The sequence below is a fragment of the Anolis sagrei genome, chromosome Y, assembly GCF_037176765.1.
Source record: "Anolis sagrei isolate rAnoSag1 chromosome Y, rAnoSag1.mat, whole genome shotgun sequence".
Lineage (NCBI taxonomy): Eukaryota > Metazoa > Chordata > Lepidosauria > Squamata > Dactyloidae > Anolis > Anolis sagrei.
In genome coordinates this window covers 78,964,353-79,108,531 of record NC_090035.1, presented here as the reverse complement: position 1 = coordinate 79,108,531, position 144,179 = coordinate 78,964,353, and the positions used below count along the sequence as shown (strand labels likewise).

General features: G+C 44.4%; 3 protein-coding genes across 3 annotated transcripts in view; 1 reads left to right on the top strand and 2 right to left on the bottom strand.

Annotated features, from left to right (window-relative positions):
- Window positions 1-33,638: 33,638 nt before the first annotated feature.
- Window positions 33,639-54,006, bottom strand: LOC132780318 (glia maturation factor gamma). Its single transcript, XM_067462197.1, has 7 exons — window positions 53,886-54,006; window positions 48,124-48,220; window positions 45,066-45,115; window positions 40,057-40,106; window positions 39,804-39,886; window positions 36,018-36,091; window positions 33,639-33,989 (listed from the first exon to the last, which is right to left on the bottom strand). Exons 1-7 carry the CDS (start codon window positions 53,886-53,888, stop codon window positions 33,918-33,920), a joined length of 429 nt encoding a protein of 142 aa, XP_067318298.1. The 5' UTR covers window positions 53,889-54,006; the 3' UTR covers window positions 33,639-33,917.
- A 3,139-nt stretch (window positions 54,007-57,145) lies between these two features.
- Window positions 57,146-124,610, top strand: LOC132781074 (protein Smaug homolog 2). Its single transcript, XM_067461490.1, has 13 exons — window positions 57,146-57,270; window positions 85,237-85,686; window positions 91,152-91,634; window positions 94,459-94,701; window positions 97,025-97,134; window positions 99,748-99,834; window positions 102,283-102,589; window positions 106,344-106,429; window positions 106,540-106,658; window positions 114,930-115,128; window positions 117,304-117,427; window positions 119,438-119,521; window positions 121,603-124,610. The coding sequence occupies exons 2-13, from the start codon at window positions 85,491-85,493 to the stop codon at window positions 121,629-121,631; spliced, it is 2,067 nt and encodes a 688-aa protein (XP_067317591.1). The 5' UTR covers window positions 57,146-57,270; window positions 85,237-85,490; the 3' UTR covers window positions 121,632-124,610.
- A 14,876-nt stretch (window positions 124,611-139,486) lies between these two features.
- Window positions 139,487-144,179, bottom strand: part of LOC132781086 (suppressor of cytokine signaling 5-like) — a 16,393-nt gene continuing 11,700 nt past the window's right edge. The window contains exon 2 of the mRNA XM_067461500.1: window positions 139,487-144,179. This exon is cut by the window's right edge and continues 1,123 nt beyond it. Within this exon, the coding sequence (XP_067317601.1) occupies window positions 143,996-144,179 (184 nt within the window). The 3' untranslated portion in view covers window positions 139,487-143,995.

Sequence of the window (144,179 nt, the reverse complement as noted above, 5' to 3'; positions counted from 1 at the left end):
TGACCCCCAAACATAACGTTGTTTTCATTGCTACTTCATATCCGTCATTTTCCTCCTGTCATGTATATACCTGATATGGAGGATGTATTTTCATTCACTGGACCAAATTTGACACAAATACCCAATATGCCCAAATTTGAATACTGATGGGATCGGGAAAGGGGGAATAATTTTGTAATTTGGGAGTTGTAGTTCACCTACATCCAGAGAGCATTGTGGACTTGAACAATGATGGATCTGGATGAACTTGACATTAATACTCAATATGCCCAAATGTGAATACTGCTTGGGAAAAATAGACCTTGACATTTGGAAGTTGCAATTACTGGGATTTATAGTTCACCTACAATCAAAGAGCAATCTGAACTCCACCAATGATGGAATTGAACCAAACTTGGGACGCAGAACTCCCATGGCCAACAGAAAATACTGAAAGGGTGTGGTGGGCATTGACCTTGAGTTTGGGAGTTTTAGTTCACCTACCTCTAGAGAGCACTGTGGACTCAAACAAGGATGGATCTGGACCAAACTTGGCATGAATACTCAATATACCGAAATGTGAACACTGGTGGAGCTTGGGGAAAATAAACCTTGACATTTGGGAGTTGTAGTTGCTGGAATTTATAGTTCACCTACAATCAAAGAGCCTTCTGAACCCTACCAACAATAGAATTGGGCCAAATGTCCCACACAGAACCCCCATAACCAACAGAAAATACTGGAGGGATTTGGAATGAATTGATAGTGATTTAGGGATACAGTTCACCTACATCCGGAGAGCACTGTCAATGCAAACAACTATGCCAAAGGTGTTCCTAAGACCATCACAAATATGTGTTTTCTGATGGTCTTCAGTGACCCCTCTGAAACCCCTTCACGACCCCCCCCCCCAATGGGTCCCGACCCCCAGTTTGAGAAACACTGGCCTATAGAGTCCTTGTCCGGTCTTGTTTGGCTTTTCTTGGCTCCTTTTCAAAGTGAAGTTAATCCTACTTGGTGTTTTGTTTTGTTCGTGATCTTATGTTGTTTTTTCTCCCCAATCCGCTGTGAAGTTGTTGTTGTTGTTTTCTTCGCCCGTTAAATGACTGATTGTATGTTAGCAGCTTTCACAGATGGAGAGGCGTGGTGGACTATTTTAATTGAACGGATTAATTAATTCAATCAGGCTTTGTTTTACTTGAGGAAGGGAACAGAGAAGCAGAGTACAAAAAAGGCTTTTCCGGAGAGGTGGGTACCTACCGAATGCCAGCACGTGCGGAGTGCATCTACACTGTTGAATGAATGCAGTTTGGCCCCACTTTAAGCACCACGGTTCCATGCTATGGAATCCTGGGAGTTGTATTATTATTTTATTATTATTATCTTTATTTATACCCCACTTTTTCTCTCTAAACACCTTTGCCAAAGCATACAAGAAGTCCAGCTTCTCATTGAATGTTGAGGAAACCAAAGTCACCAGCCAATCCCTCTGCAATGCCAGAAATACAGCTTCATGGTGTAATGTTTCTGCGCTCTTGGCAGCCACGTCTCCACAAAAGTCAACATTGAGACTGAAATACAACACTGCCCGAGCTCTGCGAGTACAGCATTGTCCTGAATGAAGCACAAAGTGTTTGAGGAACGGGACATCCATAGGGAGACCAAGGGGCTTGTTTATAAAGCTATTGTCCTCCCAACCATGCGAAACGTGGACTGTCTACAGATGTTAGACAGCTTAATGGTGCATCATTAGAAAATGTTGACAATTTCAGCTACCTTGGCTTGAGACTGAAATACAACACTGCCTGAGCTCTGCGAGTGCAGCATTCTTCCGAATGGAGCAGAGAGTGTTTGAGGACCGGGACATCCATAGGGAGACCAAGGGGCTTGTTGATAAAGCTATTGTCCTCCCAACCCTGTGAAACGTGGACCGTCTACAGATGTTAGACAGCTTAATGGTGCAACATTAGAAAATGTTGGCAATTTCAGCTACCTTGGCAGCCACCTCTCCACAAAAGTCAACATTGAGACTGAAATACAACACCGCCTGAGCTCTGTGAGTGCAGCATTCTTCCAAATGAAGCAGAGTGTTTGAGGACCGGGACAACCGTAGGGAGACCAAGAGGCTTGTTTATAAAGCTATAGTCCTCCCAACCCTGCTATACGCCTGAGAGACATGGACTGTCTACAGATGGTAGACAGCTTAATGGTGCAACATTAGAAAATGTTGACAATTTCCACTCCCTTCGCAGCCACCTCTCCACAAAAGTTAACATTGAGACTGAAATACAACACCGCCTGAGCTCTGTGAGTGCAACATTCTTCCGAACGAAGCAGAGAGTGTTTGAGGACCGGGACATCCATAGAAAGACCAAGAGGCTTGTTTATAAAGCTATTGTCCTCCCAACCCTGCGAAACGTGGACTGTCTACAGATGTTAGACAGCTTAATGGTGCAACATTAGAAAATGTTGGCAATTTCAGCTACCTTGGCAGCCACCTCTCCACAAAAGTCAACATTGAGACTGAAATACAACACCGCCTGAGCTCTGCGAGTGCAGCATTGTTCTGAATGAAGCAGAGAGTGTTTGAGGACCAGGACATCCATAGAGAGACCAAGGGGCTTGTTTACAAAGCTATTGTCCTCCCAACCCTGCGAAACATGGACTGTCTACAGATGTTAGACAGCTTAATGGTGCAACATTAGAAAATGTTGACAATTTCAGCTACCTTGGCAGCCACCTCTCCACCAAAGTCAACATTGAGACTGAAATACAACACCGCCTGAGCTCTGCGAGTGCAGCATTGTTCTGAATGAAGCAGAGAGTGTTTGAGGACCAGGACATCCATAGAGAGACCAAGGGGCTTGTTTATAAAGCTATTGTCCTCCCAACCCTGCGAAACATGGACCGTCTACAGATGTTAGACAGCTTAATGGTGCAACATTAGAAAATGTTGACAATTTCAGCTACCTTGGCAGCCACCTCTCCACAAAAGTCAACATTGAGACTGAAATACAACACCGCCTGAGCTCTGCGAGTGCAGCATTCTTCTGAATGAAGCAGAGAGTGTTTGAGGACCAGGACATCCATAGGGAGACCAAGGGGCTTGTTTACAAAGCTATTGTCCTCCCAACCCTGTTATACACCTGCGAAACATGGACTGTCTACAGATGGTCGACAGCTTAATGGTGCAACATTAGAAAATGTTGAAAATTTCTGCTCCCTTGGCAGCCACCTCTCCACCAAAGTCAACATTGAGACTGAAATACAATACCTTGGCTTGAGACTAAAATACAACACTGCCTGAGCTCTGTGAGTGCAGCATTCTTCCGAATGAAGCAGAGAGTGTTTGAGGACTGGGACATCCATAGAGAGACCAAGGGGCTTGTTTACAAAGCTATTTTCCTCCAACCCTGCTATTTGCCTGAGAAACGTGGACTCTCTACAGACGTCACACTCAACTCCTGGAACAATTCCATCAGCATTGCTTCCGAAAAAATCCTGCAAATCTCTTGGGAAGAAGACAGGCGAGGAAATGTCAGTGTGCTGGAAGAAGAAGCAAAGACCACCAGCATTGAAGCGATGCTCCTACGCTATCAACTCTGCTGAACTGAAGGCTCAAAGATCACCATCTCCCAAAGCAGTTACTCTACTCCCAACTCAAGAACAGGAAACAAAATGTTGGTAGACAGAAAAAGTGATTGAAAGATGGGTTTAAAGCCAACCCTAGCAGAGACACCAAGAACTGGAAAGCCTTGAGCTCTAACTGGAGGTCAGCTGTGACTAGGAGTGCTGTGGAATTTGAAAAGGCACGAATGGAGGGCGAAAGGGAGAAACGTGCCAAGAGGAAGAAGGTGTGTCAAGCCAATGATGTCCTCACTGCAGGAGAACATGTGGATCAAGAATAGGGCTCCACAGCCACCTACGTACCCACCACCAAGACACTAGACTCGGAGGACCATAATCCTCGGGTTTCGAGGTAAGTAAAGTAAGTTTTCTTTCCACAAGGAGACTCAAAGTGGCCTCAAGTTTAACAAAGTCTTTAGCCCTAGTTGCACAAAACTGCCAACTACAACTCCCAAGATTCCATGGCATTTCAAATGGATTTCAAGTGTTGACTTGGGTCCCGTGTCTAAGGCTACAACTAACAACAACAACAACAACATTTATGATATTAATAATAATATATCTATATTGTAGATTGAATGTGGTTTGATGCCACTTGAAGTCCCATGAATCAATGCTGTGGGAGATGTAGTTTTGTGAGGTCTTTAGCCTTCTCTGGCAAAGAGGGCAGACTACAGATCCCATGATCCCAGTGCATTGAGCCTCAGCGGTTTGTGTGGTGTCAAACCGCATTCATTTTACTTAGTGAAACTACAACTCCCAGGATCCGATAGTATTGATCCATGGCAGGTCAAATTGTATTAAACTGCATTCTGCAGCATAGACACACCCTTAGTAAAACTACAGCTCCCAAGATATCATAGCATTGAGCCACGGCAGTTCAAGTGGTGCCAAACTGCATTCATTCTGCTGCGTAGATGCACCCTTAGTAGAACCACAATTCCCAGGATCCCATAGCATTGAGCCATGACAGTTCAAGTGGTGCCAAACTGCATTCATTCTACAGCGTAGACACACCCTTAGTAGAACCACAACTCCCAGGATCCTATAGCATTGGGCCATGGCAGTTCACGTGCCAAACTGCATTCATTCCACAGTGTAGATCCACCCTTAGTAGAACCACAACTCCCAGGATCCTATAGCATTGAGCCACAGCAGTTCAAGTGGTGCCAAACTTCATTTATTCTACAGCATAGACACACCCTTAGTAAAACTACAGCTCCCAAGATATCATAGCATTGAGCCACAGCAGTTCAAGTGGTGCCAAACTGCATTTATTCTACAGCATAGGCGCACCCTTAGTAGAACCACAATTCCCAGGATCCCATAGCATTGAGTCATGACAGTTCAAGTGGTGCCAAACTGCATTTATTCTACAGTGTAGACACACCCTTAGTAGAACCACAGTTCCCAGGATCCCATAGCATTCAGCCATGGCAGTTCAAGTGGTGCCAAACTGCATTCATTCTACAGCGTAGACGCACCCTTAATAGAACTACAACTCCCAGGATCCCATAGATTTAAGCCAAGGCAGTTCAAGTGGTGCCAAACTGCATTAATCCAGCGGTGTAGATGACATACCTACAGTCCGAGGAACCTTGCCAAAAATCACTCCTCGCTCCCTTTGAGAAGGAAATTAGCGAAGAAATACATCCCTAATCACGATGCGCCTGTTATCATAAACCACTTGTTTTCCTGAAGCAATTGCTCAAGAATTTATGGGATCAGGCTGTTAACCTCATTGACGCAGCCGAGTCGGAAATTGATTCACATGATTTTTATGCTGCTGGCTATTGGACTGCGTGTTTTATGGCATTCGGAACGGTGACTTGACCTGGCTTCGTCTTTGGATCAGACTTCCCAATATCTGTGTGGCTGGGAATGATGAGCTCTGTAGTCCAAAATCTATTCTATTTGCACCACAGTGGTTATCGCGCTACAGGTGCATCTATACTGTAGAGTTAATGCAGTTTGAAACCACTTGAACCACCATAACCTAATGCTATAGAATCCTGGGAGTTGTAGTTTCACAAGCAGACGGATCCACGCTGCAGAATGAATGCAGTTGGACCCTACTTGTTCTGCTATGGCTCAGTAGTTTGGAATCATGGGAGTTATAGGGTTGTTGTAGCCCGAAAAAACCACAACAACCCTTCCGAACAGTCTTCAAAGGCAACCCCATGTAGAGTGCGTTGCAGTAGTCTATTCGGGATGTAACAAGAGCGTGGACCACTGTGGTCAAGTCAAACTTCCCAAGGTATGGGTGCAGCTGGCGCACAAGTTTTAACTGTGCAAATGCTCCCCTTGTCACCGTCGAAACTTGGGGTATCAGCCATTGATTAAAGTTCTGGGTTTTAGCCTGCCAATTTTGGACTCTCGCTTGCTGAGGTGTTCCAGCGAGTGTCTCTGTAGGTCTTAGAATCATAGAATCAATCATAGAATCAAAGAGTTGGAAGAGACCTCATGGGCCATCCAGTCCAACCCCCTGCCAAGAAGCAGGAATATTGCATTCAAAGCACCCCTGACAGATGGCCAGAAATAGTTAGAAAACTATTTCTTGATTTAAGTCGTTGGCTTGGTGGCCTGCCACTTTTGGACTCTCGCTTTCTGAGGTGTTCCAGCGAGTGTCTCCGTAGATCTTAGAAAACTATTTTTTATTTAAGTCGTTGGCATGCTGGCCTGCCACTTTTGGACTCTCGCTTGCTGAGGTGTTCCAGCGAGTGTCTCTGTAGTTCTTAGAAAACTATTTATTGATTTAAGTCATTGGCGTGCTGGCCTGGCACTTTTGGACTCTCACTTGCTGAGGTGTTCCAGCGAGTGTCTCCTTAGATCTTAGAAAACTATTTCTTGATTTAAGTGGTTGGTGTGCTGGCCTGCCACTTTTGGACTCTTGCTTGCTGAGGTGTTCCAGAAAGTGTCTCCGTAGATCTTAGAAAACTATTTCTTGATTTAAGTCGTTGGCGTGCTGGCCTGCCACTTTTGGACTCTCGCTTGCTGAGGTGTTCCAGCGAGTGTCTCTGTAGATCTTAGAAAACTATTTTTTGATTTAAGTCATTGGCGTGCTGGCCTGCCACTATTGGACTCTCACTTGCTGAGGTGTTCCAGCGAGTGTCTCCGTAGATCTTAGAAAACTATTTCTTGATTTAAGTCGTTGGCGTGCTGGCCTGCCACTTTTGGACTCTCGCTTGCTGAGGTGTTCCAGCGAGTATCTTCGTAGATCTTAGAAAACTATTTCTTTATTTAAGTCATTGGCGTGCTGGCCTGCCACTTTTGGACTCTCGCTTGCTAAGGCATTCCAGTGAGTGTCTCTGTAGATCTTAGAAAACTATTTCTTGATTTAAGTCGTTGGCATGCTGGCCTGCCACTTTTGGACTCTCGCTTGCTGAGGTGTTCCAGCGAGTGTCTCTGTAGATCTTAGAAAACTATTTATTGATTTAAGTCATTGGCGTGCTGGCTTGCCACTTTTGGACTCTCGCTTGCTGAGGTGTTCCAGCGAGTATCTCCTTAGATCTTAGAAAACTATTTTTTGATTTAAGTCATTGGTGTGCTGGCCTGCCACTTTTGGACTCTCGCTTGCTGAGGTGTTCCAGCGAGTGTCTCTGTAGATCTTAGAAAACTATTTCTTGATTTAAGTCGTTGGTGTGCTGGCCTACCACTTTTGGACTCTCGTTTGCTGAGATGTACCAGTGAGTATCTCTGTAGATCTTAGAAAACTATTTCTTTATTTAAGTCATTGGCGTCCTGGCCTGCCCCTTTTGGACTCTCGCTTGCTGAGGTGTTCCAGCGAGTGTCTCCATAGATCTTTGAAAACTATTTCTTGATTTAAGTTGTTGGCATGCTGGCCTGCCACTTTTGGACTTTTGCTTGCTGAGGTGTTCCAGCGAGTGTCTCTGTTGATCTTAGAAAACTATTTCTAGATTTAAGTCGTTGGCATGCTGGCCTGCCACTTTTGGACTCTCGCTAGCTGAGGTGTTCCAGCGTGCTGGCCTGCCACTTTTGGACTCTTGCTTGCTGAGGTATTCCAGCGAGTGTCTCCTTAGATCTTAGAAAACTATTTATTGATTTATGTTGTTGGCATGCTGCCACTTTTGGACTCTCTCTTGCTGAGGTGTTCCAGCGAGTATCTTCGTAGATCTTGATTTAAGTCATTGGTGTGCTGGCTGATATCCAAACAGGGGATGGGCTGGAGATGTCACTGCCTTGGTCCTGGTCCTGGGAGTTGTAGTTTGCACCCTCAGAAAAGGGAAAGACCTTGTCAAACGACACCTCCGATGATTCCACAGCAGTTACAAAACGGTGCCAAAACTGCATTGATTCAACATTGTAAATGCACCCACAACGGTGTCTGTGTTTCCATTGAAATTCCAGGCGCCGCTTCCACATTTGCACATGGAAGCAATTGCGTGTGCCTTTCTTTCCCGGCAAACCCGTGCCCTCTTTTGTCTTTCGATATACATGTGAGAATGATCCCGCCTTATCATGAATCGTATCTCAGCAGGAAGGATGGGGAAAGCAAGAGCGAGGGAGATGAGAGGAGAGGAGAAGAGGAGGAACAAGGCTCCTTTCATTCTCTTCCCGTCTCCTTTGCGCTCCACATCCTTGTCACTCCTCTTAGCGAACAGCCGCACTGTGCATTGCAAGGCATGGCGCATGGTGTGGGTGCCAATCTCTTTCAAACTGTGCCGGATATCGAGAATGAAATTGCCTTCTTCCAGGGTGGCAAATGTCCTGGAAGAAAGACGAAATGGTCCAAGAACACATGGTCCTATGCAAGGCTTTAAAGTGCCCATCTGACCCCACTTGAACTGCCGTGGCTCAAGGCGATTCATTCCTGGGAGTTGTAGTTTGCTGAGAAGGAAGAAGACCCATCTGACCCCACTTGCCATGGCTCAAGGCGATGGATTCCTAGGAGTTCTAGTTTGCCGAGAAGGCAGAAGCCCCATCTGACCCCACTTGCCATGGCTCAAGGTGATGGATTCCTAGGAGTTCTAGTTTGCCGAGAAGGAAGAAGACCCATCTTACCCCACTTGCCATAGCTCAAAGTGATTCACTCCTGGGAGTTGTAGTTTGCCAAGAAGGCAGAAGGCCCATCTGACCCCACTTGCCATGGCTCAAGGTGATGGATTCCTAGGAGTTCTAGTTTGCCGAGAAGGCAGAAGACCCATCTGACCCCACTTGCCATGGCTCAAGGTGATGGATTCCTAGGAGTTCTAGTTTGCCGAGAAGGAAGAAGACCCATCTTACCCCACTTGCCATAGCTCAAAGTGATTCACTCCTGGGAGTTGTAGTTTGCCAAGAAGGCAGAAGGCCCATCTGACCCCACTTGCCATGGCTCAAGGTGATGGATTCCTAGGAGTTCTAGTTTGCTGAGAAGGAAGAAGATCCATCTGACCCCACTTGCCATAGCTCAAAGTGATTCATTCCTGGGAGTTGTAGTTTGCCAAGAAGGCAGAAGCCCCATCTGACCCCACTTGCCATGGGTCAAGGCGATGGATTCCTAGGAGTTCTAGTTTGCCGAGAAGGAAGAAGATCCATCTGACCCCACTTGCCATAGCTCAAAGTGATTCATTCCTGGGAGTTGTAGTTTGCCAAGAAGGCAGAAGACCCATCTGACCCCACTTGCCATCGCTCAAAGAGATTCATTCCTGGGAGTTGTAGATTGCCGAGAAGGCAGAAGACCCACCTGACCCCACTTGAACTGCCATGGCTTAAGGCGATTCATTCCTGGGAGTTATAGTTTGCCGAGAAAGCATCTGACCCCACTTGAACTGCTATTGCTCAAGGCAATGGATTCCTAGGAGTTGTAGTTTGCCAAGAAGGCAGAAGACCCACCCACTTGAACTGCCATGGCTCAAGGCAATGCATTCCTAGGAGTTGTAGTTTGCCGAGAAGGCAGAAGACCCATCTGACCCCACTTGAACTGCCATGGCTCAAGGCGATAGGATTCCTAGGAGTTGTAGTTTGCCAAGAAGGCAGAAGACCCATCTGACCCCACCAGCCATGGCTCAAGGCAATGGATTACTAGGACTTGTAGTTTGCTGAGAAGGCAGAAGACCCATCTGACCCCACTTGAACTACCATGGCTCAAGGTAATGCATTCCTGGGAGCTAAAGTTTGCCAAGAAGACCCATCTGATCCTACTTGAACTGCCATGGCTCAAGGCGATAGGATTCCTAGGAGTTGTAGTTTGCTGAGAAGGAAGAAGACCCATCTGATCCCACTTGAACTGCCGTAGCTCAAGGCGATTCATTCCTAGGAGTTGTAGTTTGCCAAGAACGCAGAAGACCCATCTCACCCCACTTGCCATGGCTCAAGGCGATGGATTCCTAGGAGTTGTAGTTTGCTGAGAAGGGAAAAAACCCATCTGACCTCACTTGAACTGCCATGGTTCAAAGCAATGCATTCCTGGGAGCTGTAGTTTGCCGAGAAGGGAGAAGACCCATCTGACCCCATTTGAACTCCCATGGCTCAAGGCGATAGATTCCTAGGAGTTGTAGTTTGCTGAGAAGGCAGAAGACCCATCTGACCCCACTTGAACTGCCGTGGCTCAAAGCAATGCATTCCTGGGAGCTAAAGTTTGCCAAGAAGACCCATCTGATCCTACTTGAACTTCCATGGCTCAAGGCGATGGATTCCTAGGAGTTATAGTTTGCCAAGAAGGCAGAAGACCCATCTGACCCCACTTGCCATGGCTCAAAGCGATGGATTCCTAGGAGTTCTAGTTTGCCAAGAAGGCAGAAGACCCATCTGACCCCACTTGCCATGGCTCAAAGCGATGGATTCCTAGGAGTTCTAGTTTGCCAAGAAGGCAGAAGACCCATCTGACCCCACTTGCCATAGCTCAAGGCAATTCATTCCTGGGAGCTGTAGTTTGCTGAAAAGGCAAAAGACCCATCTGACTCCACTTGAACTGCCATGGCTCAAGGCAATGCATTCCTAGGAGTTCTAGTTTGCCAAGAAGGCAGAAGACTCATCTGACCCCACTTGAACTGCCATGGTTCAAGGCAATGCATTCCTGGGAGCTGTAGTTTGCCGAGAAGCTCGGCCTGTCATTGAACATCGAGAAAATCAAAGTGCCCTTCCAGCAAAAGGCCAATCCTTCTCCAATGCCAGAGATATAGCTTAGTGGTGTAACATTAGAAAATATTGACTCTTTCCACTCCCTTGGCAGCCACCTCTCCACAAAAGTCAACATTGACACTGAAATACAACACCGCCTGAGCTCTGCGAGTGCAGCATTTTTCCAAATGAAGCAGAGAGTGTTTGAGGACTGGGACATCCGTAGAGAAACCAAGGTGCTTGTTTAAAAAGCTATTGTCCTCCCAACCCTGCTCTATGCCTGTGAGACGTGGACTGTCTACATACATCAACACTGACACTGAAAAACAACACCGCCTGAGCTCTGTGAGTGCAGCATTTTTCCGAATGAAGCAGAGTGTTTGAGGATCGGGACATCCGTAGGGAGACCAAGGGGCTTGTTTATAAAGCCATTGTCCCCGCAACCCTGTTCTACGTCTGTGAAACGTGGACTGTCTACAGATGTCACATGCAACTCCTACAATGATTCCATCAGCGTCACCTACGAAAAATCCTGCAAATCTCTTTGGAAGACAGGCAGACAAGTCTCAGCGTGCTAGAAGAAGCAAAGACCACCAACACTGAAGCGATGGTCCTCCGCCATCAACTCCGCTGGACCGGCCGTCTTGTCCAGATGCCCGACCACCGTCTCCCAAAGCAGTTGCTCTACTCCAAACTCAAGAACGGAAAACGGAATGTTGGAGGACAGGAAAAGAGATTGAAAGATGGGCTCAAAACCAACCTTAAAATCTCTGGCATAGACACTGAGAACTGGGAAGCCCTTGAGCACTCCAGCTGGAGGTCAGCTGTGACCAGCAGTGTTGTAGAATTTGAAGAGGCACAAATGGAGGGTGAAAGAGAGAAACGTGCCAAGAGGAAGGCGCGTCAAGCCAAGCCCGACCGGGACCACCTTCCGTCTGGAAACCGATGCCCTCACTGCAGGAGAAGATGCAAGTCAAGAATTGGGCTTCACAGTCACCTACGGACCCAACGCCAGGACACCGATCTTGGAGGACCACCATCCTCGGGCAACGAGGGATCGCCTAAGATTCAGTGTCTCATGAGGATGGAAGGAAAGGTTAACCTATGGATTCAAGGCAAGATAAGAAATCATCAGAGATGGTTTGGAAGACCCTCACTGCGGGAGAAGATGCAGGTCAAGAATTGGGCTCCATAGTCACCTACGGACCCAACGCCAGGACACCGATCTTGGAGGACCACCATCCTCGGGCAACGAGGGATCGCCTAAGATTCAGTGTCTCATGAGGATGGAAGGAAAGGTTAACCTATGGATTCAAGGCAAGATAAGAAATAATCAGAGATGGTTTGGAAGACCCTCACTGCGGGAGAAGATGCAGGTCAAGAATTGGGCTCCATAGTCACCTACGGACCCAACGCCAGGACACCGATCTTGGAGGACCACCATCCTCGGGCAACGAGGGATCGCCTAAGATTCAGTGTCTCATGAGGATGGAAGGAAAGGTTAACCTATGGATTCAAGGCAAGATAAGAAATAATCAGAGATGGTTTGGAAGACCCTCACTGCGGGAGAAGATGCAGGTCAAGAATTGGGCTCCATAGTCACCTACGGACCCAACGCCAGGACACCGATCTTGGAGGACCACCATCCTCGGGCAACGAGGGATCGCCTAAGATTCAGTGTCTCATGAGGATGGAAGGAAAGGTTAACCTATGGATTCAAGGCAAGATAAGAAATCATCAGAGATGGTTTGGCGAGTTTCTTCCATCCCCTACGGCTCCTTGTTGGCAGTCTCCCATCCAAGTACTAACCAGGTCTGGCCCTGCTTAGCATCCAAGATCTGGTGCCCTGAGTGTATTTAGACTACTATCAGCCACGCCTCAAGCAGGTTCTTAAAGAATGCATCTCTCTCAAAGGACACTCTAGGGTTCTCATCCTGACCCGTGCTTGAAAGCAAGCCAAATGCCGTCCCGCGCATCCCTTCGTTTTGGATAACAACTCCTTCCCCATAAGCTCATTCTGCAATTTTATTTCTTTTTTGCACAGCCTTGCAAAATATTTGCTCTCATAGCAACCACCCAGCCCCCCATTGCCTTGCAAACAAATCCAAGGACAGTGGCATCATGCCCCTTGCTGCCCGCAGACTGCAACTGCAAGTCTCTTGCAAACTAGACATTTCTTCAGTCTTATGCAAACGCCTTTGGCACCTCTTTCCAGATTTTATTGTGCCAACTTCTTCTCTCGCAGCAGCAAAGGGAAACATACCATCATTGAAAGAAGCGTCAAATCCTAGAGTTGGAAGACACCCCAAAGGCCATCCAGTCCAACCTGCTTCTACCAGCCAGAACCAACACAACCAAAGCACTCCTGACAGGGGCCCATCCAGAGAAGGAGACTCCCCTGGACTTTAAGGCAGAAGCTTACTTACTTACTTACTTACTTTCCGTTCTTGAGTTCAGAGTGAGTGTCTGACCAATTTGTGTAGCTTGCTGTTGACCTTTGCAGCCCGAAAGACAGTTGCATCTGTCAAGTAGGAAATTTAGGTACCGCCTGTGCGGTAATTTAACTAATTTACAATGCCATAAAAATCTCCAGCAAGCATTCAAAGAATGAGGAAGTACTTCATCAGTGTCAAAAAAGGACAGTGAAGCAACAGCTCCCCTGGTGGCCAGAATTCCCTCATGAAAAGCTGGAATGTTAAATTGCCTCTGTGTCTGTCTATATATGTTGTGTGTCTATGGCATTGAATGTTTGCCATGTATATGTACATTGTAATCCGTCCTGAGTCCCCTGTGGGGTGAGAAGGGCAGAATATAAATACTGTAAATAGTTACATACATACATAAATAATTTTCCAGTCCTTTGACCATTTTGGTGGCCCTTCTCCGGAAGCCTATCTTGTCCATCTCCTTCTTGAACTCTGATGTCCAGAACTGGACACGACGTTATTCCAGCTGAGGTCTGATCAAAGCAGAAGAGAGTGGAACTATGTCTTCCAAATTCCATGAGATGCTATTCATAGAAATGCAGTTTCCAGACCTTTGACCATTTGGGTCACCTTCTATGTGTTGCACCCCAACCAGAATTCACATTGCACTCCACATCAGGCAGGAATCTCAAAAGTGGCAATAAAAGTATATTAAGGAACTTACTTACTTTCTTAGGCGATCCCTCGTTGGACGAGTAAGATGGTCTTCCATTATGGATTTCCTTGTGGGTCCGTATGTGGCTATGGAGCCCTATTCTTGCTCTGCATCTTCTTCCGCAGTGAGGGCATTGGTTTCCAGGTGGAAGGCGGTCCCGGTCGGGGTTGGCTTGACGCGCCTTCCTCCTGGCACGTTTCTCTCTTTCACTCTCCACTCGTGCCTCCTCAAATTCTGCAGCACTGCTGGTCACAGCTGACCTCCAGCTGGAGCGCTCAAGGGCCAGGGCTTCCCAGTTCTCAGTGTCTATGCCAGAGTTTTTAAGGTTGGCTTTGAGCCCATCTTTAAATCTCTTTTCCTGTCCACCAACGTTCTGTTTTCCGTTCTTAAGTTCGGAGTAGAGCAACTGCTTTGGGAGACGGTGGTCAGGCATCTGGACAACGTGGCCGGCCCAGCGGAGTTGATGTTGGAGGACCATCGCTTCAATGCTGGTGGTCTTTGCTTCTTCCAGCACACTGACGTTTGTCCGTTTGTCTTCCCAGGAGATTTGCAGGATTTTCCGGAGGCAGCGCTGATGGAAACGTTCCAGGAGCTGCATCTGACATCTGTAGACAGTCCACGTCTCACAGGCATAGAGCAGGGTTGGGAGGACAATAGCTTTATAGACAAGCACCTTGGTCTCCCTACGGATGTCCCGGTCCTCAAACACTCTCTGCTTCATTCTGGAAAATGCTGCACTTGCAGAGCTCAGGCGGTGTTGTATTTCGGCGTCGATGTTGACTTTGGTGGAGAGGGGGCTCCCAAGGTAGCGGAAATGGTCAACATTTTCTAATGTTACACCATTAAGCTGTATTACTGGCATTGGAGAGGGATTGGCTGGTGACTGCTGGAACAGCACCTTGGTTTTCTCAATGTTCAGTGACAGGCCGAGCTTCTCGTATGCTTCTGCGAAGGTGTTTAGAGTGGCTTGTAGATCTTCTTCTGAATGCACACAGACGACATTGTCATCAGCATACTGGAGTTCTATAACAGATGTTGTTGTAACCTTGGTTTTGGCTTTCAGTCTGCTGAAGTTGAATAGCTTGCCATCTGTCCGATAGATTATTTCCACTCCGGTGGGAAGCTTCCCAGCAACAAGATGGAGTATCATAGCGATGAAGATGGAGAACAGAGTTGGGGCAATAACACATCCCTGTTTGGCACCGGAAAAGAAAAATCACCAAAAAGGCAAAATCCAACAGGTAATAGGAAAAATAGTCAACAAGTAATAAGCCAAAGCCAATCCAAACTGTCAATAGGGAAAAACACCGCAAAGGTAGTAATCCAAACAGTGCAAATCTGTTCCATAAAACAAGGTACAGGAAAAACCAGAATCAAAACATGAGTATAATCCAGGAAAACAAGAATCAAAACATGAACCCAAAAGCAAGACTATAGAAACTTCTTAAAACATGAATCCAAAACGTGAACTGGAAACAAGTTTCGAGAGTCTCGCTGCTTTGTAGTGTTGCCTGATCTGAATTCTAAAGGTGATACTACTCTGATTTAAGGACCACAAACCATGAAGTCATTTCAGTGATGTTGGCTCCCTTGCCTGTGAGATTTCTCACGCTGTTGTTTCTCACAGAGTCTTTGTGACTTTCTTAGCTTGCTTGATTCTCCATTAAGATCAAGCCTGACCCGTCTGCTAAGCACAGGTATGTTTTCAGGTGAGCTTTCTCACCTATCCAGTTCCTTATCAGGGGTTACTACGACACTATTAGGCGAAAAATCTCCGCCAGTCACTGCATCTCCCTGTCTGTTGGACTCCGAAGCAGTTTCACTTTCAAGCCCATTCTCACAAACAGGATTTTGATCTAAAATCCTCTCATTTCTCTCAGGTACTAGAATACCAATTCCCCTCATCTTCATCTGGTTGAACCACAACACTATGGACATCTTCTGTTTGGTTCGTGTCCATCTTAAACTGTGTTGCCGAGAACTCGACACAACATTATTCTAGGTGAAGTCTGACCAAAGCCGATTGGGATTATGACTTCCCTCAATCTGCTCATTCTCTTTTTTCTTCTCTCTTTGGCGATCCCTCTTTGTCTGAGTAAGTCTGTCCTCCAAGTGTGGTTTCCTGGCAGTGGGTCCATAGGTGACTGTGGAGCCCTATTCTTGATCCACAAGTTCTCCTGCAGTGAGGGCATCAGTTTCCAGGTGGAAGGTGATCCCGTTTGGGGTTGGCTTGATGCGTCTTAATCTTGGCATGTTTCGCCCTTTCACCCTCTATTCGTGCCTCTTAAATTCTACAGCACTGCTGGTCACAGCTGACCTCCAGCTGGAGCGCTCACAGGCCAGGGCTTCCCAGTTCTTGGTGTCTGACACAGTTTTAAAGGTTGACTTTGAGCCCATCTTTCAATCTCTTTTCCTGTCCTCCAACATTTCATTTTCCATTTTTGAGTTCGGAGTAGAGTTACTGCTTTGGGAGATGGTGATCTTTGGACATTCAGACAACGTGGCCGGTCCAGCGGAGTTGATGGCGGAGGAGCATCGCTTCAATGCTAGTGGTCTTTGCTTCTTCCAACATTTGTCTTCCTGTCTTCCCAAGAGATTTGCAGGATTTTTCAGAGGCAGAAATGATGGAATCATTCCAGGAGTTGCATGTGACATCTGTAGACAGTCCATGTTTCACAGATGTAGAACAGGGTTGGAAGGATAATGGCTTTATAAACAAGCCCCTTGGTCTCCCTACATCTTCCTACGGATGTCTCGGTCCTCAAACACTCTCTGCTTCACTTGGAAGAATGCTGCATTCGCAGAGCTCAGGCGGTGTTGTATTTCAGTGTCAATGTTGACTTTTGTGGAGAGGTGGCTGCCAAGGGAGCAGAAATGGTCCACATTTTCTAACGTTACACCACTAAGGTATTTCTGGCATTGCAGGATTGGCTGGTGCCTTTTGCTGGAAGAGCACTTGGGTTTCCTCGATGTTCAATGAGAAGCTCAGCTTCTTGTATGCTCCGACAGAGGTGTTTAGAGAGAAAAAGTGGAGTTTTGAGATTTGCAGGATTTTTCGGAGGCAACACTGATGGAATCATTCCAAGAGTTGCATATGACATCTGTAGACAGTCCACGTTTTGCAGGCATATAGCAGGGTTGGAAGGACAATCTGCTCCGTATCCTATTGCTACCGCCTAGAATTGCGTTGGTCTTTTTTGCTGATGCATCACACTGTTGGCTCATGTTCAGTGTTGGAACCCAGACGCCTTAAAGAGCCAGACTCAAGAGTATGTCCAAAAGTAGAGTTTATTAATGCAAAGCAAAAGGACTCAGAGACACTTATTTCAGTGTCTCCCGTTCTCCTCTGTCGCTCCTCATCCGATTCCTGCTCCCGAGTAACCCTTAGTTCCCCTATTCACATCCAATGTATCTCCTTCCTCCTCCTCACCATTGACCCTTTGCTCTCAGAAAACCCTTCAAAGGAGTCTTCGTCGGTAGGTGACATAAATATCTCCCGGATCCTTTTCCTCTGTTGTTCCTCATCTAGCTCTTGCTCATGAGCACTCCTTTTCCCCCTTCTGACACCCATACTACCACTTGCAGTGTTACCAACAGACTCTACTACAACATTCAGCTTGTGGTCTACTAAGATTCCTAAAAATCCCTTTCACACAGACTGTTTTCAAGCCAGGTCTCTCCCATCCTATATCATTGTCGTGGAGCGTGGTGACCTGAATGCAACGAAGCTCGCCAAAAATGTCCCCCTCCTTCCCAAACAGCAACCCTCCAGAAGCCTGGCTGTCACCTTTGTATGTTTATCAGGTTCATCCGCTGTCTTCCTTTCCCAGATTCGCTTGACTTGGCGCCTGGATTTCATGCCACGCGACAGTGATGTGATCTGAGCAGACGTGGCCGGGGAGAACAAAAGGAAGGAGGACCTTCCTTGAAGTTGGACAAAAAAAACCCGTCCTGGTAAAGCATCGAATCCTGCTGCTTGTAACAAGAAAGGAGCAATGCAGTTTGGAACTGCGTTGTATGCTCAGTTTAGACCAGGCATGGGCCAACTTGGGCCTTCCAGGTGTTTTGGACTTCAACTCCCACAATTCCTAACAGCCAGTAGGCTGTTAGGAATTGTGGGAGTTGAAGTCCAAAACACCTGGAGGGTCCAAGTTGGCCCATGCCTGGTTTAGACCCATATAATGCAGTTCGGTGCCACAGCACTGAGACAGGGTAGTTAAAAGTGGTTTCAAACTGTGTTAATTCTGCAGTGTAGATGCACCCCCCGTTTGCAATGTCACCAGATAAGTGATGGAAGGAAAGTCCAGGCTCGATTTATTAATTTATTGATTTATTTACAGTATTTCTATTCCGCCCTTCTCACCCCGCAGGGGACTCAGGGCGAATCACAATGCACATATACACGGCAAACATTCAATGACATTAGACATACAACATATATAGACAGACACACAGAGGCTATTTAACTTTCCAGCTTCGTGAGGGTATGCTTTTTGAATTCCGGCCACTGGGGGAGCTGTCGCTTCACCATCCACCTGTGACACCGATGGAGTGCTTCCTCATTCTTTTGCACTCTGCTGGAGAGTTTTATGAGTTAGTAAATTAGTTAAATTAGCCTCCCTGCAGAAGCGGTACCTAAATTTTAGGGTTGGGCGGTTTCGTTCATTAATTTCGTAATTCGTTATTAATTCGTATTTAAATTAGCTTACGATCCGATATTGAGCCATTTTGGAATAGTGTGAGGAGTTAAATAGATTCGAAACAATTTTTCAATTTATTTCGTAATTGTTTCGTAATTGTTTCGAAATTGTTTCGAAATTGTTTCAAAATTGTTTCAAAATTGTTTCGTAATTATTTTTGCATGCCTGGTGCAAGTTTTATAGTTGTTTGTTTTATCACACCGACAGTCAACAACAGAGGAAGAGGGAAGCTTCAGAAGTTCCTCCTGTCCCATTTGGAGGTTTTTTTCAGCATATTTTTAGCATATTTGGAGGGTTTTTTAGCATATTGAGCAATCGCGTCCGCCATTAACGAATCAATTCAAAATTTACGAAATTTCGTATATTTTGAAATTTTTAAAAGGAAAATTTCAGAATTCTTTAAAGAAACGAAACGTGATGGACCCCTTAAAAACGAATCAAGTTTAGAAACAAATTTTTCCGTGGTTACCCAGCCCTACTAAATTTCCTACTTGAGGGTATTCTGGCCACCAGGGGAGCTGTCACTTCATCGTTCATTTGTGACACTGATGAAGTACTTCCTCATTCTTTGAATGCTTGCTGGATATTTTTATGGCCTCGTAAATTACTTAAGTTAGCCTCCCCACGTAAGTGGTACCTCAATTTCCTACTTGACAGATGCAACTGTCTTTCAGGCTGCAAAGGTCGACAGCAAGCTAAATAAATGGTCGGGAGCTTACTCCGGCCAGGGCTGGCTTCGAACTCATGATTACAATCAGTAGTGATGTTAATGCTGCTGATTGCCACAACTCGGTCCAATATATAGGTTTTCAAGTAGTCCAAACCGAATCCACATGGTGTTATGGCTGAGCTGTTTTCTGATGATGAGGATGATGGGATTCAGATTCCTGCTGGGATTCAGCTTCCTGGCTCTTTGTCTGGGCCTCAAATCTCTGGGCCTGCTTTTGGGGCTCCCACAGACAGTGCAGTGTCAACACAGCTGTTCCCAGTAGAAAGGAATTTTAACGAAGCGAGCAGGTGCCTTCCCACGCTGATACCGAAAGTGTAGATAGTGACTTGACCCGGCAAGCTCATCTTGATCTGAGGGTCAGGCGGAGTTCTCGTCTGGCCGGCAGACAAGAAGCCAGCTCGGTGAAAGGTCATCGCAATGCTTTTATGATGATGAGAGCCTAATGTTTTCATGTTAGAAAGGTATTTAGGCTTCTTGCAAACCCCGAGAAAACGTCAGTTCAACGTAGCTTACTAGCTTGAAAGCTTCACAGAATAACCTTAGCCTGGAAAGCAGTATGCTTGGGATTTCTTGCATTGTGATTCTTGGAGCAATTGTTTCATTGCTTTTACCTGGGACTCTGGTTTGAACTTTGCCAATAGGATTGTATCTCCTGCTTTTACCTGAAGATCTTTGGAACTAAATTCTGCATTTAACCTTAATCTTTGGAACTTTGCAATGCTTATTCTTTATTTTTGACTTGGATTTTTTCCTCAGTAAACTATAAAGCTACAGCTCTTGTGTGGTGGTGTTTGAAAGCAAGGTGGAGCTTACTCTGAGTTGCAACACATGGCTTTTTTGTTTGTCTGTTTTGTCAGGAGCAGGGGCGGCTCAACCCATTACGCAAAGTAAGCATTTGCAGTATAGTTGATTTTGCCGACGGGCGCTCTTGAGGCGCTCTTGGGGGAAAATAGACCTTGACATATTGTTGTAGCAAGTTGTAGTTACTGGGATGTATAGTTCACCTACAATCAAAGAGCATTCTGAACTCCACCAATGATGGAACTGAACCAAATATGGCACACAGAACTCCCATGACGAACAGAAAATATATATCAGAGATTGGTTTGGGGGGGGGGGGGGGCCAAAATACTGTTTGCTTACCATTGAAAATTACCTAGAGCCGCCTCTGGTCAGGAGCGACTTGAGAAACTGCAAGTCACTTCTGGTGTGAGAGAATTGGCCGTCTGCAAGGACATTGCCCAGCGGACGCCCGAATGTTTTTGATGTTTTATCATCCTTTTGGGAGGCTTCTCTCATAGAATCATAGAATCAAAGAGTTGGAAGAGACCTCCTGGGCCATCCAGTCCAACCCCATTCTGCCAAGAAGCAGGAATATTGCCTTTAAATCACCCCTGACAGATGGCCATCCAGCCTCTGTTTAAAAGCTTCCAAAGAAGGAGCCTCCACCACACTCCGGGGCAGAGAGTTCCACTGCTGAATGGCTCTCACAGTCAGGAAGTTCTTCCTCATGTTCAGATGGAATCTCCTCTCTTGTAGTTTGAAGCCATTGTTCCACATCCTACAAGAGAGGAGATTCCATCTGAACACGAGGAAGAACTTCCGGACTGTCCCTGCATGTCCCTGCATGAGGAGCTGGAGCTGATAGAGGGAGCTCATCTGTGCTCTCCTCAGATTCGAACCTACGACCTGTTGGTCTTCAGTCCTGTCGGTGCAGGGGTTTAACCCACTGTGCTACTGGAAGCTCCACATGGCTATCATCTGGGGCGTAAGTGGGATGTATACTCCAGAAAGGAATTTTCCTGTTCTCCATCTTACTTTACTTTACTTACTTACTTAGGCGATCCCTTGTTGGATGAGTAAGATGGTCTTCCTTGATGACTATTCTTGTGGGTCCGTAGGTGGCTGTGGAGCCCTATTCTTGACCCGCATCTTCTCCCACAGTGAAGGCATTGGTTTCCAGATGGAAGGCGGTCCCGGTCAGGGTTGGCTTGACGCGCCTTCCTCCTGGCACGTTTCTCTCTTTCACCCTCCACTCGTGCCTCCTCGAATTCTGCAGCACTGCTGGTCACAGCTGACCTCTAGCTGGAGCACTCAATGGCCAGGACTTCCCAGTTCTCAGTGTCTATGCCAGAATTTTTAAGGTTGGCTATGAGCCCATCTTTCAATCTCTTTTCCTGTCCATCCAACATTCCATTTTCCGTTCTTGAGTTCGGAGTAGAGCAACTGCTTTGGGAGACGGTGGTCGGGCATCCGGACAACGTGGCCGGTCCAGCGGAGTTGATGGCAGAGGACCATCGCTTCAATGCTGCTGGTCTTTGCTTCTTCCAGCATGCTGACGTTTGTCCGCTTGACTCCCCAAGCGTCTATGCTGGCAAACAATTGCTCCATTAATTCTGACCCTAGCGCTACAAGGTGTCCATGTCTCCATGCCTTCTCTATTGACCCTGAGCTTGCACGATGTGCGAAAAACAGAGAAAATAGCCCATGCCCTCTCCACTGAGCTCCCAGCCTGCCACTATCATTAGGCAGGAACTACTCCTGCAAGCCACGCCAGCGGAAAACTGTAAGCAGGTCTAGTCCATCATTTTGCACAACGATCGGCTCAATCAGGCTCTCTCTCTCCTCCTTGAACGGTTTCCAAATGGTCATTGCCAGGGCCATTATTTCTCTTTAAGAACCCAGTTGCAGAGCTGGCATCAGCTCATTTGCTCCCCTCTTCCCTCCCTCTGCATTTCTTTTTCCTTTGGGGTCTTGGCTTTCCAAACCTAAGCCTTTGATACGATATGATAGTCCCGCTTTTAACGACACCCTTCATGTTCTTAAACCTCAAAAGTGCCAAATGCCACCATCAATACTAAGCAATAAACAAGTCCCAAGTTTCGTCTCGTCCACATTGTCGAAGGCTTTCATGGCCGGAATCACTGGGTTGTTGTAGGTTTTTTCGGGCTATATGGCCATGTTCTAGAGGCATTCTATCCTGACGTTTCGCCTGCATCTGTGGCAGGCATTCTCAGAGGTAGTGAGGTCTGTTGGAACTAGGAAAAAAGGTTTATATATCTGTGGAATGACCAGGGTGGGACAAAGGACTCTTGTCTGCTGGAGCTAGGTGTGAATGTTTCAACTGACCACCTTGATTAGTGTATTGTTGAAGGTTTTCATGGCCGGAATCACTGAGTTGTTGTAGGTTTTTTCGGGATATATGGCCATGTTCTAAAGGCATTTTCTCCTGACGTTTCACCTGCATCTATGGCAAGCATCCTCAGAGGTAGTGAGGTCTGTTGGAACTAGGAAAAAGGGGTTTATATAACTGTGGAATGACCAGGGTGGGAGAAAGGACTCTTATCTGCTGGAGCTAGGTGTGAATGTTTCAACTGACCACCTTGATTAGCATATGATGGCCTGACAGTGCCTGGAACAAACTATTGTTGAGAGGTGATTATATGTCCTTGTTTGTTTCCTCTCTGTTGTTGTGCTGTTGTCATTTTAGAGTTTTTTAATACTGGTAGCCAGATTTTGTTCATTTTTATGGTTTCCTCCTTTCTGTTGAAATTGTCCACATGCTTGTGGATGTCAATGGCATCTCTGTGTAGCCTGACATGGTGGTTGTGAGAGTGGTCCAACATTCCTGTGTTCTCAAATAATATGTTGTGTCCAGGTTCATTCCTCAGGTGCTCTGCTATTGCTGACTTCTCTGGTTGCCCAAAGATCACCATCTCCCAAAGCAGTTACTCTACTCCAAACTCAAGAACGGGAAATGTAATGTTAGTAGACACGAAATGAGATTTAAAGATGGGCTCAAAGCCAACCTTTAAAACACTAAGAACTGGAAAGCCCTGGCTCTTGAGCACTCTAACTAGAAGTCAGCTGTGACCAGCAGTGCTGTGGAATTTGAAGACGCGCTAATGAAGGGCAAAAGGGAGAAACGTGCAAAGAGGAAAGCGCGTCAAGCCAATCCTGACTGGGACTACCTTCCGTATGGAAACCAATGTCCTCACTGCAGGAGATCATGCGGATCAATAATAGGGCTACACAACCACCTATGGACCCACCACCAAGATACCACATCTGGAAGACAATCTTCCTCAAGCTATGTGGTATCGCCTAAATAGTAGGTAATTGTTTGGGTCATCCTATTATTATTATTATTATTATTATTACTAGCCGTCCCCTGCCAGGCGTTGCTGTGGCCCAGTCTGGTGATTTAGAAAATAAAGTAATGAGAAAGTGTTGGTTTCTAATATATGTAATTTCTCTATGCTTGTGGGTAAGCAGTTTGTGGGGGTCATAATGCTCGTTGATTGTAGGTGAACTGTAAATCTTAGTAACTATAACACCCAAATGTCAAGGTCTATTTTCCCCAAACTCCATCTGTGTTTATATTTGGGCATATTGAGTATTCCTGCCAAGTTTGGTCCAGATCCATCACTGTTTGAGTCCACAGTGCTCAAACAGTGCTCTCTGGATGTAGGTGAACTACAACTCCCAAAGTCAAGGTCAATGCCCACCAAACCCTTCTAGTGTTTTCTGTTGGTCATGGGAGTCTTGTGTGCCACGTTTAGTTCAATTTCATCATTGGTGGAGTTCAGAATGCTCTGTGATTGTAGGTGAACTATAAATCCCAGCGACTACAACTCCCAAATGACAAAATCAATTTTTTGAGTGATGGTCACTCCTTGGGTTAGTAGGTGTCTTGTGGCCAAACTTGGTGTCAATTTGCCCTGTTGTTTTTGAGTTATGTTAATCCCACAAACGAACATTACATTTTTATTTATATAGATTATTATTATTATTATTATTATTATTATTCTGCTTTTTCTCTCCACAAGGAGACTCATGCCTACCTCCATGAGATCTAGAAACATGGGTGGCCATCTGTCAGGGGTGCTTTTCCTGCATGGCATGGGATAGGACTAGATGGCCTATGTGAGGAGTCCCCAGTGGCATAATGGGTCAAACCCTTGTGCCGGGAGGTCTGCAGACCAAAAAGTTGGTGGTTCAAATCTGGGGAGTGGGGTATTTATTTATTTGTCGTGTCAGGGCAACCAGTCAATTGTATTACATTTCTAACAGAACAAAACAAACAGACAGACAAAACACAAAATTTGCAAGCTTGGTAGTTGATTAAATGTCCTTTGACCAGTATCTGGCCACTTGGAGTGCCTCTGGTGTTGCTGCAAGAAGGTCCTCCATTGTGCATGTGGCAGGGCTCAGGGTGCATTGCAGCAGGTGGTCAGTGGTTTGCTCTTCTCCGCACTCGCATGTCAAGGATTCCACTTTGTGGGCCCATTTCTTAAGGTTGGCTCTGCATCTCGTGGTGCCAGAGCACAGTCTGTTCAGCGCCTTCCAAGTCACCCAGTCTTCTGTGTGCCCGGGGGGGGGGGGGGGGTCTCTCACTTGGTATCAGCTATTGATTGAGGTTCTGGGTTTGAGCCTGCCACTTTTGGACTCTCGCTTGCTGAGGTGTTCCAGAGAGTGTCTCTGTAGATCTTAGAAAACTATAACTAGATAACTCTTGGCATGAAAAAAAAGCGTAAGTAGTTTCTGCAAACTCTATTATTTTATGATTCTGTACTTTGGGTTTGCATTCAGGTTGCCCATTGTATTCCCCTATTTGCAGAAATGCCTATCCTACACTTGACCATCCAGGTGACCAATCACCTTGAAGGGGAAGTTACTTATTCCTGGTCTCCTTGCTCCTTTCCGTGTCTATACTCTTTGTCCTTCCAAGAGCAAATCTCTCATCCAAAGCGCTGCCTTTAATCTCATTCCAGATCAGTCTGAAGCTCTCTCCATCTATATAAACGAAGCAATAATTAGCCTCAATCTCCGGAGGATATATATGCAATCTCTGGAGTACGGTTGCTCTCCCTCCCCCCAAAAAGCCCCTTGCAAAGTCTCCAAGGGATGATGGATCTCCAAAGTGCAGTGTTTTCCTGCCGGGCACCATCCGTCTCTCGTCTTTTGGGGCCGTAATAGCTCCGCAGTGGTTTTATAACTCTCGCCCGTCTCATATTTCTCCGTAAAATCTTTCGTCTCGGCCTCATCTTTTTACGCTCTTTGCTTTTTTTTCCTCGCTTCTTATCTTTTTTTATAGAGAGAGTTCCTTCCAGCATCTCTCCATCAGTTGCCTTCCCAAGAGTGGCCAGCAAATGCCCAAGGAAGGCTGATAAAGAGGGATTCTGTGCAAATTGAGTCATCCAAATGCAATAGTCAAAAGCGAGACCTGTCTTCTGTCTCCATCAATGGATTGAACCATAGAAAGAAAATAACTAGCCTTGGCTGAAGGCACTGGCTGGGAACTCTGTCTGTTTACATCACCATCATCATCATGATAATAATAATCATAGAATCATAGAATCAAAGAGTTGGAAGAGACCTCATGGGCCATCCAGTCCAACCCCATTCTGCCAAGAAGCAGGAATATTGCATTCAAATCACCCCCGACAGATGGCCATCCAGCCTCTGTTTAAAAGCTTCCAAAGAAGGAGCCTCCACCACACTCCGGGGCAGAGAGTTCCACTGCTGAACGGCTCTCACAGTCAGGAAGTTCTTCCTAATGTTCAGGTGGAATCTCCTCTCTTGTAGTTTGAAGCCATTGTTCCATGTCCTAGTCTCCAAGGAAGCAGAAAACAAGCTTGCTCCCTCCGCCCTGCGGCTTCCTCTCACATATTTATACATGGCTATCATATCTCCTCTCAGCCTTCTCTTCTTCAGGCTAAACATGCCCAGCTCCTTAAGCCGCTCCTCATAGGGCTTGTTCTCCAGACCCTTGATCATTTTAGTCACCCTCCTCTGGACACATTCCAGCTTGTCAATATCTCTCTTGAATTGTGGTGCCCAGAATTGGACACAATATTCCAGGTGTGGTCTAACCAAAGCAGAATAGAGCATGGGTAGCATGACTTCCTTAGATCTAGACACTAGGCTCCTCTTGATGCAGGCCAAAATCCCATTGGCTTTTTTTGCCGCCACATCACATTGTTGGCTCATGTTTAACTTGTTGTCCACGAGGACTCCAAGATCTTTTTCACACGTACTGCTCTCAAGCAAGGCGTCACCCATTCTGTATCTTTGCATTTCATTTTTTCTGCCAAAGTGGAGTATCTTGCATTTGTCACTGTTGAACTTCATTTTGTTAGTTTTGGCCCATCTCTCTAATCTGTCAAGATCATTTTGAATCCTGCTCCCGTCCTCTGGACTATTGGCTCTCCCTCCCAATTTGGTGTCGTCTGCAAACTTGATGATCATGCCTTCTAGCCCTTCATCTAAGTCATTAATAAAAATCCTGAACAGGACCGGGCCCAGGACGGAACCCTGCTTGTGGCACTCCACTCGTCACTTCTTTCCAAGATGAAGAGGAAGCATTAGTGAGCACTCTCTGTGTTCGTCCACTTAACCAATTACAGATCCACCTCACCGTAGTTTTGCCTAGCCCACATTGGACTAGTTTCCATTGGACTAATCAATTGCATTTGTCGCTCACCTCTCTTCACCACGACTTCATCACAGGCAAAACAAAGGGCCGTTGAAATACATATGTTAAAAATACCAATACTAATAAAATAAATTTTAAAATGCATATGTTGGAGGCAAGTCTGAGTGTGGAGGCTGCCACTGACCAGTGTGATTAGCATTGAATGGCCTTGCAGCTTGAAAGCCTGGCTGCTTCCTGCCCGGGGGGATCCTTTGTTGGGAGGTGTTAGCTGGCCCTGATTGTTTCCTGTCCCCTGTTTTCTGAGTGTTGTTCTTGATTTACTGTCCTGATTTTAGAGGGTTTTTAAAAATATTGGTAGCCAGATTTTTTTCTTTTGCATTTCCAGTTCACCACAGAATTTCCTGACCGATCCATCTCCTGCTCTTTAATATGGTCCCTTTCTGACACTTGTTGTTTATTCGTTCGGTTGCTTCCGACTCTTGGTGACCTCCTGGACCAACCCATGCAAGAGTTCCCTGTTGGCCGTCACCATTTTCACAAACCCCGATGGCATCTAGACATTTGATGATCCAATAATGTGGCAGTGAGCACCAGCACATTATTTGCTCAGCCATGATATTGCTTTTAATCGTTTTTTATAATGTTGTCTGATCTGATGTTTATTGATGTTTGATATTGCTTGTTTTTTTTATGCTTATTTTAACCTGTTTTATTTAACCTATCCCTCTGTAAGCTGCCCCGAGTCTCTTCAGGGAGATGGAGGCAAGGTATAAAAATAAAGTTGTTATTATTTGAAACACAACAAGATGAGTCCACAGCAGACACTCTGCTGGCTGTTGAATTGGATCACACATTGGACACTTCCCAAGTGTCTAGGGACAGTGTGATGTATTGACGAATAATGTGTGCAGATCCCAGTAAGGTGGCCTTCTGCAGTTGGCAGATGGTAATTTTGTCAGCGCCGATTGTGTTTAAGTGCAGGCCAAGGTCTTGAGGCACTGCACCCAGTGTGCCGATCACCACTGGGACCCCCTTGACGAATAATGTGTGCAGATCCCAGTAAGGTGGACTTCTGCAGCTGGCAGATGGTAATTTTGTCAGCGCCGATTGTGTTTAAGTGCAGGCCAAGGTCTTGAGGCACTGCACCCAGTGTGCCGATCACCACTGGGACCCCCTTGACGAATAATGTGTGCAGATCCCAGTAAGGTGGCCTTCTGCAGCTGGCAGATGGTAATTTTGTCAGCGCCGATTGTGTTTAAGTGCAGGCCAAGGTCTTGAGGCACTGCACCCAGTGTGCCGATCACCACTGGGACCCCCTTGACGAATAATGTGTGCAGATCCCAGTAAGGTGGCCTTCTGCAGCTGGCAGATGGTAATTTTGTCAGCGCCGATTGTGTTTAAGTGCAGGCCAAGGTCTTGAGGCACTGCACCCAGTGTGCCGATCACCACTGGGACCCCCTTGACGAATAATGTGTGCAGATCCCAGTAAGGTGGCCTTCTGCAGCTGGCAGATGGTAATTTTGTCAGTGCCGATTGTGTTTAAGTGCAGGCCAAGGTCTTTAGGCACTGCACCCAGTGTGCCGATCACCACTGGGACCACCTTGACTGGCTTGTGCCAGAGTCTTTGCAGTTCAATCTTTAAATCCTTATATCGTGTCAGCTTTTCCTGTTGTTTCTCTGCAATCCTGCTGTCACCTGAGATTGCGACATTGATTATCCATACTTTGTTTTTTAACACGATTGCGAGGTCAGGAGTGTTATGCTCCAAAACTCTGTCTGTCTGAATTCAGAAGTCCCAGAGGAGTTTGGTGTGTTCATTTTCTGTAACTTTTTCCAGCTTGTGATCCCACTAGTTCTTTGTCGCAGGCAGATGGTGTTTGTGGCACATGTTCCAATGAATCATCTCAGCAACAGTGTTGTGCCTCTGCTTGTGGTCTGTCTGCACAATCTTCTTGCAGCAGCTGAGGATGGGATCTATTGTTTCGCCTACTTCCTTGCAGAGTCTGCATTTGGGATCTGTTGTCGACTTTTCAATTCTGACTTTGATGGCCTTGGTTCGAATGGCTTGTTCTTGAGCTGCCAGAACCAGGCCCTCCTTTGTCTCCTTTTTCAGAGTCCCATTTGTGAGCCACAGCCATGTTTTTTCTTTGTCCATTTGGCTCTCAATTTCTCCCAGGAACTGTCCACGGAGAGAGAACCTTCTTTGGCCAGTTTTCTCTTCTGCTCCGGATTGTGTTTTTACGGTATTCCCTCTTTATCTTTTGCACTTTGCGCAGTTTACTACTCTTGACTTCCCTCAATGTTGGTTCTTGACTCCCTTTCACATCATCTGCCAGTGCGTGTTTCTCTTCTTCTACTTACTATTATTATTATTATTATTATTATTATTATTATTATTTCCTCCTTTCTGTTGAAATTGTCCACATGCTTGTGGATTTCAATGGCTTCTCTGTGTGGCCTGACATGCATTCCAGACATGTAACAATCAGAGCCAGCTAACACTTCCTAACAAAGGATTCCCCCAGAGAAATCAGCCAGTCTCTGAAGCTTAAGCAGCTGAGGGGGGAAAGGAAGAGGCCTGAGGCTGTTAGGAATGGTGGGAGTTGTAGTCCAAAACACCTGCAGGGCTCAAGTTGGCCCATGCCCGGGTTAGAGCCTTAAAGGTGGCACGAGGTATTTATTTGTCGTGTCAGGGCAACCAGTCCATTATATTAAATTTCTAACAGAACAAAGCAAACAAACAGACAAAATACAAAATTTGTGAGTTTGGTAGTTGATTAGATGTCCTTTGACCAGTATCTGGCCACTTGGAGTGCCTCTGGTGTTGCCGAAAGGAGGTCCTCCCTTGTGCATGTGGCTGGGCCCAGGATGCATTGCAGCAGGTGGTCAGTGGTTTGCTCTTCTCTGCACTTGCATGTCGTGGACTCCACTTTGTGGCCCCATTTCTTAAGGTTACCTCTGCATCTCGTGGTGCCAGAGCGCAGTCTGTTCGCCGCTTTCCAAGTTGCCCAGTCTTCTGTGTGCCCAGGGGGGAGTCTCTCATTTGGTATCAGCCATTGGTTGAGATTCTGGGTTTGAGCCTGCCACTTTTGGACTCTTGCTTGCTGGGGTGTTCCTGCGAGTGTCTCTGTAGATCTTAGAAAACTATTTCTAGATTTAAGTCGTTGACGTGCTGGCTGATACCCAAACAGGGGATGAGCTGGAGATGTCTCTGCCTTGGTCTTTTCACTATTGGCTGCTACTTCCTGGCAGATGTCAGGTGGTGCAATACCGATTAAACAGTGTAATTTCTCCAGTGGTGTAGGGTGCAGACACCCCGTGATAATGTGGCATGTCTCATTAAGAGCCACATCCACTGTTTTAGTGTGGTGAGATGGGTTCCACACCGGGCATGCGTACTCAGCAGCAGAGTAACAAAACACAAGGGCTTCACTGTGTCTGGTTGTGATCCCCAGGTTGTGCCAGTCAGCTTTCGTATGATATTATTTCTAGCGCCCACTTTTTGCTTGTTGTTCAGGCAGTGCTTCTTGTAGGTCAGAGCATGGTCCAGAGTGACTCCCAGGTATTTGGGTGCGTGGCAATGCTCCAGTGGGATTCCTTCCCAGGTAATCCTCGGGATGCTTCTCTGTTCTTGAGATGAAAGGCACATGTCTGTGTTTTAGATGGGTTGGGGATCAGCTGGTTTTCCCCTGTAATAGGCACGAGGTGACTTCCTCCTTTCCCTGGCCGCCTTCCCTCATTGAACTTGACAGGGAACATCTGGTGGTCCACATTTTCCCTTGCCAGCATCTTTCCAATGGGCAGAAGTCGCCATCAGGTGGTGGAAGGTTGAATGGAGAGCAGGATCCACATAATGGAAGCAGATGTATGTGAAAGTTGGCTTGACCACAGTCAATAACAAGCAAAAGTGGATGACCATCTGTGGGGAGGGCTTTGACTGCGTCTTCCTGCCTAGGCTGGACTGGATGGCCTTTTGGTACCCTTCCAACTCTAGGATTCTATGAACAAATGCCTGAACGAGAGGGCCAAACAGCTCACCAATGTCAAAGTTAAGAATGTAAATTCAGCACAAAGCTGCAGGTAAAGCAAAAATAAATGAATAAATAATAGATCAAATTACTTTATTTGCATTTTTCAGAAATTTTCTCCAACAGTAGAAATTGTTATGGTCAGCTAATAACAGCAAAGGGGGAAAAGGGTGGATCTTAATGGCAGAAAAGTTGCTGATCGACTCATATTTAGAATAGGGAATGAGATGATGGAATGGCAAATGGAAATGGATCTAGATCAATCTATCTATTTATAGTATGCATGTTTGTTTGTTTGTTTGTTTGTCTGTCTGTCTATATCATAAAGGCTGTTGCTAGGTGAAGTGGCCCTCGGCATTGTCCCTGGGAAAGAAAAGTGAGATGGGGATGAAGGAAAGGAAGTAGGAAAGAAGGAAGGAAGGAAGGAAGGAAGGAAGGAAGGAGAAAAAGAAGGGAAAGAAAAACAGAGGAAAGGAGGAAGGGGAAGAAAGAAAAAGGAGGGAAGGAAGAGAGAAAAAAGGGGACATAGTAAGGCAGGCCCTTTCAGAGCTGGAGAAGGGAGAAAGTGCAGAGAGGAGAAGGAAGGAAGGATGGAAGGAAAGAAGGAAGGAAGGAAGGAAGGAAGGAAGAGAAAAAGGGAAGAAAGGAAAGAAAGAAAGAATGGAGGAAGGGCAAAGAAAGAAAAAGGAGGGAAGGAAGGAAGGAAGGAAGGAAGGAAGGAAGGAAGAGAAAAAAGGAAGAAAGGAAAGAAAGAAAGAAAGAAAGAAAGAAAGAAAGGAGGAAGGGGAAAGAAAGAAAAAGGAGGGAAGGAAGGAAGGGGAAAAAAGGGGGACATAGTGAGGCAGGCCCTCTCAGAGCTGGAGTAGGAAGAAAGGGGAGGAGAAGGAAAGAAAGAAAGAAGGAAAGAGAAAGAAAGGAAGGAAGGAAGGAAGAGAAAAGGAAAAAGAAGGGAAGACAGAAAGGAGGGAGGGCGAAGAAAGAAACAGGAGGGAGGGAGGGAGGGAGGGAGGGAGGGAGGGAGGGAGGGAGGGAGGGAAGGAAGGAAGGAAGGAAGGAAGGAAGGAAGGAAGGAAAGTGGACAAACTGAGGCAGGCCCTCTCAGAGCTGGAGAAACGAGAAAGGGGAGAAGGACAGAAAAAAGGTAGGAAGGGAGGGAGGGAGGAAATAAGAAAGAAACAGGAGGGAGGGGAAGGAAGGAAGGAAGAAACAGGAAAGAGAAAAGGAAGAGAAAGGAAAAGGGACATAGTGAGGCAGTCCCTCTCAGAGCTGGAGAAGGGAGAAAGGGGAGAAGAAGGACAGAAAGAAAGAAAGAAAGAAAGAAAGAAAGAAAGAAAGAAAGGGAAGGAAAGAAAGAAAGAGACCGAGAGAAGAAGAGGAAGGGAAAGAGAGAAGTAACGGAGGAAGGGAAAAGAAAGAAACAGGAGGGAAGGAAGGAAGAGAAAGGACAGGGGGCATTATGAGGCAGACCCTCTCGGAGCTGGAGAAGGGAGAAAGGGAAGAAGGATAGATAGAAAGAAAGAAAGAAAGAAAGAAAGAAAAGGAAAAGAGAGAAGGAAGGGAGAAGGAAGAATCAGAAGGAAGGAAGTGGATTGAAAGGGGACACAGTGAGGCAGACCCTCTCAGAGTCGGAGAAGTGAGAAAGTGGGGGGGGGGGGGGGAGGAACGAAAGAAAGAAAGAAAGAAAGAAAGAAAGGGAAGAAAGGGAAAGAAAGAGAGAAGGAATGGAGGAAGAGGGAAGAAAGGATAAGGAGGAAAAGAAGAAAGAAAGAATGGGAAAGGAAAGGGCACATAGTGAGGCAGGCCCTCTCAGAGCTGGAGAAGTGAGAAAGTAGAAGAGAAGTACAGGAAGGAAGGAAGGAAGGAAGGCAGGAAAAGAAGATGGAAAAGAGAGAAGGGACGAAGGGAGAAGAAAGAAACAGGAGGGAAGGAAGGAAGAGAAAGGAAAAGGGACATAGTGAGGTAGACCCTCTCAGAGCTGGAAAAGGGGGAAAGAGGAGGAGGAGGGAGGGAGGAAGGAAGGAAGGAAGGGGAAGAAAGAAAAGGGAGGGAGGGAGGGAGGAAAAAAGAGAAAGGAAAGGGGACATAGTGAGGTAGACCCTCTCAGAGCTGGAGAAGGGAGAAAGTGGGGGAGGAGGAGGAGAAGGAAGGAAGGAAAGAAGGAAGGAAGGCGAAGAAAGAAAAAGGAGGGAGGGGGGGAGGAAGGAAGGAAGGAAGGAAGGAAGGAAGGAAGGAAGGAAAAAAGAGAAAGGAAAGGGGACATAGTGAGGTAAACCCTCTCAGAGCTGGAGAAGGGAGAAAGTGGAGGAGGAGGAAAGGAAGGAAGGAAGGGGAAGAAAGAAAAAGGAGGGAGGAAGGGAGGAAGGACGGAAGGAAAAAAGAGAAAGGAAGGGGGACATAGTGAGGCAGGCCCTCTCAGAGCTGGAGAAGGGAGAAAGTGGAGGAGGAGGAGGAAGGAAGGAAAGAACAAAGGAAGGAAGGAAAGAAGGAAGGAAGAGAAAGGAAAGGGGACATAGTGAGGCAGCCCTCTCAGAGCTGGAGAAGGGAGAAAGTGGAGGAGGAGGAGGAAGGAAGGAAAGAACAAAGGAAGGAAGGAAAGAAGGAAGGAAGAGAAAGGAAAGGGGACATAGTGAGGCAGCCCTCTCAGAGCTGGGGAAGGAAGAAAGTGGAAGAGAAGTACAGGAAAGGAGGGATGGATGGACAGATGGACGGAGGGAGGGGAAAAGAAGAGAAAGAAAGGAATAGAAAGGAATAGAAAAGGAAGGAAGGAAGGAAGGAAGGAAGGGGAAGGAAAGGAAAGGAAAAAGAACAGAAAGAAAGGAATGGAAAAGGAAGGAAGGAGAAGAAAGGAAAGGGGGACAGACATGAGGGGAGAGAAAGTGAAAGAAGGGATGAAAGCAGTGGCAATGCTGAGTATATATGCTACTCTGTTATAATTCCCAGTTTTTTTCCCCAAATCAGTATTTTTTTTTCCTACTGGACTAAAACCCCTGCATTAAACATTCTCCACCTATATCCACTTCTTAAGGTTATATTTCCTGCATTTCACAACTGCGGAGTGATGTTGACTTTACAGCAAGGGTGCAAAGCATAAGATTGACAGACTGGAGCACAACTCCCAGGCTTCCTTACTATATGCTCTGCAAGGGTGGCCATTAGGAACTGCAGTATGGGAAAAGGGTTGAGATTGTGCCACGTTTGGGGTCCCTCCGCTTCCATTAGCGGAAAAAGGCCAGGCGCTCTTTCAGCCATTGCTCCGTCAGATCATCCGTGGAACGGATCTCAAAGACCTGGGAAGATAAGAAGGGAAGCGTTTGCAAGGAAGAGAAGGTCACACTGCTGTCTGGGCTGAGAAAAATCCCTATTAATATTTCCCTGACTCGTGTAAGGCGTTCTGCAAGGAAGAAGTAGGGCAATGCCATTGACACCCACTGCGTTGGTTGGCCTTATCCATTTATGGCAGGGAATTGTAGCCTTGCAACCCTAATTTGGCAGCTCCTGGATCCTTTTCAGTTCTCCCAAAGCCCCCCAACCTTTCAGTCTATCAAACAAAGAGAGGTCATTACACTGTGTAACAACATTTGGGAAAAAATTTCAAGGCAAGTGTGAGTTTTGTCATTGGTCAACTTAATTAGCACCGAATAGCCTTGCAGCTTCAGAGCCTGGTTACTTCAGAGTACTGCAGACTAATTCAACCAGAGAAGTCAGCCAACCTGGTCACAGCATATTATTTGCGAACACAGAAATGCTGGACCACTCTCACAACCACCATGTCAGACAAATAAAGAGCAATACTAAAAAAAACTCCAAAAAACAAGGGGAATTCCCGACAGGAAACAATCAGGGCCAGCTAACACCTTTTAACAAAGGATTCCCCCAGGCAGCAATCAGCCAAGCTTTGAAGCTGCAAAGCCATTCAGCGCTAACCAAGGTGGCCAATGGCAACATTCACACTTGCCTCAAGCAGACAAGAGTTCTTTCTCCCATCTTTAACATTATTGCATAGATATATACACCCCACTTGCCTAGTTTCCAACAGACTTCCCAACCTCTGAGGATGCCTGCTGTAGATGTGGGTGAAACATCAGGAGAGAATGCTTCTGAACATGACCAGATAGTGGGTTGTAGGTTTTCTCGGGCCATGGTCTAGAGGCATTCTCTCCTGACGTTTCGCCTGCACTTCGGCAAGCATCCTCAGAGGTAGTGAGGTCTGATGGAACTAGGAAAATGGGTTTATATATCTGTGGAATGAGCAGGGTGAGACAAAGGACTCTTGTCTGCTGGAGCTAGGTGTGAATGTTTCAACTGTATGTGTGTGTGTGTGTGTGTATATATATATATTCTCTATATATAAAAATGCTCTGTGCATAATGAGTACCTTAACAACAAAAGATCCAATGAACGAAATCACACCAAATTTGGCAACAAAACGTCTCACAACACAAGAAGTGACCATCACTCAAAAAATTGTGATTTTGTCATTTGGGAGTTGTAGTTGCTGGGATTTATAGTTCACCTACAATCAAAGAGCATTCTGAACTCCATCAACGAGGGAATTGAACCAGACTTGGCACACGGAACTCCCATGACCAACAGACAACACTAGAAGGGTATTGTTGAAGGCTTTCATGGCCGGAATCACTGGGTTGTTGTAGGTTTTTTCGGGCTGTATGGCCATGGTCTAGAGGCATTCTCTCCTGACGTTTCACCTGCACTTTGGCAAGCATCCTCAGAGGTAGTGAGGTCTGTTGGAATTAGTTAAAAGGGTTTATATATCTGTGGAATGACCAGGGTGGGACAAAGGACTCTTGTGTGTTGGAGCTAAGTGTGAATGTTTCAACAGACAAGAGTCCTTTGTCCCACCCTGGTCATTCCACAGATATAGAAACCCTTTTTCCTAGTTCCAACAGACCTCACTACCTCTGATGATGCTTGCCATAGATGCAGGCGAAACGTCAGGAGAGAATGCCTCTAGAACATGGCCATATAGCCCGGAAAACCTACAACAACCCAGTGATTCCGGCCATGAAAGCCTTCGACAATACATACATTGGGTTGTTAGGTGTCTTGTGTCCAAACCTGGCGTCAATTCTCCCAATAGTTTTTGAGTTGTGTTAATCCCACAAACGAACATTACATTTTTATTTATATAGATGTTATTGTATTATGTTCTACCTGCTGCAATCTAGTTCAAGAAGAGTAGAACGAAGGCATACAGGAGTTTGGAGAGGTCAAAAGGCTACAATAAAAGGAGCAAAATCTATCACAAAAGGATTAGGAATAAGACCCTAAATAGGGGGAAATAAGGCTGGAAATACCTTGGTGAGCTCAGCGGCTTGCACCAAGCGGTTTTTGCTGCCCGCATACATCATCTGCTGCTCAGGCTTACATCCTGGGAAAGGAAAAGAGCAGAGAAAGAGTCCTTTATTTGCAATTATTATTACCATTATTCATTACCTCGTTTGCGGCATTTTACAAAAAAGGCGGCATGATTCACAGCATTTCTGGGAAATGGGAATGAACTCGGAGAGAGAGAGAGATACTTCCCTAAGGCCAGGCATGGAAATCATCCCACAGAGAGAAAGAGGACAGCAATGTATGTATATATCGCAGGAATGGAGAGAGTATTCTCAATTATTTGTTAACTGGTTGAAAAACGGCTTTCCCTGATAACTGGGGAACCCCACTGGGAAGATTAACACAACAAGCAGACGAGTGGCAATTTTTCGTGCATCCCAGAGTATCTCAAGCAGTTGAGTTACTTATTCGTGGTGCTTCTCTCTAGTTAAGGAGGAAGAGAGGTAAATCGTTGGCCTGGGGTGCATCCACACTATAGAATTAATGCAGTTTGACCCCACTTTAACTACCACCGTTCAATGCGAGGGCATCCTGGGAGTTGAACAGGACGTGCTCTTTGTGCCCAGCAGGAAGCCGGGGTGCCTCGGCTGAGAGGCCCTAAGGGTTTTCCTATACAGACTCTTTAGAAGCTTGAAAGGTTTAACAAAGTCCTTTATTATTGCTTAAGTCTTCAACAAACAATCAAATACTTCTTAGATCAACAATCAATCAAATATTTCTTAAATATTCAAAAAATTAAATTTATTTATTTTTATTTATTTCGTATACTTCTACCCCGCCTTTCTCAACCCCCGAGGGGGGGGGGGGACTCAGGGCGGCTTACAAAATGGCACAATTTGGTGCCTACACAAATACAATAACATATAAAAAAACATCCATTAAATGGTTAACAATTAAAACAATATATCTCACAGTCGATAGCCAATCTCAGCACAGCGTTCGCCAACTCAGAGTCCATACTTCATTCCACATTGTCTATTCCTATCCGTCGTCACAGTCCTTTATTTATCTGCCAGATTGCCCAAACGCCTGGTCCCACATCCATGTTTTGAATTTCTTTCTGAAGGAAAGGAGGGATGTTGCAGATCTAATTTCCCCGGGGAGTGAATTCCATAGGTGAGGAGCCACCACTGAGAAGGCCCTGCTCCTCGTCCCCGCCAATCTCACTTGTGACAGAGGCGGGGCCGAGAGCAGGGCCTCCCCAGAGGATCTCAGACTCTGAGGTGGGACGTAGAGGGAGATGCGTTCGGACAGATACGCTGGACAGATAAACAAATACTTCAAGGCTTTGAATCAACTGGTGGCTTTCTTAATCTTGTCCACAAGGGACAGGCAATTGGCTTCGTGAACTGTTTCTTTTCTTTAAGAGGAAAAGCCTTTTTAACCCCTCCTTGGGCAATCTACTTTCTAAACTTTGCTGGTGTGGGCTCTACTCCCGGCTCCAAACTTCTTCTTGGGTCCCGAGTAGACCTACCAGTCAAGGCTTTGTAGATTCTCCAGCTGGAATCCTTTGGAACTGTTTCCCCCCGGAATTTCCCCCGGATGCTGTGTTGTTATTGTTGCTAACATGATGACAGCACCACTGTATTTTGCCTTATGAGCTAGATATTGTTGTGACTCAGCTGGAACCACAGACACAGACTGATAGTGTTGTGACTCAGATGGGGTCTCAGAGTGACTCTGACGAGGATGATGGGATTCAGGTTCAAAATGTTCCTGTTGTAGACAATGAGGAACAGGGTGTGCAAGTTCAGTTTCCCATAGAAGAGAATGAAGTTTTTGATACTGAAACTAACCAGGTGCAAATTGACTCAGAAAAGGAGGGCAGTTCTCAGCCTGATAGTAAGCAAGAAGACACTAACGAGCAGCCTGACCTTGATGAAACGGAAATCTTAGATCAGGCTGATCGTTTGGAATTCAGAGTTCGAAGGAGTGTGAGAATAGCTGACAAGAAGGAGCCCAGAGGCCAAAGAAAGGTTTTGAAGTATTGCAAAGGGTGTTAATAAGCAGTGTGTTTGAAAACAAACCTTTGTCAGAGCAACTTTTCGCTCCATCAAGCAGCTTGTGCTCGTTTGTCTGGATTATTTATTTTATTATTTATTATTTTATTTATTTTATTACTGTGCTTATATACCGCCGTTTCTCAGCCTAAATCGGCGACTCAACGCGGTTTACAACACAACGACAAGCAGCAATATTCCATTAAAAAGCATAAAAACACATACACAATACACAATATTATTGGGCCACCAATAATAATCCAATGCATCTCTTAATTGTAGTCGCAATCCAATTTCGTCGTCTGTGATTAACCAATCCTTGTTCATCAGTTTCGTTGCACCAGATTAATCGAATGCTTGTTTAAACATCCATGTCTTCAACCTTTTTCGAAATACCATCAGCGAAGGGGCTGATCTCACCTCTATGGGGAGGGCATTCCAAAGCCGAGGGGCCACCACAGAAAAGGCCCTGTCTCTCGTTCCCGCCAGCCGCACCTGTGAAGCAGGCGGGATAGAGAGCAGGGCCTCCCCAGAAGATCTTAGGGTCCTGGTGGGCTGATAGGCCGAGATACGTTCGGATAGATAAGTTGGGATTATAGAATCATAGAATCAAAGAGTTGGAAGAGACCTCATGGGCCACCCAGTCCAACCCCATTCTGCCAAGAAGCAGGAATATTGCATTCAAATCACCCCTGACAGATGGCCATCCAGCCTCTGTTTAAAAGCTTCCAAAGAAGGAGCCTCCACCACACTCTGGGGCAGAGAGTTCCACTGCTGAACAGCTCTCACAGTCAGGAAGTTCTTCCTCATGTTCAGATGGAATCTCCTTTCTTGTAGTTTGAAGCCATTTTTCCTTGTCCTAATCTCCACGGAAGCAGTAAAAAAGCTTGCTCTCTCCTCCCTGTGGCTTCCTCTCACATATTTATACATGGCTATCATATCTCCTCTCAGCCTTCTCTTCTTCAGGCTAAACATGCCCAGCTCCTTAAGCCGCTCCTCATAGGGCTTGTGATCCAGACCCTAGATCATTTTAGTCGCCTTCCTCTGGACACATTCCAGCTTGTCAATATCTCTCTTGAATTGTGGTGCCCAGAATTGGACACAATATTCCAGGTGTGATCTAACCAAGGCAGATAGAGCATGGGGAGCATGACTTCCTTAGATCTAGACACTAGGCTCCTATTGATGCAGGCCAAAATCCCATTGGCTTTTTTTGCCACCGCATCACATTCCTGGCTCATGTTTAACTTGTTGTCCACGAAGACTCCAAGATCTTTTTCACACGTCCTGCTCTCGCGTCCGGCATTGTCCCCCGTTCTGTATCTTTGCATTTCGTTTTTTCTGCCAAAGTGGAGTTATCTTATAGTTCTTGTGTCCATGGTCTTGGGGCTTTGTCATGCTCTCATGAGATTTCGTTTTGTTGGTGCCTCTTGGAATCCTGCTTTACAGTGCTATGTTTTATTGATCTTTTGGAAAATTACTTGCTTTTAATCTTTTACTTTTCAATAAACCACAAAGACTTCAGTCCATGTGCAGTTTGGTGTTTTCAGCAAGGAGAATCTACTCTGAGGTGCGACAGATAATATGGAAAGGCCTTGGCAAAAATTAGTGCCATGTATGTAACTGAAACCACTATTACAGGCTGCCAGGCATCCTCCTCATCAAAGCTTTCTTTACACTGGGAACCCAAGGCCATCATCCAAATGGGACAGAAATCAAGGGGAGCAAGAAATCACTGTTTCTCACCGACTGGGCTGCAGAAGATGAAGCAGAGCGGGTAGGAGATGCGCCCGTCTTCATGGATGTATTTATAGCTATAGGCGACAAAGGTACAGGCACAATAGTCAAGGAAGCAAATGGGTCCTCAGCCTCTGGGTCCAGCATTCAAACCACTATGTGTACACAGAAGGACAACTTCATCTGGTATGTAAACAAAAATAGTGTCCCTTTCCAGGCCCAAAACTATTTCGTTTCCCTTCCAAAAGTACAAGAAGGATATCGAGGTTGCCGTTCCGGTAGTTCATTCCTTAGCTCATCCGGAGAGATATCCTATAGATGATAAGAAAAAAGATGCATTATTTTCGAAGGAGTACAATAATGGAAATGTAATAGGACTACAGCTCCCAGCATCTAAGGGATGCTGGGAACTGTAGTCCTAAAGAGAGTGTGGATATGCTTTTGTGTGTTTCGTTTGCTGGGGGAGTTGCTTTTGAGCATGCGCTGTAGTGTCTTTTTGCTTTTTTGGCCTTTTAAGTTCCTTCTGTTGTGTTTTTTGGTGTTTTTTGAGTGATGGTCACTCGTTGGCCTGATAAGTGTATTGTGTCTAAATTTCGTGTCAATTCGTCCAGTGGCTTTTGAGTTATGTTAATCCCACAAACAAACATTACATTTTTATGTATATAGACTAGCTGTACCCGCCACTCGTTGCTGTGGCCAACCTTCCCTCCCTCTTTCCCTTCTTCTTTCTTCCTTCTCTACCTGTTTCTTTTCTCACTTCCCTTGCTCTTTGGTTCCATCCTTCCTTGTCTCTTTCCTCCCTTCCTTCCTTCCTTCCTTCCTTCCTTCCTTCCTTCCTTCCTTCCTTCCCTCTTTCTGTCTTTCGTTCCTTCTCTCCTTCCTTCCCTCTTTCACTTCATTTCATTCTCTCCCTCCTTCTCTCCTTCCTTCCTTCTTTATCCTTCTTTCCGTCTTCTTTCTCTCCTTCCCTCCTTATTTCCCTTCTTCTTTCCCTCTTTCTCTCCCTCCTTCTCTCCTTCCTTCCTTCTCTACCTTCCTTCCTCCTCTCCTTCCCTCCTTCCTTCCTTCCTTCCTTCCTTCTCTACCTTCCTTCCTCCTCTCCTTCCCTCCTTCCTTCCTTCCTTCCTTCCTTTCTTCCCTTCCCTTCCTTCCTTCCCTCTTTCTGTCTTTTGCTCCTTCTCTTCCTTCCCTCTTTCATTTCATTTCATTCTCTCCCTCCTTCTCTCCTTCCTTCCTTTTCTATCCTTTCTATCCTTCTTTCTCTCCTTCCCTCCTTCTTTCCCTCTTTCTCTCCCTCCTTCTCTCCTTCCTTCCTTCTCTACCTTTCTTTCTTTCCTTCTCTCCTTTCCTCCTTCTTTCCCTCTTTCTCTCCCTCTTTTTCTCCTTCCTTCCTTCTTTATCCTTCTTTCTGTCTTCTTTCTCTCCTTCCCTCCTTCTTTCCCTTCTTCTTTCCCTCTTTCTCTCCCTCCTTCTCTCCCTTCCTTCTCTACCTTCCTTCCTCCTCTCCTTCCCTCCTTCCTTCCTTCCTTCCTTCCTTCCTTCCTTCCTTCCTTTCTTCCCTTCCCTTCCTTCCTTCCCTCTTTCTGTCTTTTGCTCCTTCTCTTCCTTCCCTCTTTCATTTCATTTCATTCTCTCCCTCCTTCTCTCCTTCCTTCCTTTTCTATCCTTTCTATCCTTCTTTCTCTCCTTCCCTCCTTCTTTCCCTCTTTCTCTCCCTCCTTCTCTCCTTCCTTCTCTACCTTTCTTTCTTTCCTTCTCTCCTTCCTTCTTTCCCTCTTTCTCTCCCTCCTTCTCTCCTTCCTTTCTTCTCTATCCTTCTTTCTTTCCTTCTTTCCCTCCTTCTTTCCCTCTTTCTCTCCCTCCTTCTCTCCTTCCTTCCTTCTCTACCTTTCTTTCTTTCCTTCTCTCCTTCTCTCCTTCTTTCCCTCTTTCTCTCCCTCTTTTTCTCCTTCCTTTCTTCTCTATCCTTCTTTCTTTCCTTCTTTCCCTCCTTCTTTCCCTCCTTCTTTCCCTCTTTCTCTCCCTCCTTCTCTCCTTCCTTCCTTCTCTACCTTTCTTTCCTTTCTCCTCTCCTTCCCTCCTTCCTTCCTTCCTTCCTTCCTTCCTTCCTCCTTTCTGTGTATGTGTTTTGTGTGTATATATGCATATATGTGTGTATATATGTGTTTGTGTTTATATGTGTGGTTTTGTGCGTGCGTTGTAATGTACTTTTTTAATTTTTTGGCTTTTTAAGTCCCTTCTGTTGTGTTTTTCGGTGTTTTATGAGTGATGGTCACTCGTTGGCCTGATAGGTGTCTTGTGTCTAAATTTGGTGTCAATTCATCCAGTGGTTTTTGAGTTCTGTTAATCCCACAAACGAACATTACATTTTTAGTTATATAGATTATTATTAATTTGTATGCCACTTTTGTCTCTGAAAAAAGACTCCCTAGCAGCGATTGGCGCTAAAATCAATACAGTGCACGATTAGACTCCTTAGACTCAGATAATCCAGTTCGAAGCAGATGTGGATCTGCTTTGATAATCTGGATTATATAGCAGTGTAGATCCAACCATAGTTTTCTCTATGGAAAATCAACAAAGTGATGTACCTGAGCATTAGTTGGGCCTTTCAATGAGCTAAGGCCCCATCTCCACTGCCCTATAATGCAGTTTCAAAATCATACAATGCAATTTAAATTGCACTGAACTGCATTATGTGGCAGTGTAGATGAGTCCCAAGTCTATTGGAACAAAGTATTGATGATATCTCTTGGTTTCCTATTTAATTCAATCTGTCAGCCTTTGAGTGGCATGAAGCGAGCGCCCCGTTTCCCCTTCCGCCAGCCTCTACTTTCCCAAAAAAACCACAATCGAGCAGTGATTCCGCGCTGCCATTTGATTAACATTTTGCTAATGCACAGGAGGGTTGTATAACATATTGAATTAAATATGAAAGCAAATGACGCCATCAGCGCACCGGTCCCTCGGGAGGTTAAATTTGATCTGGAATTCAATTTGCTTTTAACCCAGCCTTGTAATTTCGAACACACGGGAAGACTTTTCTCCTGTCAAGGAGGCAGGAAGAGAGCTGATGATGGGACTTCTTCGGGGACAAAGCGGAGTCGCTTCGTGTCAGGCTCAGAATTCGGAAGGAAAGGGAACCTCTGTGCATTGTGCGAATGGCAAGGAGCAAAAGGGAGGGCATTGGCGGGGGCTTTTGGGGCAACAAAACAGGAAGGGAAGGGAAATCTCTGGCTGGATCTACACCGCCATACAATCCAGTTTCTGAATCCAGATTATCTGTTTTATTTTGTTTTATTGATGTGTTGTTGGGCTTGGCCTCATGTAAGCCGCTCCGAGTCCCCTTGGGGAGATGGTGGCGGGGTATAAATAAATTATTATTATTATTATTATTATTATTATTATTATTATTATCTGCTTTGAAATGGGATATATGAGTTTACATGGCCATCATCAGAAATACATTTTACTATTAGTATTTATAGATTTTTTACAATGCTTATGTGTTTTAATAATGCTGTAACTTGCCTCAAGCCACGAGGAGAGGCGGAGGGAAAATAAATAATAATAATTACCCTATATACTCAAGTATAAGCCGAGTTTTTCAATCCCCTTTTTAGGCTGGGCTTATACTCAAGTCAAAGTTATTTATTATTTTACCCCGTTATTATTATTATTTTGTTACATTTATTATTTTACTCTATTATTATTATTATTATTATTATTACATTTACATTATTTTACTCCATTCTTATTATTTTATTACATAACGCAGGGGCATGTAATAAAATAATAAGAATGCAGTTGAAAACAAGGCCCAAATCCAGACTCAGGAAACTAGAAGCGTGCTGCTAAAAGCCAAAGTTAATCCACAGAAGTTTGCATGGAAAGAGCTACGTTGAACTGACAACCCCTGCTTGTGAGCTACAAGGCTAAATACCCTTTGCAGACATGAACGCATTGCGTTGACCTTTGGCACCCTTGGCTTCTCGCTTGCTAGCCAAGCGAGTGCTTCTCCGGAGCCTTAATTGCAGACGATCTTGTCTGCTCATTAATTCATTATCTTCAACGCTCTTGGTCCAGCTGGACCAGATCACTGTGGGAAGGCAAAGACGTCTCCACCTGGCCATGTGAAGACGCAGATTCGCAGCTTGGGATCCTGGACTCATTGCTGAGCCTGGAACCCCAGATCTCGGCGGTGGCCGGAGGAGCTTTTGCACAATTAAAACTTGTGCGCCAGCTGCGCCCGTACCTTGGGAAGTCGGAACTGGCCACAGTGGTCCACGCTCTTGTTACATCCCGGATAGATTACTGCAACGCACTCTACGTGGGGTTGCATTTGAAGACTGTTCGGAAACTTCAATTAGTCCAGCGGGAGGCAGCCAGATTGCTCACCACAGCGTCATACAGGGAGCATACCACCCCCTTGTTGTGTCAGCTCCACTGGCTGCCGATCCAGTTCCGAGCACAATTCAAAGTGCTGGTTTTGACCTACAAAACCCTATACGGTTCCGGCCCAGCATCTCTCTCTACGTCCCACCTCGGAGTTTAAGATCCTCCGGGGAGGCCCTGCTCTCGGCCCCGCCTCTATCACAAGTGAGACTGGCGGGGATGAGGAGCAGGGCCTTCTCGGTGGTGGCCCCTCACCTATGGAATTCACTCCCCGGGGAAATTAGGTCATCGCCATCCCTCCTTTCCTTTAGAAGGAAATTAAAAACATGGATTTGGGACCAGGCATTTGGGCAATCTGGTAGATAAATAAAGGACAACGACGACTGATAGGAATGGAAAATGTGGAATGAAGTTATGGACTCTGAGTTGCGAACGTGAGCATAAGATTGGTTTTTTATTGACTGTGCTATATATTGATTGTTTTTAACTGTTAAAACTGTTTTAATTGCTGTCTATTTTTTATCTGTGTTACTGTGTAGTCATCAAATTGTGCCCTGAGTCCCTCCTCGGGGGTCGAGAAGGGCGGGGAAGAAGTACTCGAAATAAATAAATAATTTCACTCTCGTTATCAGTCTGACTAACATTCCTTTCCCCTGGGAACTGACTTGCTGTTTCTCCTTCAGCAGCCCCATCGTCAGCCCTGTCTGAAGCATGTACAGAAATCTGTAACCCATCATCCTCATCATCATCATCCGGTAGGAATTTTGGCTCAGAAGGCCCAACGAACTCAGCTTCAGACTCAGAGTCAAGCTGAGTCACAACAATAGGGAAATTATTATTTTCCTTTTCAATCAAGGTAGAGAGAGTTGTGCCTACCTTAAACTCTTCTTCCAGTACAACCAGCTGCCTTTCTTTGTCGATTTTCACTGTGGAGAGAGAAAGCTGATAGTTTTGTCTCCTGCAAAGAATCCCACAAAAACCAAAAACACTTTTTCCAAATCACCTTCTGCTTGGGAGTGCTAATTTGGGCAGAAGAATCATAGAATCATAGAATCAAAGAGTTGGAAGAGACCTCATGGGCCATCCAGTCCAACCCCATTCTGCCAAGAAGCAGGAATATTGCATTCAAATCACCCCTGACAGATGGCCATCCAGCCTCTGTTTAAAACCTTCCAAAGAAGGAGCCTCCACCACACTCCGGGGCAGAGAGTTCCACTGCTGAACGGCCCTCACAGTCAGGAAGTTCTTCCTCATGTTCAGATGGAATCTCCTCTCTTGTAGTTTGAAGCCATTGTTCCATTGCGTCCTAGTCTCCAAGGAAGCAGAAAACAAGCTTGCTCCCTCCTCCTCCCTGTGGCTTCCTCTCACATATTTGTACATGGCTATCACATCCCCTCTCAGCCTTCTCTTCTTCAGGCTAAACATGCCCAGCTCCTTAAGCCGCTCCTCATAGGGCTTGTTCTCCAGACCTTTTATCATTTTAGTCACTCTCCTCTGGATACATTCCAGCTTGTCAATATCTCTCTTGAATTGTGGTGCCCAGAATTGGAAACAATATTCCAGGTGTGGTCTAACCAAAGCGGAATAGAGCATGGGGAGCATGACTTCCCTGCACCTAGACACTAGGCTCCTATTGATGCAGGCCAAAATCCCATTGTCTTTTTTTGCTGCCACATCACATTCCTGGCTCATGTTTAACTTGTTGTCCACGAGGACTCCAAGATCTTTTTCACATGTACTGCTCTCAAGCCATGCATTGTCCCCTATTCTGCATCTTTGCATTTTGTTTTTTCTGCCAAAGTGGAGTATCTTGCATTTGTCACTGTTGAACTTCATTTTGTTAGTTTTGGCCATTCATCTCTCTAATCTGTCAAGATCCCTTTGAATCCTGCTCCTGTCCTCTGGAGTATTGGCTCTCCCTCCCACTTTGGTGTCGTCTGCAAACTTGATGATCCTGCCTTCCAACCCTTCATCGAAGTCATTAATAAAGATGTGGAACGATCCTACCCCATAGAGGTCCTACCCTATAAAGTTTGTGTGGCAGATACTTCATGAAACGTCATTTTCCTGGCCAAGACAAAGAACAGAACTTTTGCAATGATTCGCATATCTGAATCTCCGTATATCCAAAGTTTCTGGCAGAAGTCCCACAGTAACTATTATCTTGCAACAAAGCATCAAGTCTGGGCAATGGAGGCAGAAATCCCAGATCCAACAGGTCTGTATATGGACCTCTTTTGAAGTCCTGGGATTTTTTGCCCCTGTTTAAAAACCCGTGATTTGGTGCTGTCTGGAAGCACCCTCGGTTATTACTTCTGCTATTAAAAGTGTCATTGGAAAAATTGCAGGCAAATGCGCTTTGGTGCCACCAAGTGGCCAATTCAGATATTGCACCCACACTGTAGAATTAATGCAGTTTGACACCTCCTGAACCCGGTGGTGCAGTAGGTTAAACCCTTGTACCAGCAGGACTGAAGACCGAAAGGTCTCAGGTTCGAATCCATGGAGAGCGGGGATGAGCTCCCTCTGTCAGCTCCAGCTCCCCATGCGGGGACATGAGAGAAACCTCTCACAAGGATGGTAAAAACATCAAAAACATCAGGGTGTCCCCTAGGCAACATCCTTGCAGATGGCCGTTCGAATTCGGGGAGAGTGCGGATGAGCTCCGTCCGTCAGCTCCAACTCCCCATGCGGGGACATGAGAGAAACCTCCCACAAGGATGGTAAAAACATTCAAAATCTCAGGGCAACCCCTGGGCAACATCCTTGCAGATAGCCATTCCAATCCAGGGAGAGCGTGGGTGAGCTCTCTCTGTCAGCTCCAGCTCCCCATGCAGGGACGTAAGAGAAGCCTCCCATCAGAAGGTTTTTACCTTCTGATGGTAAAAACATCAAAAATATCAGGGCGTACTCTGGGCAATGTCCTTGCAGATGGCCATTCGAATCCGGGGAGAGCGCAAATGAGCTCCCTCTGTCAGCTCCAGCTCCCCATGCAGGGACGTAAGAGAAGCCTCCCACAAGGATGGTAAAAACATTCAAAACATCAGGGCAATGTCCCCTGGGCAACGTCCTTGCAGATGGCCGTTCGAATCCGGGGAGAGCGCGGGTGAGCTCCCTCTGTCAGCTCCAGCTCCCCATGCGGGGACATGACAGAAACCTCCCACAAGGATGGTAAAAACATTCAAAACATCAGGGCGTCCCCTGGGCAACGTCCTTGCAGACGGCCGTTCGAATCCATGGAGAGCGTGGATGAGCTCCCTCTGTCAGCTCCAGCTCCCCATGCGGGGACATGAGAGAAGCCTCCCACAAGGATAGTAAAAACATTCAAAACATCAGGGCATCTCCTGGGCAACGTCCTTGCAGATGGCCGTTCAATTCCATGGAGAGCGTGGATGAGCTCTCTCTGTCAGCTCCAGCTCCCCATGCAGGAACATGAGAGAAGCCTCCCACAAGGATGGTAAAAACATCAAAAACATCTGGGCGTCCCCTGGGCAACATCCTTGCAGATGGCCATTCGAATCTGGGGAGAGCGTGGGTGAGCTCTATCTGTCAGCTCCAGCTCCCCATTAAGGGACGTAAGAGAAACCTCCCACAAGGATGGTAAAAACATCAAAAATTTATTTATTTATTATTTATTTACTTTATTTGTATAGCGCTGTTCTCAGCCCTTAGGCGACTCATCAGGGCAATGTCACCTGGGCAACGTCCTTGCAGATGGCCAATTTTCTCACACCAGAAGCGACTTGCAGTTTCTCAAGAAATTGTAGTTTTGCAAGGACCTTTTGCCTTCTCTGCCAAAGAGTGCTCGAGCCTCACCAAGCGACAGCTCTAGATCCAATAGCATTGAGCCAAGGTGGTTAAAGGAGCGTCAAACCGCATTAATTCTGCAGTGTAGATGCAACCAGGGATGGAAGTGTTCAGAGTGGCAACTCACTGACAATTGCTGCGTTGTCGGTCTCTTTACGGAAGCGGAATTTCTTCAGTTTCTCCATCAGCTCCGGATCCACATCGCACACGACCAGAGAGTCCGACTTGCAAAATAAAAGAGCCTTTTTTAACTTTAGGTCTTACATTTCATTTTGCAGAAGAGAAGCCGAAGATGTGGCTCACGTGACAATGCAAAAACTTGCAGGCCACACAGGAAGTCGCTGTCGAAATGCAAAGCGCAAACGTCTCCAGAAATGAGAGTGCAATTTAAAAGTAACTCAAAGCAATGTTATCGTATATGCAATTTTTTGCGCTGCTAATAATACAGATTAATGGTTAAGTGACAAGGAAATGCATCACACGCATCTACACAACAACCATAGAATCCCACTTCAAACTGTATTATATGGCAATGTACATGAGGCCATAGCATGCAACTCCCAATTTATCGTATATTCAAGGGAAGTTGAGAAAAAGTAAACCATTGTAGATTATACTAGCTGTCCCCTGCCAGGCGTTGCTGTGGCCCAGTCTCTTGATCTGGGAAATAAAGTAATGAGAAAGTGTTGGTTTCTAATATATGTAATGTTTTGATGCTTGTGGGTAAACAGTATTTCTTGTTGTTTCTTTGTCAGTGTTGATGTGGAGAGTGCCTGGTTTGCCTACTCTGGAACACACAACATATCATAGTCCTTCTTCGGGGTCCCTTTCAAATTGTGTGTGTGTGTGAATCATATCTATCCATATTTATGGCTGGATGGCTCTTTGTCAGGAGGGCTTTGATTATGTTTTCTTGCCCCGGTGAAGGGAGTAGGACTGGATGGCCTTGAGTATTTTCTGTTGGTCATGGGGATTCTGTGTGGGAAGTTTGCCCCAATTCTGTCGTTGGTGGGGTTCAGAACATTCTTTGATTGTAGGTGAACTATAAATCCCAGTAACTACAACTCCCAAATGTCAAGGTCTATTTCCCCCAAACTCCATCTGCCTTCATGTTTGGGCATATGGAATATTCATGCCAAGTTTGGTCCAGATCCATCATTGTTTGAGTCCATGGTAGTCTCTGGACGTAGGTGAACTACAACTCCCAAACTCAAGGTCAATGCTCACCAATCTCTTCTAGTGTTTTCTGTTGGTCATGGAAGTCCTGTATGCCATGTTTGGTTCAATTCCATCATTGGTGGAGTTCGGAATGCTCTTTGATTGTAGGTGAACGATAAATCCCAGCAACTACAACTCCCAAATGACAAAATCATTTTTTTTTTTTAGTGATGGTCTTCTTCCTTCTCTGTTGGTCCTGCGGATTCTGTGTGGGAAGTTTGCCCCAATTCTGTCATTGGTGGGGTTCAGAACACTCTTTGATTGTAGGTGAACTATAAATCCCAGTAATTACAACTCCTAAATGTCAAGGTATATTTCCCCCAAACTCCACTACTGTTCACATTTGGGCATATTGAGTATCTGTGTAGAGTTCGGTCCAGATCCATCATTGTTTGAGTCCACAGTGCTCTCTGGATGTACGTAAACTACAACTCCTAAACTCAAGATCAATGCTCACCAATCTCTTCTAGTGTTTTCTGTTGGTCATGGAAGTCTTGTATGCCATGTTTGGTTCAATTCCATCATTAGTGGAGTTCAGAATGCGTTTTGATTGTAGGAGAACTATAAATCCCAGTAACTACAACTCCTAAATGTCAAGGTCTATTTCCCGCAAATTCCATCTGTGTTCATATTTGGGCATATGGAATATTTGTGTCAAGTTTGGTCCAGATCCGTCATTGTTTGCGTCCACAGTGCTCTCTGGATGTAGGTGAACTACAACTCCCAAACTCAAGGTCAATGTCCACCAAACCTTTCCAGTTTTTTTCTGTTGATCATGGAAGTCCTGTATGCCATGTTTGGTTCAATTCCATCATTGGTGGAGTTCAGAATGTGTTTTGATTGTAGGAGAACTATAAATCCCAGCAACTACAACTCCTAAATGTCAAGGTCTATTTCCCCCAAACTCCCAAATAACAAAATCATTTTTTTTAGTGATGGTCTTCTTCCTTCTCTGTTGGTCCTGCGGATTCTGTGTGGGAAGTTTGCCCCAATTCTGTCGTTGGTGGGGTTCAGAACATTCTTTGATTGTAGGTGAACTATAAATCCCAGTAACTACAACTCCCAATTGTCAAGGTCTATTTCCCCCCAAACTCCATCTGTGTTCATGTTTGGGCATATGGAATATTCATGCCAAGTTTGGTCCAGATCCATCATTGTTTGAGTCTATGGTAGTCTCTGGATGTAAGTGAACTAACTCCCAAACTCAAGGTCAATGCTCACCAATCTCTTCTAGTGTTTTTTTTGTTGGTCATGGAAGTCCTGTATGCCATGTTTGGTTCAATTCCATCATTGGTGGAGTTCAGAATGAGCTTTGATTGTAGGTGAACTATAAATCCCAGCAACTACAACTCCCAAATGTCAAGGCCTATTCCCCTTAAACTCCATCTGTGTTCATATTTGGGAATATGGAATATTTGTGCCAAGTTTGGTCCAGATCCATCATTGTTTGGGTCCCCAGTGCTCTCTGGATGTAGGAGAACTACAACTCCCAAACTCAAGGTCAATGCCCACCAAACCCTTCCAGTGTGTTCTGTTGGTCATGGAAGTCCTGTATGCCATGTTTGGTTCAATTCCATCATTGGTGGAGTTCAGAATGTGTTTTGATTGTAGGAGAACTATAAATCCCAGCAACTACAACTCCCAAATGTCAAGGCCTATTCCCCTTAAACTCCATCTGTGTTCATATTTGGGCATATGGAATATTCGTGTCAAGTTTGTTCCAGATCCATCATTGTTTGAGTCCACAGTGCTCTCTGGATGTAGGTGAACTACAACTCCCAAACTCGAGGTCAATGCCCACCAAACCCTTCCAGTGTGTTCTGTTGGTCATGGAAGTCCTGTATGCCATGTTTGGTTCAATTCCATCATTGGTGGAGTTCAGAATGTGTTTTGATTGTAGGAGAACTATAAATCCCAGCAACTACAACTCCCAAATGTCAAGGCCTATTCCCCTTAAACTCCATCTGTGTTCATATTTGGGCATATGGAATATTCGTGTCAAGTTTGTTCCAGATCCATCATTGTTTGAGTCCACAGTGCTCTCTGGATGTAGGTGAACTACAACTCCCAAACTCAAGGTCAATGCCCACCAAACCCTTCCAGTGTGTTCTGTTGGTCATGGAAGTCCTGTATGCCATGTTTGGTTCAATTCCATCATTGGTGGAGTTCGGAATGCTCTTTGATTGTAGGTGAACAATAAATCCCAGCAACTACAACTCCCAAATGACAAAATCATTTTTTTTTTTTTTTTAGTGATGGTCTTCTTCCTTCTCTGTTGGTCCTGCGGATTCTGTGTGGGAAGTTTGGCCCAATTCTGTCGTTGGTGGGGTTCAGAACACTCTTTGATTGTAGGTGAACTATAAATCCCAGTAATTACAACTCCTAAATGTCAAGGTATATTTCCCCCAAACTCCACTACTGTTCACATTTGGGCATATTGAGTATCTGTGTAGAGTTCAGTCCAGATCCATCATTGTTTGAGTCCACAGTGCTCTCTGGATGTACGTAAACTACAACTCCTAAACTCAAGGTCAATGCTCACCAATCTCTTCTAGTGTTTTCTGTTGGTCATGGAAGTCTTGTATGCCATGTTTGGTTCAATTCCATCATTAGTGGAGTTCAGAATGCGTTTTGATTGTAGGTGAACTATAAATCCCAGTAACTACAACTCCTAAATGTCAAGGTCTATTTCCCCCAAATTCCATCTGTGTTCATATTTGGGCATATGGAATATTTGTGTCAAGTTTGGTCCAGATCCATCATCGTTTGAGTCTGTGGTAGTCTCTGGATGTAGGTGAACGACAACTCCCAAACTCAAGGTCAATGCTCACCAATCTCTTCTAGTGTTTTCTGTTGGTCATGGAAGTCTTGTATGCCATGTTTGGTTCAATTCCATCATTGGTGGAGTTCAGAATGTGTTTTGATTGTAGTGGAACTATAAATCCCAGCAACTACAACTCCCAAATGTCAAGGCCTATTCCCCTTAAACTCCATCTGTGTTCATATTTGGGCATATGGAATATTTGTGTCAAGTTTGGTCCAGATCCGTCATTGTTTGCGTCCACAGTGCTCTCTGGATGTAGGTGAACTACAACTCCCAAACTCAAGGTCAATGTCCACCAAACCTTTCCAGTTTTTTCTGTTGGTCATGGAAGTCCTGTATGCCATGTTTGGTTCAATTCCATCATTGGTGGAGTTCAGAATGTGTTTTGATTGTAGGAGAACTATAAATCCCAGCAACTACAACTCACAAATGTCAAGATTCTATTTTCCCCAAACTCCACCAGTGTTCACATTTGAGCATTTTGAGTATTTGTGTAGAGTTTGGTCCGGATCCATCATTGTTTGAGTCCACAGTGATCTCTGGATGTAGGTGAACTACAACTCCCAAACTCAAGGTCAATGCCCACCAAACCCCTTCAGTATTTTCTGTTGGTCATGGGAGAACTGTGTGCCAAGTTTGGTTCAATTCCATCGTTAGTGGGGTTCAGAATGCTCTTTGTAGGTGAACTATAAATCCCAGCAACTACAACTCCTGAATGTCAAGATTCTATTTTCCCTAAACTCCACTAGTGTTCACATTTGGACATTTTGAGTATTCGTGTAGAGTTTGGTCCAGATCCATCATTGTTTGAGTCCACAGTGCTCTCTGGACGTAGGTGAACTACAACTCCCAAACTCAAGGTCAATGCCCACCAAAGTGTTTTCTGTTAAGTCATGGAAGTTCTGTGTGCCACGTTTGGTTCAATTCCATCATTGGTGGAGTTCAGAATGCTCTTTGATTGTAGGTGAACGATAAATCCCAGCAACTACAACTCCCAAATGTCAAGGCCTATTCCCCTTAAACTCCATCTGTGTTCATATTTGGGCATATGGAATATTCGTGTCAAGTTTGTTCCAGATCCATCATTGTTTGAGTCCACAGTGCTCTCTGGATGTAGGTGAACTACAACTCCCAAACTCAAGGTCAATGCCCACTAAAACCTTCCAGTTTTTTCTGTTGGTCATGGAAGTCCTGTATGCCATGTTTGGTTCAATTCCATCATTGGTGGAGTTCAGAATGCTCTTTGATTGTAGGTGAACTATAAATCCCAGCAAGTACAACTCCCAAATGTCAAGGTCTATTTCCCTTAAACTCCATCTGTGTTCATATTTGGGCATATGGAATATTCGTGCCAAGTTTGGCCCAATTCCATCATTGGTGGAGTTCAGAATGCTCTTTCATTGTAGGCAAACTATAAATCCCAGCAACGACAATTCCCAAATGACAAAAATCAATTTTTTTGAGTGGAGGACATACATTGGGTTGTTAGGTGTCTTGTGTCCAAATTTGGTGTCAATTCCCCCAGTGGTTTTTGAGTTCTGATGATATCACAAACGAACATTACATTTTTGTTTATATAGATAGACACACACACATACATAGAAACATACAATCTTCAAAATTCTAATTAAATAATAATAGTAATAATAATAATAATAATAATAATAATGCAGTTTGACACCACTTTGACTTCCATGGCTCAATGATATGGAATCCTGGGACCTGTTTGGCTGAAAGACATTGCACAACTACAACTACTAGGATTGAGCCGTGGAAGTTAAAGCAGTATCGAACTGCATTAATTCTACAGTGTAGATGCACCCAAACGTTTACGTTTAAAAGCTCACCATTCTTTCCCTTTGGAGCCTTCTCGCTAGCTGAAAACCTGCAACTTTTGGTTTAATCTTCTTTTTCGCAGTCTGGATGTGTAGTTTTCTAGGGTTTTCTTTTCTCGCTCTTCTGACAGCGGCAAAGGAAAGACGGTCAGAGAAAAGGAAGTCAAGGGCGGAGCGTCAGAAATGCAATGAGTTTGCAATCACAGAAAAAGGGGGAAAGCTTGCAGGAAAACATTCAAGATAAACAGAATGTGTCTAGACTACGTCTTGTCGAAGGCTTTCATGGCCGGAATCACTGGGTTGTTGTAGGTTTTTCCGGGCTATATGGCCATGTTCTAGAGGCATTCTCTCCTGACGTTTCGCCTGCATCTATGGCAAGCATCCTCAGAGGTAGTGAGGTCTGTTGGAATTAGGACAATGGGTTTATATGTCTGTGGAATGACCAGGGTGGGACAAAGGACTCTTGTCTGCTGGAGCTAGGTGTGAATGTTTAACTGACCACCTTGATTAGCATTTGATGGTTTGGCAGTGCCTGGAGCAAACTTTTGTTGAGAGGTGATTAGATGTCCTTGTTTGTTTCCTCTCTGTTGTTGTGCTGTTGTAATTTTGGAGCTTTTTTAAATACTGGTAGCCAGATTTTGTCCACATGCTTCTGCTTCCAAAATTACAACAGCATAACAACAGAGAGGAAACAATCAAGGACATCTAATCACCTCTCAACAAAAGTTTGCTTTAGGCACTGTCAAGTGCAGATGTCTTCATTGTGTCTGGTTGTGATCCCCAGGTTGTGCCAGTCAGCTTCTCAACCTTCCCAATGCCGCGACCCCTTAATACAGTTCCTCATGTTGTGGTGAGCCCCAACCCTAAAATTATTTTCGTTGCTACTTCATAACTGGAATTTTACATGAATCGTCATGTAAATATTTGATAGGCAGGATGAATTTTCATTCTCTGGACCTTGCGAGTTGTAGTTGCTGGGATTTATAGTTCACCTACAATCAAAGAGCATTCTGAACCTCACCAACGATGGAATTGAACCAAACTTGGTACACAGTTCTCCCATGACCAACAGAAAATACTGGAAGGGTTTGGTGGGCATTGACCTTGAGTTTGGGAGTTGTAGTTCACCTACATCCAGAGATCACTGTGGACTCAAACAATGATGGATCTGGACCAAACTCTACACGAGTACTCAATATCCCCAAATGTGAACATTGGTGGAGTTTGGGGAAAATAGAATCTTGACATTTGGGAGTTGTAGTTACTGGGATTTATAGTTCACCTACAACCTCAGAGCATTCTTAACCTCACCAACGATGGAATTGGGCCAAACCTCCCACACAGAATCCCCATGTCAGCCACAGCAACACGTGGCAGGGGACGGCTAGTAATAATAACAACAATAATATTAATATTACTTATATTATTATTAATTATATTATTATTGGGTTGTTGTAGGTTTTTCCGGGCTATATGGCCATGTTCTGGAGGCAATTTTTCTCCTGACGTTTTGCCTGCATCTATGGCAAGCATCCCCAGAGGTTGTGAGATCTGTTGGAAGGAGGAGAATGGGTTTATATATCTGCGGAATGACCAGGGTGGGACAAAGAACTCTTGTCTGTTGGAGCTAGGTGTGAATGTTTCAACTGACCACCTTGATTAGCATTCAATGGCTTGGAAGTGCCTGGGGGGAATCTTTTTCCCTGGGGAAATATTATTATTATTATATTATTATTATTGTTATTATTATTATTATATATTTAATAATAATAACAACAACAATATTATTATTATTAATTATATTAATATTAAATATATTATTATTATTATTATTAATAATAATAATATTAATATTAAATATATTATTATTAATAGTAATTATATTATTATTATTATTATTAGTTGTTATTAATTATTATATTATATTATTATTATTAGATGTTACTATTATATTATTATTAGTTGTTGTTGTTATTATTATTATTATATTATTATTAGTTGTTATTATTATATTATTATTAGTTGTTATTTTTTATTATTATTATATTATTATTAGTTATTGTTATTATTATAAATTGTTATTATTTTTATTATATTATTATTAGTTGTTATTATTATATTATTAGTTGTTGTTGTTATTATATTATTACTATTAGTTGTTATTATTATTAGTTATTATTATATTATTATTATTAGTTGTTATTATTATATTATTTGTTATTATTATTATATTATTATTATTAGTTGTTATTATTATTATATTATTATTAGTTATTATATTATTATTAGTTGTTATTATTTTTATTATATTATTATTATTAGTTGTTATTAGTTATTATTCTTAGTTGTTTTTTATTATTATTATATTATTAGTTATATTATTATTATTATTATATTTTATTATTATTATTATCATTGAGATCCTTTGCCAGAGAAGCGTCTACACTGCAAAATTAATGCGGTTTGACACCACTTTCCTGGCAGAATGGCCTAGAATAATGTGAGTTGTAGTTTGGTGAGGCAAAATGGGTTTTGATGGCCAACTTTAGTTGTCTGGAACTTTAAACCGAACTGGAAACGGATTTGAAGGCGGAGTTTTGTGTGAGGAGGAGTTTTGGGCGGGAAAAGGCAGCGCGCATGCGTGGTTCTTCCTCCTGAGGAGAAAACGAACGCCACGCCCGAAGCCACGCCCCCATTCCTTCCCCTCGCTCCCCATTGGCCGCTCAGGCAACACCTCGCGGGCAAGACGCGCCCTTGTACACATCTCATTGGCGGAATGGTAATCAGGGGGCGGGGAAATAGGGGAAAAAAGTTGAAGGGAGCTCAAAAAAGAGAGAGGACTTGGTGGGAGGTCTAAAGAAAAGAAAGCGCTTTCCTATTGGATGCTGAAATCCTTAGCAACGTTTTTATTGGCCAATACAGCCGTCTATCTGAGCCACGGAGGCGGGATATTATAAAGAAAGATAGGGTTTAAAGAAGAGGACTTGGTGGGAGGTCTAAAGAACAGAAAGCGCTTTCCTATTGGAAGCTGAAATCCTTAGCAACGTTTTTATTGGCCAATACAGCCGTCTATCTGAGCCACGGAGGCGGGATATTATAAAGAAAGACCGGGTTTCGATTGGAAGGTGAAGTTGGAGATTTTTTTGTTGTTAAGGCGTTCCGATTGGCTGTTGGAGATGTATGTCTGGAAGCAGGGCCAATGGGAGGAAAGGAGGCGGGTGAGGTAGCTTGGGGAGGGTTCCCGGCGCATGCGCGGGGCGGGGAGCGTGCGTGCCGACGTCGCCGTGCGTTGTGACGTCGCCGCGCCGCCCTGAGAGGAGCCTGTGTGAGTGTCTATGTGGGGGTCTCTTTGGCCGGAGGAGGAGGAGGAGGAGGAAGAGCGGGCCGCGGCGTGGCGGTAAGTGGCTCTCCCGGAGGGGAGGGAAGGGAGGGAAGGAGATAGAAGCGGGCCTCAGCGAGGTGGGGGGCCCTCGGTACTATGGGCCCCTCACTCTGGTGGGGCCCCTCAGAGGGGAGCAAGGCCCCGCCCACAAAGGGGAGGGGCCACTAAGGGACACGCCCCCTCTTAACCAGGACACGCCCCCGAGGAGGAAGGGCACGCCCCTCCCTACACCTGGGGCTGGTTAGGGGGAGCTTGGACCTTGGGAGACCCTCCCAAAAGACTCCCTGAAGGAACCCCAGGTGACAGGGGCTTCCTGTAGTGCCTTAGTATAATAAGACTTTATTTGTTACCCCCCCCAATAATAATTATAATTATTATTATTATTATTCAAGGCAGATAATCCACAGTATCGGCTTTGAACTGGGTTATCCAAGTCCACACTGCCATATTTATTATTTATTTATTTCGCACATTTCTACTACCCCACCCTTCTCAACCTCCGAGTGGGGACTCAGGGCGGCTTACAAAAGGCACAATTCGATGCCAACATAAACATAACAATGGATAAAACATGTAAACAGCAATTATAACAATTAAAGACAGTCAGTCCATACGTTAAAATCAATAAAACAATCTAATGCTCAGCGTTCGCCATCTCATAGTCCGTAAATTCATTATTATTATTATTATTATAACTTTATTTGTACCCCGCTAGCATCTCCCGAAGGATTCGATGCGGCTTACACAGGCCAAGGCCTCAAAACACAATACAACAATACAATACCTAGAGCAAATTAAAACAGTTAAGCAGAGTAAACAACAGCAATAACAATACATTGAGGCATCAAGACACTATAAAAACTGGGCCAGGCTGGGGTAATGGGTACATGATTAAAAGTGCTGAAGTGGCAGGAGGTATGTAGGATTATAAATAGGTGCAATGTGCGGTATGCAGTAATCTTAATTCTACTAAAGTGCTTCTAGGATTTGATATTGGGGGTTCCTAATCTGAAAAGGCACATCGGAACAGTCAGGTCTTCAAGTTCTTTCTGAAGACTGCCAAAGTTGGAGCCTGTCTGATGTCTTTAGGGAGTGAGCTCCAGAGTCGAGGGGCCACCACAGAAAAGGCCCTCTCTCTCATCCCCACCAATTGCGCCTGTGATGCTGGTGGGATCGAGAGCAGGGCCTCCCCGTATGGTCAAAGAGACCGTGTGGGTTCGTATACAGAGATGTGGTCACGCAGGTAGGCGGGTCCCAAACCAGGGCTTTGTAAGTAAGAACCTGCACCTTGAATTGGGTCCAGTAGATGAAAGGCAGCCAGTGGAGCTCCTTAAACAGGAGGGATGACCTCTCTCTGTAAGGGGCACCGGTTAACAACCTGGCTGCCACCCGTTAGATCATCTGAAATTTCCGGGCCGTTTCAAGGGCAGCCCTACGTAGAGTGTATTGCAGTAATCCAATCTAGAGGTGACTAAGGCGTGGACCACCTTGGCCAGATCTGCCGTCCCGAGGTATAACCCGCCACCATCTCCCCAAAGGGGACTCAGGGTGACTACCATGAGGCCAAGCCCAATATAATACAACATAATAAGGGCCCTTCCACACATTCCAGAATATCTGCTTTGAAATGGGTTATCTGAGTCCACACTGCCATAATAGTAATCTATATGAATAAAAATGTAATGTTCGTTTGTGCGATTAACATAACTCAAAAACCACTGGGGCAAATTGACACCAAATTTGGACACAAGACACCTATCAGGCCAATGAGTGACCATCACCTCTAAACACACACACGCACAAAACCCCCCCAGCGGAACAGACTTAAAACCCCAAAAAATACATAATATATACATATACGCATACACACATGTGAGCAATATTATTATAAATTATATTATTAAATATATTATTATTAATCATATTAGTTATATTATAATTATTAGTTGTTATTATTATATTATATTATTGTTATTATTATCATTGAGGTGCTTTTAGTTTGCCAGAGATGCATGTACACTGCAAAATTAATGCGGGTTGACACCACTTTCCTGGCACATGCACATATACACACATACATATACATATGCACACATACATAAACACACATACACACATGCATATAGACAAGCACACACATATACACAATATGCATTTACACATATAAACACACAAATACACACACACAGAAACACACATATATACACACACAAAACACAAATATATACACACACAAAATACATATACACAGACTGAGCCACAGCAGCACATGGCAGGGGACGGCTAGTCTATATAAATAAAAATGTAATGTTCGTTTGTGGGATTAACATAACTCAAAAACCACTGGGGGAATTGACACAAAATTTGGACACAGTACACCTAACAGTCCAACGAGTGTCCATCACCCCTAAAAAAAACCACACACACAATTATTTATTTATTTCCCGCATTTCTACCCCGCCCTTCTCAACCCCCGAGGGGGGACTCAGGGCGGCTTACAAAAGGCACGATTCGATGCCAACATAAACATAACAATGGATAAAACATGTAAACAGCAATTATAACAATTAAGACAGTCAGTCCATACATTAAAATCAATAAAACAATCTAATGCTCAGCGTTCGCCATCTCATAGTCTGTAAATTCATTCCACATTGTCAAGTACTCTCAATTCTGGTCCTCATTGTCCTTATCTAACCGCCAGATTGCCTGAAAGCCTGGTCCCATAACCATGTTTTTAATTTCCTTCTGAAGGAGAGGAGGGATGTCGATGGCCTGATTTCCCCGGGGAGTGAATTCCACAGGTGAGGGGCCACCACTGAGAAGGCCCTGCTCCTCGTCCCCACCAATCTCACTTGTGATAGAGGTGAGATCGAGAGCAGGGCCTCCTCAGAAGATCTCAAACCCCGAGGTGGGACATAGAGGGAGATGCGTTCGGACAGGTACGCTGGGCTGGAGCCGTATAGGGTTTTGTAGGTCAAAACCAGCACTTTGAATTGTGCTTGGAACTGGATCGGCAGCCAGTGGAGCTGGCATAACAGAAGGGTGGTATGCTCCCTGTATGACACTCCGGTGACTAATCTGGCTGCTGCCTGCTGGACTAATTGAAGTTTCCGAACAGTCTTCAAAGCCAACCCTACGTAGAGTGCGTTGCAGTAATCTATTCAGGATGTAACGAGTGTGGACCACTGTGGCCAGATCTGACTTCCCAAGGTACGGGCGCAACTGGTGCACAAGTTTTAATATCACCCAGGGCCCTTCCACACAGCCTTATAGCCCAGAGTATCTGCTTTGGACTGGGTTATCTGAGTCCACACTGCCATATAATAATAATAATAATAATAATAATAATAATAATAAGCCCTTCCACACAGCCTTATATCCCAGAGTATCTGCTTTGAACTGGGTTATCTGATTCCACACTGCCGTATAATAATAATAATAATAATAATAATAATAATAATAATACACTTTATTTATAACCCTCCACCATCTCCCCAAAGGGGACTTAGCGTGACTAACATGAGGCCAAGCCCAAAATAATACAACATAATATTATTTATTATGTCCACGGTGATCTCTGGATGTCGGTGAAGTACAATTCCAAAACCAAAGGACACTGCCCACCAAACCTTTCTAGTGTTTTCTGTTGGTCATGGGAGAACTGTGTGCCAAGTTTGGTTCAATTCCATCGTTGGTTGGGTTCAGAATGTTCTTTGATTGTAGGTGAACTATAAATCCCAGCAACTACAACTCCCAAATTACAAAATCAATTTTGTTGAGTGAAGGACATACATTGGGTTGTTAGGTGTCTTGTGTCCAAATTTGGTGTCAATTCGCCCAGTGGTTTTTGAGTTCTGTGAATACCACAAACTAACATTACATTTTTATTTATATAGATTTACAGTATTTATATTCCGCCCTTCTCACCCCGCAGGGGACTCAGGGCGGATTACAGTGTACACATATATGGCAAACACTCTATGCCAATTTTAACATACAAGATATACAGACATACACAGAGGCTATTTAACTTTTTCTGGCCGCCAGGGGAGCTGTCGCTTTCATCGTCCATCTGCGATGCTGATGAACCACTTCTGCATTCCCCGCATGCTTCCCTGCTGGAAGGCTTTGCTGGAGTCTTCTTTATGGCCTAATAAATCAGTTAATTTAGCCTCCCCACACTTTAAGGTGGTACCTTGTTTTCCTAATTGACAGATGCAACTGTCTTTCGGGTTGCAAAGGTCGACAACAGGCTACACACCATTGGTTGCAAACCCACTCCAACCCAGGCTGGCTTCAAACTCATGACCTTTTGGTCAGAGTGATCTTAATGCAGCTGACACTCAGCCAGCTGCGCCACAATCCCGGTGCAATAACACACAATAACAAAATACATCATAACAAAATATGAAATAACAAAATCAACAGTATAAAACAACATAGTAAAACCAGACACAGAGGACGGGCCAAATGTATGAGGTAAAATGTTAAGCTTGGCCAGCAATTGGGGCCAAGGGAGAGAGACCCTCCCAAAAGATATGCCTGAAGGAACCCCAAGTGACAGGGGCTTCCTATAGCACCTTATTATCATAAGACTTTATTGGTAACCCACCCAATAATAATAATAACAATAATAATTATTATTATTCAAGGCAGATAATCCACAGAATCTGCTTTGAATCTGAGTCTACACTGCCATATCACCCAGGGCCCTTCCACACAGCCTTATACCCCAAAGTATCTGCTTTGAACTGGGTTATCTGAGTCCACTGTCATATAATAATATTTATTTATTTATTTATTTATTTGGTAGTTTTGTATACCGGTCTTCTCACCTCTATCCAAGGGACTCGGGCCGGTTTCCAACATCAATATTACAGACTGTCATTAAAACATCATATTTCTAAATCACATTAAAACATTGAAACAATTAAAATGGCAAAAATACAATCATATGATTACAGTGGTCAGTCGTCATTAAAAATCATTATTCGTTGTCATTTCATCCATATCACAGGATCATGGCTCATTCGTTGAATGCCAATCCCCAAAGCCAAGTTTTCACCTGTTTCCTGAACGTTAAGTTTGAAGGGGCAGTTCTGATCTCCAGTGGAAGGGAGTTCCAGAGTCGAGGGGCCACCACCGAGAAGACCCTGTCTCTCATCCCCACCAGCCACGCCTGTGAGGCCGGTGGGATCGAGAGCAGGGCCCCTCCAGACAATCTTAGCAATCTTGATGGTTCATAGGGGAGAATACGTTCGGACAGGTAAATTTGGCCGGAGTCGTTTAGGGCTTTATAGGTTAAGACCAGCACTTTGAATTGTGCTCAGAAGCTGACTGGCAGCCAGTGGAGCTGGCGCAACAGAGGAGTAGTATGCTCCCTGTACCCCGCTCCCGTTAGTAGTCTGGCTGCCGCACGTTGGACTAATTGAAGCTTCCGGGCAGTCTTCATAGGCAACCCCACGTAGAGAGCGTTGCAGTAATCTAAACGGGATGTAACCAAAGCATGGACCACCGTGGCCAAGTCAGACTTCCCAAGGTATGGGCACAACTGGTGCACGAGTTTTAATTGTGCAAAAGCTCCCCTGACCACCGCTGAAACCTGGGACTCCAAGTATAATAATAATAATAATAATAATAATAATAATAATAATACACTTTATTTATATCTCGCCAAAGGGGACTCAGGGTGACTAACTTGAGGCCAAGCCCAAAATAATACAACATAATAAACACACAATAACAAAATATGAAATAACAAAATCAACAATATAAAACAGAATAGTAAAACCAGACACAGAGGGTGGGCCAAATGTATGAGGTAAAATGTTAAGCTTGGCCAGCATTTGGGGCCAAGGGAGAGAGACCCTCCCAAAAGATATGCCTGAAGGAACCCCAGGTGACAGGGGCTTCCTATAGCGCCTTGTTATCATAAGACTTTATTTGTAACCCGCCCAATAATAATAATAATAATAATAATAATAATAATTTGAGGCAGATAAGCCACAATATCTGCTTTGAACTGGGTTACCTGAGTCCACACTGCCATAATAATAATCTATATAAATAAAAATGTAATGTTCGTTTGTGGGATTAACATAACTCAAAAACCACTGGGGGAATTGACACCAAATTTGGACACAAGACACTTCTCAGGCCAATGAGTGACCATCACTCCTAAACACACACACACACACAAACCCCCAGCGGAACAGACTTTAAACCCCCCAAAATACATAATATATACATATACACATACACTCATATACATATACACATGCACACATTCATATACACATGCACATACATACACACACACATATACACACAAATTTGCATATAGACAAGTACACACATATACACAATATGCATGTACATATATAAACACACAAATACACAAATATATACACACAAACACATATATACACAAATATATACACACATAAAACATATATACAGACTGAGCCACAGCAACACATGGCAGGGGACGGCTAGTCTATATAAATAAAAATGTAATGTTCGTTTGTGGTATTAACATAACTCAAAAACCACTGGACGAATTGACACAAAATTTGGACACAAGACACCTAACAGTCCAACGAGTGTCCATCACCCCTAAACACACACACACACACAAAACCCCAGCGGAGAAGACTTTAAAAAACCCAAAAAATACACCATATATACATATACACATACACTCATATACATATACACATACACATTCACATATATATATGTGTGTGTGTGTGTGTGTGTGTGGAGGTGACGGCCGACAGGGAGCTCTGGCGTGGGCTGGTCCATAAGGTCACGAAGAGTCAGAAACGACTGAACGAATGAACAACAACAACACGCACTTGCATATATGCATGCACACATACATATATACATACATACACATACACATATAGACGAGCACACACATATATACAATATGCATGTACACATACAAACACACAAATGCACAAATATATACACATACACATATATACGCACACACATATATATACACCTATATATATATATACACAAACACACATATATATATACACACAAAACACATATACACAGACTGGGCACAGCAATAATAAGGGGACTCGTGTCGGCTTACACGAGGCCAAGCCCAGCAATACAAGAATGCAAATATACATATAAGAAAACAGCAATAAAATATAAGGAAAGAATAAAATAAGAAAAGCCATATAAATAAACACATCAGATAATATAAAAGCCCCACGTAGAGTTCATTACAGTAGTCCAATCTGGAGGTGACTAAGACATGGACCACCCTGGCCAGATCCGAGGTACGGTTGCAGTTGGCGCACGAGTCTTAATTGTGCAAAGGCCCTCCCAGCCACCACCGACGCCTGAACTTCAAGCGTCAGTGATGAGTCCAGGAGGACACCCAGACTGCGGACCTGTGACTTCAGGGGGAATGCAACCCCGTCCAACACAGGTTGCCACCCTATACCCAGATCCTGCTTACAATCGACCAGGAGGACCTCTGTCTTGTCGGGATTGATCTTCAGCTTGTTCGTCCTCATCCAGACAGCCACAGTGGTCAGACACTCGTCCAGCAGCCAAGGGGCTTCCTTGGAATTAGGTGGAAACGAGTAGTAGAGTTGTGTGTCATCTGCATAGAGATGGCACCCAACTCCAAAACTCCGGATGACCTCTCCCAGCGGTTTCATGTAGATGTTGAAAAGCATGGGAGACAGAATGGAACCTTGCGGGACCCCACAGGTCAAAGGCCAGGGGTCTGAGCAGGCGTCTCCCAGCTTCATCTGGGAACGACCCTCCAGGAAGGACCGGAGCCATGACAAAGCCATGCCTCCAAGGCCCATCCCGGAGAGTTGTCCCAGAAGGATACCATGATCGATGGTATCGAAAGCCGCTTTCCTGGCTTGATATTCCAGGTTATATGGCTGTGTGGAAGGGCCCTAAATCCACACTCAGATAATATGCGATTTCCTGCCTTGATTTTCTGGGATATAGGGCTGCATGGAAGGGAGCAGCTGGCTGGGAGTCATCTGCATTACGATCACTACTGACCAAAAGGTCATGAGTTCGAAGCCAGCCTGGGTCAGAGTGAGGTTCCGACCAATTTGTGTAGCTTGCTGTCAACCTTTGCAGCCCGAAAGACAGTTGCATGTCAAGTAGGAAATTTAGGTACCTCTTATGCGGGAAGGCTAATTTACGATGCCATAAAAATCTCCAGTAAGCATGCAAAGAATGAGGAAGTACTTCATAATGTGGGATTTCCTGCCTTGATATTCTGGGATATAGGGCTGCGTGGAAGGGCCCTTCCACGCAGCTGTATAAAATCCCACATTATATGCTTTGAACTGGAATATATGGCAGTGTAGACTCATGTAATCCTGTTCAAAGCAGATATTGTGGATTATCTGCCTTGATATTATGGGTTATCTGGCTGTGTGGAAGGGTCCCCAGAGAGTAAATATTTGCTTTGAACTGGGTTATCTGAGTCCACACTCTGATAATTTGGGATTTTCTGCCTTGATATTCTGGGACATAGGGCTGTGTGGACGGATTATCTGTCTCAGAATATCAAGGCAGATAATCCACAATATCTGTTTTGAACTAGGGGCCCTTCCACACAGCCCTATATCTCAGAATATCAATGGAGTTGGGTGCCATCTCTATGCAGATGACACGCAACCCTACTACTCTTTTCCACCTAACTCCAAGGAAGCCCCTCGGGTGCTGGACGTGTGCCTGGCCGCTGTGGCTGTCTTGATGAGGAGGAACAAGCTGAAGATCAATCCCAACAAGACAGAGGTCCTCCTGGTAGATCGTAAACCGGATCGGGATATAGTGTGGCAACCTGTGTTGGATGGGGTTGCATTCCCCCTGAAGTCACAGGTCCGCAGTTTGGGTGTCCTCCTGGACTCATCACTGATGCTTGAAGCTCAGGCGTCGGCTGTGGCCGGGAGGGCCTTTGCACAATTGAGACTCATGCGTCAGCTGTGACCGTACCTCGTGAAGGCGGATCTGGCCAGTGTAGTCCATGCCTTAGTCAACTCCAGATTGGACTACTGTAACGCACTCTACGTGGGACTGCCCTTGAAAACGGCCCGAAAATTTCAACTGGTCCAACGGGCGGCTGCCAGGTTGTTAACAGGTGCTCCTTACAGGGAGCGGTCAACCCCCCTGTTTAAGGAGCTCCACTGGCTGCCGTTCATTTTCCAGTCCCAATTCAAGGTGCAGGTTCTTACCTACAAAGCCCTAAACGTACCTACCTTCGTGGCCGCATTTCTGTATATGAACCCACACGATCTCTTCGATCATCTGGAGAAGCCCTGAGTGCACTCCCGCCTCCATCACAGGTGCGATTGGTGGGGACGAGGGAGAGGGCCTTCTCGGTGGTGGCCCCTCAACTCTGAAACTGCCTCCCCAAGGACATCAGGCATGCCCCAACACTGGCAGTCTTTAGAAGGAGCCTGAAAACGTAGTTGTTCCAGTGTGCCTTCCCAGAATAAGGAAACTCCCAGCAATATGTCCTCTAAATGCACTTTATCAATGATCTAGGATTGTCTGCACGCCCTTTCCTCTCTGAAATTCTGAATTTAGAATTATCTGAATTTAGACTCAAATAGCACAGTTCAAAGCAGGTATTGTGGGAATTTCTGCCTTGATAATCTGGGATATAAGGCTGTATGGAAGAGCCTTAGATTATCTGAGTCCACACTACCATATTTATTTATTTATGACATTTATATGCCGCCCTTCTCACCGCAAAGTACTATGGTACTTGAAGTTGTCTCAAACTGCATTAATTTTGCATCTGTAGACTTTTAACAGGTATCCCTTCCTCTTTTTTCTTAGTGCTTCCTATAAAAATCCCCAGCTTTCTGTTCTCTAGATGTGGGTTTGGGCTCCTTTTGTAAGAAAAAGCTCTGCTGGACCAGGCCAAAGACCCATGCGGGCCAACATCTGGTGAGCCAGTTGCTGCCTGGAAATTTCCAGACAGACGGGTGCAGCCTTGTTAGTCTTTTGCAGCAAAAACAACAATGTCTTGTGGCCACTTAAAGATTAACAAGTTTTCTTTGGAATAAGTGTTCGGACGAAGCGGCCCTCGGCACATAATGCCACCGAGAAGGGAAGCCCACTATCAGAATGTGCACCAAGTAGTATCCTCCCTCTTGTGTTTCCCAGCAGCTGATATATCAAGGCACACTATCTATCTATCTATCTATCTATCTATTATCTATCTATCTATCTATATAATAAAAGTCAGTGTTTGTATGTGGCGGAGGGCGGACGTAGGGAGGATGGAGGACAGAGGGAGGTGTATGTGGCAAGTTTCTGATTGGTTGCCACTGTGGTATTATTTGCATATGGTCTCTGATTGGCCAGCCTCAAAACTCCAAGATTCTGAGGTGACAGAGGAGAGGAAAAGGCCCGAGGCTGTGTCAGAAAATTACGAATACAGACCAAACTTGGCACACAGAGCCCGCAAGACCCACTCTACATCCTACTACAGTTTGGAGGAGGGTGGACCATGGATGATGGGACTTGCAGTACCATCACTCACTTTCTGAGACCGCTGTGACCCTCATCCAATGACTAATCAAGACCAAACTTGGCACAGAGAGCCCCCATGACCCACTCTGCATCCTGGTGCAGTTTGGAGGAGGATGGACCATGCACGATGGGATTTGCAGATAAAGAACACCTTTGCCACACAATGCCTTTCTCTAATAACCCGGGCAGCGCCGGGTCCCCAAGCTAGTGTTGTCTTAAAGGTTAGCTACTAGGGCTCTCTCCTTCCTCCTCTCCTCATTTCTAAAGTTTGGCCAACTCTGTAGTTTAGAGAGATCTATTTGAGCCTGAGGTGGATAAGCAGAACCTTTATGTGTTTATGTGTTTCATGGCTGGAATCATTGCATTGCTTTGAGTTTTCCAGGCTGTCTGGTTATGTTCCAGAAGCATTCTCTCCTGACGTTTCAACCACATCTATGGCAGGCATCCTCAGAGGTTGTGAGGAGAAAATACTTCTGGCACATAGCTAGACAGCCCGGAAAGCTCACAGCAACCCCTATGTCCCACCTCGTAATCTAAGATCATCTGGAGAGGCCCTGCTCTCACTCCCGTCAACAGCACAGATGTATCTGGTGGGGACGAGAGACAAGGCCTTCTCCGCTGTGGCCCCCCGCCTATGGAACACACTCCCAAATGAGGTAAGATCCGCTCCCTCCCTCCCTCCTGGCTTTTAGAAAAAAATTAAAATGGTTTTGGGACCAGGCCTTCGGACAGTAGAAGTAAATGTATGCAGCATTTCGGAAAGACAACGACTGTAATGGCGATTTGATGGACGAGACTTTTTTAAAAAAATAAATAATTTTTATTGTGTTTTCCTTCAACAGTGAAAGAGGGGGAACAATCAGCATGATAGAAAAGTAGGAAATAAAAGGTAGTGTAGGGGAGGGTAGTGGGGGGCGGGGGGAGAGGAGGAGTGGATCAGCCAAAACAAAACAAAACAAAATCAACCACCCAAGGACCATATAAAAGTCATGGGGGAAAAGAGAAAAAAAAAAGATAGTAATAATACAATAAAGTCTAGGGCTTCCAGTTCGTTCGACAGAGGTACGTCCATTAAGTTGCTTATGTCTTCTTATGGTCTCATTCGCCCCGTAATCGATGTTAGTTCTTGGTGACAAATGTTAAATGCTTAGTTTGATTTTCTCTCTTAGATACTCTTTAAGTTGGTTCCACTTTATGGGTTTTTCACAACTCTGTTCCGTTAGTAAATAAGAAAGCCTGTCCAGGTCCATATATTCTACTATTTTCGTAATCCAATCCTCATTGGAGGGGATTTCTTTCATTTTCCATTTTTGAGCAATTAATACTCTTGCGGCAGCTGACATATAAAAAAAGATTTTTTCATCATTTTTCTTTAAGTCAAGATCCGTTATGTTCAACAGATAGTATTCAGGCTTCATATCGAATTTTGTTTTGATTATATTTTGTGTATGTTTATGGATCAGAGTCCAGAATTTTTGGATCTCCTTGCAACTCCAAAATAAATGATAATAAGTTCCCACTTCTTTCCTACACTTCCAGCATAAGCTCTCATGCTTTTCATTAAATTTGGAAAGTTGGATAGGTGTCAGATGCCATCGATGGAACACTTTAAGCTAGTTCTCTAATATATTTGTGGCTTTTGTAAGACTGTTTTATTGATTTAATGATTGTTTTATTGCTCATGGATGTATTTTTTAATTTGATTTATGTCTAATTGTAGTGTATAATTGTAATTGTTTGTACTGGCATTGAATTTTTGCCATTACTTATGTGTAAACCGCTTTGAGTCCCCCTCGGGGTGAGAAAAGCGGTATACAAATACTGCAAATAAATAAATAAAACCTTTATATTCAGAGGCAGCACAAATCAAGCTATAAGCCACTCGTAATGTGGACGATGGGCATGGTGTTGCCCTTCTTTGGCCCCTTCATAGCAGTTAGATGTGCTGGCTGAACTTTCCATCAGCTGTATTATCCATCCTTTGCATTTGCCTCATCTTCCTCCCCGAAGAGAAGAAGCCTTCTAGGTTACAGTCATAGACTTGGAATAGATCTTGCTTGCTTCTATCCTTAAAACAGATGGTTTCTATTTTTAAATTAAGTTTGTAGTTTGTATTTCTCTGAAACCAGGCTTCTCCTCCGTGTGCCATGAATAATGCCAGCTGCTTCTTTCTAGCTGAGATCAAATCCTAAGTGAGGTTTTCTTCCTCTCTCTCCTCCTTGCAGCAGTATTGACACCTTTGGCTTGAAATTAACACCTCCCTTTGGAGTTGGGCTCTTTTGTTTTCCTTCGCTTGTCTCCTGGTCCCTTCATCCCAGAGGCTTCCTGCTGTTAATTGCCAGCTTTTCCCTTTGCACCCATATGCCACAGTTTTTTAAAAAAGTTGAGGCTTCCTTGCCCACTCTTCCGTTTAGGACATTACCTATTAACTCAATTCTCCAGTAACTTTTATTTGGTCTTTTACCTCCGCCTCACTTTCGGAACTTTCCATATTTGCTGAACTTCCCCACCTCAGCAAACAGCTTCCCTTGTCTTTTTCTGCCGGGGTCACAAGTTTAAAGATCTGGTGATAACCTCGAAAATGTTGTCTCCGCACTCCTTCCAAGACCAAATCTGTTCTGTTACAAGGCCGTGCGCTCAAGGATCCTAATTGGAAGGAGCTTCCAAAGCAGATAATGTGGGTTATTTTCTTTGATCATTTGGATTTTTTTTTTGTGTGTGTGTTAGGAGCAACTTGAGAAACTGGCTTAAACTGTCTTTACAATACTAGGGCGACTTTCCCTCTTATATGTTGAATCTTCTTCTCATTATACTAGGAAGTGTCCCATCTTTGCTTCTCGTAATTCAATGCTGGCTCATTAAGTGGCCTTTGTTTTGGTCTTGTCATAGCTGTTCTTGTAACTCAACCAGGTTCTCCCTGTTCCTTCATCCCTCCCCTTTCCTTTGTGAAATGTCTCATTAGTTTATGTTGCAAAGGTGTTGTTGACAAATTGACTTCTCACCAGATCGCAATTTGTTGCTGTGTCATGTATGGATTGACTGGCTCTTGCCACTATGGATGTTTAGCCCAACACATGAGTCTTCAAAGAAAATGCCCTCATGATGACACTGCTCCTTTTGGGTTTTAGTGGGAAACCAGCCACAATATAGAAGTTTCTTGGTTTCTTTCTGGTTGAAACATAGGGTTCTTTCATATTTGGAGTGTGGGTATCCTGTCGCCACCGCCTTCTTACTTAAATTGTATTACTGTATATGCTCAAGTATAAGCCTAGTTTTTCAACCCTTTTTTAGGCTGAAAAAGCCCCCCTCGGCTTATACTTGGGTGAGGGTCCTGGCAGGAAGGCATGGGGCTGCAAGAAGGGCTCTCACCTCTCCACACAGCAACCCAGCTCTCCTTCCTCTCCTCCTCTCTCAAGCAGCATGCACCTTCCTCCACTCTCAGCCCAACGCGTGCCTTCCTCTCCTCTCTTGGTGCAGCCGTGCCTTCCTCCCCCCCTCGGTGCAACACACACCATCCTCTCCCCTCTTGGTGCAGCATGCGCCTTCCTCTCCTCTCTGTGTAGCGTGTACCCCCCTCTCCTCAGTGCAACACGTGCCTTCCTCTCAGTGCAGCACTTACCCCCCTCTCCTCTCTGAGTGCAGCACACACCTTCCTTTCCTCTCTCATACAGTGCGCGCCTTCCTCTCCTCCATCAGTGCAGCATGCCCCTTCCTCTCCTCTCTTTATCCAGCATGCACCTTCCTCTCCTCTCTCGTTACAGCACACACCTTCCTCTCCTCTCTTGGTTTAGCCTGCAACTTCTTCTCCTCTCTCGTGCAACATATGCCTTCCTTTCTTCTCTCAAAGCAGCGCATGCCTTCCTCTCCTCTCTTGGTGTAGCGTGCGACTTCCTCTCCTCTCTCGGTGCAACACATGCCTTCCTCTCCTCTCGGTGTAGCCTGCAACTTCCTCTCCTCTCTCAATGCAGCGCACACCTTCCTCTCCTCTCTCAGTGCAGCACGCACCTTCCTCTCCTCTCTCGGTGCAGCATGTGCCTTACTCTCCTCTCTTGGTGTAGCGCGCGACTTCCTCTCTTCTCTCGGTGTAGCGCGCGACTTCCTCTCCTCTCTCGGTGCCGCGCGCACCTTCCTCTCCTCTCTCGGTGCAGTGCACACCTTCCTCTCTCTCTCGGTGCAGTGCGCACCTTCCTCTCCTCTCTCGGTGTAGCGCACACCTTCCTCTCCTCTCTCAATACAGCATGCACCTTCTTCTCCTCTCTCAATACAGCATGCACCTTCTTCTCCTCTCTTGATGCAGCACATGCCTTCCTCTCCTCTCTTGGTGCAGCACCCGCCTTCCTCTCCTCTCTCGGTGTAGCGCGCAACTTCCTCTCCTCTCTCGGTGCAGCGCACACCTTCCTCTCCTCTCTCGGTGCAGTGCGCACCTTCCTCTCCTCTCTCCGTGCTGCGCGCACCTTCCTCTCCTCTCTCGGTGTAGCGCGCACCTTCAATACAGCATGCACCTTCTTCTCCTCTCTTGATGCAGCACAAGTTCTTCTCTTGATGCAGCACAAGTTCTTCCTCATGTTCTGGTGGAATCTCCTTTCCTGTAGTTTGAAGCCATTGTTCCACGTCCTAGTTTCCAGGGCAGCCTTCCTCTCCTCTCTTGGTGCAGCACCCGCCTTCCTCTCCTCTCTCCGTGCTGCGCGCACCTTCCTCTCCTCTCTCCGTGCTGCGCGCACCTTCCTCTCCTCTCTCGGTGCAGCGCACACCTTCCTCTCCTCTCTCGGTGCAGTGCGCACCTTCCTCTCCTCTCTCCGTGCTGCGCGCACCTTGCTCTCCTCTCTCGGTGTAGCGCGCACCTTCCTCTCCTCTCTCAATACAGCATGCACCTTCTTCTCCTCTCTTGATGCAGCATACGCCTTCCTCTCCTCTCTCGGTGTAGAGAGGAAGTAGCGCGCAACTTCCTCTCCTCTCTCGGTGTAGTGCGCGACTTCCTCTCCTCTCTCGGTGTAGCACGCGCCCTCCTCTCTTGATACAGTTGCAAGAGACCTCATGGGCCATCCAGTCCAACTCCCTGCCAAGAAGCACCCCCAATAGGTGGCCATCCAGCCTCTGTTTAAAAGCATCCAAAGAAGGAGTTTCCACCACACTCCATGGCAGAGAGTTCCACTGCTGAACAGCTCTCCTTACAGTGAGGAAGTTCTTCCTCATGTTCTGGTGGAATCTCCTTTCCTGTAGTTTGAAGCCATTGTTCCACGTCCTAGTTTCCAGGGCAGCAGAAAACAAGCCTGTTCCCTCCTCTATATGACTTCCCCTTCCATATTTATACATGGCCATCATGTCTCCTCTCAGCCTTCTCTTCTGCAGGCTAAACATGCTTATTCGTATGCACACAGCTTTTCCCCCAAAATTAAAATAAACTGTGGTGATTATTGGAAAAATACATAAGCACATTTACACTGAAGAAGGTTAGAATAATGATTTAATCGGAGTTGGACAGTCTTATCTTAAATTACAGTTTTACGTAAATACTAGCCATACCCTGCAGCGCGTTGCTGTGGCCCACATGGGGGTTCTGTGTGGGAGGTTTGGCCCAATTCTATTGTTGGTGGGGTTCAGAATGCTCTGTGATTGTAGGTGAACTATAAATCCCAGCAACTAAAACTCTCAAATGTCAAGATTCTATTTGCCCCCAACTCCACCAGTGTTCACATCTGGACATATTGAGTATTCTTGTACAGTTTGGTGCAGATCCATCATTGTTTGAGTCCATAGTGCTGCCTGGATGTAGGTGAACTACAACTCCAAAGCCAAAGGTCACTGCCCACCAAACCCTTCCAGTATTTTCTGTTGGTCATGGGAGAAATGTGTGCCAAGTGTGGTTCAATTCCATCATTGGTGGGGTCCAGAGTGCTCTTTGATTGTAGGTGAACCATAAATCCCAGCAACCACAACTCCCAAATGACAAAATCATTTTTTTGGAGTGAAGGACATACATTGGGTTGTTAGGTGTCTTGTGTCCAAATTTGGTGTCAATTCCCCCAGTGGTTTTTGAGTTCTGTTAATCCCACAAACGAACATTACATTTTTATTTATATAGATTCCAAAACATTTAACCTACTGATGCCTCAATTAATATAATTTTATTGGTATCTATATTTATTTTGAAATTTACCATTAGCTGCTGCATTTCCCACCCTCGGCTTATACTTGAGTCAGTAAGTTTTCCCAATTTTTTGTGGTAAAATTAGGTGCCTCGGCTTATACTCGAGTATTTATGATACGTTGTTTACAATTGTGATTGTTTTATATTTTAATTGGTTGTGTTTTATCTGTAATTTTTGGGCTTGTCCCTTGTAACCTGCCCCAAGTCCCTTCGGGGAGATGGTTGGCGGGGTATAAAAATAAAATTATTATTATTATTATTATTATTATTATTATTATTATTTTAAATAATGTTGTGTTGCCACTCAAAGTTTGTGGCATACAGTCTTTCTGTTATTGACCTTCTTTTGGAGCAAATTGGCCTCATCCCATAATGTCTGTGGCCGTCTGTTTTGATATGTGTATCTTTTAATAGTGGCTCTCCTACTCCGGAAAGAATAAATCACAAAACCCAGCTGAGGTTTTAAATTTGTTGAATTCTGCCGTGTCGGGGGAATCAGGACTGAGTGCATTAGGAAACCGGAGTACTGCTGATCACCAGCCTGTCATCCCATCAGCTGCTTTGCATGTGTGGGATGAATGATGGCAAGTGCGATAGGGCCAGATTGGCAGGTAATTGGTTATCTGAGCTGCCGTTTCAATTGCATGTGGTGCCGTAGGGGAAACTGCTTGGTGTGCGTGTGACTTTGGGCTAGGCTTGTGCAAGGATTCCATGCTTGCAAGGCGGGTCAGCTAAAACTCCATCCGTGATTGTGTTTTCTCAGGAAACTTTGGCAAACAACCTCTTTGTGACAAGTAGAGTTCATTGGCTTCACTATTACATTCTTTATACAGCATTAGCCGTCCCCTGCCACGTGTTGCTGTGGCCCAGTGTGTGTATATGTGTTTTGTGTGTGTGTATACGTCTTTATGTGTGTGTATATATGTGTGTTTGTGTATGTGTGTGTGTGTATATATATATATATATATATATATAGAGGTGTATATAAGTGTGTGTGTATATATATATGTGTGTGTGTATTTGTGTGTTTATATGTGTACATGCATATTGTGTATATGTGTGTGCTTGTCTACATGCATATTTGTGTGTATATATGTATGTATATGGATATGTATGTGTGTGCATTTGTATATGTATATATGTGTGCATGCATGTATGTGTATATGTACATCTGTGTGTATGTATATGTGTGTGTTTGTGTGTTTATATGCATGCATGCATATTGTATATATATGTGTGCTTGTCTACATACATATTTGTCTGTATATATGTATGTATGTGGATATGTTTATGTGTGTGCGTGTGTGCGTGTGTGTGTGTGTGTGTATATATATCTGTGTTTATATGTATGGGTGTATATGTGTATATTTGTGTGTTTGTGCATATATATACTTGTGTGTATATCTTTGTGTTTTTACATGTGTACATGCATATTATGGATGTGTGTGCTTGCCTATATGCATATTTGTGTGTATATATGTATGTATGTGGACAAGTACGTGTATGTGCATGTGTATTAGGAAAATGTGTGCATGTATATTAGGAAAATAAAGTTATTATTATTATTATTTTATTTTAAATAACGGTGTGTGGCCACTGAATGTTTGTGGCATGCAGTTTTTCTGTTATTGACCCTCTTTTGGAACAAATTGGCCTCGACCCATAATGTCTGTGGCAATCTGTTTTGATATGTGTGCATGCATGTATGTGTATATGTACATCTGTGTATATATATGTGTGTGTGTTTGTGTGTTTATATGCGTACATGCATATTGTGTATAAGTGTGTGCTTGTCTACATGCATATTTGTGTGTATATATGTATGTATATGGATATGTATGTGTGTGCATGTGTATATGTATATATGTATGTGTGCATGCACATATGTGTATATGTACATCTGTGTGTATGTATATATTTGTGTGTTTATATGCGTACATGCATATTGTGTATATGTGTGTGCTTGTCTATAAGCATATTTGTGTGTATATATGTATGTGTGTGCATGTGTATATGTATATATGTATGTGTGCATGCATATATGTGTATATGTACATCTGTGTCTATGTATACATATGTATGTATATTTGTGTGTTTGTGTGTTTATATACGTACATGCATATTATGTATATGTGTGTGCTTGTCTACATGCATATTTGTGTGTATCTATGTATGTATGTGGATATGTATATGTGTGCATGTGTATATGTATATATGTATGTGTGCATGCATGTATGTGTATATGTATATCTGAGTGTGTGTATATGTGTATATTTGTGTGTGTTTGTGCATATTGTGTACGTGTGTGTGTTTGAATGTGTACATGTGTATATGTATATATGGTATATTTTGGGGGGTTTTAAGTCTGTTCCCCTGGGATTTTGTGTGTGTGTGTGTGTTTATGGGTGATGGACACTCATTGGACTGTTAGGTGTATTGTGTCCAAATTTCAAGTCAATTCATCCAATGGTTTTTGAGTTCCCACAAACGAACATTACATTTTTATTTATATAGATTAGGAGTGATCATGGTGGTCCTGTCTGATGTCCTGTACTGTCTATATAGCTTTTAATCATGGATGGAAAAAACATTTTCCCTCTTACATGAAAAATCCCTGATCCCATTATATCTCACAATTGGCTATCTACGAATGATGGAAATTGGATTTGGATGCCGTTAGGAGAGCTACAGGTTCCCTCATTGTTTTTTAAGGAGAAGGCTAAAGAATGCTGGTATTTTTCTCCAAAGAGCATTGACCTCTGTGAACTTGGTGGTGGTGGTGGAATATTCCAAGGCATCCCTTTGCCTCTGTATTTTTGCACTACATGCAATCATTCCATCTCGGGCAGGGCAAGACCTTCCTCATTCTTCTAATAGTTGGTGAACAAACCCTTCGAAGGGACCTTATTACAGTAATCTTTCAGTTTTAAGTGTACTTATTTTTGTTTTTCCCTTTCTTTATGTCAATTAGAGTGGCACACATGCATAAAAAAGGTTCTGAGGAATATCACAGAATCAAAGAGTGGGAAGAGACCTCATGGGCCATCCAGTCCAACCTCATTCTGCCAAGAAGCAGGAATATTGCATTCAAATCACCCCTGATAGATGGCCATCCAGCCCCTGTTTAAAAGCTTCCAAAGAAGGAGCCTCCATCACACTCTGGGGCAGAGAGTTCCACTGCTGAACGGCTCTCACAGGAAGTTCTTCCTCATGTTCAGATGGAATCTCCTCTCTTGTAGTTTGAAGCCTAGTTCCGCGTCAGATCTGAGTCCAACTTTCCTTTCTTGTCCACATTGTTTTTTGATTTATGGAGACACGGTTTTGAGAGGCTGGAAGTCTTAGGATTTAGGCTTAGCTCTTCCTTTTATGGTGTGATCTTCTTTAAGTAGGGTCAGCCCTGGTTAGGGCCTGAATATTGCTTGTTTGTGTGTATCGGGAGCAACTTGAGAAGCTGCAAGTCGCTTCTGGCGTGAGAGAATCGGCCGTCTGCAAGGACATTGCCCAGGGGACGTCCAGATGTTTTGATGTTTTACCATCCTTGTGGGAGGCTTCTCTCAGTTCCCCACATGGGGAGCTGGAGCTGACAGAGGGAGCTCAACCCGCTCTCTCCTGCCTTGCTCTCTCTCTCTCTGTCAATTCCTCCCAAACCCCTCCAGTATTTCTTGTTTGACATGGGAGTTCTGTGTGGAAGTATCAGTGGTCTGTGGATGTCAGCGCTGAATCAGTTGAAGGTACTGCAAATCCCATCATCTGTTTTCCATACTCGCCCAAACATTTTTTTTTCTGATCAATCATGATACTTTAATTATGTCGAATTTGTAACAATGAAAACACATCCTTCATATCCTTCATTACCCTCCTGTTTAAGGAGCTCCATTGGCTGCCGTTCGTTTTCCGGTCCCAATTCAAGGTGCAGGTGCTTACCTACAAAGCCCTAAACGGTTTGGGACCCGCCTACCTGCGTGAACGCATCTCCGTATATGAACCCACACGAGCTGGAATGTGTCCAGAGGAGAGCGACTAAAATGATAAAAGGTCTGGAGAACAAGCCCTATGAGGAGCGGCTTAAGGAGCTGGGCATGTTTAGCCTGAAGAAGAGAAGGCTGAGAGGGGATATGATAGCCGTGTATAAATATGTGAGAGGAAGCCACAGGGAGGAGGGAGCAAGCTTGTTTTCTGCTTCCTTGGAGACTAGGACGCAATGGAACACTGGCTTCAAACTACAAGAGAGGAGATTCCATCTGAACATGAGGAAGAACTTGCTGACTGTGAGAGCCGTTCAGCAGTGGAACTCTCTGCCCCGGAGTGTGGTGGAGGCTCCTTCTTTGGAAGCTTTTAAACAGAGGCTGGATGGCCATCTGTCAGGGGTGATTTGAATGCAATATTCCTGCTTCTTGGCAGAATGGGGTTGGACTGGATGGCCCATGAGGTCTCTTCCAACTCTTTGATTCTATGATCCCTCCGTTCATCTGGAGAGGCCCTGCTCACGATCCCACCTGCGTTGCAAGCGCGTTTGCTGGGGACGAGGGACAGGGCCTTCTCTGTGGTAGCCCCCCGACTCTGGAACTCTCTCCCCAAGGTCATCAGACAAGCCCCAAGATTGGCAGTCTTTAGGAAGAGCTTGAAGACCTGGCTGTTCCAGTGTGCCTTTCCAGAATAGGAAACTCCCAGCATCATGTCCCAGTCGCACTTTACCAGAGATTTAAGATTGCCTGCACATCGCACCTACCCTAAAATCCATACATTTCACCTGTCATGTCCAGCATTTTTAATTTATTCATTACATTTGGCCCGGCCCCAGTTTTAAATGTGTCATGATGTCTTGTTTTGATGTTTTACTGTTATTGCTTTAATGTTTATTGGTTTGCTTTATGAGTTTTATTGTTGTATTTGTTATGCTGTTGTTTTATTGAGGACCTTGGCCTTTGTAAGCCGCACCGAGTCCTTCGGGAGATGTTAGCGGGGGTACAAATAAAGATAATAATAATAATATCAGATATTTAGATTTATTTATTTATTTATCGTGTCATCAGCAACCATGCCATTGTATTACAATTCTAACAGAGCAAAACAAACACACAGATTAAACAGGAAAAGGAAAAAAACCCACAGATTTTGCAAAATTTGGTAGCTGGTTAAATGTCCTTTGATCAGTATCTGGCTACTTGGAGTGCCTCTGGTATTGCCGCAAGAAGGTCCTCCCTTGTGCATGTGGCAGGGCTCAGGTTGCATTGCAACAAGTGGTCAGTGGTTTGCTCTTCTCCACACTCGCATGCCGAGGATTCCACTTTGTGGCCCCATTTCTTAAGATTGGCTTTGCATCTCGTGGTGCCAGAGCGCAGTCTGTTCTGCGCCTTCCAAGTCGCCCAGTCTTCTGTGTGCCCAGGGGGGAGTCTCTCATCTGGCATCACCCATGGATTGAGGTGCTGGGTTTGGGCCTGCCACTTTTGGACTCTCGCTTGCTGGGGTGTTCCAGCGAGTGTCTCTGTAGATCTAAGAAAACTATGTCTTGATTTAAGTCGTTGACGTGCTGGCTGATACCCAAACAGGGGATGAGCTGGAGATGTCTCACTATTGGCTGCTACTTCCTGGCGGATGTCAGGTGGTGCAATACCGGCTAAGCAGTGTAATTTCTCCAGTGGTGTGGGGCGCAGACACCCTGTGATAATGCGGCATGTTTCATTAAGAGCCACATCTACTGTTTAAGTGTGGTGAGATGTGTTCCACACTGGGCATGCATACTCAGCAGCAGAGTAGCATAATGCAAGGGCAGATGTCTTCACTGTGTCTGGTTGTGATCCCCAGGTTGTGCCAGTCAGATATTTAGATTACAATTTGTAACAGTAGCAAAATTACAGTTATAAAGGAGCAACAAAAATAGTTTTATGGTTGGGGGTCACCACAACATTGAGGAACCATATTTAGGGGTCCTGGTGTTAGAAAGGTTGAGAGCCACTGTTCTACATCTTTTGCTGTCAGCAAACAACTTGGGTTTTAACTAGCCACCTTTAGATCGAGAGGGAAGTGACCAGCACCATTTAATGTTATTTTTTGCAGAGGATATTTCCACTACCAAGTTGAGTCACTGGAATATGACACCATGTTCATGGTTCTAGCTCTGGCTTGTTTATGTGGAACATTTTCTCCATCCCTGAGGCATACTCCTAATTCCTCAAGTTTTTTGGTGCTTTTATAGCTCATGGATCAAGAGCAAAACATCAGGCTTCCAAGATTTTGCAGCCATCTTTGCAAACTTGGTGGGATTCGTAGCTATGCCTAAGTAGGGCGAATGTGTTGGCGGAGGAGAGCCTCCAGATATTACCAGTCTCCAGCTTGGCTGTCTTCCTCTTTGTCTTGACGATCCTTCCCCACGCTTGTCATCCTCACCTTCAGAACAGCGTGTCCCCCTCGCACACGCATGTGGCATGGATGGCATGTCGTATGTTGTCTTTCTCCTTTGAAGATATAATTAAGGGCAGCTGCCTCGCTTCTCCTCCAGACGACTTCTGGCTGTTTTCTTTGGGGAGTCTGTTTGCTTCAGTTTAGCTCTAATTATAGCGTCCAGGGACCCAGACAGTCGTTTCCTCTGTTTTTAAAAAATTCAAATGCTCTTTCTTTTAATGCAAGAGCCTTAATAGAACCATGGCCTTAAGAGCTGCTTTTCTTCCTCCTTCATCAAAGATATCTGTTCAACCTGTGGCAGGATCCAGAGGAATGTTATAAGAGGGATGCACTTCCGAATGCAATCTCTTCCTTATTGATGCTTTCAGCTGCATTGATGAGTCAGAGGGAATTGGCTCAGTTTATCCTCATTCTCCCAGTCACATCCTAACTGGTGCAAAATAGAAAGGCTGGATTTATTCCCTGGACATGCCCAGCATTTGAAAATTTTAATTCTTACATTTGGCCCTGCCACAGGTTTTTAATTGTGTCATGTCATTATTGTATTGTTTTGTTATGTCATGAGTTATTTATTGTTGTATTGTTGTTATGTTTTATGATGTATTTGGGCTCGGCCTCTAGTAAGCCGCACCGAGTCCCTAGGGGAAATGGTAGCGAGGTATAAATAAAGGTTGTTTATTATTATTATTATTATTATTATTATTATTATTATGTTGTTGTTGGTGGTGGTGGTGGTGGTGGGTTTTTTCCATCTCTTTTAACTTCCACATGACTCCTTCGGTGTATACAGAGGAGGTGTTGGTAGGTTTCCAACCTCACATTTGATGCCGATCCTCCCCAGATGTTTCTAAAGGTCCTTCAGAGATAAAATGTGTGAACGAAGGGTACATTTTGTGTTGGAATTCTACATTTCTGAGTTGGATGAAAGCAAAAACGGAACATGGATAACGAGATCTGGATTGTGATTCAATGTTGAGATGTCGCGAATGATTTAGTGTAATTGTATTATGGATAGTGATGTGTTTATTGTTGTTGTGATATTGCTTATGTTGTAACTGTTCCTGATTTTATATGTTGTACACCGCCGTGAGTCGCCCTAGGGCTGAGAACGGCGGTCTACAAGTGCAGTAAATAAATAAATAATAAATAAAAAAATAAGTAAAAATAAAGTTGGAGTGATAAGAAACACCCTGATGTCTATGGACTGGAACTAAGTGCAATATGACCTGGCATAATGCCACTAGAATTTAAATGTATATTATTGTTTTAATTGTTGTTTTATGACATTTTATACTTATTATCGATGTATTTGGATTGTTGTTTATATGATTTTAATATGTCGTAAGCCGCTTTGGGTCCCGTGAGGGAGAAAAGCGGGATATAAAGATTTATTATTATTATTATTATTATTATTATTATTAGAAACACAACAAGATGAGTCCACAGCAGACACTCTGTTGGCTGTTGAATTGGATCACATGTCGGACACTTCCCAAATGTCTAGGACTATGTGATGTATCGGCGAATGATGCGTGCAGATCCCAGTAAGGTGGCCTTCTGCAGCTGGCAGATGGTAATTCTGTCAGCGCTTATTGTGTTTAAGTGCAGGCCAAGGTCTTTAGGCACTGCACCCAGTGTGCTCATCACCATTGAGACCCCCTTGACTAGCTTGTGCCAGAGTCTTTGCAGTTCGATCTTTAAATCCTCATATTGTGTCAGCTTTTCCTGTTGTTTTTCTGCAATCCTACTGTCACCTGGGATTGCGACATTGACGATCCATTATTATTATTATTATTATTATTATTAGAAACACAACAGACACTCTGCTGGCTGTTGTATTGGATCACACGTCAGACACTTCCCAAGTGTCTAGGACTGTGTCATGTATCGGCGAATAATGCGTGCTGATCCCAGTAAGGTGGCCTTTTGCAGATGGCAGATGGTAATTCTGTCAGTGCTGATTGTGTTTAAGTGCAGGCCAAGGTCTTTAGGCACTGCACCCAGTGTGCCAATCACCACTGGGTCCACCTTGACTGGCTTGTGCCAGAGTCTTTGCAGTTCGATCTTTAAATCTTCATATCGTGTCAGCTTTTCCTGTTGTTTTTCTGCAATCCTGCTGTCACCTGGGATTGCGACATTGGCGATCCATCATCATCATCATCATCATCATCATCATCATCATCATTAGAAACACAACAAGATGAGTCCACAGCAGACACTCTACTGGCTGTTGTATTGGATCACACGTCAGACACTTCCCAAGTGTCTAGGACTGTGTCATGTATCGGCGAATAATGGGTGCAGATCCCAGTAAGGTGGCCTTCTGCAGCTGGCAGATGGTAATTCTGTCAGCACTGATTGTGTTTAAGTGCAGGCCAAGGTCTTTAGGCACTGCACCCAGTGTGCCGATCACCAATGGGGCCAGAGTCTTTGTAGTTCAGTCTTTAAATCCTCATATCGTGTCCGAGTTTTATTATAATATAATTATAACATTATAATATTGTAATATAATTATATTTGTTGTTGTTGCTGTTGTTGTTGTTATTATTATTATTATAAAAAGTGAGGAGCAAACCACAGAAAACACATGCTGAAAACGCCAAGGCCCATTTATCCTGGTTTGTTTGTATTGCCATACAACAGATTGGTCTGGAAGGTTTTTGTTTTTATTTTTCTTACTGTTGTTGTTAAAGCACAGGGCATGCTGTGCCATCAGGTTCACATTAATTTGCATTCGTTTTGCAATAAGCATAAACCTAATGCTTTCTTCTCTTCCTCTGGAGACAGACCTGAATTCAGACTGGACCAGTGTGTTCTCAACCTGGGGATTGGGACCCTGAGGGGTTGCGAAGGGTGACAGAGGGGTTGCCAAAGATTACCAGAAAACAGTGTTTTCTGGTGGTCATGTGGGTTCTGTGTGCCAAGTTTGGCCCAATTCTGCCATTGGTGGGGTTCAGAATGCTCTTTGATTGTAAGTGAACTATAAATCCCAGCAACTACAACTCCCAAATGTCAGAGTCTCTCAAATTCCACCAGTGTGCATATTTGGGCATATTGAGTATTTGTGCCAAGTTTGGTCCTGATCCATCATTGTTTGAGCCCACAATGTTCTCTGGATGTAGGTGAACTACAACTCCAAAACTCAAGGTCAATGACGATGAAAAAAATTCCAGTATTTTCTGTGGGTCAAGGGAATTCTGTGTGCCAAGTTTAGTTCAATTCCATCATTGGTGGAGTTCAGGATGCTCTTTGATTATAGGTTAACTATAAATCCCAGCAACGACAACTCCCAAGTGACAAATTCAGCCCCCACCCCCCCACCCCAATCCCACCAGTATTCAATTTTTGGGTATATCGGGTATTTGTGCCAAATTTCGTCCAGTGAATGAAAATCCATCCTGCATATCAGATATTTACATTACCATTCATAACATTAGCAAAATGACAGTTATGAAGTAGCAACAAGAATAATGTTATGGTTGGGTGTCGCCACAACATGAGGAAGTGTATTAAGGGACTGTGGTATTAGAAACACTAGTCTAGACCAAAGTTTGGCATTCTGTCTAACCAGGGTTGTGGAAAGCCACGTGGAACTCCTCAAATGTTTGCATGTGCATCCCCAAATAGCACAAGAGGACTCCTAGAACCCACTAGAAGTGTTGCGGATGTGGAATCCCTACACCCAAAAGCCTCAGTTTCCTTTCCAAAAAAGTGCAACAGTGGTCCAAACCAGAAACTAGATATCGCTTCTGTTGTTGGCTTCTGGCTTCTTGGCACGTTTCTCTCTTTCACCCTCCATTCGTGACTCTTCAAATTCTGTAGCACTGCTGGTCACAGCTGACCTCCAGCTGGAGCACTCAAGGGCCAGGGCTTCCCAGTTCTCAGTGTCTATGCCAGAGTTTTTGAGGTTGGCTTTGAGCCCATCTTTAAATCTCTTTTCCTGTCCTCCAACATTCTGTTTTCCGTTCTTGAGTTCAGAGTAGAGCAACTGCTTTGGGAGATGGTGATCTTTGGGCATCCGGACAACGTAGCTGGTCCAGCGGAGTTGATGGCGGAGGACTATCGCTTCAGTGCTGGTGGTCTTTGCTTCTTCCAGCATGCTGACATTTGTCTGCTTGTCTTCCCGAGAGATTTGCAGGATTTTCCGGAGGCAGCGCTGATTGAATCGTTCCAGGAGTTGCATGTGATGTCTGTAGACAGTCCACGTCTCGCAGGCATATAGCAGGGTTGGGAGGACAATAGCTTTTTAAACAAACCCCTTGGTCTCCCTACAGATGTCCCGGTCCTCAAACACTCGCTGCTTCATTGGGAAGAATGCTGCACTCACAGAGCTCAGGCAGTGTTGTATTTTGTGTCAATTTTAACTTTGGTGGAGAGGTGGCTGCCAAGGTGGCGGAAATGGTCAACATTTTCTAATGTGACACCATTAAGCTGTATCTGTGGCATTGGAGAGGGGTTGGCTGGTGACTGCTGGATCAGCACTTTGGGGGTCCGACTCTGGGGGTTGGTGCTCATCTTCATTTCTAAGCCGAAGAGCCGGCATTGCCCATAGACACCTCCAAGGTCATGTGGCTGGCATGACTGCATGGAGTGCTGTTACCTTCCCTATTGATCTACTCACATTTGCTGTTTTCAAAACTGCTAGGTTGGCAAAAGCTGGGGCTAACAGTGGGAGCTCATGCCGCTCCCTGGATTCGAGCCTGCGACCTTTTGGTCAGCAAGTTCAGCAGCTCAGCGCTTTAATCCACCGCGCCACCGTGTGCTACTGCGCACCTTGCTACTGCATTATAAATAGTGCAGCCTTAAGAGCAGTGTACTTTTGGGGAGTTCAGTGGTATGGGACTTTATCATCCTAATTCTTGGCTTGCATTGTCTCTTCCAAGGGGATCTGAAGCTGCCTGATAAAGCGGAGGAATCGCAAGGAACCCAGAGAGACCCAGCCTTTTGCAACCGTGAAGCCTGCCTTTCCATGCCATCCTGTTTGCCTGCTAACAGGGAGACCAGCGTTTTGGTGTGTGCCCTTCTGCAAAACCCCAAGACTTGAAGTTGAAAACATGTGAGGGGTTTCCCCGCCCCTGCGCTTCCCTTGACTCTTGCTGTGGGCAAATTGTCACGAAGCCCTGAGACACCAGGCACCATGATGTTCCGGGACCAGGTGGGCATCCTGACGGGATGGTTCAAAGGCTGGAACGAATGCGAGCAGACGGTGGCCCTGCTCTCCCTCCTCAAGCGCATCTCTCGCACCCAAGCCCGCTTTCTGCAGCTGTGCCTGGAGCACTCACTGGCAGACTGCACCGAGATCCACGTCCTGGAGTCCGAGGCCAACAACGCAGGTAAGACGGACGTCCACTTCCGAAAGCTAACCTTTTCATACCCGGAAGATTGGATCTAAGCAGCCTGTTTGTGTAGAAATAATTGCTAGGTGTCTGACCAAACATTTTGCAAGATTGGATCAAAATAATCTCATCTGACGGGGCTCCGTTGAGTCCACAAAAAGGACATGAAGGCAGGAGGACGCATCAGTTTGCTGCATTTTTTTCCAGACAGGTGTTCTCCCCCTGAATAATAATAATAATTGCATAATAGTGTAATGTTTTCTTTTTGTTATTGCTTGTTTTTAATTTGCTTGCATTGTATTGTTATTGTCTGTTGTTGTTTGAGGCCTTGGCCTTTGTAAGCCGCATCGAGTCCTTCGGGAGATGCTAGCGGGGTACAAATAAAGTTTAATAATAATAATTTAATAATAATAATAATAATAATAATAATAATACTTTATTTATACCCCGCCACCATCTCCCCAAGGGACTCGGAGCGGCTTACATGAGGCCAAGCCCAACAACACATCAAAAACAACAAGCAATAAACAAAATAAACAATACAGTTAATATAACTCATAAGTAGACAATAATACACAAGAACATGGAAGAATCACATTGCTATTGAGTCTTATATTGTTGGATATTGTTGATTTTCTGTTTTTCTAACCCTTGTCCAGAGGAGGGCGACTCAAATGATCAAGGGTCTGGAGAACAAGCCCTATGAGGAGCGGCTTAAGAAGCTGGGCATGTTTAGCCTGAGGAAGAGAAGGTTGAGAGGAGATTTGATAGCCATGTATAAATATGTGAGAGGAAGCCACAGGGAGGAGGGAGAAAGCTTGTTTTCTGCTTCCTTGGAGACTAGGACATGGAACAATGGCTTCAAACTACAAGAGAGGAGATTCCATCTGAACACGAGGAAGAACTTCCTGACTGTGATAGCAGTTCAGCAGTGGAACTCTCTGCCCCAGAGGGAGTGTGGTGGGGGCTCCTTCTTTGGAAGCTTTTAAACAGGGGCTGGATGGCCATCTGTCAGGGGTGATTTGAATGCAATATTCCTGCTTCTTGGCAGAATGGGGTTGGACTGGATGGCCCAGGAGGTCTCTTCCAACTCTTTGATTCTATGATTCTATTTACACTTGCAGCTACTCACAGTTTTAAGAACATGCCTGTTTTAAGAACAGCGCTGTCTGGATTTGCTACGTTCTCAATGTATATGGATTTGTGACAAATATAGGAATATACCTTTGCTTCCTCCACTTTGAACAGGACCCTAAGTGTGTATAAAAGATAAATATTGACAGTGATTACCGTGTGGCATCTGTCTCTTTTCAGTGAGCCACTAGTAAGGCATCCGTGTCCTCACAAGTTCAATCGGATCTCACTAATCTATGTGAACGCCATAGCATTCAGTTAACCTCCATCCCCACACCACCAAGTGGCCATCTAACACCCTCTAGTTTTAGAATCCTAGAATCCTAGAGTTGGAAGAGACCTCCTGGGCCATCCAGTCCAACCCCATTCTGCCAAGAAGCAGGAATATTGCATTCAAAGCACCCCTGACAGATGACCATCTAGCCTCTGTTTAAAAGAATCCAAAGAAGGAGCCTCCACCACACTCCAGGGCAGAGAGTTCCAGTGCTGAACGGCTCTCACAGTCAGGAAGTCCTTCCTCATGTTCAGATGGAATCTCCTTTCTTGTGGTTTGAAACCATTGTTCCGCGTCCTAGTCTCCAAGGAAGCAGAAAACAAGCTTGCTCCCTCCTCCCTGTGGCTTCCTCTCACATATTTATACATGGCTATCATATAATAATAATAATAATAATAATACTTTATTTGTACCCCGCTACCATCTTCCCAAGGGACTCGGTGTGGCGTACATGAGGCCAAGCCCATAGCACATCAATAAACAAAGGCAATAACAAATAATCAATACAAAACAGTTAAAATAAACTCAAAACCAAAAAAATACACAATAAGCAGTAAACAATAAATAACATACAGCATTTGAAACCTATGGCCGGGCCAAATGTAATAATTAAAATTTAAAATGCTGGGCATAAACAAGGTAGGGTAAACTAGGATAGGGTTTTCAGAGAAAGATGAGGGCAGCAGACAATCCTAAATCAATACTAAAGTGCATTTGAGGACATATTGCTAAGAGTTTTCCTTATTTTGGGAAGACACACTGGAACAACCATGTTTTCAGGCTCCTCTGAAAGACTGCCAGCGTTGGGACAAGTCTGATGTCCTTAGGGAGTAAATTCCAGAGTCAAGGGGCCACCACCGAGAAGGCCCTCTCCCTCGTCCCCACCAATCGCGCCTGCAAAGGAGGTGGGAGCAAGAGCAGGGCCTCTCCAGATGATCGAAGAGATTGTGTGGGTTCGTACACAGAAATATCTTCTCAGCCTTCTCTTCTTCAGGCTAAACATGCCCAGCTCCTTAAGCCGCTCCTCATAGGGTTTGTTCTCCAGACCTTTGATCATTTGAGTCGCCCTCCTCTGGACACATTCCAGCTTGTCAACATCTCTCTTGAATTGTGGTGCCCAGAATTGGACACAATATTCCAGGTGTGGTCTAACCAAAGCGGAATAGAGCATGGGGAGCACGACTTCCCTAGAGCTAGACACTAGGCTCCTATTGATGCAGGCCAAGATCCCATTGGCTTTTTTTGCCACCACATCACATTGTTGACTCATGTTTAACTTGCTGTCCACAAAGACTCCAAGATCTTTTTCACATGTCCTGCTCCCGAGCCAGGCATTGTCCCCCATTCTCATATTATAGTATTATAGATTTGAAAGGGACCCTTAAAGAAGGACAGTGATATGTTGCATGTTCCAGGGTGGACAAACCAGACAATCTCCACATCAACACTGGCAAAGAAACAGCAAGAAAGCATAAAGACATTACATATATTAGATACCAAGACTTTCTCATTACCTTATTTTCCAGATCACCAGACTGGGCCACAGCAACGCGTGGCAGAGGACGGCTAGTAATAGTAGTAATAAGAATAATAATAAGAATAATAATAATAATAATATTTATACCCCGCCACCATCTCCCCAAAGGGGACTTCGAGCAGCTTACATGAGGTCAAGCCCAGCGATACATTACAGCGAAAATAGCCAACTTATAGAGATATATTAATTAAAAAATCAAATAATATGAAACTCCACGAAGATTTTTAAAAAGACATTTCCTAACATTACATGGTTGCATTATTTACAGATTAGAGACTATTATAACCAAGATAAAAAGTTGGGATTTGATTGGGAAGAATCAAGATGGGATAAGACATTAAAATTGGAGAAGAAATTAATATCAAATATCTATAATGTATTATTGATTTGGTTAACCGAAAAAGAACAGATTAAATCCTGTATGATCAAATGGGCTCAAAATTTAAGAAGACCAATTCATATAAGAGAATGGGAAGAAATGTGGAACAAAAAACTGAAGTATACTTATGCAATGGACTTAAAAGAAAATTGGTTAAAAATGCTCCACAGGTGGTATACCACACCTAAACAATTGGCCCATATGTATAAAAATGTATCAGACAAGTGCTGGAAATGTCATGAGCAAGTTGGTTCTTTTTATCATATGTGGTGACGTGTAAAATAGCATCTAAATATTGGACAAAAATTTATGAAGAAACGCAAAAAAATTTAAAAAGAGACTTCTAAAAAAAAAACCCAGAATATCTTGGGCCCAAAATATAGGCCACCAAATAGAACTGAATAAATGGGAGAAAGTTTGGAACCAAAGAATGAAACTAACCTACTCATATGAATTGAAGGAAAATCTTGTCAAAATTTATTTTATTTATTTGCTGCATTTGTTAACCACCGCTCTCAGCCCTAGGGCGACTCGCGGCGGTGTACAACATATAAAAAACATATTTCACAATAAACTACAACGACAAAAAACAACATATCACTAATACACTATCATCTAAATGATCCATCGATGGTACCTGACACCCCAAATAATTTCAAAATGTTATAAAAACGCTTCAAACAAGTGCTGGAAGTGCGAACACCAGATTGGGACTTTCTTCCACATTTGGTGGTCCTGCCCCGTAGCTAAAAGATATTGGACAATGATTCAAAAAGATATTCAAGAGATCTTAGGAATACAAATAGAAAACAAACCAGAATTTTTTCTCCTAGAAATGTATGATATTATGGGGGGGGGAAAACAACGACAAACTATTCCATTACTTAATCACAGCAGCACGTATTGTATACGCTAAAAAATGGAAACAGAGAGAAGCCCCCCAACGAGAAGACTGGCTTAACAAAATCCTTGATATAATGACCATGGATGAACTGACTTATTGGATAACACCAAACCATGGCATTCCAAATAAACCTACGAATTGGGATCCGGTAAAGGTCTTCCTTAAGAAATGGAAAATGGATATCATTTATTAAAAAGGGAAAAAACAAACAAACAAACAAACAAATAAACAAATAAAACAAAACAAAAAAGAGAGTAAATCACAAAAACAGTGTCACAAGGAAGGAAGAAGCGCTAAAGAAATCAAACTGAATATATATATATATATATATATATATATCCTCATCGAATAGAAGGAAGTTCATTGTTTTTAACTACCCCACAACCTACCAACCCCCTTCCAATCCTCCCCCCCCCCCCCGTCCCCTTCGCCACTCCCCTATGTCCCCTTCCCTACCCACCTCCTTTCTTACCTTACCTTCCCCCCCTATACTCTTTGGGAGACCGACCAACAAGAGGGTTCCCCTGTACTTTTCCTACTACACTATCTGCTATATATTGTTCTCCCTCTATGTATTTATATATAACTTTAATAAAATTTAATAAAACAAACTGTGGTTGGATAAAATGAGAGAAATAAAAAACATGGACAATTTTTTTTAAGAAGAAGAATATGGGAAATATATTAAAAAGGACAAATTGGGATCTCTTTCACAACTATCTGGAAAATCTGAAGAATCAGTAACTAAAATAAACATTTTAATTTTAAAAGGTTTGGACTAAAAGAAAAGACACTAACCAAGAAGATGGAATGGAAATCAATTTTTATTTTTAATATTTGTTTTTCTCTCTTCTTCTTTCTTTTCTTTTTCTCTCTCTCTTCTTTCCTATAATGGTATTGTTCTCACTCTTTCGCTGTTTTGACGGTTTAAGTAATTTCAATTAAATATATTTAACTGTAAATCAAAGACAGTGGGCGGGCCAAATGCACAACATAAAATGATAAAACTCTGGATGAGATAGCAATGAAAAAGGTATATTTGTGGGGGAGGAGCTCATAGGGAACGGAACAATGGAGTTAGACCTTCAATAAGGTGGGAGGAAGTCCAATATGAGAAATACTGTGGGTCCCTCTCCAAAGGCATGTAGAGAGGTTTCCTGTATCACCTGTACATCGTTGTCAGCCATTCCGATTTGTTAAATACCTGCCTGACCCACTTTCCTTTTCCTAACAGCTGTCATCAGCCAGTGGCACCAGGAGCCAAAGGAAAAAGTGGTTTCCCTGCTCCTCTCCCACCTGCCCCTTCTCCAGCCGGGCAATGCAGACGCCAAGTCGGAGTACATGAAGCTCTTGCAGAAGGTGCTGGCCTACTCCATCGAGAGCAACGGCTTCATCGAGGAGAGCAGGCAGCTCCTCTCCTACGCCCTCATCCACCCGGCGACCACGCTGGACGACCGCAACTCCCTGGCCCTCTGGCTCAACCACCTCGAGGAGCATTTCTCTGGCAGCTACTCCAGCCAAGGCCGGGGGCGGCCCGACACGGCCTATCACTCGCGCCAAGGCTCCGATGAATGGCCGGGCCCGGCGGACACGGGCCTGGGAGAGCTGGGGCACGGCTGGCAGGAGAAGCCCCCCAGGGAAAACGGACACATGTCCTTCCACCCTTCGGGCTCCGTGCCGTCGGCCATCAACAGTATCGGGAGCAGCACAAACACAGGTGTGTTGGTCTGGGACTGCTCAAGGTGCAGTTTTTTTAGGAAGCTCAACCTGGGAGATGTGTAGAGGACAAATGTCCTGGCAGATTGAGTCCCAATACATGTTGAGCATCCCTTATCCAGAATCCCAAAAATATTCCAAAATTGGCCATATGGGTGGCTGAGATGTGATACCCTTGCTTTCTGGTGGTTCAAAGTATGCCAACTTTGTTACATGCACAAAATCATCAAAACAGGCAAGGTTGCTGCCACAGTGACTTGGCAAACTGCCACTCTGATAATTTGGAGATGTGTCTGTGGAATGGATACCATATATACTCAAGTATAAGACCTATTTATTTATTTATTTATTTATTTCGAGGTTTTATATACCGACCCTCTCACCTTCAAAGAGGGATTCGGACCGGTTCACAACATGTGTTAATATACAAAGAATATACAATAACAACACAATGCCACTTCATAACACGATTAAAATATCAGCACCATACACATTAAAACATTATCATCACAGTTAAAAGAGCCAAATTGTCCGACACCATCACAATCCCATTCATCATCCTCCTTTCATGTGGGCAAAGAATTAAATCAGTTGTCAAATGCCGCGTTCCACAACCAGGTCTTTGTTAGTTTCCTAAACGTCATGAGGGAGGGGGCAGTTCTGATCTCTAATGGCAGGGAGTTCCAAAGTCGAGGGGCCACCATCGAGAAGGCCCTGTCCCTCGTCCCCACCAGCCGTGCTTGTGCAGGCGGTGGGACCGAGAGCAGGGCCCCTCCAGACGATCTTAGTGGTCTTGATGGTTCATAGGGGAGAATACGTTCGGAGAGGTAAACAGGGCCGGAGTCGTTTAGAGCTTTATAGGTTAACACCTATAAAGCTGAAAAAGCCCCTCTTGGCTTATACTTGAGTCAAAGTTATTTATTATTTTATTCTGTTTATTATTATTATTATTATTATTATTATTGCATTTATTATTTTACTCTATTTATTATTATTATTATTATTATTATTATTACATTTACATTGTTTTACACTGTTACTACATTTTTATTTTATTATTACTTTTTTATTTTCTTTATTAATATATTTATTATTGTACTCTAAGGTAAAAGTAAAGGTTTTCCCCTGATATTAAGTCCAGTCATGTGCGACTCTGGGGGTTGGGGCTCATCTCTGTTTCTAAGCCGAAGATCCGGCATTGTCCGCAGACCCCTCCTGGGTCATGTGGCTGGCATGACTGCATGGAGCACTGTTACCTTCCCAACAGAGCAGTGCCGATTGATCTACTCACATTTGCATGTTTTCGAACTGCTAGGTTGGCCGAAGCTGGGGCTAACAGTGGGAGCTCATTCCGCTCCCCAGATTTGACCTTGCGACCTTTCAGTTAGCAAGTTCAGCAGCTCAGTGGTTTAACCCACTGTGCCATGGGGGGGGGGGGTCCATTTATTATTGTACTCTATTTATTATTTTACTGACACAAAAGCACAGTATGTCACAGCAAACGAGATCTATATGCTGGATTTCGTATCGCAGAATTTCAAGTCAAACACTTCCCAAGCGTCTAGGACTGTGTGATGTATTTTCGAATAATGCGTGCAGATCCATGTAAGGTTGCAGTTGACAGGTTGTGATTTATTATTCTATTTACTATATTTATTATTATCATTATTATTATTATTATTATTTACTCTTTATTATTGTTGTTACTACATTTATTTACTCTGTTATTATTACATTTATTACACTCTATTACTGTATTGCTGTTATTATTACATTTCCATTATTTTATTCAATTATTATTATTATTACATTTATTATTTTACTCTCTTTATTATTATTGGAAGGCTACGTAAGCACCTTTCATTGAAGAAGATTAGAATAATGGTTGAATCAGAGTTGGACGGTCTTATCTTAAATTACAGTTTTATGTAAATGTTCAAAAATATTTAACCTACTGATGCCTAAATTAATATAATTTTTTTTGGGGGGGGGTTAATTATTATTTTGAAATTTACCAGTAGTGGCTGCATTTCCCGCCCTCGGCTTATACTCATGTCAATATGTTTTCCCAATTTTTGTGGTAAAATTAGATGCCTCGGTTTATACTCGGGTCGGCTTATACTCGAGTATATGCGGTATGTTCTGCAGTTTGCAGTGCTTTCCTGCCCAAATACAGTTTAAAATTAGCTACCTCAGCTTATACTTGAGTATATACGGTATCTTCTGTAGTCCACAGTGCTTTTTTGCCCAAATATAGTTTAGAATTAGATACCTCAGCTTATATTCGAGTCGGCTTATACTTGAGTATATACGGTATTTTCTGCAGTCAGTGGTGCTTTCTTACTCCAGTTATCTATCCAAGCTCCAAAAATATCCCTTCAGGAAGTGTTTGTGGGCTCTTCTAGATCCTCCAGAGTGATTCTATGGTCTGTTCTGGCCCATCTATAGGCAAAATACAGTGCTTATTCGTATCCACAATTTCAGATATCCATGGGGTGATCTTGGAATTTATTCCCCTTGGATATGCGGGTCATGCAGAATCCTTTTTGTCAGCCTGAGTGAGCAAAATTGTCTTCTAGTCTTTATAATAAGTTGTTTATCATCTAGGCATGGGCAAACTTCGGCCCTCGAGGTGTTTTGGACTTCAACTCCCACAATTCCTAGCAGCCAGTAGGCTGCTAGGAATTGTGGGAGTTGAAGTCCAAAACACCTCGAGGGCCGAAGTTTGCCCATGCCTGCTTTTATACAGAACGTGGGGTGTGCCATCAGTGGTTTCGTGCCACGAGCTTTGAACAGATCCTCATTCTGAATCTTTCCGGTTGCAGCCTTCCCCTGCCAAATCCACCCCAGCCCCCTGAAGCGCTCCATGTCCCTCATCCCCACCAGCCAGCAGGTCCCCGGCGAGTGGATGAGCGTGGAGGAGATGGGCGCCCGGCCGGCCTTCATCTCTGGCGGAGAGCACGCGCCCCTCTCGCCCCAGAGCAGCGTAGCCTCTTCCGGCAGCGAACAGACGGAGGAGCAGCCCGGGAGTCGCAATACCTTCCAGGAGGACGGCAGCGGCATGAAAGGTATCATTGGGCAGGCTGGACGAGACCAGCGGGCAGTGGAGGCTGTTCCTGAATCGAGGGCCACCTGTCTCACTTTCTCATAGAATCCTAAAATTGGGAGAAACAGCAAGGCTAATACAGTCCCACTCCCTTCTGCCAGGCAGAGAGACACAACCTAATCCCTCCTGACAGATGGCCACCTAGCCTCTGTTGAATCATAGAATTCTAGGGTTGGAAGGGATCCCAAGGGCTATCCAGTTCAACTCCCTTTCTGCCAGGCAGGAAGGCTCAATCAATTTTGGGTGGGAAATGGAAATCCTAACCTCGTTGTCAATTCATTTTTATTAGTGAATAATTAGAACATAGACAGATAAACATTTAAACATATAATTACATTAGGTTCTTGTGGGTTTTTTCGGGCTATAGAGCCATGTTCTAGAGCCATTTCTCCTGACGTTTCGCCTGCATCTATGGCAAGCATCCTCAGAGGTAGTGAGGTCTGTTGGAACTAGGAAAAAAGGGTTTATATATCTGTGGAATGACCAGGGTGGGACAAAGGACTCTTGTCTGCTGGAGCTAGGTGGGAATGTTTCAACTGATCACCTTCATTAGCATTTGAAGGCCTGCCTGAGCCTGGGAAAATCTCTTGCTGGGAGGTGTTAATCTGTGCCTGGTTGTTTCCTCTCTGTTGTTTTGCTGTTGTAATTTTAGAGTTTTTTAATACTGGTAGCCAGATTTTGTTCATTTTCATGGTCTCTTCCTTTCTGTTGAAATTGTCCACATGCTTGTGGATTTCAGTGGCTTCTCTGTGTAGTCTGACATGGTGGTTGTTGGTGTGGTCCAGCATTTCTGTGTTCTCAAATAATATGCTGTGTCCAGGCTGGTTCATGAGGTGCTCTGCTATGGCTGACTTCTCTGGTTGAAGTAGTCTGCAGTGCCTTTCATGTTCCTTGATGCGTGTCTGGGCGCTGCGTTTGGTGGTCCCTATGTAGACTTGTCCACAGCTGCATGGTACACGGTAGACTCCTGCAGAGGTGAAAAAACCCACAATAACCTAGTGATTCCAGCCATGAAAGCCTTCGACAATATATAATTACATTAATTAGAGAAGTTATAGATATATATCACATACTAGCTATCCCCTGCCACGCGTTGCTGTGGCCCAGTCCTGTGAGCTGGAAAATAAAGTAATGAGAAAGTGTTGGTTTCTAATAATAATAAACCTTTATTTATAACCCGCTACCATCTCCCGAAGGACTCGGTGCGGTGTACAAGAGACCGAGACCCAATACATCAATAAACAACACAACAACAATCTGTATATATAAAAATGCTCTGTGCGTAATGAGTTCCTTAAAAACAAAAGAACCAATGAATGAAATCACACCAAATTTGGCAACAAAACGTCTCACAACACAAGGAGTGACCATCACTCAAAACATTATGATTTTGTCATTTGGGAGTTGTAGCTAATGGGATTTATAGTACCTCCAATCAAAGAGCATTCTGAACTCCATCAACAATGAAATTGAACCCAACTTGCCACACAGGACTCCCCTGACCAACAGAAAACACTAGAAGGGTTTGGTGGGCATTGACCTTGAGTTAGGGAGTTGTAGTTCACCTACATCTAGAGAGTGCTGTGGACTCAAACAATGATGGATCTGGACCAAACTTGGCATGAATATTCAATGTGCCCAAATGTGAACTGGTGGAGTTTGGGGGGAAATAGAATCTTGACATTTGGGAGTTGTAGTTGCTGGGATTTATAGTTCACCTCCAATCAAAGAATATTCTGAACCCCACCAACGATAGAATTGGGCCAAACTTCCCACACAGAACCCCCCATAACCAACATTAATTCACTGTACAGGCACATTTCTTATTAACGTTCAGTTATAGATAGGATGTTGTTTCTCTGTGTTGAGAACATAGGGCATCATTCTTAATCAATAGTCCAAAGTCTTGAGAAATGAAATACCAAATCCACATTAAGTCCTAATACACATGGGATACTATCTTGAGGTGGCCTTAAGGTTGTGTCCCATACATATATAGTTTGACTTAATTTGGGTTTCTAGAACATTTCGTTTCCCTTGGCCATCTCTGTCCATCATCTCCGCTCTTGCAGCAACACATTTAGGACTCTGCTAGTTTTTAATTCCGCCTGAGCATTCGTGGATATCAACCCACTTCTTCAGATGCTGCTCAGAGTAATATCCAGGGCGTTGGATATGAAGCATATTTACACAGTTGTGGGAATGGGAGTGGGTTCTGGAAAGATGCAAATCATGACCTTTGCTTGTCCTCACAGACGTCTTGACCTCCTGACCTCTCATTACAGATGTCCCTTCCTGGCTGAAGAGTCTTCGCCTCCACAAATATGCAGCCCTCTTCTCCCAAATGACTTATGAAGAAATGATGACACTCACAGAGCAGCATCTGGAATCTCAGGTATTCAAAGGCCCTCTCTGGAGATAGCTTCATAACAAGGACTTTGTTTAGTGACTTAATTGCCTTATGTTCCAGTTTCCTCATGAATAGGACTCAGAGCAGCTTACAGTATATGGTAGGCATCTATAGAGCCGCAACGGATTACTCGTTATTCGTAATAATTTCGTTAAAGTTACCTTTTTGAAGCAATTTCAAAGCATTTAAAAAACCCGGAAGTCCCTTTGCCCTTCCAAAGCTTTCCCTGCCATTTTTGTTACGACTCAGGAAGTGAGTGGGAAATTTTCAGCCCTCTAGCCGGCTGGGAGGCTCCTTGCCTCCCCTCCCAGCCAATCAGAAGAGATGTTTTAGGGAGGAGAGGGGTTTTGGCACTGGCAGCCATTGCTGTATATAAAGGGGAGCACATGGCTTAGAGCAGCGGTTCTCAACCTGGGGGTCGTGACAGAGGTTTGGTCATTTCAGAGGGGTCACGAGGCTGCCTCCTTTGGCCCCGCCCCAAGTCTTTGGCCTAACCCTCAAGGCTTTGCGCGAGGCCAGGCCTAGCGTGAAGGAGCCCTCACTTGCCTCGCACTCTCACTGGTCAGCAAGGGCACAGGCCAGGTGAGGACTCATTCACGCGAGGCCTGACCTTACACAAAGCCTGCCTCGCCTGATTTGCACATTTTATGGTTGGGGATCACCACAACATGAGGAACCATATTTAGGGGTCACAGTGTTAGAAAGGTTGAGAACCACTGGCTTAGAAGCTCATTTGGAGCCAGGAAAGGAAGGGAGAAAGGGAAAGATAAAGACTAAGATCAGAGTGAAGAGAGGGGCCAGGAAGGCAGTTTCATCTTGCCTCCAGTGTCATCAGTTGGGAGCCCTCCCCCCCCCCCCCCAGCCAATCAGGCGAGAAGTTTTGGGCAGGGGAGGGGTTTTGGCACTGGCAGCCATTGCTGTATTTAAAGGGGAGCACATGGCTCAGAGGCTCATTCGGAGCCAGGAAAGGAAGGGAGAAGGGGAAAGGGAAAGACAAAGACTAAGATCAGAGTGAACAGAGGGGCCAGGAAGGCAGTTTCATCTTGCCTCCAGTGTCATCAGTTGGGAGCCCTCCCCCCCCCCAGCCAATCAGGGGAGAAGCTTTGGGGAGGGGAGGGGTTTCGGCACTGGCAGCCATTGCTGTATATAAAGGGGAGCACATGGCTCAGAGGCTCATTCGGAGCCGGGAAGGGAGAAGGGGAAAGGGAAAGATAAAGACTAAGATGAGAGTGAAGAGAGAGGCCAGGAAGGCAATTGCATCTTGCCTCCAGTGTCATCAGTTGGGAGCCCCCCGCCCCCCCACCAGCACCAACCGCTGCTCTGAGATCAGTAAAGAGAGGGGCCAGGAAGACGGTTCCATCTTGTCTCCTGCACTGTGGTTATAATATAATATAATATAATATAATATAATATAATATAATATAATATAACATAATATATATTTTGTGTGTGTGTATATATATATAATATTGATAATATTATAATGTAATACAATATAATACTAATAATAGTAATAAGTGACGAGCAGAGTGCCACCCGCAGGGTTCCGTCCTGGGCCCAGTCCTGTTCAACATCTTTATTAATGACTTAGATGAAGGGCTAGAAGGCAGGATCATCAAGTTTGCAGACGACACCAAATTGGGAGGGAGGGCCAAGACTCCAGAAGACAGGAGCAGGATTCAAAACGATCTTGACAGATTAGAGAGACGAATGGCCAAAACTAACAAAATGAAGTTCAACAGTGACAAATGCAAGATACTCCACTTTGGCAGGAAAAACGAAATGCAAAGATACAGAATGGGGGACGAGGCCTGGCTCGAGAGCAGTACATGTGAAAAGGATCTTGGAGTCCTCGTGGACAGGAAGGTGAACCTGAGCCCAACAATGTGATGTGGCGGCAAAAAAAGGCTGATGGGATTTTGGCCTGCATCAAAAGGAGCCTAGTGTCTAGATCTAGGGAAGTCATGCTCCCCATGCTCTATTCCGCTTTGGTTAGACCACTTTACCTGGAATATTGTGTCCAATTCTGGGCACCACAATTCAAGAGCGATATTGACAAGCTGGAATGTGTTCAGAGGAGGGCGACTAAAATGATCAAGGGTCTGGAGAACAAGCCCTATGAGGAGCGGCTTAAGGAGCTGGGCATGTTTAGCCTGAAGAAGAAAAGGATGAGAGGAGATATGATAGCCATGTATAAATATGTGAGAGGAAGCCACAGGGAGGAGGGAGCAAGCTTGTTTTCTGCTTCCTTGGAGACTAGGACAAGGAACAATGGCTTCAAACTACAAGAGAGGAGATTCCATCTGAACATGAGGAAGAACTTCCTGTCTGTGAGAGCCGTTCAGCAGTGGAACTCTCTGCCTCAGAGTGTGGTGGAGGCTCCTTCTTTGGAAGCTTTTAAACAGAGGCTGGATGGCCATCTGTCAGGGGTGATTTGAATGCCACATTCCTGCTTCTTGGCAGAATGGGGTTGGATTGGATGGCCCATGAGGTCTCTTCCAACTCTTTGATTCTATGATTCTATGAATGCCTCCTGTTCTCTGGCAGGTGTGTTTCACCCCTCTTTCTTCTCCCTCTTTTCCCACTTCTTCCCCACAGAACGTGACCAAAGGAGCAAGGCACAAAATTGCCCTGAGTATCCAGAAGTTGCGAGAAAGGCAGAGTGTGTTGAAGTCTCTGGAGAAGGTAAGAGAACCGTGCAGGGGAACTTTTGACAGAGGTTGTTGCAGGTATTTCAGGTTGCATGGCCATGTTCTAGAAGCATTCTATCCTGATGTTTTGCCTGCATGTGTGGCAAGCATCCTCAGAGGTTGAGAGGTTTTGGCAGAGGCTCTAATATTATAAACCAGGGGTGCTCAGACTTTTTGAACAGAGGGCCAGGTCACAGTCCCTCCAACTGTTGGAGGGCCAGATTATAATTTGAAAAAAATATGAATGACTTCCTATGCACACCACACATATCTTATTTGTAGTGAAAAAAACACCTAAAAAAGCAATACAATAATTAAAACAAAGAACAATTTTAATAAATATAAGCTTATTAGTATTTCAGTGGGAAGTGTGGGTCTGCTTTTGGCTGATGAGATAGGATTGTTGTTGTTGTTGTTGTTGTTGTGTACTTTCAAGTCCTTTCAGACTTAGGTGAATACTGAGCGAGGGCCGGGGCCTTAGTTTGAGGACCCCTGTTATAAACCATGAAAATGAACAAAATATGGCTACCAGTATTTAAAAAACCCCACTAAAATTATAACAGTAAAACAACACTCAAACACAGGGGAACTCCAGACAGGAAACAATCAGGGACAGCTAATCACCTCTCAACAAAGGATTCCCCTAGGCACTAACAAAACACACCTAAAAACTGCCAGGCCATCAAATGCTAATCAAGATGGCCAGTTGCAACATTCACTCTTTCCTCCAACAGCCAAGAGTTCTTTCTCCCACCCTGGACATCATTCCACAAATATATAAATCCCATTTTCCTAGTATCCAACAGACCTCACAATCTCTGAGGATGCCTGCCATCATGCCATAGATGCAGGAGAAACGTCAGGAGAGAATGCTTCTAGAACATGGACATATAGCCCGAAAAACTTACAACAACCCAATGTTTTAATGGTTGGATTTAAATTGTATTTGTTTATTTTTGGATTGATATGTGTTGACACTTAATCACTACCTATTGTCAGGTCACCTCGAGTCCTCTTCGGGGTGAGAAGGGTGGGGTACAAATGTGGGAAATAAATAAATAAATAAATAATAAAACTTTATTTATACCCTGCTACCATCTTCCCAAGGGACTCGGTGCGGCTTACATTTATTATTTATTTATTTATCATTTGAACTTCTATGTGGCCACTCCCCTGGGGCTCAGAGCGGCTTACAGCAATGGCTAAAATCTAACACAATTTAAAAACAGCAATATCAAAAACCAAAGTCCTGTTGAAGCAGGTATGTCTTACATGCTCTGCGGAAAGCTGGTAAATCCCACAAGGCACGGACTTCAGGTGGCAGAGTATTCCAGAGCGATGGTGCCACTGCTGTGAAGGCTCTGCATCTGGTTGCTTTTAGGCACAAGGTCTTGACACTGGGAATTTCCAATAGCTCTTGGTCCTCAGAACGGAGGGATCTCTGGGGTTGGTAGGGGGTGACGTGGTCCCTCAGGTACATTGGCCCCAGACCATGCAAGGCCTTAAAGGTGAGTACCATCCCTTTGAAAGTGATCCAGTGCTCAATTGGGAGCCAATGCAGCTGTAGTAAGATTGGTGTTATGTAGCATCTCATCGGGATTTCCGCAAGAAGCCGAGCAGCTGCATTGTGTACCAGCTTGAGCTTCTGGATCACTGACAGAGGAAGGCCAATGTAGAGGGCGTTACAGTCTTGAGATGACTGTGGCCTGGATCACCGTAGCTAGGTCGTCCCTGGACAGGTAGGGAGCCAACCATCTAGCCTGCCGCAGGTGAAAGAAGGCGGTTCTGCTCACGGCAGAGACCTGGGCCTCTATCGTCAGCAGAGGGTCCAAAAGGACTCCCAGACTCTTGACCAATGATGATGGGCGTAGCACCTCGCCATCCAGGGTAGGCACCTGGATATCCCCCCTGCCCAGTTGACCCACCCATAGGATCTCCGTCTTTGCTGGATTCACCCTCAACCTGCTGGCACGCAGCCATCCAGTCACGACCTTGGGGCATTGATGGAAACAATCGGGTACAGAGTCCGGTCGACCTTCCATCTTCAGCACCAGCTGAGTGTCATCGACGTACTGATAACACTCAAGCCCAAAACCTCGGACCAGCTGAGCAAGTAGTCGCATATAGATGTTAAACAACAGAGGGGAGAGAATGGCCTCCTGAGGAACCCCACAAGATAGAAAGAGGGGACCTCTCAGAGACCAGGCCTCCCCTCTCCACTCGCTTTCTACATGAGGCCAAGCCCACAGTACATCAGTAAACAAAGGCAATAACAAAAACAATAAATACAAAACAATTAATATAAATAACATAAACAAAAAATAAACAAATTAATTAATAGTGGGAGGTGGACCCTAGTAGGCCAAGAAGTCTAGGGTGATCACAAAGCATGTTCTGACTCTCTTCTTTCTGCCCTCCTCTCCCATTCCTTTGTTTCTGGCAGGACATCCTGGAAGGCGGGAACTTGTGGAATGCTCTCCAAGAACTGCAGCAGATCGTCATCACCCCCATCAAAGCCTTCCATGCCCTGCAGGCCACGGCAGCATCCAAGGAGGGCCCGCCGCTGGCAGCGGAACAGCCTCACGGGGCCCCTGCCCTGGGCCTGGAGAAAAGCGGGGGGCCCGAGGACAAGGAGCCGACCCCAGATGCCTTCCCACCTGCCACGGGCTCCCCTTGCGACGGGGAGTCGGGCGCCGCGCCTATCGCCGAAGGGGACATCCCCGGGCAATTCACCCGGGTGATGGGCAAAGGTGAGGCCTTACGGTTGAGATCATGGGTAAAGCAGCCAATGGGAGTATCATACTAGCATTCTGAGTTTACTCAAATCTAACGCTCACCTTTTCTAGGCAAAATCATCTTGCAAAAATTAGGGTGTGCACTAGATTTGCGTAATATGGTAATATTCATGCAAAGCCAGAGCAAAAGGGGAAGCTGCACCTGGAGCTCCTATTTGAGGGATGTCACCTGTAATTTAATTGTCATAGATCAGTACTATGTAATCCTGGGATTTGTACTTTGGTGAGCATCTACACTCTTAACAACAACAACAAAAACAACAACAATAAAAATAATAAACCTTATTTCTAGACCACACCTCTCTCCCAAAAGAGACTCAGAGTGGTTACAAAAACAGACAAATATTCAGTGCCTTGCAAAGTAACAAACAACATCAGAAAGGTATTGTCGAAGGCTTTCATGGCCGGAATCACTGGGTTGCTGTGAGTTTTCCGGGCTGTCTGGCTATGTTCCAGAAGCATTCTCTCCTCACGTTTCGCCCACATCTATGGCTGACATCCTCAGAGGTTGTGAGATGTGTTGGAAACTAGGCAAATGAGGCTTACATATCTGTGGAATGATGTCCAGGGTGGGAGAAAGAACTCTTGTCTGTTGGAGACAAGTGTGAATATTGCCATTGACAGCCTTGATTAGCACTGCAAAGCCTTGCAACTTCAAGGCCTGGCTGATTCCTGCCTGGGGGAATCTTTTCTTGGGATTGTTTCCTGCCTGGAAGGAGGAAACCATGAAAACGAACAAAATCTGGCTACCGGTATTAAAAATAACTCTAAAATTAGTACAGTAGGTAAAGAACAACACTCTGAAAACAGGGGAATTTCAGACAGGAAACAATCAGGGCCAGCTAACACCTTCCAACAAAGGATTCCCCCAGGCAGGAAGAGCCAGGCCTTGAAGCTGCAAGGCTTTGCAATACTAATCAAGGTGATTAGATGTGGGTGAAACGTCAGGACAGAATGTTCCTGGGACATGGCCATACAACCTGGAAAACCCACAGCAACCCGTATCGTGTCCTTAAGCACCTAGGCCAGCGTTTCTCAACCTGGGGGTTGGGACCACTGGGGTATGTTGCGAATGGGGTGTCAGATGGGTCGCCAAAAACCATCAGAAAACACAGTATGTTCTGTTGGTCATGCGGGTTCTGTGTGGAAAGTTTGGCCCAATTCTATCATCGGTGAGGTTCAGAATTCTCTTTGATTGTAGCTGAATTATAAATCCCAGCAACTACAACTCCCAAATATCAAGGTCTACTTTCTCCAAACTCCACCAGTGTTCACATTTGGGCATATTGGGTATCCGTGGCAAGTTTTGTCTGGATCCATCATTGTTTCAGTCCACAGTGCTCTCTGGATATAGGTGAACTACAACTCCCAAACTCAAGGTCAATGCCCACCAAACCCTTCCAGTATTTTCTGTTGGTCATGGGAGTTCTGTGTTCCAAGCTTGGTTCAATTCCATCATTGGTGGAGTTCAGAATGCTCTTTGGTTGTAGATGAACTATCAATCCAACAACTACAACTCCCAAATGACAAAATAACCCTCCCCCCCCCCCCCAAATCCTACCAGTATCCAAATTTGTGCGTATTCGGTTTTTGTGCCAAATTTGGTCCAGTGAATGAAAATCCATCCTGCATATCAGATATTTACATTATGATTCGTATCAATAACAAAATTACAATTATGAAGTAGCAACAAAAAAATGTTATGGTTTGGTGGTCACCACAACATGAGGAAGTGTATTAACAGGTCAGGGCATTAGGAAGGGTGAGAACCACTGATCTAGGCTGTTAGGAATTGTGGGAGTTGAAGTCCAAATCACTTGGAGGGCTGAAGTTTGCCCAGACCTGCTCTAGACTGAACTGCATAACCCTTTCCCTCTTGTCTTTTTTTGGTTTTGTTTTTATATTGCTTTCAATTGCGTTGTTATTTGTTTTATCTGATTTTTTAATTGGTTAAAGTGTTTTACATGTGTGTTTTAATTGTAATCTTGGGCGTGTCCCTTGCAAGCCGCCCTGAGTCCCCTAGGGGAGATGGCTGGCGGGGTATACAAATATTATTACTATTATTATTATTACTACTACTACTACTACTACTACTAGCCGTCCCCTGCCACACGTTGCTGTGCCCACATGGGGGTTCTGTGTGGGAGGTTTGGCTCAATTCTATCGTTGGTGGGGTTCAGAATATTCTGTGATTGTAGGTGAACTATAAATCCCAGCAATTATAACTCCCAAATGTTGAGATTCTATTTCCCCCAAACTCCACCAGTGTTCACCTTTGGGCATATTGAGTATTCATGTAGAGTTTGGTCCAGATCCATGATTGTTTGAGTCCACAGTGCTCTCTGGATGTAGGTGAACTACAATTCCAAAACGAAAGGACACTACCCACCAAACCCTTAAAGTATTTTCTGTTGGTCATGGGAGAACTGTGATAATTATTGATAATTATTCCTGTCTGATTTATATTGTTTACCTTTGTTGTCTTGTTTTGTATCATATTTTATTGCACAACTAGCCGTCCCCTGCCACACGTTGCTGTGGCCCTCATGAGGGTCCTATGTGGGAGGTTTGGCCCAATTCTATCGCTGGTGGGGTACAGAATATTCTGTGATTGTAGGTGAACTATAAATCCCAGCAATTATAACTCCCAAATGTCAAGATTCTATTTTCCCCAAACTCCACCAGTGTTCACCTTTGGGCATAATGAGTATCCATGTAGAGTTTGGTCCAGATCCATGATTGTTTGAGTCTACAGTAATCTCTGGATGTAGGTGAACTACAACTCCAAAACCAAAGGACACTGCCCACCAAACCCTTCAAGTATTTTCTGTTGGTCATGGGAGAACTTTGATAATTATTCCTGTCTGATTTATATTGTTTACCTTTGTTGTCTTGTTTTGTATCATATTTTATGGCACAACTAGCCGTCCCCTGCCATGCGTTGCTGTCACCCACATGGGGGTTCTGTGTGGGAGGTTTGGCCCAATTCTATCGTTGGTGGGGTTCAGAATGCTCTTTGACTGTAGGTGAACCTTGGTCCAGATCCATCATTGTTTGAGTCCACAGTGATCTCTGGATGTAGGTGAACTACAACTCCAAAACCAAAGGACACTGCCCACCAAACCCTTCCAGTATTTTCTGTTGGTCATGGGAGAACTGTGTGCCAAGTTTGGTTCAATTCCATCGTTGGTGGGGTTCAGAATGCTCTTTGATAGTAGGTGAACTATAAATCCCAGCAACTACAACTCCCAAATGTCAAGATTCTATTTTCCCCAAACTCCACCAGTGTTCACATTTGGGCATATTGAGTATTCATGTAGAATTTGGTCCAGATCCATGAATGTTTGAGTCCACAGTGATCTCTGGATGTAGGTGAACTACAATTCCAAAACCAAAGAACACTGCCCACCAAACCCTTCCAGTATTTTCTGTTGGTTATGGGAGAACTGTGAGCCAAGTTTGGTTCAATTCCATCGTTGGTGGGGTTCAGAATGCTCTTTGACTGTAGGTGAACTATAAATCCCAGCAACTACAACTCTCTAATGACAAAATCGATTTTTTTTTGAGTGAAGGACATACATTGGGTTGTTAGGTGTCTTGTGTCCAAATTTGGTGTCAATTCGCCCAGTGGTTTTTGAGTTATGTTAATCCCACAAACGAACATGACATTTTTATTTATATAGATTATTATTATTGTCTTCCCTTGCAGTGTGTACGCAATTGCTGGTCTCCCGGCCCGACGAGGAGAACATCACCAGTTACCTACAGCTGATAGAGAAATGCCTGATGCATGAGGTGGGTGTCTGGTTCAGTTTGCCAAAGGCTCCGTGCACTTGCGAACGCAGAGGAGTCCTTCCCCTACAACTGTATTTACTCTCTTCGTCTTGTCATCCTGTCCTCGAAAGGCGTTCACAGAGACACAGAAGAAGCGGCTCTTGTCTTGGAAGCAGCAGGTGCTGAAGTTGCTCCGGACCTTTCCCAGGAAGGCTGTGCTGGACATGCAAGGCTACCGCCCGCAGAAGGGGTGAGTCCAGGGGAGCAAAGCATAGGCCAAAGCAAAGACAGTGATGGTGATGTTTATTTATTTATTTATCGTGTCAGGAGCAGACCAAAGAGTTGTGTTGCATTTTTAACAAACAAACAACAAAATACAAAGTTTGCAAGCTTGGTAGTTGATTAAATGTCCCTTGACCAGTATCTGGCCCCTTGGAGTGCCTCTGGTGTCGCCGCAAGAAGGTCCTCCCTTGTGCATGTGGCAGGGCTCAGGTTGCATTGAAGCAGGTGGTCAGTGGTTTGCTCTTCTCCACACTCGCATGCCGTGGATTCCACTTTGTGGCCCCATTTCTGAAGGTTGGCTCTGCATCTCGTGGTGCCAGAGCGCAGTCTGTTCAGTGCCTTCCAAGTCGCCCAGTCTTCTGTGTGCCCAGGGGGGAGTCTCTCATTTGGTATCAGCCATCGGTTGAGGTTCTGGGTTTGAGCCTGCCAGTTTTGGACTCTCGCTTGCTGAGGTGTTCCAGCGAGTGTCTCTGTAGATCTTAGAAAACTATGTCTTGATTTAAGTCATTGACGTGCTGGCTGATACCCAAACAAGGGATGAGCTGGAGATGTCTCTGCCTTGGTCCTTTCACTATTGGCTGCTACTTCCTGACGGATGTCAGGTGGTGCAATACCGGCTAAACAGTGTAATTTCTCCAGTGGTGTTGGGCGCAGACACCCCTTGATAATGTGGCATGTCTCATTAAGAGCCACATCCACTGTTTTAGTGTGGTGAGATGTGTTCCACACTGGGCATGCAAACTCAGCAGCAGAGTAGCACAGCGCAAGGGCAGATGTCTTCACTGTGTCTGGTTGTGATCCCCAGGTTGTGCCAGTCAGCTTTCGTATGATATTGTTTCTAAGTTGCCCAGTTTTCTGTGTGCCCAGGGGGGAGTCTCTCATTTGGTATCAGGTTCTGAGTTTGAGCCTGCCACTTTTGGACTTTCGCTTGCTGAGGTGTTCCAGCAAGTGTCTCTGTAGATTTTAGAAAACTATTTCGTGATTTAAGTCGTTGATGGTGATGTTGATAATAATAATAATAATAAGAAGAATAATAATAAAATAAAAGCACTTCATTTATACACCGCTACCATCTCCCCAGAGGGCTCGGTGCGGCTTACATGAGGCTGAGCCCAAAATACAACAATACAAACAATAACAATACAAGCAATTTAAAATAAGAAAACAATAAAACAAGAACACATGCATTATCAATAGGACGACAACACTTTAAAATCTATTTAAACTCATTTAAAATAATGATAGAATGGCCACAGCTTAGCTAAGCTGTATTTTCAATGTTATTTCTCATTGGTTCCATCACAAAAACATGAAAAAAAGTTTATTAAACTAGAAAAACTGATTTTTCCAAGACATCCTCCAGCAAATTTTGCTATAGTTTTTCATTGAGTCTCAACCAATTCCAACCTAAGCTGCTGTGAGTTTTCCAAGCTGCATGGCCATGTTCTGGAAGCATTCTCTCCTGACATTTCGCCCACATTTAAGAGTGGCATCCTCAGAGGTTTTGAGGTCTATTGGCAACTAGGAAAATGGGGTTTCTATCTGTGGAATGATGTCCAGGGTGGGAGAAATAACTCTTGTCTGAAATTAAACCGCTCATCGGCTTTCTCCCTGGCTTCAAACCTGTGACCTGTCGGTCTTCAGTCCTGCCGGCACAGGGGTTTAACCCACTGCGCCACCGGGGGCTCTACCTCTGAGGATGCCTGACCTAGATACAGGCGAAACGTCAGGAGAGAATGCTTCTAGAACATGGCCAGGCAGCCCGAAAAACCTACAACAACCCAGTGATTCTGGCCAAGAAAGCCTTCGACAATACAAAGAATATTATTTTCAGGGTTTTCCCCTCTCCAATTCCAATCTTCTCTAGTTTAAAGGATCATGGAGGCCATGCAGAAAGAGGCATCCTTGCCAAAATGCCGGAGGGTTGTGCCTTTAGAATCATAGAATCAGAGTTGGAAGAGACCTCATGGGCCATCCAGTCCAACCCCATTCTGCCAAGAAGCAGGAATATTGCATTCAAAGCACCCCCGACAGATGGCCATCCAGCCTCTGTTTCAAAGCCTCCAAACCTTGAACCGGTGCTTGGCTGCTGTGTCGGACTGGATGAGAGCTAACAAATTGAAATTGAATCCAGACAAGACAGAGGTCCTACTGGTCAGTCGTAAGGCCGAACAGGGCATAGGGTTACAGCCTGTTCTGGACGGGGTTGCACTCCCCCGAAGATGCAGGTTCGCAGCTTGGGAGTGACTCTGGACTCATCACTGAGCCTGGAAGCCCAGGTCTCGGTGGTGGCCGGGAGAGCTTTTGCACAATTAAAACTTGTGCGCCAGTTGCGCCCGTACCTTGGGAAGTCTGATCTGGCCACAGTGGTCCATGCTCTAGTTACATCCTGAATAGATTACTGCAACGCACTCTACGTGGGGTTGCCTTTGAAGACTGTTCGGAAACTTCAATTAGTCCAGCGGGCGGCAGCCAGAGTACTCACCAGAGCGTCATACAGGGAGCATACCACTCCTCTGCTATGTCAGCTTCATTGGCTGCCGATCCAGTTCCGAGCACAATTCAAAGTGCTGGTTTTGACCTACAAAACCCTATATGGTTCTGGCCCAGCGTATTTGTCTGAACGTATCTCCTTCTACATCCCGCCTCGGAGCTTAAGATCCTCTGGGGAGGCCCTGCTCTCGGCCCCACCTCTATCACAAGTGAGATTGATGGGAACGAGGAGCAGGGTCTTCTCGGTGGTGGCCCCTCACCTGTGGAATTCACTCCCTGGGGAAATTAGGTCATCAACATCCCTCCTCTCTTTTAGAAGGAAATTAAAAACATGGATTTGGGACCAAGCCTTTGGGTAATCTGGCAGATAGACAAAGGACAAGCGACGACTAGAATTGATGGATTTGACAATGTGGAATGAATTTACGGACTCTGAGCTGGCAAACGTTGAGCACTAGATTGGGTTTGATTGATTATGATGTATAATTGATTGTTTTAATTACTGTTTATATATGTTTATATATGAAAGAAGAAAGCGCAAAAGCCGGGTTGCAGCTAAACGTCAAAAAAACCAAGATTATGGCAACAAGAATGATTGACAACTGGAAAATAGAGGGAGAAACCGTGGAGGCCGTGACAGACTTTGTATTTCTAGGGGCAAAGATTACTGCAGATGCAGACTGTAGCCAGGAAATCAGAAGACGCTTCCTTCTTGGGAGGAGAGCAATGTCCAATCTCGATAAAATAGTAAAGAGTAGAGACATCAGACTGGCAACCAAGATCCATTGCCTAGTCAAAGCCATGGTATTCCCTGTAGTAACCTACGGATGTGAGAGCTGGACCTTAGGGAAGGCTGAGCGAAGGAAGATCGATGCTTTTGAGCTGTGGTGTTGGAGGAAAGTTCTGAGAGTGCCTTGTACTGCGAGAAGATCCAACCAGTCCATCCTCCAGGAAATAAAGCCCGACTGCTCACTGGAGGGAAAGATACTAGAGACAAAGTTGAAGTACTTTGGTCACATCATGAGGAGACAGGAAAGCCTAGAGAAGACAATTATGCTGGGGAAAGTGGAAGGCAAAAGGAAGAGGGGCCGACCAAGGGCAAGATGGATGGATAGCATCCTTGAAGTGACTGGACTGACCTTGAGGGAGCTGGGGGTGGTAATGGCCGACAGGGAGCTCTGGCGTGGGCTGGTCCATGAGGTCACGAAGAGTCGGAGACGACTGAACGAATGAACAACAACAAATGTTTATTTTTATCTTACTGTTGTGTTGGCATCGAATTGTGCCTTTTGTAAGCCGCCCTGAGTCCCCCCTCGAGGGTTGAGAAGGACGGGGTAGAAGTGCGAGAAATAAATAAATAATAAAGAAGGAGCCTCCAGCACACTCTGGGCAGAGAGTTTCCTCCCCATCAGCTGTGGAAAAGCACAAGGAAAATTGTGACAAGAGAAGAGCGTTGCTAGTCTCTCTGTGTATATACCTGCCATTCAATTGATGTCAGGAAGAATGCTCGCTGAAAGGAATGAAACTGAATTACTCGTCTCCAAGCTGTCTCGTTTTTGGAAGAAAAGAAAAACCCTCTTATTAATGAATTCAATGAAACCACATTATAGTCACAACTTTTTTTTTTGTTCAATGAGTTCTTTTATGCCAAAGAGAAGCTTGTCACTTCAGTCTGGGTGCTACAAAACCCTCTCCTATTGTGGCGGTGCAGCGTGTACGTTTTCTTTTGAAAGAGGCTTTTATTGCTTTTCCAAACCCCAAAAGGGCTTTGCGTGGGATGGCGCATTGCCGCCTCTCACCTGAGCCTCCTCCGTTTACTCGGCTGATCTTTTCAGATTGGTTCCTTCTTCTCTTTCTCTCAGTTGGCTGCCCATCTTTTAGGGAAGGGAAATACTTTGAGCACACTTTATAAAGATCTAAATTCAGGCAGCTTTTGGGAACTATTCCTGTAATGATGGCAGACACACACACACAGAAAATTCGCAAACTAGGACATTGGATGGGGCTTGTCATTCTGCTGCACCCTACAATGTATTTAAAGACACGGTGGTTTCAGAGCAGCTTACAAGATATATATATACATATACATACAATATATTATATATTATATTACTAGCTGTCCCCTGCCAGGCGTTGCTGTGGCCCAGTCTGTTGATCTGGCAAATAAAGTAATGAGAAAGTGTTGGTTTCTAATTTATGTAATTTCTTTTTGCTTGTGGGTAAACAGTATTTCTTGCTGTTTCTTTGTTAGCATTGATGTGGAGAGTTTGCCCACCCTAGAACATGGAACATATAGTTGTCCTTCTTTAAGGGTCCCTTTCAAATCTATGATACTATATCTCTGTGTGTGTGAATCATATCTATCTATCTATCTATCTATCTATCTATCTATCTATCTATCTATCTATCCATCTATCTATATCTATGGCTGGATGGCTCTTTGTGAGGACGACTTTGATTACATTTTCTTGCCCTGATGAAGGGAGCTGGATTGGATGGCCTGAAGTATTTTCTGTTGGTCATGGGGGTTCTGTGTGGGAAGTTTGCCCCGATTCTGTCATTCGTACGGTTCAGAATGCTCTTTGATTGTAGGTGAACTGTGACTTCCAGTGACTACAACTCCCAAATGTCAAGGCGCGGCTCTTCCCACCCCACCCCCACCCCGCTATTTGGTGAGGCCCAAATCTCTGGCGATGGAGGAGCTCTAACATGCACGTGCGCACCCCCCACAGCTGCACGCATGCGCTGTGACGGCTTCTCCTTTTATTAAGGATTGCTAAGTTGTTTTCGGTGTTTTCCTAATTTTTATTATTGTTGGTCACACCTTGTATGGTGAGGAGTTTTGTTGCCAAATTTGGTGGCTATTGGCCCAGTGGTTCTTTTGTTTTTAAACCACTCACGATGACGACAACCTTTTTATATATATAGATTAGCATAGTACAATATCAGTATCAAATATTTCTATATTGTACTATATTATTATATTGTTTCCTTCCAACCAAGAGAACCAAATGAATGGCAAAGAGTGCCTTTATTATTATTTTATTTTATTTACGACATTTATATGCTGCCCTTCTCACCCCGAAGGGGACTCAGAGCAGCTTACAAGATATATATATATATATATATATATATATATATATATACACACACATACATACATACACATACATATACATACAATATATTATATTATTAGCATAGTACAATATCAGTATTAAATATTTCTATATTGTTATATTGTAATAATATTAGTAACATTACATGTAATATAAATATATAATTATAATATCATATTGCATTACATTACAATACTATAAAAATATGTATATACAATATATTATATTACATTATATTATTAGCATAGTACAATATCAGTATTAATCATTTCTATATTGTACTATATTATTATATTGTAATATTATTAGTAATATTACATGTAATATAAATATATAATTATAATATATTGCATTACATTATAATATTATAAATATATGTATATAAATATATTATATTGTTGTTGTTCATTCGTTCAGTCGTCTCCGACTCTTCGTGACCTCATGGAGCAGCCCACGCCAGAGCTCCCTGTCGGCCGTCACCACCCCCAGCTCCTATTATATTATTAGCATAGTACAATATCAGTATTAATCATTTCTATATTTTACTATATTATTATATTGTAATATTATTAGTAATATTACATGTAATATAAATACATAATTATAATATCATATTGCATTACATTATAATATTATAAATATTATATGTATATACAATATATTATATTATATTATTAGCATAGTACAGTATCAATATCAAATATTTCTATCTTGTACTATATCATTGTATTGTAATGTTATTAGTAATATTACATGTAATATAAATACATAATTATAATATCATATTGCATTACATTATAATATTATAAATATATGTATATGCAATATACTATATTATATTATATTATTAGCATAGTACAATATCAGTATTCATTATTTCTATATTGTACTATATTATTATATTGTAATATTATTAGTAATATTACATGTAATATAAATACATAATTATAATATATTGCATTACATAATATTATAAATATATGTATATACAATATATTATATTATATTATTAGCATAGTAAAATGTCAGTATTCATTATTTCTATATTTTGTAATATGCTATTATATTGTAATATTAGTAATATTACATGTAATATAAATACATAATTATAATATCATATTGCATTACATTATAATATTATAAATATTATATGTATATACAATATATTATATTATATTATATTATATTATTAGCATAGTAAAATGTCAGTATTCATTATTTCTATATTGTACTATATTATTAGCATAACACAGGAGACAAGGTGGAACTGTCCCTTGGCCCCCTCTCGCTTCACTCTATATACCACGCATGGGCAAACGTGGGCCCTCCAGGTGTTTTGGACTCCAACTCCCACAATTCCTAACAGCCGGGTTTTTACTGGGTTTTTTGTGTGTGTTTTAGGAGTGATGGACACTCCTTGGCCTGATAGGTGTATTGTGTCCAAATTTGGTGTCAATTCGTCCAGTGGTTTTTGAGTTATGTTAATCCCACAAATGAACATTTATTTATTTATTTATTTATTTATTTATTTATATGCACGCACACACACACAAAATGCAAATTATAAACAAGAAAGGCACAAACTCAAATGAAAAACCGGTAACAACACATCATCAAACCATTGAAACTTACTTGATTCGACATATTTATTTATTTATTTGTCGTGTCAGAGCAACCAGTCCATTATATTACATTTCTAACAGAACAAAGCAAACAAACAGACAAAATACAAAACTTGTGAGTTTGGTAGTTGGTTAAATGTCCTTTGACCAGTATCTGGCCACTTGGAGTGCTTCTGGTGTTGCTGCAAGGAGATCCTCCATGGTTCATGTGGCAGGGCTCAGGTTGCATTGCAGCAGGTGGTCAGTGGTTTGCTCTTCTCCGCACTCGCATGTCGCGGACTCCACTTTGTGGCCCCATTTGTGAAGGTTGGCTCTGCATCTCGTGGTGCCAGAGCGCAGTCTGTTCAGCACCTTCCAAGTCACCCAGTCCTCTGTGTACCCAGGGGGGAGTCTCTAATTGGGTATCAGCCATTGATTGAGGTGCTGGGTTTCAGCCTGCCACTTTTGGACTCTCGCTTGCTGAGGTGTTCTAGCGAGTGTCTCTGTAGATCTTAGAAAACTATTTCTTGATTTAAGTCGTTGACGTGCTGGCTGATACCCAAATAGGGGATGAGCTGGAGATGTCTCTGCCTTTCACTATTGGCTGCTACTTCCCGGCAGATGTCAGGTGGTGCAATACCGGCTAAGCAGTGTAATTTCTCCAGTGGTGTAGGGCGCAGACATCCCATGATGATGCGGCATGTCTCATTATGAGCCACATCCACTGTTTGAGCGTGGTGAAATGTGTTCCACACTGGGCATGCATACTCAGCAGCAGAGTAACACAGCGCAAGGGCAGATGTCTTCACTGTATCTGGTTGTGATCCCCAGGTTGTGCCACTCAGCTTTCGTATGATATTGTTCGTATGATATCGTATGATATTCGTATAATTTGACATAAGAGGCATGTGAGTGAAAGAGCTCAGTCATAGAATGAATTGAACTCCTAAGTCAAGGTATCACTGTATTTACATTGGTCTCATTTCCCCCCCCCCCACCTTTGCCCCCTCCCCTCTCCTTTCCCAGATGGGCCTTCGGTTCCAACTCCCTCCCCATAGCTGGCTCTGTGGGGGTCGGGGTGGCTCGCCGAGGACAGCGGCAGTTCCAGATGCCCCCCCGCGCCATCCCTCCCAGCCGCTTGGGGATCCTGAGCCCCGCAGGGATCGGAGGGGTCTCCCCCCGCCACGGACTCGCCAGCCCCAACCTGGGGAGCCAAGGACGGCAGGTAAGGAGGAGGGCAGCAACGGGCCCTTTGGAAAGGAGTGGCAGTCTCTGGTCGAACAATCAATCATTTTTGTTTGGTCAGAAGTTTTCCTCTTCCTCTTCTTCTTCTTCTTCCTCCTCTTCTTTGTACTCCTCCTCCTCTTGTATGATTTGGACCCATTTATACTCAAGTCACATGCATCATCGAATTAATAGGTAAAGGTTTCCCCTTGACATTAAGTCCAGTCATGTCTGACTCTGGGACTCTGGTGCTTATCTCCATTTCTAAGCCGAAGAGCTGGCGTTGTCCGTAGACATCTCCAAGGTCATGTGGACTGCCTGGAGCGTCCTTACCTTCCCGGAGAAGCGGTACCTATTGATCTATTTATTTATTTAGGACTTTTGCATACCGGTCTTCTCACCTCCGTGGAGGGACTCAGGCTGGTTTCAAACAATAATATCACAAGCAATCGTTTAAAAACATCACATTCCGTAATACACTAACACATTAAAATACCAAAAATACAATCATATAATTACAATGGCCAAGTCGTCACAATAAAATCGTTGTTCATCACCATCCGTCCATATAGCCATGAGATATTGAGTCACTCGTCAAATGCCAGTTTCCAGAGCCAGGTTTTCACCTGTTTTCTAAAAGTCAGGAGAGAAGGGGCAGTTCTAATCTCCAGTGGGAGGGAGTTCCAGAGCTGAGGAGCAACCACCAAGAAGGCCCTGTCCCTCGTCACCACCAGGCGCGCTTGCGAGGCTGGTGGGACCGAGAGCAGGGCCCCTCCAGACGATCTTAACAATCTTGATGGTTCATAGGGGAGAATCCGTTCGGACAGGTAAACTGGACCAGAGTCGTTTAGGGATTTATAGGTTAACACCAGCACTTTGAATTGTGCTCAGAAGCTAATTGGCAGCCAGTGGAGCTGGCGCAACAGAGGAGTACTCACATTTGCATCTACTCACATTTGCATGTTTTCGAACTGCTAGGTTGGCAGAAGCTGGGGCTAACAGCGGGAGCTCACTCCGCTCCCTGGATTCAAACCGCTGACCCTTTCCTCAGCAAGTTCAGCAGCTCAGCGGTTTAATCTGCTTTGTCACCAGAGTGGTCAAATCTAATATGCACCTCAGTTTTCAAAACTCTGAAACCAAAAAAAGGATTTGCTGCCAAATGTCATGCGCTGCAGAAAAAAGTGCATTCCTTGTAATTTAGCCATTGTAATTGCTGCCGGCTAAGAATTTGGGCCCGTGGTGGCACAGTGGGTTAAAGCGCTGAGCTGCTGAGCTTGTTGACCAAAAGGTCGCAGGTTTGACTCCGGGGAGCGGCGTCAGCTTCCGCTGTCAGCCCCAGCTTCTGCCAACCTAGCAGTTCGAAAACATGCAAATGTGAGTAGATAAATAGGTACCGCTTCTGTGGGAAGGTAACGGCGCTCTGTGCAGTCATGCCGGCCACATGACCTTGGAGGTGTCTACAGACAACGCTGGCTCTTCGGCTTAGAAATGGAGATGAACACCACACCCCAGAGTCAGACATGACTGGACTTAATGTCAGGGGACTACCTTTACCTTATATGTGTGTGTGTGTTTGTGTCTATATATGTGGTTTTGCACATGCATTGTAATGTATTTAATATTTTTTTCTGGCTTTTTAAGCCCCTTCCTCTGTGTTTTTATGAGTGATGGTCACTCATTGGCCTTGTGTCTATATATGTGGTTTTGCACATGCGTTGTAATGTAATTTTTTTGGCTTTAAAGCCCCTTCTGTTGTGTTTTTCAGTGTTTTTATGAGTGATGGTCACTCATTGGCCTGGTAGGTGTCTTGTGTCCAAATTTGGTGTCAATCCATCCAGTGTTTTTTTACTTATGTTATTCCCACAAATGAACATTACATTTTTTATTTATATAAATGACATTCCCTCAAAGAGGAGCTCCTGAAGCAGCTTCCTCTTTTGCTTTGGCTCAGCACTAATATGACCATATTACATGAATCTAATGTGCACCCCAATTTTGGCATGGTCATTTAGCCAAAAAAGGTGAGCATTAGATTCAAGTAAATATGGTCATTCCTTTGCCAGTGGCAATTCGAAAGCTTGCATGATGCATGTTGCACATTTTTGTCTGGGCCTCATCAAGGTATCTCTTGTTTTGTGGGTCTTGCTGTTTCACCTTGGCTTCCTTTCGCCCTCAGAACCTGTGGTTTGCCAACCCCGGGGGCAGTAACAGCATGCCCGGCCAGAGCCGCAGTTCCGTGCAGCGGACCCATTCGCTCCCCGTCCACACCTCCCCTCAGGCCATCCTCATGTTCCCGCAGGGTAAGACAACCACCCTCTTCACGTGCATCATCTGTGTGTGCCTTTTCAAAGGAGCAGCCATGTTTAGTCTCCTGCTGCATCAAAACACACACCTCTAGCAGCACCTTTTTAACGAGGAGACCCTAAAGATACATGTTTTTATTGATTTTATTGATTCTGCTATGGTTTTATTATTCATTGTTTTATTGTATTGAAATTGTGTTTTATGGTCTTGGTACCAACTGTAAACCGTCCCGAGTCGCCTGTGGGCTGACAGGGATGTTATATAAACATAGTAAATAAATAAATAAATGGGTTTCTATGTATATCAATCCACTTCATTAGATTTATTTATTTATTTATTTACTACACTTTTATTCCGCCCTTTTCAGCCCGAAGGTGACTCAGGGCTGTGTATGACTTAGATGAAGGGCTAGAAGGCATGATCATCAAGTTTGCAGACGACACCAAATTGGGAGGGATAGCCAATACTCCAGAGGACAGGAGCAGGATTCAAAACGATCTTGACAGATTAGAGAGATGGGCCAAAATTAACAAAATGAAGTTCAACAGTGACAAATGCAAGAGACTCCACTTTGGCAGGAAAAACAAAATGCAAAGATACAGAATGGGGGACAATGAGGCCTGGCTCGAGAGCAGTACGTGTGAAAAAGATCTTGGAGTCCTCGTGGACAACAAGTTAAACATGAGCCAGGAATGTGATGTGGCAGCAAAAAAGCCAATGGGATTTTGGCCTGCATCAATAGGAGCAGAGTGTCTAGATCTAAGGAAGTAATGCTACCCCTCTATTCTGCTTTGGTTAGACCACATCTGGAATATTGTGTCCAATTCTGGGCACCACAATTCAAGAGAGATATTGACAAGCTGGAATGTGTCCAGAGGAGAGCGACTAAAATGATAAAAGGTCTGGAGAACAAGCCCTATGAGGAGCGGCTTAAGGAACTGGGCATGTTTAGGCTGAAGAAGAGAAGGCTGAGAGGAGATATGATAGCCATGTATAAATATGTGAGAGGAAGCCACAGGGAGGAGGAGGGAGCAAGCTTGTTTTCTGCTTCCTTGGAGACTAGGACGCAATGGAACAATGGCTTCAAACTACAAGAGAGGAGATTCCATCTGAACATGAGGAAGAACTTCCTGACTGTGAGAGCCGTTCAGCAGTGGAACTCTCTGCCCCGGAGTGTGGTGGAGGCTCCTTCTTTGGAAGCTTTTAAACAGAGGCTGGATGGCCATCTGTCAGGGGTGATTTGAATGCAATATTCCTGCTTCTTGGCAGAATGGGGTTGGACTGGATGGCCCAGGAGGTCTCTTCCAACTCTTTGATTCTATGATTCTATGGACTGGCAACCATTAGATGCCGAACATGCATAAATACATCATTTAGAACAGGTTAAATCATGTAATAAAATTCATATCAAAACAATTTTAAACTATTAAAATCAATGACTTCTGGGTTTCTGTCCATGTCCATTTGCATCATTAAGCCGTTCCATATTCATTCACAATCCTAAGTTTATCTGTTACAATGAGGTTCCAAAAGCTTGCTTGAAGAGCCAGGTTTTAATCATCATTATCATCATCATCTTTATTTATACCTCGCTACCATCTCCCCAATGGGGACTCGGGACAGCTAACATGAGGCCAAGCACTTCTAAAATACAATACAACACAGTAAAATACAAAATACAAAACAAAATACCATTTAAAAAATAATGATAATGATAATAATAAAAATTATAATTATTACAATAACAAAATGAAATGGTACAACAGATTCACACACACACACACAAAAACACACACACACAAACAAATAGGTTGGGCAGGCCAAGAGAGCAAGATAAAAAGATAAAACCCTGGGTAAGTTAGGATTAGAAAATAATAAATGAGGCGGGCCCAAGAAAACAAAAATGTGGGGACAGGGAGGGGGGCTCCTGGTTCACTATATTGGATAGATTAAGTGGGAATTGTGTAATGTGGACTTTTCCTACAGTCTTTTCCTCTCGCCTCCAGATTGCCAGCTCCCTGGGACGGACCTGGAGATCAACCCCACGCTGGAGTCCCTGTGCCTCAGCATGACGGAGCATGCGCTGGGCGGTAAGGGGCACGGGCTTAGTTGTAATGAGCACATTGAGTCTGTATTGCCTGGGGTTGATGTGAATCATTTCACTGACCATTTCACAAAACTGTAGCCGCTCCCACAGGACTTTAACTGTGTTGCATGTCACCCCAAAAATGTTTCATTTGCCTGTTGGAGTCATAGTTGGGAGAGTTTGTCAAAATTAGTTCATAAATGGGAATCCTAGGGCAACCCCCTCCCCTTTAAATCTTAAATCTTTCCAAGAAAGGTACCCTAAAGGAAATTATTATTATTATTAGTATTATTATTATTATTATTATTATTATTATTTTATTGAGGCTGGACAGCCATCTGTCAGGAGGGTTTGATTGTGCTTTTCCTGCCTGGCATAAGGAGGTTGGACTAGATTGCCCATATGGTCTCTTCCAACTATTATTATAATAATTATTATTCTGACATAAAAACACAATATAACACAGCAAATGAGATATATATGCTGGATTTTGTATTATTGTTAATATTATTGAGGCTGGATGGCCATCTGTCAGGGGGGCTTTGATTGTGCTTTTCCTGCATGGCAGAAGGGGGTTGGACTAGATGGCGGATCTGGCCTCTTCCAACTCTATTATTGTTGTTGTTTTTGTTGTTGTTTTTGTTGTTATTTTACTGACATAAAAACACAGTATGACACAGCAAATGAGATTTATATGCTGGATTTCTTATTATTAGTATTATTATTATTATTATGATGCTGGATGGCCATCTGTCAGTGGGGTTTTGATTGTGCTTTTCCTGCATGGCAAAAGGGGGTTGGACTAGATTGCCTATATGGTCTCTTCCATTATTATTATTATTATTCTGACATAAAAACACAGTATGCTATAGCAAATGAGATCTATATATGCTGGATTTCGTATTATTTATTTACTTTTATTTTATTTACTTTACTTATATACTGCTGTTCTCAGCCTGAATACTATTACTATTAATATTATTGAGACTGGATGGCCATCTGTCAGGGGGCTTTGATTGTGCTTTTCCTGCATGGCAGAAGGGGTTTGGATTAGATGGCCCATATGGTATCTTCCAACATTATTATTATTATTATTATTATTATTATTATTATTATTATTTTACTGACATAAAAACACAGTATGACACAGCAAATGAGATATATATGCTGGATTTTGTATTATTATTATTAACTATTATTATTATTGTTATTAAGGCTGGACGGCCATCTGTCAGGGGGACTTCGATTGTGCTTTTCCTGCATGGCAGAAGGGGGTTGGACTAAATGGTCCATCTGGCCTCTTCCAATATTATTATTATTATTATTATTATTATTATTATTATTTTACTGACATAAAAACACAGTATGACACAACAAATGTGATATATATGCTAGATTTTGTATTATTATTATTATTATTATTATTATTGAGGCTGGATGACCGCTTCCAACATTATTATTATTATTATTATTATTATTATTATTATTCTGATATAAAAACACAGTATGCCATAGCAAATGATATATATATGCTGGATTTCATATTTTTATTATTATTGAGGCTGGATGGTCATCCGTCAGGGGAGCTTTGATTGTGCTTTTCCTACATGGCAGAAGGGGGTTGGACTAGATGGCCCATGTGGCCTCTTCCAACTCTATTATTATTATTATTATTATTATTATTATTATTATTATTATTTTACTGACATAAAAACACAATATGCCATAGGAAACGATATATATATATGCTATTATTATTATTGTTGTTGTTATTATTATTATTTTACTGACATAAAAACACAATATGCCATAACAAACGATATATATAGGCTATTATTATTCTTATTATTATTATTTTCTGACATAAAAACACAGTATGACATAGCAAATGATATATATATGCTGGATTTTGTATTATTATTATTATTATTATTATTATTGAGGCTGGACGGCCATGTGGTCTCTTCCAACTGTACGAGTCTCTCCTTCTCTCATTCTGCGATCTAATCAGGTGAGGGTTGGACTAGATGCCCCTTTGGATCCTCTTCCAACTGTACGATTCTCTCCTTCTCTCTCTTTTTGCAGACGGCACCGACAAGACCTCCACCATTTGAACGAAGAAGCTGGATCTGCTCGCGTTCCCGAGGAGAAGCTTTAGGGTGGCTGTTTATTTTTTTCCTCCCCCCGTTTTCCTTTCGTTTCCCCTTCTGCCCCCAGGACACATCGCTTGGGGCTGGGCTGGGCGAACCCACTTCTTCTTCTCCTCTCTCTCTCTCTCTCTTTTTGCCTCCTTCCTTTCTTTCAAACCACCTCCAGTCTTTCCCTCGCAGACGGAGGGGACAAAAAGCTGTCACTACAATCTTACCATCTTATTATTGTGTTCTAATATTTTTCTACTTTTTATTATTATTATTATTGTTATTATTATTATTATTATAACTTCAGCTATTGGTTTAATATTTCGATGTACACGGGAGCTGACAGATATTTTTTTGTTTTGTTTTGTTTTCTCTCGCTTTTCCCCCCCAAAAACTTGCCAAGGGGCAGGAGAAGGCTGAATTTGGGCCGTGTAATTATTCCCTTCCCCTGTCCATTTTGTTTATTATTATTATTTCTTCCTTCCCTCAGCCTTCTGTGACCCCAACCCACCTTTTTATTTACTTTCCCCCCTTTTATTATTCCTTTGTAATAAGGGGATACGATATGCAGAAGACGGAGAGATTTGTCCTCGGTGGCAAAGTCGTAATGAGAGAGGCTGGGCATTGGAGGAGAAAAATGGTGGGGAAGGGGTGACGACGATGATGATGATAATAATAAGAATAATAATAAGGTGGGGGACGCAGCAAGTTGTACAGGTAACTGACAAATTATTTTTTAAGAAGTGCCTCGAAATATTTCTTCTTACCCAAAGCAAGTTGGCAGGACACAAACAGAGCGGGTGCCCAAGCGTTACGCGAACCGTGTTGAGTCTCCTTCGTTTCTTATTTTTAGGAGAGCGAACGCAAACGGGACCTGCGGTGCAAAGATATGAGCCTTCCAAACTTTCCCCTATTAATAAGAATTAGTGAGACTCTTAACTCTTGATTCGCGAGAGAGGAGAGGAGTTGTCCGTATTGTTTCATTGACGCAGTTCGAACGGGTGATGTTTTCTTTTCGTCGGGCTCCGTTTTGGGGTTTCGGGAGCCAAAGTTCTCAGTTGAGCTGGTTTAAGATTCTTTTTTTCCCCTATTCGCCCCAATAATGAAAAGATGGGGCAGTTTTTCATGAATTTCCAAGAGGTATATTTTTAAAGGGTCTGTCTTAACCGAGATTGGGGTTTGCAGAGCCAGCAAAGCGTTGCGGAAATGGCCAAAATGTCCTTTTCGTTGTGCAAACGGCGGTTCCTTTAAGCTTCGTGGTGCTAATGAATTAACCTTCACACTCTTAATACCCCGAATAAAGAGGGAAGCTAACACAACGGTCCCCAAAGTTCCCCGAAGTTCGGCCTTGCGAGTGTTTTGGACTCCCAAACGCCGGGCAATCTGGAATTCAAAAACACCCAGAAGGACCGGGAAGCTAACGCAACGGTCCCCAAAGTTCCCCAAAGTTCGGCCTTGCGAGTGTTTTGGATTCCCAAATGCCAGCCAATCTGGAATCCAAAAACACCTAGAAGGACCAGGAAGCTAACGCAACGGTCCCCAAAATTCTCCAAAGTTCGGCCTTGCGAGTGTTTTGGATTCCCAAACGCCGGGCAATCTGGAATCCAAAAACACCCAGAAGGACCGGGAAGCTAACGCAACGGTCCCCAAAATTCCCCAAAGTTCGGCCTGGCGAGTGTTTTGGACTCCCAAATGCCGGCCAATCTGGAATCCAAAAACACCCAGAAGGACCGGGACGCTAACGCAATGGTCCCCAAAGTTCCCCAAAGTTCGGCCTTGCGAGTGTTTTAAACTCCGAAACGCCAGCCAATCTGGAATCCAAAAACACCCAGAAGGACCGGGAAGCTAACGCAACGGTCCCCAAAGTTCCCCAAACCGTCGCACTCTTAATACCCCGAATAAAGAGGGAAGCTAAAGCAACGGTCCCCAAAGTTCCCCAAATTTCGGCCTTGCGAGTGTTTTGGACTCCCAAACGCCGGGCAATCTGGAGTCCAAAAACACCCAGAAGGACCAGGAAGCTAACGCAACGGTCCCCAAAGTTCCCCAAAGTTTGGCTTTGCGAGTGTTTTGGACTCCCAAATGCCAGCCAATCTGGAATCCAAAAACACCTAGAAGGACCGGGAAGCTAACGCAACGGTCCCCAAAGTTCGGCCTTGCGAGTGTTTTGGACTCCCAAACGCCAGGCAATCGGGAATCCAAAAACAGCCAGAAGGACCGGGAAGCTAACACAATGGTCCCCAAAGTTCGGCCTTGCAAGTGTTTTGGTCTCCCAAACGCCAGTCTGGAATCCAAAAACACCCAGAAGGACCAGGAAGCTAACGCAACGGTCCCCAAAGTTCGGCCTTGCAAGTGTTTTGGATTCCCAAATGCCAGCCAATCTGGAATCCAAAAACACCCAGAAGGACCGGGAAGCTAACGCAACGGTCCCCAAAATTCTCCAAAGTTCGGCCTTGCGAGTGTTTTGGGTTCCCAAATGCCAGCCAATCTGGAATCCCAAAACACCCAGAAGGACCGGGAAGCTAACGCAACGGTCCCCAAAGTTCCCCAAAGTTCGGCCTTGCGAGTGTTTTGGTTTCCCAAATGCCGGCCAATCTGGAATCCAAAAACACCCAGAAGGACCGGGAAGCTAACACAACGGTCCCCAAAGTTCCCCAAAGTTTGGCTTTGCGAGTGTTTTGGACTCCCAAACGCCGGGCAATCTGGAATCCAAAAACACCCAGAAGGACCGGACTTTGGGAAACGCTGATCTTTGGAGGCGAAGCGATCCTACAAACCCCGTTGCCTTTTGATATGCTCAGAAAGGGGAGACAACCTTGCCCCCAAAGTTATGGATTCGTACAAGTGAACATGAGTTGGGGTCGCTTGCTTTTTCATAATCGAAACACTACAAAAGGAGCCCTTCGAAACGCTTGCCTCCATCGTTGTATCTTCCTCCGAATCCTGTCTTTTTTTTTTCTGCAACTCCTTGTTGCGGAAAGGAGGAAAACGCAGTCACGCTTCTCTTCTTTTTTGCCCCCCAATTTGGATATTTTTTGGATAGTGGGTCAAATCCTGGAGCCCTGCAAAATTGGACGTGGCTTGGGAGCGTAGGAACTGAGTCCCGTTGCCGAAAACACCCAACGTGAATCCTTAGGAGTATCTACACCAGAAATGGGCAAATTCTGGCCTTCTGGACATTTTGGACTCCAACTCCCACCATTCCTAACAGCCTCAGGCCCTTTCCTTTTCCCCCTCAGCCGCTTAAGCGGCTGAGGGGGAAAAGGAAAGGGCCTGAGGCTGTTAGGAATGGTGGGAGTTGGAGTCCAAAACACTCAGAGGGCCAGAATTTGCCCATGCCTGGTCCACACTCTTGAAACAAACACAGTTTGACACCACTTTAACTTTGCAATCGTGACGAAATCTGAGCCTTTTCTGCCAAATAGTGATTGTCTCTCACCAAAATGCTGCGGGAGTTGTAGTTTGGGCAGGCAAGAGAAGGCTCAAGGCCTTGCAAAGCGAATACTTACACAACTCCTAAGCATTCAGCCATTAAAGTGGTGCCAAACTGCGTTATTCCGGCAGTGGAGATGCGCCCAAGGATTCAGGCAAGGGCCGTTGTCGGCAAAGGGGAATCCAGAGACGCAGCTGCGCTGTGGAACAGATGCAGTTTGGTGTTTTGCATTCCTGGGAGTTGTCGTTTCCCAAGGTCTTTTCCCCAAGGATTCAGGCAGGGGCTGTTGTCGGCAAAGTAGAGTCCAGAGGTGTGGAACAGATGCAGTTTGGCACCCTTTTGTAACTGTTTTGGCTCAGGGCTTTGGAATATTGAGAGTTGTGAATCCTGAGAATCTCTGCCCAAAGAGTTCTGGTGTCTCCCTGAACTACAACTCCCACAGCATTGCAGTTTAGTGAGACACAACTCACTGTTCCAGCAGGGAAAAGCCTTATAAAAGTACAGTAATTCTGGAAGTTGTTTTTTTTCCCAAGGTCTTTCTCCCTTTTCTCTGCCCAAACAGTTCTGGTATCTCTCTAAACTACAACTCCCTCAGCATTGCAGTTTGGAGAGGCACAAGTCACTCTTTGAGCAGAAAAAAAGCCTTGTTATCGTTTCCCAATGTCTTTCCCCCTTTTTTTCCGCCCAAAGTGTTCTGGTGCCTCCCTAAACTACAACTCCAACAGCGTTGCTGTTTGATGAGACACAACTCGCTCTTTGGGCAGAGAGAGGCTTTGTAAAACTACAGTAATCCTGGAAGTTGTCATTTCCCAAGGTCTTCTTCCCTTTTCTCCGCCCATAGAGTTCTGGTACTTCCCTGAACTACAACTCCCCACAGCAATGCAATTTGGAGAGACACAACTCACTCTTTGGGCAGAGAGAGGCCTTGTAAAACTACAACAATCCTGGGAGTTGTTGTTTCCCAAGGACTTTCCCCCTTTTTCTCTGCCCAAAGAGTTCTGGTACCTCCCTGAACTACAACTCCCCACAGCATTGCAATTTGGAGAAACACAACTCACTATTTCAGCAGAGAAAAACCTTGCCAAACTACAGCAATCCTGGAAGTTGTCGTTTCCCAAGGTCTTTTCCTCCTTTTCTCTGCCCAAAGAGTTACGTCACCTCCCTAAACTAAAACTCCCACAGCACTGCAGTTTTGTGAGACACAACTCACTCTTTGACCAGAGAAAAGTCTTGTTGTCATTGCCAAATGTCTTTCCCCCTTTTCTCTGCCCAAAGAGTTCTGGTGGGTCCCTAAACTAAAACTTTCACAGCATTGCAATTTGGAGAGACACAACTCACTATTTCAGCAGAGAAAAGCCTTGCCAAACTACAACAGTCCTGGAAATTGTCGTTTCCTAAGGTCTTCTTTTCTCTGCCCATAGAGTTCTGGTACCTCCCTGAACTACAACTCCCCACAGCATTGCAATTTGAAGAGACACAACTCACTCTTTGAGCAGAGAGAGGCCTTATAAAACTAGAGCAATCCTGGGAGTTGTGGTTTCCCAAGGACTTTCCCTCTTTTCTCTGCCCAAAGAGTTCTGGTACCTCCCTGAACTACAACTGTCCACATCATTGCAATTTGGAGAGACACAACTCACTCTTTGAGCAGAGAAAAGCCTTGTAAAACTCCAGCAATCCCGGGAGTTGTTGTTTTCCAAGGTCTATCCCTCTTTTCTCTGCCCAAAGAGTTCTGGTACCTCCTTGAACTACAACTGTCCACATCATTGCAATTTGGAGAGACACAACTCACTCTTTGGGCAGAGAGAGGCCTTGTAAAACTAGAGCAATCCTGGGAGTTATGGTTTCCCAAGGTCTATCCTTTTCTCTGCCCAAAGAGTTCTGATACCTCCCTGAACTACAACTGTCCGCAGCATTGCAATTTGGAGAGACACAACTCACTCTTTGAGCAGAGAGAAGCCTTGTAAAACTAGAGCAATCCTGGGAGTTATGGTTTCCCAAGGTCTATCCCCTTTTTCTCTGCTCAAGGCATTCTGGTACCTCCCTGAACTACCAACTCCCCACAGTATTGCAGTTTGGAGAAACACAACTCACTATTTCAGCAGAGAAAAGCCTTGCCAAACTACAACAGTCCTGGAAATTGTTGTTTCCTAAGGTCTTCTTTTCTCTGCCCAAAGACTTCTGGTACCTCCCTGAACTACAACTCCCACAACATTGCAATTTGGAGAGACACAACTCACTCTTTGAGCAGAGAGAGGCCTTGTAAAACTAGAGCAATCCTGGGAGTTGTGGTTTCCCAAGGTCTATCCCCCTTTTCTCTGCCCAAAGAGTTTTGGTACCTCCCTGAACTACAACTGTCCACATCATTGCAATTTGGAGAGACATAATTCACTCTTTGGGCAAAGAAAGGCCTTGTCAAACTACATCTCCCTGGAATTCCATTGCCTTGAGCCAGAGCAGTTAAAGTGTCTTCAAACTGCTTCCAACAGTGTAGATCAGGCCTGGGCAAACTTTGGCCCTCCGGGTGTTTCGGACTACAACTCCCACAATTCCTAACAGCCTACCGGCTGTTAGGAATTGTGGGAGTTGTAGTCCGAAACACCCGGAGGGCCAAAGTTTGCCCAGGCTTGGTGTAGATGAATCCTAGATCAAAATTGGTTTCGAATGAACCAAAGGTTTGTCAAGTTTGTTTTTATTTTCCTGCAAGATTCCAAACGGAGAGAAGTTTGCTGGACCTATTTCGCCTCTGGTCATATGTGTGCATTGTCCGTGCACGCGTGTATACACATTCTTATGCATGTGAATGCTCTTTTTTTATGATTTTTTCCAGACCCATTATTGGCCTTTTTTTCCCAAAGCGTATACCGAACAGTAGCATCCAAAAAAACGGGGAAAAAAAATTACAAACAAACAAAAAAACTAATAATAATAATAATTCCAGAACTGAAAAAAAATAAACAAACACGAAAAAAAATACTATTTCTAAGAGAGAGAGAAAAAAAATAGGTAGAGAAATACAAGGTTCCTGTTTCAAATAGAAAAAAAATGTTATTTTAGATACATTTTATTATGAAATAACTTTTGTTATGACTATGGCTGGTAACCATGAATACGTTATTTAAAAAAAAAACACAAAAAAATGTTTTACAAAAAAAAAAACAAATAATAATAATAATTCCAGATTCTGACTTTAGATTGCTTTGTTGGACTCCTTTGCTGCTTTTTTTCCCCCCTCCTTCCCCTCCCTTCTCCACCTGACCTTTTTCCAGTTTTTTCAAAGGGGGGGGGGTTGTTTTTTGGCTTTGTAAAAGGCATACAGAATTTAAGTATTATTAGCCCTTTTTTATTAACCTCTATGATAAAGCTGTGCTTATTTTGTATTAATTTCTTTTCAGGCGTTTGGGTTTTTTCTTTTGGTTGCCTTTGGTTTCGGGGGTGGAGTTTTGGCACGAAATTTGGGGGGGAACCCATTTGGAGCCCTTCTCAAAATGTCACCGTTTTGAGAGGGACTGCAAAGCCCATCAGGCAGTGCTTCTCAACCTTCCCAATGCTGCAACCCCTTAAGACAGTTCCTCATGTTGTGGTGACCCCCAACCATAACATTATTTTCGTTGCTATTTCATATCTGTAATTTTGCTACTGTTGTCCCATGATATGGGATTAGGACTCTGGTTGGAGAGAGCTAAGGACACGTTAATGCAGTGCTTCTCAACCTTCCTAATACCGTGACACCTTAATACAGTTCCTCATGTTGTGGCGACCCCCAAACATAACATTATTTTCATTGCTACTTCACAACTGCAAAGCCCAGCAGGCAGTGTTTCTCAACCTTCCTAGTATCCCTTAGTACAGTTCCTCATGGTGACCCCCAAACATAACATTATTTGCTACTTCACAGCTGCCATTTTGCTGCTATTGCCCCATGATATGAGATTAGGACTCTGGTTGGAGAGAGCCACATTAATGCTGTGGTTCTCAACCTTCCTAATGCCATGACACCTTAAGACAGTTCCTCATGTTGTGGTGACTCCCAACCATAACATTATTTTTGTTGCTATTTCATAACTGTAATTTTGCTGCTGTTGTCCCATGATATGAGATTAGGACTCTGGCTGGAGAGAGCTAAGGACACATTAATGCAGTGGTTCTCAACCTCCCTAATGCCGTGACACCTTAACACAGTTCCTCATGTGGTGACCCCCAAACATAACATTATTTTCTTTGCTATTTCATTACTGTAATTTTGCTACTCTTGTCCCGTGATATGAGATTAGGTCTCTGGTTGGAGAGAGCTAAGGACACATTAATGCAGTGTTTCTCAACCTTTCTAATGCCGTGACACCTTAATACAGTTCCTCATGTTGTGGCGACCCCCAAACAACATTATTTTCGTTGCTACTTCACAACTGTTCCTCATGTTGTGGCGACCCCCAAACATAACATTATTTTCATTGCTACTTCACAACTGCAAAGCCCACCAGGCAGTGTTTCTCAACCTTCCTAGTGTCCCTTAGTACAGTTCCCCATGGTAACGCCCAAACATAACATTATTTTCGTTGCTACTTCACAACTGCAAAGCCCATCAGGCAGTGTTTCTCAACCTTCCTAGTGTCCTTTAGTACAGTTCCTCATGGTGACCCCCAAACATAACATTATTTTCGTTGCTACTTCACAACTGTAATTTTGCTACTCTTGTCCCGTGATATGAGATTAGGACTCTGGTTGGAGAGAGCTAAGGACACGTTAATGCAGTGCTTCTCGACCTCCCTAATGCCGTGACACCTTAATACAGTTCCTCATGTTGTGGTGACCCCCAAACAACATTATTTTCGTTGCTACTTCACAACTGTTCCTCATGTTGTGGCGACCCCCAACCATAACATTATTTTCGTTGCTATTTCATAACTAATTTTGCTACTGTTGCTCCGTGATATGAGATTAGGACTCTGGTTGGAGAGAGGTAAGGACACATTAATGCAGTTGTTCTCAACCTTCCTAATGCTGTGACACCTTGAAACAGTTCCTCATGTTGTGGTGACCCCCAAACATAACATTATTTTTGTTGCTACTTCACAACTGCCATTTTGCTACTGTTGCCCCATGATATGAGATTAGGACTCTGGTTGGAGAGAGCTAAGGAAAAGTTAATGCGGTGGTTCTCAACCTTCCTTATGTCGCGACCCCTTAATTTAGTTCCTCATGTTGTGGCGGCCCCCAAACATAACATTATTTTCATTGCTACTTCACAACTGCAAAGCCCATCAGGCAGCATTTCTCAACCTTCCTAGTGTCCCTTAATCCAGTTCCTCATGTGGTGGTGACCCCCAACAATAACATTATTTTAGTTGCTACTTCACAACTGCCATTTTGCTACTGTTGCCCCATGATATGAGATTAGGACTCTGGCTGGCGAGAGCTAAGGAAACGTTAAGCAGTGGTTCTCACCCTTCCTAATGCCGCAACCCCTTAATACAGTTCCTCATGTTCTGGTGACCCCCAAACATAACATTATTTTTGTTGCTACTTCACAACTGCAAAGCCCATCAGGCAGTGTTTCTTAACCTTCCTAGTGTCCCTTAGTACAGTTCCTCATGCTGTGGTGACCCCCAACCATAACATTATTTTCGTTGCTATTTCATAACTAATTTTGCTACTGTTGTCCCATGATATGAGATTAGGACTCTGGTTGGAGAGAGCTAAGGAAAAGTTAATGCGGTGGTTCTCAACCTTCCTTATGTCGCGACCCCTTAATTTAGTTCCTCATGTTGTGGCGGCCCCCAAACATAACATTATTTTCATTGCTACTTCACAACTGCAAAGCCCATCAGGCAGCATTTCTCAACCTTCCTAGTGTCCCTTAATCCAGTTCCTCATGTGGTGGTGACCCCCAACAATAACATTATTTTAGTTGCTACTTCACAACTGCCATTTTGCTACTGTTGCCCCATGATATGAGATTAGGACTCTGGTTGGAGAGAGCTAAGGACACATTAATGCAGTGGTTCTCGACCTCCCTAATGCCGTGACACCTTAATACAGTTCCTCATGTTGTGCTGACCCCCAAACATAACATTATTTTCATTGCTACTTCACAAGTGTCATTTTGCTACTGTTGTCCCATGATATGAGATTAGGACTCCGGCTGGAGAGAGCTAAGGACACGTTAATGCAGTGGTTCTCGACCTCCCTAATGCCGTGGCACCTTAATACAGTTCATGTTGTGGCGACCCCCAAACAACATTATTTTCGTTGCTACTTCACAACTGTTCCTCATGTTGTGGCGACCCCCAAACATAACATTATTTCCGTTGCTACTTCACAACTGCCATTTTGCTACTGTTGTCCTGTGATATGAGATTAGGACTCTGGTTGGAGAGAGCTAAGGACACATTAATGCACTGGTTCTCGACCTCCCTAATCGCCGCGACCCCTTAAGACAGTCCTCATGTTGTGGCGACCCCCAAACATAACATTTTTTTGCTACTTCACAACTGCCATTTTGCTACTGTTGCCTCGTGATATGAGATTAGGACTCTGGTTGGAGAGAGCTAAGGAAAAGTTAATGCAGTGGTTCTCAGCCTTCCTAATGCCGCGACTCCTTAATAGAGTTCCTCATGTTGTGGCGAACCCCAAACATAACATTATTTTCGTTGCTACTTCACAACTGTCATTTTGCTACTGTTGCCCCGTGGTATGAGATTAGGACTCTGGTTGGAGAGAGCTAAGGAAAAGTTAATGCAGGGGTTCTCAACCTTCCTAATGCTGTGACCCCTTAATCCAGTTCCTTATGTTGTGGTGACCCCCCAAACATAACATTATTTTCATTGCTACTTCATAACAGTAACTTTGCTACTGTTATGAATCGTAATGTAAATATCTGATATGCAGGATGTATCCTCATTAACTGGACCCAATTTGGCACAAACACCACGTCCAAATTTGAAAGCTGGTGGGGTTTTGGGAAGGAAGGTTGATTTTGTCATTTGGGAGTTGTAGTTGCTGGGACTTATAGTTCACCTACAATCAAAGAGCCTTCTGAACTCCACCAACGATGGAACAGAACCAAACTTGGCACACAGAACTCCTATGACCAACAGAAAATACTGGAAGGGTTTGGTGGGCATTAACCTTGAGTTTAGAGTTGTACGAGGGTTGAATGAAAAGTAATGCCTCCACCTTTGTAACTCCTCAACAGATGGTAGTAATGGTATGCGGCAGGTACTGGCTTGTCCGGTGGACACTCCTGTATAGTTCCATTTTGGCAGGAAGCCTTAGCATTGAACGGTTGTGTTATTTAATTGCAAAGAATGGAACCCTGTGCAGACGGTTGCTCAATACAACTTAAGCAACGTGCAGTCATTGAATTCTTGACAGCAGAAGTTGTTTTTAAACTTACTCACCCAACAACGCACAGTACTCACATCAACAAAATCACCATAAACAGCTTGCATTCTCTGATGAATCACCTTTGGGGTGACACCTTCTGCTGTCAAGAATTCAATGACTGCACGTTGCTTAAGTCAACTGTCTGCGCAGGGTTCTATACTTCGCACTTTAACAACACAACCGTTCAATGCTAAGGCTTCCCATCAAAATGGAACTGTAGAGGAGAGTCTACTGAACAAGCCAGTACCTACCACATACCAGCGCTGCCATCTGTTGAGGAGTTACGAAGGTGGAGGCATTACTTTTCATTCAACCCTTGTAGTTCGCCTACATCAAGCAAGTACTGTTGACTCAAACAATGACGGATCTTGGCATGAATACTCAATATGCCCAAATGTGAACACTGGTGGAGTTTGGGGGAAATAGACCTTGACATTAGGGAGTTGTAGTTGCTGAGATTTATAGTTCACCTACAATCAAAGAGCAGAATGGGGCCAAACTTCCCACACAGAACCCCCATGACCAACAGAAAGTAATGTGTTTTCTGATGGTCTTTGGGGACCCCTCTGACACCCCCTTCGCGACCCCCTCCAGGTTGAGAAACACTGCCATAAGGGTAAACGTTGATGGGTTTGGGGATTAAAAGTCAATTCTTTCTATGAGTCCTACGCTCATAGGTAAAGGTTTTCCCGTGTCATTAAGTCCAATCGTGTCCGACTCTGGGGGTTGATCCTCATCTCCATTTCTAAGCCGAAGAGCCGGTGTTGTCCATAGACACCTCCAAGGTCACGTGGCCGGCAAGACTCCATGGAGCACCATTAACTTTCCGCTGGAGCGGTACCTATTGATCTACTCACACTTGCATGTTTTTGAACCAAAGTGCCGGTGTTGTCCATAGACACCTTCAAGGTCATGTGGCCGGCATGACTCCATGGAGCACCGTTACCTTCCCACCTATTGATTTACTCACACTTGCATATTTTTGAACTTCTGGGGTTAGCAGAAGCTGGGGCTAACAGCTGGAGCTCACCCAGCTCCCTGGATACAAACTTTGGTCAGCAAGTTTAGCAGTTTAACCCACTGCACCACCAAGGGGCTCTCCTATGATCATAGATAAAGGTTTTCCCGTGACATTAAGTCCAGTTGTGTCCGACTGGGGTGTGGTGCTCATCTCCATTTCTAAGCCGAAGAGCCGGTGTTGTCCGTAGACACCTCCAAGGTCACGTGGCCGGCATGACTCCATGGAGCACCGTTACCTTCCTGCTGGATCTATTGATCTACTCACACTTGCATGTTTTTGAACTGCTGGGGTTAGCAGAAGCTGGGGCTAACAGCTGGAGCTCACCCAGCTCCCTGGATTCAAACTTTGGTCAGCAAGTTCAGCAATTTAACCCACTGCATCACCAAGGGGCTCTCCTATACTCATAGATAAAGTTTTTCCCGTGACATTGTCCAGTCGTATCCGACTGGGGTGTGGTGCTCATCTCCATTTCTAAGCCGAAGAGCCGGTGTTGTCCATAGACATCTTCAAGGTCACGTGGCCGGCATGACTCCATGGAGCACCGTTACCTTCCTGCTGGATCTATTGATCTACTCACACTTGCATGTTTTTGAACTGCTGGGGTTAGCAGAAGCTGGGGCTAACAGCTGGAGCTCACCCAGCTCCCTGGATTCAAACTTTGGTCAGCAAGTTCAGCAGTTTAACCCACTGCACCACTCTCCTATGTTCATAAAGGTTTTCCCGTAACATTAAGTCCAGCCGTGTCGGACTCTGAGGTGTGGTGCTCATCTCCATTTCTAAGCCGAAGAGCCGGCGTTGTCCGTAGACACCTCCAAGGTCATGTGCCCGGCATGACTGCATGGAGTGCCTATGCTCATAGAGAGGGCCAAATGCCACAGTGAGCTAAGTCCAGTCGTGTCCGACACCGGGGTGTGGTGTTCAACTTCATTTCTAAGCCGAAGACTTGGCGTTGTCCATAGACACCTCCAAGGTCTTGTGGCCGGCATGACGGCATGGAGTGCCTATGCTCATAGAGAGGGCCAAATGCCACAGTGAACTTGAGCAGAAAACACATAATGCATAGATATAGGATGGGTGAAAACAGTCCATGTGAAAGGGATCTAGGAGTCTTAATACACCGCAAACTGAACATGAGCCAAGAGTGTGATGCAGCAGCGAAAAAGGCCAATATGATTCTAGGCTGCATCCAGAGAAGTCGAATACCCAAATGGAGGAAAGTAATACAGCTATGGAATGGCAATCTATATAAATAAAAATGTCATTTTCGTTTGTGGGATTAACAGAACTCAAAAACCACTGGACGAACTGACACCAAATTTGGACACAAGACACCTAACAACCCAATCTATGTCCTTCACTCAATGATTTTGTCATTTGGGAGTTGTAGTTGCTGGGATTTATAGTTCACCTACAATCAGAGAGCATTCGGAACCCCGCCAGTGACAGAATTGGGCCAAATTTGCCACACAGAACTCCCACGACCAACCGAAAATACTAGAAAGGTTTGGTGGAGATTGACCTTAAGTTTTGGAGTTGTAGTTCACCTAGAGAGCACTGTGGACTCAAAACAATGGTGGATCTGGACCAAACTCTACACAAAGACTCAATATGCCCAAATGTGAACACTGGTGGAGTTTGGGGGAAAATAGACTTTGACATTTGGGAGTTGTCGTTGCTGGGATTTATAGTTCATCTATAGTCAAGAGCATTCTGAACTCCAGCAGAAGACCCTTTTACCTGCTTGGCTAGGGAAACTCCTATGTTTTACTTCATTCCGCTTTGATTCCAATTTAACAGTCTTTCTCCTGGGATTTATAGTTCACCTAAAATCAAAGAGCATTCTGAACTCCCAAGAACAATGTAACTAAACCAAACTGGACACACAGAACTCCCACGACCAACAGAAAATACTAGAAGAGTTTGGTGGGCATTGACCTTGAGTTTTGGAGTTGTAGTTCACCTACATTCAGAGAGCACTGTGGACTCAAAACAGTGATAGATCTGGACCAAATTTAGCATGAATACTCAATATGCCCAAATGTGAACACTGGTGGAGTTTGGGGAAAATAGACCTTGATATTTGGGACTTGTAGTTGCTGGGATTTATAGTTCACCTACAATAACAGAGCATTCTGAACTCTATCAATGGTGGAATTGAACCAAGCTTGGCACACAGAACTCCCATGACCAACAGAAAATACTAGAAGGGTTTGGTGGGCATTGACCTTGAGTTTGGGAGTTGAAGTTCACCTACATCCCGAGAGCACTGTGGAATCAAGCAATAATGGATCTGGACCAAATTTGGCATGACAATCAATATGCCCAAATGTAAACTCTGCTGGAGTTTGGGGAAAATAGAACTTGACATTGGGAGTTGTAGTTATTGGGATTTATAGTTCACCTACAATCAAAGAGCATTCTGAACCCCACCGATGATAGAATTTGGCCAAACCTCCCACACAGAACCCTCATGACCACCGGAGTGGGCCACAGCAACGTGTAGCAAGGGACGGCTAGTAGAATAATAAAATCAAAGAGTTGGAAGAGACCTCATGGGCCATCTAGTCCAACCCCCTGTCAAAAAGCAGGAAAACTGCATTCAAAGCACCCCTGACAGATGGCCATCCAGCCTCTGTTTAAAAGCTTCCAAAGAAGGAGCCTCCACCGTACTCCAGGGCAGAGAGTTCCACTGCTGAACGGCTCTCACAGTCAGGAAGTTCTTCCTCATGTTCAGAAGAAAATGGACTGGATGGCCCTTGGGGTCTCTTCCAGTTCTTATATGCTCTTACTGGTTTCTCGTAAGAAAAGCTTGTGTGATTTTATCCTAAAGGGGTACAGATGTGAGGGTCTAGGTCAGTGTTTGCCAAACTCTGATCTCCCAATGTGTTTTGGACTTCCATTCCCAGAATCCCTGACCATTAGTTAAGGCTTCTGGGTGTTGAAGTCCCAAACTGGAAATTGGAGTTTGGGAATGATTGACGTAGACGGCGCAGCAGAAACCCAATGACTTTGAACCCAAGTGTCATTCTCAATATCCCAAATTCCAAGACGTGTTTCTTGGCTTCCCGGCAAGGAAGAAGACAAGCCATAGACAAAGAAACACCTCTTTAATGACACACACGCACATACACACAGAGCAGCAAAGTGCGGAGACAGACAACCTCCTGGCAGCACTTGTTCGAGGGAGGGGCAGTAGTCCCGGAGTCCATCCGATCCCATTCCCGGTCCCAAAAAGGCTTGGGTTGCCCCAAAGAACAGGACAAGGAAGTTGATTCCTTGTGGCAAATCCACCACTTCTGTCCAGGATCCAAATAGCCTCGTCCCGGGAAAGTTAGCCCTTGAGCTTAAGGAGAAGGCAAAGGAGGTTTTTGCCCTTTTAGACCAATGGGGGAAAAGTGCCGTTTCGGCCCATTTTGCCCCCAAAACAGGAATGGAAGAAAAGGCCGGCAAAAAAAGGGAAGAGAGTTGTGCAAATCCAGGATCATCAGTGGCACATCAGCGCATACCCATCCCTAGCATTTTGCGATTGAAAGCCTGTCTTAAGAAGGAAACTCTTGCCCAGCGCACACTAGGGGTGGAATTCTTCACTAAGAGTGCATCCACACTGCAGAATTGATGCAGTTTGACACCACTTTTAATTGCAAAGGGATCCTGGAAGTTACCCCAGGTCTTTAGCCTCCTCTGCCAAAGAGTGCCAAGTTGGCCTCACCAAACTATAACTCCCGTTATTCCAGTGTTGAGCAGGTAAAGTGTCAAACTGTGTTAATTCTACAGTGAAGAAGCACCTTGTTGTACGTTTTTTTGGGCTGTATGGCCATGTTCTGGAAGCATTCTCTCCTGACGTTTCGCCTGCATCTATGGCAGGCATCCTCAGAGGCTGAGAATACTTCTAGAACATGGCCATACAGGCCGAAAAACCTACAACAACCCAGCGATTCCGGCCATGAAAGCCTTCGACAATGCACCTGAAGTTTCTTCCCACCATGAGAACGTCTTTGAGGAATCTTCGTAATTCAGGAAGTATTCTGTGCAAAATTCATAATAGCTTTGTCTTAAAACAAGGATTTGTACGAAACAGCCTCTCCTGGATAGAGAATACTACAGTCGGTCCTCTATATCCAAAGGTTCTGCATCCACAACTTTGAAATCATAAGGTAAAGGTTTTCTCCTGACATTAAGTCCAGTCGTGAGTTGGTGCTCATCTCCATTTCTAAGCCGAAGAGCCGGCGTTGTCCGTAGACATCTCTAAAGTCATGTGGCCAGCATGACTGCATCCTGCCGGAGCGGTACCTATTGATCTACTCACATTTGCATGTTTTTGAATTGCTAGGTTGGCAGAAGCTGGGGCTAACGCCAGGAGCTCACCCTGCTCCACATATTCAAAACGCCAACCTTTCGGTCAGCAATGACTGCATGGAGCACCATTACTATCCCTATTGATCTACTCACATTTGCATGTTTATGAACTGCTAGGTTGGCAGAAGCTGGGGCTAACACCGGGAGCTCACCCTGCTCCCCGGATTCAAACCAACAACCTTTCGGTCAGCAATGACTGCATGGAGCACCATTACTATCCCGCTGGAGCGGTACCTATTGATCTACTCACATTTGCATGTTTTCAAACTGCTAGATTGGCAGAAGCTGGGGATAATGCCAGAAGCTCACCCTGCTCCCCGGATTCAAACCACCAACCTTTCGGTCAGCAATGACTGCATGGAGCACCATTACTATCCCGCCGGAGCGGTACCTATTGATCTACTCACATTTGCATGTTTTCGAACTGCTAAGTTGGCAGAAGCTTGGGCTAACGCCGGGAGCTCACCCTGCTCCCCGGATTCAAACCACCAACCTTTCGGTCAGCAATGACTGCATGGAGCACCATTACTATCCTGCTAGAGCGGTACCTACTGATCTACTCACATTTGCATGTTTTCGAACTGCTAGGTTGTCAGAAGCTGGGGCTAACGGTGGGAGCTCACCCTGCTCCCCAGGATTTGAACCGTCAGCAAGTTCAGCAGCTCGGCAGTTTAATCAGCTGTGCCACCAGAGGGGTCGAATCCCACTGCACCACCAGGGCATCAAAATCATAAAATATCCCAAAAGCAAACTCTGATTTTTGCCATTTCATTACCTCGTTGCATAAATCAGAGGTCCTCAAACTATCTAAACAGAGGGCCAGGTCACAGTCCCTCAAACTGTTGGAGGGCCGGATTATAATTTGAAAAAACACGGACAAATTCCAATGCACACTGTACATATCTTGTAGTGCAAAAACACTTAAAAACAATACAATATTTAAAATGAAAAACAATTTTAACAAATATAAACTTGTCGAAGGCTTTCATGGCCGGAATCACTGGGTTGTTGTAGGCTTTTTCGGGCTATATGGCCATGTTCTAGAGGCATTCTCTCCTGACGTTTCGCCTGCATCTATGGCAAGCATCCTCAGAGGTAGTGAGGTCTGTTGGAACTAGGAAAATGGGTTTATATATCTGTGGAATGACCAGGGTGGGACAAAGAACTCTTGTCTGTTGGAGCTAGGTGTGAATGTTTCAACTGACCACCTTGATTAGCATTTGATGGCCTGGCAGTGCCTGGGGCAATCTTTTGTTGAGAAGTGATTAGATGAACATGAAAGGCACTGCAGACTACTTCAACCAGAGAAGCCAGCCAGAGCAGAGTACCTGATGAACCAACCTGGACACAGCATATTCTTTGAGAACACAGAAGTGCTGGACCACTCTCACAACCACCATGTCAGACGACACAGAGAAGCCATTGAAATCCACAAGCATGTGGACAATTTTAACAGAAAGGAGGAAACCATGAAAATGAACAAAATCTGGCTACCAGTATTAAAAAACTCTAAAATTATAACAGCACAACAACAGAGAGGTAACAAATAAGGACATCTAATCACCTCTCAACAAAAGTTTGCTCCAGGCACTGCCAGGCCATTATATAGTAATCAAGGTGGTCAGTTGAAAAATTCACACCTAGCTCCAACAGACAAGAGTCCTTTGTCCCACCCTGGTCATTCCACAGATATTTAAACCCATTTTCCTAGTTCCAACAGACCTCACTACCTCCGAGGATGCTTGCCATAGATGCAGGTGAAACGTCAGGAGAGAATGCCTCTAGAACATGGCCATATAGCCCGAAAAAAACCGACAACAATCCAGTAGTATTTTGCATTATTACTGTTGCATTATTATTATTTTTTCAAATTTTGTTATATACTGTGACCAAATTGGAACAAAATCCCACCAAAAATCCCAAAAGTATTATTATTTCCACCATGGAAAATGGTGCAATTGGTTAAACCCTTGTGACAGCAGGACTGAAGACTGACAGGTTGCGGATTCGAATCCGGGGAGAGTGAAGATGAGCTCCCTCTGTCAGCTCCAGCTCCCCATGCGGGGACATGAGAGAAGCCTTGCACAAGGATGGTAAAACGTCAAAACATCCGGGCAATGTCCCCTGGGTAACATCTTTGCAGACGGCCAATTCTCTCACACCAGAAGCGACTTGCAGTTAGTCAAGTCGCTCCTGACATGGGGAGAGTATGGATGAGCTCCCTCTGTCAGCTCTAGCTCCACGTGCGGGGATATGAGAGAAACCTCGCACAAGAATGGTAAAGCATCAAAACATCCGGGCAATGTCCCCTGGGTAACATCCTTGCAGACGGCCAATTCTCTCACACCAGAAGCGACTTGCAGTTTCTCAAGTCGCTCCTGACGCAGGGAGAATGTGGATGAGCTCCCTCTGTCAGCTCTAGCTTCCTATGCGGGGACATGAGAGAAGCCTTGCACAAGGATGGTAAAACGTCAAAACATCCGGGCAATGTCCCCTGGGTAACATCCTTGCAGACGGCCAATTCTCTCACACCAGAAGCAACTTGCAGTTAGTCAAGTCGCTCCTGACATGGGCAGAGTATGGATGAGCTCCCTCTGTCAGCTCTAGCTCCCCGTGCGGGGACATGAGAGAAGCCTCGCACAAGGATGGTAAAGCATCAAAACATCCGGGCAATGTCCCCTGGGTAACATCATTGCAGGCGGCCAATTCTCTCACACCAGAAGCGACTTGCAGTTTCTCAAGTCGCTCCTGGCACGAAGCAAAAATGCATAGAAAATGCTATTCTCTATGGAACTCAACCAGGTGTGAATTTTGCTCAGAGCAAAGCCCTTATTACACCATGTTTCTGTGCAAGAAACAGCATTTCTGTACAGGAAACACGATTTGCACGTGGAAATGGTTTTGCACAAGACGTCTGGGGAATTTTGCACACAATAAATCCCAAACTGGAGAGTCTGAACAATCCAGGATTCTTCTCTCATCTGGATTAGTTGACCTTTTTTTAAAAAAATTGACCTTTTATGACCTTTTCAGCCCTAGCACCAAAACACACACCCCAAAATATTGTGCTTTTTTCTGTTGACGTTCCTCAAACTCCCCGCTGGAATCAAAGAGTCTGGTGCGAGAAACGGGTTCACGGGCACAAGGGAGATGACTACACAGCACTGTTATTCCTCTTTTAATGCTATGGCTGCCTTTTGAGGGATGCTGGGATTTGTAGTTTAGGAAAGGACAATCCCCAGGATCCCATAAGAGGCAGCCATGGCAGTTGAGATGGAGTAGCAGCACCTAGATGTTCACACAATGGCTGTGCAGAGCCTTCGTTTTACAAAAAGGTTAAATTCAACATCTGGAAATGACTGAAACTCCCGTCCTGGCCCAAGGATCGAAGTTAAGAGTTGAGTTGTGAGATCATGATGGTCTGTAGGCCACAGCTGTTGGGGATGGTTCTCCTTGGGTTGCCATCCTGAGAACTGGAAGGCCTCCTTTCTTACAGATAGGACTTCTTCTGCTCCATAGAGTCACATGGGACAGACCTTACAGTGTTCCTTGCCATCCCAAGACAATTGGAAGGCCACCTGTCTTAAGGAAGGACCATCTCAAGGCATCTGGAAGCTCTCCTGTCTTCTTGTTCTCCATAGATCCATGGATGAAGAGCACCGAGGTGCCACATGATGATGTTGGAGGACACCTACGTTCATGGAGGGACAAAAATATGGCGAATACTTCTTGTTCTCCATAAATCCATGGATGAAGAGCATCAGGTGCCACATGATGATATTGGACGACACCTACGTTCATGGAGGGACAAAAATATGGCAAATACTTCTTGTTCTCCATAGATCCATGGATGAAGAGCATCAGGTGCCACACGATGATGTTGGAGGACACCTACGTTCATGGAGGGACAAAAATACGGCGAATACTTCTTGTTCTCCATAAATCCATGGATGAAGAGCATCGAGGTGCCACATGATGATGTTGGAGGAGACCTACGTTCATGGAGGGACAAAAATACGGCGAATACTTCTTGTTCTCCATAAATCCATGGATGAAGAACATTGAGATGCCACATGATGATGTTGGAGGACACCTACGTTCATGGAGGGACAAAAATACGGCGAATACTTCTTGTTCTCCATAAATCCATGGATGAAGAGCATTGAGGTGCCACATGATGATGTTGGAGGACACCTACGTTCATGGAGGGACAAAAATACGGCGGATACTTCTTGTTCTCCATAAATCCATGGATGAAGAGCATCGAGGTGCCACATGATGATGTTGGAGGACACCTACGTCCATGGAGGGAAAAAATTACGGCGAATACTTCTTGTTCTCCATAGATCCATGGGTTAAGAGCCACATGGGACAGACCTTATAGTGTTCCTTCCCATCCCAAGACAATTGGAAGGGCACCTGTCTTAAGGAAGGACCATCTCAAGGCACCTGGAAGCTCTCCTGTCTTCTTGTTCTCCATAGATCCATGGATGAAGAGCATCAAGGTGCCACGTGATGATGTTGGAGGACACCTATGTTCATGGAGGGACAAAAATACGGCGAATACTTCTTGTTCTCCATAGATCCATGGATGAAGAGCATCGAGGTGCCACATGATGATGTTGGAGGACACCTACGTTCATGGAGGGACAAAAATACGGCGAATACTTCTTGTTCTCCATAAATCCATGGATGAAGAGCATCGAGGTGCCACATGATGATGTTGGAGGACACCTACATTCATGGAGTGACAAAAAATATGGCGACCCAAGTGAGAAGGCGCTTAGACAGGATGAAGAGCCACATTGCAATGGGTTCTGCACCATGATGATGTAAAGATGATGTGGAAGGCAGGTCCATATCTACGTTCGGCATCAGGGATTTGATGAAAGGATGACGACCCAGTTGGAAAGGTGCTTAGGATCAAGAGCCAGGTGTCCATAGGATCAAGAGCCAGGTGTCCACGCCACAAGATGACGCAGAAAGGGGACAGCTGTGTCCATGGATGGATGAAAGGATGGCAACCCAATTGGGAAGGCGCTTAGACAGGGCCACAAATCTCATCGAAGTCAGTGGAGAAGAACAAGAGAGAAAGGGCTGGGAACCAGTTCCTGATGGAGGTCTCGGATGATGACTCAATTGGAAAGGTGCTTAGACAAGATTAAGAGCCACGTGGCAGTGGGTTCTGCACTGGGATGATGTGTTGGGAGGATAGCTGTGTCCATGGATGGATGAAAGGACACCAACCCAAATCTCATGGAAGTCAACAGTGAAGACCAAGAAAGGTTGGCTGCGGAGCAATGCCTGATGGAGGTCTCGGATGATGACCCAACTGGGAAGGCGCTTAGACAGGGTCATGAGTTATCCCAAGATGATGTGTTGAGAGGATAGCTGTGTCCATGGATGGACGAAAGGATACCAACTGAAATCTCATGGAAGTCAACAATGAAGACCAAGAAAGGTTGGCTGCGGAGCAATGCCTGATGGAGGTCTCGGATGATGATCCAACTGGGAAGGCGCTTAGACAGGGCCATGAGTTAACCCAAGATGAGGTGTTGGGAGGATAGCTGTGACCATGGATGGACAAAAGGATACCAACTGAAATCTCATGGAAGTCAACAGTGAAGACCAAGAAAGGTTGGTTGTGGAGCAATGACTGATGGAGGTCTCAGATGATGACCTAACTAGGAAGGCGCTTAGACAGGGCCATGCGTTATCCCAGGACGATGTGTTGGGAGGATAGCTATGTCCATGGATGGATGAAAGGGCGCCAACCTAAATCTCATGGAAGTCAACAGTGAAGACCAAAAAAAGTTGGCTGTGGAGCAATGACTGATGGAGGTCTTGGATGATGAGCCAACTGGGAAGGTGCTTAGACAGGGCCACGAGTTATCCCAACATGATGTGTTGGGAGGATAGCTATGTCCATGGATGGACGAAAGGATGCCAAACCAAATCTCATGGAAGTCAACAGTGAAGACCAAGAAAGGTTGGCTGTGGAGCAATGGCTAATGGAGGTCCCGGATGATGACCCAACTGGGAAGGCGCTTAGACAGGGCCACAAGTTTCATGGAAGTCAACAGCAAAGACTAGGGAAGGGGTGGCTGTGGACCAGTGTCCAATGGGGGTCTCCAAGGGCTTCTTCCCCCATCAACTCCACCAAGCGTCCAGGCGCCGGACCCTGACCCGCTGCTTGTAGTGATACTCCTTGAGGTACTCCTTCAAGGCGCTGGGGATGGGTAGGCGTCCAATACCATCGTAAGTGGTACAGCAGGTGACCACGGCCCGACAGAGATGCTGCAGGCCGAAAGGGAAAGTGCGGTTCACTGGGATG

Excerpts from the sequence above, each read along its gene's own strand:
- LOC132780318 (XM_067462197.1), bottom strand. Across the intron at positions 39,887-40,056 it reads CTACCGGAACGGCAACCTCG|CTTTGTCGCCTATAGCTATA; the intron begins ATATCCTTCTTG and ends TTGTGCCTGTAC. Across the intron at positions 36,092-39,803 it reads CATCTTCTGCAGCCCAGTCG|GATGTAAGCCTGAGCAGCAG; the intron begins GTGAGAAACAGT and ends TTCCTTTCCCAG.
- LOC132781074 (XM_067461490.1), top strand. The coding sequence starts at position 85,491 with ATGATGTTCCGGGACCAGGTGGGCATCCTGACGGGATGGTTCAAAGGC. Across the intron at positions 85,687-91,151 it reads GTCCGAGGCCAACAACGCAG|CTGTCATCAGCCAGTGGCAC; the intron begins GTAAGACGGACG and ends TTTTCCTAACAG. Across the intron at positions 91,635-94,458 it reads CGGGAGCAGCACAAACACAG|CCTTCCCCTGCCAAATCCAC; the intron begins GTGTGTTGGTCT and ends TTCCGGTTGCAG.